The sequence below is a fragment of the Schistocerca cancellata genome, chromosome 10, assembly GCF_023864275.1.
Source record: "Schistocerca cancellata isolate TAMUIC-IGC-003103 chromosome 10, iqSchCanc2.1, whole genome shotgun sequence".
NCBI classification, from domain to species: Eukaryota; Metazoa; Arthropoda; class Insecta; order Orthoptera; family Acrididae; genus Schistocerca; species Schistocerca cancellata.
Window position 1 is genome coordinate 161018619 of NC_064635.1, and position 140769 is coordinate 161159387.

A 140769-nucleotide genomic window follows, 5' to 3' on the forward strand; every position below is an offset into this window, starting at 1 on the left:
GTTTGTATATTTTGCTTATTTTTTCATAGTTCCACACAACTTCTTCCTGTTTTCTCGATTGATCTGTGTTCAGTTTTTCAAGGTCTATCCACTGTGCCAACTTAGAATTAAATCTGAGGGGGGTGCGATGGGGAGGTTCCCTTATCAGCAACTAGGTGGTCCAACTGTTTCTTGGCCACAGTTTCTCAATGGCCATTCGTGCAGACAGCCAGTTCGTCGGTTGTCATGGCCATGTATAATACAGCACAGAGTTGAAGCTTAGCTTGTAGACCACATGAACTGGACTGGCGTAGGTGGTTCTTGCATCTGGGGTTCAGTGGATTGTGGAATACAACTGTTGGAGTATAAGAAGGACCTCCTGACTGCACCTAGCTGTCCTACCCCCTCTCCACCTCATCCCTGTATGCTCCCACGAGCAGTACTTCACTGCCCTCCTCCCTGCCCCAGCCTCCTCCTTACCCCCACTGCCCAGACTGCTTCTCCCATCACGTGCTGATGCCTGCAGTGCAGTCTCAGCAGACAAAGATTGTGTGTGTGTGTGTGTGTGTGTGTGTGTGTGTGTGTGTGTGTGTACTTCAGAAGGCCTTTTGGCTGAAAGTTTATTTATTTAGGAGTCCTTCTGTTGTGCCTATCTGCGACTCAGCATCTCCACTATATGCTGAGTAGCAATCTATCCTTTTCATAATATTGTCATTCGTACAAAAGATTCATATTTTGCTAATAAAATATTAGTTTTCAATGTACATCATGCTCATGTACGATACTGGAACATTCTGGGTAAAGTAAAAGCAATGGAATGATGAAAACTAATCACTTAGAGGAGATGGAAAGCCCTCCAGTGATGTAAATATAAACATAGAACAACTGCAACAGCATGCTTTATTTCAACCACTGATATAATCTGAATTAAACCTGCAAATCCTTCGATTGTACAACAGGTCTACGCAAGTCGGTGTGCTCTGCATGGGAGTGGAATATTAAATACTAAGTGCACAGTTCACAGAACTGATGGTAACATAATACTTTTAATAAAAAATATAAAATCAAATTCAGTTTTTTTTGACACATCTTAAAATGTGCCATATAGTGTGTGTGTAAAGATCAACAATGCCTGTACAACTAACATGTACAGTGGCAATGGTAAATCTGACGAAATGTTCAACAACTGTACACTAAGTCACAGCTACAGTAACTGCTCAGAGCTAGAAGCCGACAGATCCAGCAAGCGCCACGCTGCACGAGGGTCCGGTTCGTCACGGTCTCTACACAACACCCACACGTATGACACACGCATTATTTTCTCAGGATCCCCTTCCACGACTCTGCCTGTGCTAGAAAAGAAACAACAAAAAAATTAGTCATTCTTCAATAAAATCCATTCACTACTGCAAAGTAAGAAAACCAACAATGGACTTTATCACTAAAAATTGCCACAGGAGAAGACACTGAGTAGACCAAGTTTAGTATTTTAACCCTTGGTAGTCTAATAAAAGTATGCATATCTACAATTAAAAGAGCAATTGTGTATTAAAACTGACATTCTGTTACTGTGCTTTTATGTCAACGCTGCCAGAATGGGCACACTGCTCCCAAAAAATAATGATAAATTGTTCACACAGTTTGATTGATTATTTAATTTGCCATCTTTGCACATATAAAAAAAATAAATTTGTAGGAAAATGAGACACAATTTATCTCGTCGATGGTGTGGAGCAGATAATTCTGTTCAGACACCAACAACATTCCCCATTTGCATATTTCTAAGCATATTTCACAACACAGGCCATGTGTTTGTAGTAATTGCATCACTAGGTGTTACAATCTTCATTGCAGGCCAATTCCTTGTTGTTAGTGATCAAAGGTCAATTACCTGTGTTAAAGGGCTAGTAATAAGTGGAAGCCAACATGAAGGAATCAGAACTGGACGAGTTAGACAGCGTATGAACAGTCTTCAAGTGAGAATTCAGATGCAGATAGTAGCGGATGCAAGAGAGACAATCAAGTTGTTCGGATAGCAGACACTGGAAACAATAGTGACGTATGAAGAAAAATTACTGGAAAACTAGATCATAAAGATTTCCATAAATATTGTGGTGCACTTCTCTTACTATCACCTACATATACATTTCTGGAGCTAGAGCATATCACCAACACAACAGAATAATCGAACATTCTCATACATGCTGAAACATTGTAGAATATTCTCAACCTTCTGGAAGATTCTATAACCTTCTGAAAATTTCCACAGCATTCTGGAAGATGCTATGACCTTACTCAGCATTCTGGCCACTCATGGCTGTTTCGACACTTCATTCCCAGCTGCTTCATAACCTTCCCATAAGAAGTCCATTGCTGCGGCACTCTTTCGGAGTCTGTATCTTTGAAACTGACACCCGCAGTTCAAAACTGAAACCTTCTACACGGATGGGGGATGGAGGGGCTACTGTACAATATAACCCCCACAGGGCTGTGAGGGTGGATTGTAGAGTTATAGCAGCATGCACAGACACACCACACTTACTTTCGTTATATATGCTGATCAACCAGAACATTATGACCACCTACCTGATAGCCGGCGAGTCCACCTTATGCACTGGTATGAATTCGCCAATGTGTTCCTCAAACCACTCCATCACACTTCTGGCCTTGTGTTATGACATTATCTTGTTGAAAACACCACTGCTGTCAGGAAACGTGATTGTCGTGAAGGGGTGTACATGGTATACAACCAATGTATGATACTCACTGGCTGGCATGGTACCTTGCACGAGCTCCGTTGGACCCACAGATGCCCATACGAATGTTCCCCAGAGCCTAATGGCCTCTGTCCCGCAGTACAGGTGTCGAGGAGCTGTCCCCCTGAAAGATGACGCATTCAAACCCTCCTATCAGCGAGATGAAGAAGGTATCAGGATTCATCAGACAGTCCATCCAACATCTATAATGACGGGTAGCTGCCCAATCCCACGATGTCTGGACATAGTTACACCTTGGCTTCGCCACGTGTCGAAGACGTTCACCACGACACTCCTCGAACACCCAACATATCGTGCAGTTTCCGAAATGCTTGTGCCGAGACTCCAGGCCATCCCAATCTGCCCCAGTCAAACTCAGATCGCACACATTTCCTGCTCGACACACGGACAGCAAGTTTACTGATACTACAGGCACCATACGTGTGTGTGACTAGCAGTCATTCCTTGCCAGGAGATGCTGCTATCGTCTGGATGGGCTTATATCGATAGTAGGTTGGCGGTCATAATGTTCTGGCTGATCGGTGTCTATTGTCACTGACTCCAGCCTCCTCCTGCCATTTAATCCTGATTCCTGGGCAGCTACGAATAACAGTGCCAACAAACTCCTGCAGCGAGCAGCGAAGTTTAAGGATACAAAGAGATGCAAATAATAGTGTCAACACGTTCTCTGGTTAATTAATTTTTGACAATATTCCAATACTAGAAGTCATTCCTTCAAGTCAAATACAGTAATTGTTGCTGGTGTTTTATTTGCACTCTGCCTCTACAGTTTTTATCCCACGTTTCCCTCCATATTGAAATTCCTTCCATGCCTCGGGTTGTGTTCTATAAACCAAACCCTTCATTTATCGAGTTGTGGCTATTTCCCCCTCCCCAAGTTAGATTCTATACTCTTCTTTTGTTATCACATATAACTATCTAATCTTCAGCATCCTTCTGCAGCACCATATTTCACAAGTTTTTATTCTCTTCTACACTGTTTAATGTCCACATTTCACTTCTGCAGGACTACAAAGCTGCACACCAAATGAAGACTTTCTGAAAGAGACTTCGCAACATTTAAAATTTATACTAGACATTAAAATATCTTTTTTTCAGAAGCTCCCTTCTAGCTGCTGCTGGCTTTCATTTTACGTCCTCTCCACTCCTGCTACTGTCAGATAGTTACCTTTCAAATTGCAAAACTTGTTGACTACTTTCCGAGTTCCTTCAGCATCTCTCAATTTAAAGTGAATACATTCCATTATCCTTGTTTCACTTTTATTAATGATCATCTTACAACCTCTTTCCAAAACATTATTCATCCAGGTCAACTGCGCCTCTTGAAGTCCTTAGCCGTATCTGACAGAATTACAATGTCATTGGCAAACCTCAATTTTTTTATTTCTTCTCCCTGAAATGTAATTTCCTTCCCAAACTTCTCCTCCATTTCTTTCACAGGTTGCTCAACGTACACACTGAACAACATTGGGAATAAGCTACAATTCTGTCTCATTCCCTTCTCAATCACTGCTTCCCCCTGCCGCATCTTTCAACTTTTGTAACTGCAGTCTCATTTCTGTACAAGTTATAGATAAACTTACACACACTGTACTTAATCCACATTACTTTCTGGATTTCAAAAATTGTATTCCAGTTCACAATGTTAAAAGCTTTCTATAAATCTACATATGGTGTAAATGTAGTTCTGCCCCCACAAAGTCAGTCACGTTTTCAGTATTTCCTCATGTTTCTAAGTTCCACCAAAAGAATTTGCATCAAGTTTTGTGGTAAAATGGAATCAAGTGCTCTAGAACACTTTGAAACCATAGCCCAATCGTCCCAATGGAAACATCCCAGAGAAACAAAAAAGCATGCCAAGTTTTATCAAATGTCAAAGTTTTGCTCACTGTTTCTTTTCCCCCTCAATTACCTTGATGTAGTGCATCATAAATTTTTGCCTCAAGGTCGTACGATCAATAAGGAGTATTACCTTGATTTTATGTGCCATTTGCTAGAAGCAATATGCAAAAAATGTCCGGAATTGTGGAAAAACAATTCATGGCTTTTGCATCACGACTATGCACCCACTCATTCATCGTTGCTTGAGAGAGATTTTTTGGCCAAAAACAACACGAGAATCATGCCTCAGCCACCATATTCACTGGATTTGGACCCCCTGCGAGTTTTTCCCGTTCCAAAAACTGAAGTGACCTATGAAAGGATGAAGATTTTCAACAATTGAGGAAATAAAAATTGTGTCGCTGGAAGTACTCAAAGCTGTACCAAAAAATGCTTCTGAGAAGTGCTTTGAGTCTTGGAAGAAACATTGGCACAAGTGTATTGTATTTGAGAAGGACAACTTTGAATATTGATGGATAAATAAATAAATATTTTTCATAAAAATAAAGTCACCTTACTTTTTGAACACACCTCATATTCTTTCCATCTCTTCACCATCTGTGAAGCTTGTAGGCATATGCACTTGCACTGTTGTGGTGGCTCTATCCTTCGTTGGCTAGTATAATGCATTCATAATGCCAGGGGTCTCCAAAATACAGTCCGAAAGGGATTTAATCTGGCACACATCATTACGAACAAATATTAGGTGCAATCAAAAAGCCTCCATTTGAAGGGGGTACAATCCAGAATTGGAGTGTCAATCAGGCAAAAATCACTGTGAGAAGTAAGTCAATCATCCCATCGACACACCAGGATGAAGGTACCTATTTGGCAAAACAATGTGTGTTGCTTTGTGAAGAAGACCGTAACTGTGTGCTGCACATCCTCATCTGACAGAAACTGTCCACCCTTTGAGTACTTTTTTAAGGGACCAAGGGCATGATAATCACATGGGAGGAGATCAGGACTATAGGCTGGGTACTCAAGTGTGTCCCACTCAAGTTGGCGGAACTTCTGCATTATGACATTTGCGATATGACGACGTGTGTCATAATGAAGCAGTAACACCCTTTGTCAACTGTTTTTCCAGATGGTAATTTTTGACAACCTTCATTCTCAGACGGCTGTCTACCAATGTTTGTCCTTCAACTACCAAGAAAAGAATAATAGCACAGTCCGGTTTGGAAGAATTTGGTAATAGCATCATCATAATTCACATTTACCGCATACACATCAGAAAGATATGAGTACCACACTAATCCATTACTTACATGTTGTTGTTTATACCAACATCAGTCACACTACATTGCAGCAACACCCTCAAACAGAAATTGCCAGAGTTTTGACTGACTTTGCAGCGAGCCTCTTCAGGCTGGTTAACTGCTAGATACTGATGATTATGTTCTCTTATACACTGTCTATTTCAGTCGTAAAGTGGTTACCTATATACGTGTCTGGGATGTCATCGGAAAACTTGAAGAGAGGTACCCATGGAGGGGGATGTCTGTACGGTAGGCTATTATATTGCCTGTGCTCTTTTGGTAGGGTATCAGTAGGCAAAAGCAAATCAGCAGTTTGTTCCCAGCGTAGTGTTTTCCTGCAGCAAAGCATTGAAGCCACCCTGAAGTTCCCTTGTGGTCACTTTTATGCAGTTAAACTCTGATCAGGTGGACCTGCTGGCTGGCGAGCACACGTGGCCCGCTGGGCTGTCATCACTGGTAACCAAGCTGTAAGTAACTTGTAGCCGTCACCTCTGCTTGTGCTGTTAGGGCATTGATTATTCTGATAGCCTCTCTCTATTTTTCGCTGCCATATTCACGGCTACCAAGCAAGCACGCAAGATTCTCGAAAAAATTAATAAAACAGCCACTTTCCTTCTGGTATTCCACAACAGTTCACTTATTGTTCTGCCCCAGTCACACATAATGTTCATGCTCACTCACAAGAGTGCTAATAAGTCTTCTGTTTTCACCAACGTAAGACTTCACTGCATTCACATTTAAGTTCATAGATGTCTGCAGTATGGAGAGCATCTACGGGATCCTTTGTGGGCCTAAACAGACGTCAGATCTTGCGGCTACTATGGAATATGGGTTTAATTCTTTTCCAACACAGAATGTTGCCTAGAGTGTAGAGTTGTCTACCAATTACCTACCACAGTAACACAAGCAGTAGCCGGCCCACCAACCACCTACTAGAGTTGCCTACCAATTACTTTTCAGGTAGCACAGGCAATAGCCTACCATACAGCCACAGCCACAGCCACCCCCCCCCTCCCCCTCCTCCTCCATAGGTACCTCTCTCCAAATTGCCCAGTGACGTCCCAGACACGTGATATCGGTAGACAGCTGACAGCTGAAACAGACAGTACATAGTGGGAGTCTATCACCAGTATCGGGCAGTTCAGCAGCCTAATACCCAAAATTATTTTAGCCAAAATTACACTGCCTGTAGAAGCCTATGAACTTGCAGTAGCACAATTGTTTAGCAGCTTAAATCCACGAAAGAACTGTTCTACTGTAAGTTACTATGAGATCTGGTGAAATTTATTCTATTTTTCCTTGATGTAAAACAAATATATGCTATAGTCCCACTGCAATTTCTACTGTGGGCACCATCAAAGCTACATCGTAAAGAAGCTACAATTATCAAACAAATGCCTATCATTGGCATACTTTACGCAGAAATTGTCACTCACTTAGCTCCCACGACCTACAGTCGACAACTGACATACAGCTGCTGCTTTACAACACTGCTGTATGATATTATATGTCATTCTAGTGCAGACAGTATAGCGTAGCAGCCACAAATGTAAACAAATGAGAACTTAGACCACCCGAGGGGAGAGGAGCAGAGCGGGGGCTCGAGCCCCTTTGTGTACAGTGAAATTTTTTATTTTTAAATCTGCATCGAAATGACTCTGATCATTATTTTTGTTCAGTTAATTTGTTTACATGTAATTTTTTCTATTCATTTGTCTATTCATTAGTCATCACACAAAATATATCATTTGCTCTCATTTTTCTCCCTATCAGTATTTTTCTACTTGGAATCCTTGTTCATGTGATTTTAATTACTGCTATGAATTTTTTTTTTTTTTTTTTTTGAAAATTTTTTCATCGATTATCACAAATGAGAGTCCACCAGGGAAAATGGTTGCAGGATGTTATTTATTGCACCTTAAGCTACATCACTGTATGGAATGTCTGCAGTACAGAGAGAACCTACAGGATCCTTTGTGGGGCTGTATAGATCTCACCACTGGGGACCTCTCCTTGTTAGTTCAGGACACCTCCATCTGAAACTGCCAAGTGTAAGTGTCTGCATTAAAGGTGCTTTAGTATCTGCACTGAGTGGCACATTGCTACAGTAAACGCTCAGTGCAGGTACTTCAAGAGCTGACAGTGACTCAATAAAAACTCACCGTGTGAGTCAGTCTACAGGAAGAAGGAAGTCCAAAACCTCATGAACATGCACATGGGAACAAACTCAGCACGGGACTTTTGTAAGTGGCTGTCGACTGAGCACTCGAGCAATGACATTTGGCAAAATATGTGAGCCGAGGTTTGTAGTAGTCAGCCCAGCTTACTGCCACCCGCAACTAAACACCTCCACCAGTGGGTCTGCCCGTACTACACATCACATACACCCTCCGTGGCAGGTTTCTGCACTATTCCATGATGCCACTCACACTAGCTCATCTGCCACTACCGTGATGTCCGCTGACAGGCACACCGAAGGTGTGGACGAAATAAACAGTTTGCCTAAAGACTCTATTTTTGTCATGCACAGAAGAGGGAAAAACGTGATGGGGGAGGGGATCAACACAAAAATTCCAAGGAGATGCCTTCCTTATTTGTCCTTTAACCACCACTTTCACTGCCCAGAAGTAAAGAAAAATGGTCAAATATTGAATCTTTTCTGAATATCTGTTCAAAGATCTGTATGCCTTTTCTGATATACTCACTTGTCTTTGACACAGATTATCTGTTGCGAGGTGAAGCTGATAACCAGGACAGGTCCCTGGTCCATCATTTTCCCCATTGCCAGGTCAACATTGTCAACGTCGAGCACTTTGGAGTCTATGATCAAACCTTGTGCTCGTGCTTGCAGTATTGGAGTAGACAATAACCTGCCAAGAGAAGATAGTCAGAAATATGTCACATTGTTAACGTAAAGTACAAAATATTTAACACTTAATTTACACAGAGGGTGATTTTGCTGAACTACTACAGGAAATGCATTCTAGGGAAGATACACCCACTTCAAGCTGGAGATAGAAGATCCTTGACAGTGTATGTTTCAACGATTGAAAGCATATACAATGACACATCAGGCAACTAGGAAGGATTTGGCCTACCAGTGTTTTCGCTCCATACTCGAAACGGTGTTAAAAGTCACCTGTGATGACCGGGCTGTCGCAAGAAAGTACTAGGTGGCACCCCTCCACTGCTGTGGCCAACTCGATCCGGTGTGGACGTGTGTCGTGCAGTGCTGAGAGGAGAAGGCCCAGTATATTGACCAGAAAAAGGCCGATGTAGTCTTTACATATGCGCAGGCCAACGGCAATGGGACATTGGCAGCAAGACTACTGGGAAAAATATTCCCGCCGACACCAAGCACACTGTAAACTGTTTGTAACAGTGTTTCGTCATTTGCGTGTGACAGGCTCGTTTATGGGAATGGCCAACCGTGAAACGTGGACATGTCCAGCACATACAGGAGCCTTGAAGGAACAGGTGTTGAACATTAGAATATGACCCCAGTATCAGCACCGGGCAGATGGCCTGCCAGTACGGGGTAAGCCAGAAAACCGTGTGGAACATTCTCTGTGACAACTGCCACTAGCCTTATCACTATGCGTGCAGGCCCTATTACCTACAAATTCGCCTTGGTGGTGACAGTTTTGCCACTGTTGTACAGGCCACCACAATACTGGGTTTTGTGTCATCCATCCTATTGACAGATGAAGCTGCCTTTACAAGGGCCAGTACCGTCAACATTCGCAATACCTCCTTGTGGTTTACAGCGAATCCAGTTCGGCATCAATGTACGGTCAGGGATTACTGGAGACCACCTCATGGGACCTGTCACGGGAATCCACTGATGGGAGATGCGCCTTCAGCTATAATAATGGTAATGGTGTTATTACACGACAGTGCTCCAGATCACTTCCACATTTCCGTGCAGAAGAATCTCTACATCTATCGCGAATGGTGGATCAGACAAGGTGGTCCACTCAGCCCACTCAGTTGGCAGATCTTGACCCTTTAGAATTACACCTGTGGAGGCACCTGAAAGAAATCACATATGCAGAGCCCATCCCAGATGTGCAGACGCTGGAGCAATGCATTCGTGGTGCCTGTGATACCATTCGGGCGAAGAATGGCATATCATGTGTGTGTCAGTTTCTTAGAGGCCCACAAGTGTCACTTTGAACACTTTCCCTGAAGATGGTCTCATCGCAGCAGTGTACAGTGCAGGCATGAGTATCCTCTCAGGGACTGTTTCATACTGTTTGTCCCCATTTAGCAAAATCACGCTGTATACGCTGCTTTATGGTTCACAACGGACATGCAAGGACAGACTGTATTAGGAAAACCAATGTAATGAAGAAACAAAATGTGTTCAGCAGGACTTTAATGTTTAATAGAGTACAATCAACTTATGGTTGGCAATAGAGCAGTAGAGTATACTACAACAGAAATCAAACCCAGACCTTTACCACACACAATCTCAAACAGCTCAATCAGTGAAGATTTTAAGGAGTAAATACAACAACTCTCCGAACAGTACAGACATCCTTTCTCAGAGCAATGGAGGAGGAAAAAAGAAACTCTCTCTCTCTCTCTCTCTCTCTCTCTCTCTCTCTCTCTCTCTCTCTCTCACACACACACACACACACACACACGCACACACACACAGAGAGACATTTTGCCATTACTGCAGCTCCACAAGTTGTCATCATGACTGATTAAAGTATGGACATTCCACCAGGACTTTCCATTACCATATTCAATTGGTACAGTCTAGTTACCAGCATTATATACAGTCAGTCCAACAAGAAAGGTGACTGATTTCATATTTGCATAACTACTAATGCCATGGATGCACATATAAACTAGCAAGATATTTCAGCTACCTTCTGTTTTAAATTTAATAGCACTGGCATCACAGACTGTTTGTAAAACTGAAACTCAATCAGTATGTTTTGAACTTCAGTTGTGAAAGGAGTAACGGAACAACATGCAAACATCAAGTTTTATTTTGAATTAAGTAAAAATGCTACACACACTTTTGAAATGATAATAACTATTTATGGTAGTGAAGCAATGAGTTGTAGTGAAGCAATGAGCCGTGAAAACTTTTTTAGTAGAATGAAAGGTTTCACGATGATAATAGAAAGAGCATTACGTACAGTTCAAATCAAAGAAAATGTTCAAAAACTGGCAGAAATTCTTCAAAACGATCACAGTGCATCTATCAAGTTAATTGAATAGCTCACCTGAATTCATAAAACCACTGTGCACCACATTCTAACTGAAAATTTGTGCAGCCAGAAGATCTGTTGTCCCACTCACTGATGATCAAAAAGATTGCAGGGTGGAACACAGCAGAGACAAAAAAAGATCGGTTGTTAGGGACCCAGACTTCGTGTCTCGATCATAACAGGTCAAGAAAATGTAGTGCTTTCAGTACCACCCACTTACACAGAACCAAAGCTTGGAATGGAGAGGTCTGCAATCTCCAAGACTGAAAAAAGTGTGCAAGCAGGAAAGCCATCTCAAGACAGTGTTTTCTTTGATTATAAAGCAATTATCCATAAGAACACATTCCAGAAGGTTAAACGTTGAATGCAGATTACTACTTGGGTGTCTTATATTGTTTATGGGTGACGACAATGCACTAGTGCACAAAAAACCGAGATCATATGCGATTTCTTGGCTCAAAAATGTATCGTTGTGCTTGAACACCCTCATTATTCATTTGATTTGTCTCTGTGTGGCTTTTGGTTATTTCTAGAATGGAAAACAGCAATAAAAGGAAAGAGTTTCAACACTATTTCAGATTCCAAAAGGCTATGACTGTGGTACTCAAGGCAATTCAAAGATGGAGTATACTAATTGTTTTGAAAAAATTTTCCAATGCTTTCAGTTGTTGTTGATTGCCAAGCAGTCCATTTTTGAATCAAAAGTTATTTAAACTAAAAATAAATGTCTCACATTTAACTTCACGCCAGACACCTTTCTGTGGGTCAGACTGAGTCCTGCCTTTAGATAACATCTACTATTTAACCCTGATAGTGTGCACCTCAAACTGTCACATGAACTTTACACCAGTGTCACAGTGACCCTCAATTATTTGCTGGGAAAATTGCCTGAAAATAGAATATCTCGTAATGAAATTGGACTCTCATATAGTAAACTCATTTAATTTCATCTCTATTACATACTTTTCCAATCAATATTAGTATTAATGCATCCAATATTCAAGACGAAGTAAAAACTGTCATGGAAACTTTTTAACGAAGAAATCTTAAAGTGATCCGGATCTAAAGACTTTATTTGCAGTTTAATTAGATGAAGATGCCATTGACTTAATGGAATTCACATATTACACAAATATTTCTCAATTATTCATAAATCCGTTCATTTATTTCTATACTCTTGGAATATGGACTACAATATTATTGGCAGCTGTCAGGCCTCAACTATTAGCGACAGATGTTTCAACATGACCATTCTTAACATGGATGACGACTGTATTTTCTTCACTTCAGTCTGAAGATTCAGTGGACTGATCAATTTCGTGCGGCCCGCCACGAATTCCTTTCCTGTGCTAACCTCTTGATCTCAGAGTAGCACTTGCAACCTGCATCCTCAATTATTTGTTTGACGTATTCCAATCTCTGTCTTCCTCTACAGTTTTTGCCCTCTACAGCTCCCTCTAGTACCATGGAAGTCGTTGCCTCATGTCTTAGCACATGTCCTATCATCCTGTCCCTTCTCCTTATCAGTGTTTTCCACATATTCCTCTCCTCTCCGATTCTGCATAGAACCTCCTCATTCCTTACCTTATCAGTCCACCTAATTTTCAACATTCGTCTATAGCACCACATCTCAAATGCTTCGATTCTCTTCTGTTCGGTTTTCCCACAGTCCATGTTTCACTACCATACAATGCTGTACTCCAGACGTACATCCTCAGAAATTTCTTCCTCAAATTAAGGCCGGTATTTGATATTAGTAGACTTCTCTTGGCAAGAAATGCCTTTTTTGCCATAGCGAGCCTGCTTTTGATGTCCTCCTTGCTCCGTCCGTCATTGGTTATTTTACTGCCTAGGTAGCAGAATTCCTTAACTTCATTGACTTCATGACCATCAATCTTGATGTTAAGTTTCTCGCTGTTCTCATTTCTACTACTTCTCATTACCTTCGTCTTTCTCCAATTTACTCTCAAAACATACTGTGTACTCATTAGACTGTTCATTCCGTTCAGCAGATCATTTAATTCTTCTTCACTTTCACTCAGGATAGCAATGTCATCAGCGAATCGTGTCACTGATATCCTTTCACCTTGTATTTTAATTCCACTCCTGAACCTTTCTTTTATTTCCATCATTGCTTCCTCGATGTACAGATTGAAGAGTAGGCTACAGCCTTGTCTTACGCCCTTCTTAATACGAGCACTTCGTTCTTGATCGTCCACTCTTATTATTCCCTCTTGGTTGTTGTACATATTGTATATGACCCATCTCTCCCTACAGCTTACCCCTACTTTTTTCAGAATCTCTAATAGCTTCACCATTTTATATTTCCAGGTCGACAAATCCTATGAAAGTGTCTTGATTTTTCTTTAGCCTTGCTTCCATTATTAGCCATGACGTCAGAATTGCTCTCTCGTCCCTTTACTTTTCCTAAAGCCAAACTGATCGTCACCTAGCACATTCTCAATTTTCTTTTCCATTCTTCTGTATATTATTCTCGTAAGCAGCTTTGATGCATGAGCTGTTAAGCTGATTGTGCACTTGTCAGCCCTTGCCGTCTCTGGAATTGTGTGGATGATGCTTTTCCGAAAGTCAAATGGTATATCGCCAGACTCATATTCTGCACACCAACGTGAATAGTCGTTTTGTTGCCACTTCCCCCAATGATTTTAGAAATTCTGATGGAATGTTATCTATCCCTTCTGTCTTATTTGCCCCTTAGTCCTCCAAAGCTCTTTTAAATTCCGATTCTAATACTGGATCCCCTATCTCTTCTAAATCAACTCCTGTTTCTTCTTCTATCACATCAGACAAATCTTTACCCTCATAGAGGCTTTCAGTGTATTCTTTCCACCTATCTGCTCTCTCCTCTGCATTTAACAGTGGAATCCCGTTGCACTCTTAATGTTACCACCGTTGCTTTTAATGTCACCAAAGGTTGTTTTGACTTTCCTGTATGCTGAGTCTGTCCTTCCGACAATCATATCTTTTTCGATGTCTTCACATTTTTCCTGCAGCCATTTCGTCTTAGCTTCCCTGCACTTCCTATTTATTTCATTCCTCAGCGACTTGTATTTCTGTATTCCTGATTTTCCCGGAACATGTTTGTACTTCCTCCTTTCATCAATCAACTGAAATATTTCTTCTGTTACTCATGGTTTCCTCGCAGCTACCTTCTTTGTACCTATGTTTTCCTTCCCATCTTCTGTGATGGCCCTTTTTAGAGATGTCCATTCCTCTTCAACTGTACTGCCTACTGCGCTATTCCTTATTGCTGTATCTATAGTGTTAGAGAACTTCAAACGTATCTCGTCATTCCTTAGTACTTCCGTATCCCACTCCTTTGCGTATTGATTCTTCCTGACTAATGTCTTGAACTTCAGCCTACTCTTCATCACTACTATATTGTGATCTGAGTCTATATCTGCTCCTGGGTACGCCTTACAATCCAGTATCTGATTTCGGAATCTCTGTCTGAGCATGATGTAATCTAATTGAAATCTTTCCGTATCTCCCGGCCTTTTCCAAGTATACCTCCTCCTCTTGTGATTCTTGAACAGGGTTAATTCACTATTACTAGCTGAAACTTGTTAGAGAACTCAATTAGTCTTTCTCCTCTTTCATTCCTTGTCCCAAGCCCATATTCTCCTGTAACCTTTTCTTCTACTCCTTCCCCTACAACTGCATTCCAGTCGCCCATGACTATTAGATTTTCGTCCCCCTTTACATACTGCATTACCCTTTCAATATCCTCATACACTTTCTCTATCTGTTCATCTTCAGCTTGCGGTGTCGGCATGTATACCTGAACTATCGTTGTCGGTGTTGGTCTGCTGTCGATTCTGATTAGAACAACCCGGTCACTGAACTGTTCACAGTAACACACCCTCTGCCCTACCTTCCTATTCATAACGAATCCTACACCTGTTATACCATTTTCTGCTGCTGTTGATATTACCCGATACTCATCTGACCAGAAATCCTTGTCTTCCTTCCACTTCACTTCAGTGGTGCATACAGACTGACAAACAAAAAACTCTTGTGTCAGAGTGACCCTGGTGTACGCTTCTAGGGTCAATATTGCCATTCATCTTTCAAGTCCCTTTTCCTGTTTGTACAACTTTGTTGTTCGTTTAGGGCTGTCCACCTTTTAAGGCCATATGATTCATTCTGCATGTTTTACATTTTGGCTTTCATCACTGCTTCGATGAATTTATTATAATCTGACCGGGAATTATGGGAAGGCCACTGTACTGTAAATGATCTGAAAATAAGTTAACTACTACATTTAAATTTGTTTTTGTCGATTATGTATTTTTCACTGAAGAGACAAAGAAATTGGTATAGGCATGCATATTCAAATACAGAGATATATAAACAGGCAGAATACACCACTGCAGTCGGCAATGTCTATATAAGACAACAAGTGTACAGTACAGTTGCTACATTGGTTACGGCTGCTACAATTGCAGTTTATCAAGGTTTAAGTGAGTTTGAGCATGGTGTTATAGTCGGTGCATGAGCGATGGGACACAGCATCCCCGAGGTAGTGATGAAGTGAGGATTTTCACGTACGACTGTGTCACGAGTGTACAGTGAACATAAGGAATCCGGTAAAACATCAAATTTCCGACATCACTGCAGATGCGAAAAGATCCCTCAAGAACGTGGCCAACGATGACTGAAGAGAATCGTTCACTGTGACAGAAGTGTAACCCTTCTGCGAAATTGCTGCAGATTTCAATGCTGGGCCATCAACAAGCATCAGCGTGCGAACCATTCAATGAAACTTCATCGATATGGGGTTTTGGAGCTGAAGGCCCACTCATCTACCCTCGATGACTGCACGACACTAAGCTCTACTCCTCGCCTGGGCCCGTCAACACCAACACTGGACTGTTGATGACTGGAAACATGTTGCCTGGTTGGACAAGTCTCGTTTCAAATTGTATCGAGCGGATGGATGCGTAGGGTTAGGGAGACAGCCTCATGAACCTGTGGACCCTGCTTGTCAACAGGGGACTGTTCAAACTGGTGGAGGCTCTGTAATGGTGTGGGCGTGGGCAGATGGAGTGATATGGGACCTCTGATACGTCTAGAAACAACTCTGACAGGTGACACATACGTAAGCATCCTGTCTGATCACCTGCATCCATTCATGTCCATTGTGCATCCCGATGGACTTGCGCAGTTCCAGCAGGACAATGCGACACTACACACATCCATAATTACTGCTGAGTGGTTCCAGGTACACTCTTCTGAGCTTAAACACTTCTGCTGGCCACAAAACACCCAAGACATGAAATTACTGGGCATATCTGGAATGCCTTGCAACAACATGCTGTTCAGAAGAGATCTCCACCCCCTCGTACTCTTAGGATGTATGGGCAGCGCTGCAGGATTCACATTGCCAATTCCCTCCAGCACTACTTCAGACACTAGTTGAGTCCATGCCACATAGTGTTGCGGCACTTCTGCTTGCTCACGGGGGGCCTACATGATATTAGGCACAAGTACCAGTTTCTTTGTATCTTCAGTGCGTGCCGTGCGTGCGTGCCTGGCAAAACATTTTGATTGATCTGTATATGATCAAGGACTATTTACCCATTCCAGATTATAAACCTTATGTACTGGACTATAACAGTGACTGATCTGATGTGCGATGTAATAGGCTCATGCAAGTGTAGAATTGGAAATTATTTTCTTTTGGATCCTAGTGTCACTTCAATTTTTTAATTCCTCCTTATGCTATCCCTCTTTATTTAGATGTCAACTAACATCCTGAAACTGATAGTACTGTTAACAGATCTTACAACAGCTGTTTGGCGAGGTTTATTTTTCAAGACTCTGTGAAAATGGTTGTACAAACATCCAGGCAGATCTTGATTATTAAAAATTTAAACTTGTACATTTTACAAAACTCAAAACATGACACACTACAATCAATAATTCAGAATCGGAATAGATCAACCATACTAATATTTGAGTATAACAATTTGTAGGGATCTGAAATGGAACAATCACGTAGGCTCAGTCATAGGTAAAGCAGGTGGCAAATTGGTACATTGTTAGGATTCTAGGGAAATTTGGTCAGTCTATAAATGAGCGCTTGCAGAACACTGGTGTGACCCAACTGTGAATACTGCTCATGTCTGTGGGACCGTGAATACTGCTCATGTCTGTGGGACCTATACTAACTAGGATTAGCAGGGAATATTGAACACATACAAAGAAGGACAGCATAAATGGTCACAGCTTTAATTCATGTGAGGCCATCACAATAATACTAAAAAACCTCAACTGGCAAACATCTGGTTAAAGACATCAATAATCTTGCAAAAGCATTCTTACAAAGTTTCAAGATACAGAATCAATTGAAGGGTCTAGAACTATAGCCCTGACTTATCACTCCTCAGCAACCACAAAGACAAGATTCGGGTAATCTCAGAGTGCACAGAATCACTGAGATGATTATTCATTTCATCTTCCTTATGTTAATTGACTGAAAAGAATCCTTAACAATGGGTACAATGGAAGGTGCGCTCTTAAATGCACTTCACAGTAGTTTACAGAGTACCTATGTAGACGTATATATAGATGTTTTCCACAGAATTATGTATATGCACTGTCCAATTACAATAATGCAACCACCTGTCAAATGCCTGAATAACCACCTTCTGCAGAGCATGTAATTTTTAGCGATGACGTGACATTCCACCTTAGTGGTAAAGTCAACAGACACAATATTCGTATATGGGGTTTGGAAAATCCACATTCACCATTGCAACATGAAAGAGACTCACCAAAGATCAACATGTTCTGTGCGGTATCCCATACAAAGGTTTATGGACCATTTTTCTTTGCGGAAAGAACTGTAACGGGAACCACGTACTTGAACATATTGGAACAATGGCTGTTAACTCAAGTTATGAAAGATTCCCAGGACTTCATTTTCCAACAATATGGAGCTCCACTCCATTGGCACTGTGATGTACGAGGCTTTTTGAATGATTCCGTTCCTCAGCACTGGATCAGTCGCAGGGGACTTGAGGACCTGGCTCTGCACTTCTAGCCACTGAGGTCTCCTGATCTCACACCCTGCAACTATTTCTTATGGGGTTATGTGAAGGAAGTTGCTTGTGTCCCGCCTCTACAAACCACACTAAATGATCTGCAGAACCAGATCACTGCTGCCGTGCATTCAGTAACAGCAGATAGACTTTCGCGTGTGTGGGATGAGTTTGGCTACAGCGTTGATGTTTGCCGTGCAGCCAATGGTGGCCACATTTATCACATTTCTATTTATTAAATAATTATTAAAAACTAATTAATTACAAATTATTAACTTGATATCAAATATTATGAAAAAAACCATAAATCTTCCTCTTTTCAGTGGTATAAAGCTTTTTCATTTTGGAGTTTTACTTGAATAAATACGAAATTTTGAAAATGGGCCCATCATTTAGAATAAGCCTGTATTTGTTCATTCTATATACAGTGAGATGACAAAAGTTATGGGATAGAGATATGCACATATGCCGACGGCACCAATATCGAAACACAAGGTATAAAATGGAGAGCATTGGCCAAGCTGTCATTTGTATTCAGGTGATTCATGTGAAAATTTTTCTGACTAGATTATGGCTGCACGATGGGGATTAACTGAATTTTAACGCGGAATGATACTTGGAGCTACACAAAATTCCAATTTCGGGAATTGTTAGGGAATTCAGTGTTCCGAGATCCAGTATCAAGAGAGCGCTGAGAATACCACATTTCAGGCATTACCTTTCACCGCAGACAATCCAGTGGCTGACGGCCTTCCCCCAAAGACTGAGAGCAGCGGCATTTGCATAGTGTTGTCATTGCTAACAGACAAGCAACACTGGGTTAAGTAACCGCAGACATCGATGTGGGACTTACGATGAACTTATCGGTTAGGACTGCGTGGCGGAATCTGGCATTAATGGGTTGTGGCAACAGACGACAGTGCCTTTGCTAACAGCACAACATCGCCTGCAGTGCCTCTCCTTGGCTTGTGACCATATCGGTTGGGCACTCGATGACTAGAAAACTGTGCGTTGGTCAGATGAGTCCGAATTTCAGTTGGTAAGAGCCAAAGGTAGGGTTTGAGTGTGGCACAGACACCACAAAGCCATGGACCCAAGTTGTCAAGAATGCACTGTGCCAGCTGGTGGTGGCTCCATAATGGTACGAGCTGTCTTTATGTGGGTCCTCTGGTCCAACTGAACCACTTGTAGACCATTTGCAGCCATTCATGGACATCACATTCCCAAACAATGACGGAATTTTTACAGATGACGACGAGTAACGTCACCGGGCCACAAGTGTTCGTGATTGATATGAAGAACACTCTGCACAATTTGAGCGAATCATTTGGTCACTCAGATCGCCCGACATGAATCCCTTTGAACATTTATGGGACATAATTGAGGAGTCAGTTCGTGCACAAAATCTTGCACCAGTAGCACTTTTGCAGCTATGGAGGGCTATAGAGGCAGTATGGCTCAATATTTCTGCATAGGACTTCCAACAACTAGTCGAGTCCGTGCCATGCCGAGTTGCTGCATTACGCCAGACAAAACGAGGTCCAACACAATATTAGGAGGTATCCCGTGACTTTTGTTACCTCAGTATACATGTTATACGATGTTGGCTCTCGGTATTTTGGCATTATTTATAAAGTTGCTCCTGTTTGTCAAATCGTGCTGAGCGTTACTGCTATAAAATCTGGTACAGAATTTTAATTAATCACTGGTATTGCTTCACAAGACCTAACGACAGACAACATTACTGTGAGTGACATTGTACATACTGCGTTCGGATGTTGCTAGTGGCTAATTAGTATAAGTTTTTTCCGATTTTAAAGTGCTTATTACAGTAATTATTAAATTTCATTTGTGCGATTATACAGAACATAGTGTAGCAGATAGCTACATGTGGCACTTTAATCTGAGCTTCCATGTGTACTATTTTCATTATTGCCAAAAACACTAGTCAGCAATTGTCACACACAGTCATTTGCAACCAAACAGATGCTAATTCACAAGTTTTGCTGAAACATGAGCTGGTGACTGTATTTTATTACTCAATGACTAATATTTCAATCAGTTGCAAGTTTAGCTAACAACTCTAAATCAATGAACTTGAATACAAAGTTTGTTTCTAACCACTGTTGTGCAACATACTTGTTTGTTCAATGACAATCAATAACAATCTTGCTTGCATTCTTTTGGTCAAAGTTTATTCTTCAGAAACAATGCTTTTTCTGTAAAGTGGAGAAAATTAGATTATAAAAGTCGTCAATATACTGGAAAGTGCAACCAAGTTGTAAGCTCACCCGCAGTTAAACACAATCAAATAGCTCTTTCAGACATCAAAATGGAAGGTCTTCAGTCATCCACCACACAGTCCAGACCTCTCTCCCGGTGGTTATGAAATATTTGGTGAGCAGGCTCTAAGAGGCATAAGAATCATCTCAGATGAGGATACTGAGCACTGTGTTCAGAACTGGTTCATAACATCGCCCCAGGGGTTTTATGAGATGGCCATTAATCACCATGTGTTGCAGTGGACCAGTGTCTCAACAATACTGAGCAATATTTTCAAAGCAAAGGTATAAGTTTCTGGTTATAGGCCTCCGGTTCATGTTTTTGTCCCTCCCCCCATCTGCAGTGTGCCCCTATTCAGTGACTCCTCATCTTTCTTTGTCACTATATAAATACATTTTCACTCTTGCGCCCTGTCACAGGCATTTTATTTTGAGATAACTACACCATATTCCGGAGGATTAGATCGTCGAGTCCTCTTTGTTATGTGTGTTGGTAGTCTCTGATGGTCCACTGAAAGAGATTAGTTTTTGGTTTGTTTGTTACGATCCCTAATGTTCCCCTGAGAAGCTGTGGTAAAAGGTGTCTACCCAAACAGAACCTGACTTATCTGTGCGAGCCTCTTACAGCTGGGACACAACAAGTGCCTCGTAGGTTGCTCACAATTTTAACTTCAACAGCTTCTGACTTGCAGCTCACATTAGGTGAGGTTGAAAGTTAAGTACAAAGTGAGAGGCCTCACATAGACAGCTTTTGAATGTGGTAATGGGAAGTATTTGGTGGAATATAAATCATTCGAGGAGTAAATGTAACAGCAACAATAATTCTGACTGAGCAAAGAGACAGTTTTGTCACAGAATGTAATAACGTGGTGCTGAATCACAGCTAGCCAAAAGGAAAGAAGGGGAGTACCTTGACAATTTTGAAATGGAATTGCGAGGAAACATGCTTCTAGTGAAATGGACCAATGGAATGAGGAATGAAGAAGTATTTCTACGAACAGTAGATGTAAATTATGAAAATGGTGGGAAATTAAAATTCAAGTGCCCATTAGTCTGCCCCCTCCCTCCCCCAGTGACAACTATCAATGCATCAGAACAGTTTCTTTGCAAGCAATGGTACGAAATCCCTTTTTTTGGATCCCTAGATATGTAGGATTGTTTTGATGGTGAAGGTAACATTGCACAGTGCTAGGTAGGTGTTCATCTTATTCTGTTCAACTCTTAGGTGCAGGTAGCAAATAAATGCAATATGTATATAATTATGGAAATGTTTCTGCCTTGAGCAAATACAAATTCTTCTCGTTTAACATCCATACATATTATGGTGAAGAAATTTTACCATCGTCATTGGATCTTCATCGAATAAGTATGTACTAGAATGCTGGAGCTCAAGACATGTGAAAAACCGATCAGGAACCAATAGGATCACAAGGAATTTACATGAGAATGCCAGAAAAAAGAGTAACTGAATAATGTCCACAATTCAGAACAGGATTTGTGGTTGGTCTCAAAATAATTGAATTCATAACAGAATTTAAAGCACAATATCTCAAGCTATCAACACTAACTATAAAAGCTGAAAATAAAATATACTTAAATACTTCTTGGCACTAAAGCCTATGTAGGGCCTTGGTTCCTCTGATGACCACAGCCAAATCCTGACATTTTTCTGCTTGCTTCCTCCATCTCCTGACTCCAATATTTCTCAAATCATTTTCCACATCGTCCAGCCATCGTTTTCAGGATCTCCCTTTGCTGCTTTTGCCACCTGGATTTCCTGTGTAAACCTTTTTAACAGCTCAATCCTCTGACATTCACTTTACATGGCACAGCCATCTTAAGCTGTTACACTTAATTTCAGTCACCAAGTCAGGATTTCTATACAGTTCTTCCAATTCCTTGTTTCACCCTATCCTCCATTGCCCCGCCTCATACACGGCTCCAAAAATCATTCTTAATATTTTCCTCACCCATCTTCTCAAGAGCTCTTCTTACACTACAGTCGTTGTCCATGTTTCTGAGCCATACATTACCACCAGTCTTATGACTGTTCAATAGACAATCACCTTCGATTTTCTGCTCAGGCTACATGACTGAAGGATCTTGCTAAGGCCCAGTAAGCTCTATTTCCTGCAGCAATCCTATATTTTATTTCTTCTCTTATTCTGCTAGCCTCCATAACCAGCACTTCCAGGTATTGGAAATTCTCACATCTCTCGTAATTGCCTCTGTTCAACTTAATAAGTTCTCTTTAACAGCAGCATTTTTCCTGGAAGCAAAGAGATACTGTGGTTTTGTGTTGTTTACTCTAAGTCCCAACTGTTCTGCCTCCTTTCCAGTCTGTCAAATCCTTCTTCCATTTCTTTCAAACTTCTAGACAGCATTCACACATCATTGGCATAAGCTAAATTTTGGTGCATACGGTTAAACAGAGTGCCACCTCGGTTATCATTTCCACCCTTCACATCACTCTCTCCCACACTATGTTGAAGAGTAGCGTGGATAATACATCACCCTGTCTTAACCCTTGATTGACCTCAAATTCTTTGGACAGTTTTCCTTCTACTTTTACCTGTCATTTTGTGCTGGTGAGGGTCATTTGTAACAGTCTGATAAGTTTACTTGGGAATTCCATCTCCATTAAGGTGTCATACAGCTCTTTCCTTTTAACACTATCATAGGCCTGTTTAAAATCTACTAAAAGTTGGTGTAAATTCACATTATATTCATAACACTTTTCCATTATTTGCCTTATAATGAAGACATGGTCTGCTGTTGATCTACCCTGTTGAAAAGTGCACTGGTAGTCTCTGAGTATTTCTTCTGTAATTGGTTAAGTCTCATAGCAATGACTTTGGCTAATACTTTGTACACCACGCTGACTAAAGCAGTACCGCGATAATTTTCACAGTTTGCTTTGTCCTCCTTCTTATGAATTGGGCATATAATGGCCATGTACTACTGGTTTGGCAAATAAAATATACACAATAATAAATGGCCATGTCCCACCTAATGATAAAAATAATGAAGAAAGAACACAGAAGATGAGGATGGATTGTGGGAGCTTTTAGACCAGTTGATAACAAACAAATAAAAACCACTCTAAAATTTTAATTAGAGATTTTAATGGCCAGTTAGGAAGGAAAAAAGAGATATACAAACATAGTAGGGAAATGGCCAGCACAAAGAAGAACAAACACAAATGGCGAGAGACTGGAGAAATTCTGCAAAAACCATGACATAATCTCACAGCTAATATACTTCAGGAGGAGCCCAAATAAACTCAAAACTGGATCATGTCTGTATGGGTGTAAATTACCACAGGCAAAGCTACAATGTGAAATTATGGGGAGGGACAGATACTGGATCAGATCATTGCATAAGGAAAATTAAATTCACTCCATTGACAAAGAAAACATCCTACACCGAAAACAAGTGAACCTACTCCCCTCAAACTGAAAAACAACAAGGAATGTGATGAACAAACAAGGAAAATAAAAATAAGAGATGACCTAGAGGAAGTAGTTTCCCAGTTGAAACAAAAGGCTGAATAAGTAGCTCTAATAAGGCCCAGGAAAAAATGCCAGTGGTGGAATGATGAGTGGATAAAACAGTAGCAGATATACACCAAGTCTGGTTAAGGTATCAGTCATAAACTGGAAGAATCATACTTGCAATTCACTGAACAAAGAAAGGTAAACCATAAAATAATAAGAAGGGTTAAACATAAATACTAATAACATGTACTTCTGACAGGAAAAATAGCAAGAAAACAAATTTAAGGGATTAGTACAAAGAATTTAACAGACAACTATTCAGATATGATCCTCCAAAATTAATGAATAAGGATAAAAACAATAAGATGGCCACAGCAATAAAAAATACAAAACTTTTATAAGAAACATTTAACAAATTACTAAACTGTGAAGATCTCCAGATTTATTTCAGATAAACACAGATACCCCTTTTAAAACACCAGCAGAAAATATACACCCACCAACAAAACATACAGCCACCTACAAGCCATGAAGTCTACAAAGCTTTGAAAGGGCTCAAAAACTAAAAAGCAAGAGGAGAAAATCAAACATTTGCAGAACTTTGGAAATGCCAGTGAAAATATTGCACCACTGCATTGTGAAAACCTGGAACAAAGGAGAACTACCAGAACACTGGACTACAGCTATAATCCACCCCTTACACAAAGAAGACAAATTGAGACAATTATAAAGGAATTTCCCTTTTGGTCCTGCATATAGTCATGACAATAATTCTATAGAATCATTGTAAAGATCAACTTGAACTGCACCTAGGAGAATTTAGAAGGATTTATGCCACAGAGATGCAGTCCAGAACAGATAATCACTTTGAAATTGGTAATGGATTACTACAAAATGAGACAAAAACAACAAGTCATAAACTTTGAACACTTCAAAAAAGCTTATTATTGTACCCACAGAGCTTCAAAGACGAATATACTAAGGAATTCCAGACTCACCCCAAATTAACAGAAATGATAAAATTAACTCTAACAAATGTCAAATCTAAAGTGAAGTTCAGAGGAGAGATATCTGAGTCATTTATAATTGAGACAGGGAGATGGTTTATCGCCATTACTTTTCATCTGCGCTCAGGAGTACGTGACAAGGGAATGGTACGAGCAAAACCATAAAAACTTAAGAACTGTAGCAAAGAAAGACCAAATAGACTTAAACTGCTCGAGACTCAAAGATGACCAAGTGTTACTAGCTAATAACACTCAAGAAGAAAAAAAAAATCAAATAACAAGTCTACAAAATATAGCACAAAAATGGGACTCGAGATATCATTCGATAAAAACTGAGAGAATGGTAGCAGATCCACTAGTAATCAACCACATAACAGGAAAATAAAAATAGTGAAACAATTTAAATGCTAAAGAGAAATTATAACGTACAACTTGGATGAGCAATCTGCATAGCAAGAAAGAACTAACAGAATGATAAAAGCTCAAAAATGAGCATGGCCTACAAGCAGTAAAAAATATCTATCAATCTAAATTAAAACATTATAAGACAGTGGTTCAACCAGGGGTGACATACAGCAGTGAAACTCTTTTCAGAGTCACTAAAACAGAATTAACAAAATCCCAAAAGTAGAGACAAGAATAGCTAGAACATGGATAAACACAGAATATCAGGAAACTGGAAAATGGTCAGTAGTGTCAAATGAAGTGGTGTACAATGAACCCGAGCCCATTACAGATACGGAAGAAAAAGTCAGTCCCCCCCCCCCCCCCTCTCTCTCTCGAGGACAACAGAAACCAGATTACCAAGAAAAATTATATAGAAACTTAGGAAGATGAAGCAACAATGGGATGGATAAAGGAAATCAGGAAGTATATGAAAGAGCTAGAATTAATGTTGGATGCTTTGAAAAACAAAACAAAAAATTTAAACTATTTGAAAAAACATAAAAATAATATTTAAACCAAAAATTGGCAAGTGACATACAATGAAAAATGTATTTACAGATGAGGAACAACAAAAAAGATCAGAATGAATGAAACGGTACTGGGCAATTTTCTGAAAACTTACTGAAGATGATGACCAGAAAATGAATGACTACAGAAGAAGACTTCAAAATTTACGTACATCTTATTTGACAAAAAGTAAATGAATCCTCAATCACTAAACTTCACTGAAACATGACAGGCTCAAGGCAAATGCCGGAATGGTTCCTTTGAAATGGCACTTCCCTCCTCATCCTTCCCTAGTCCGATGAGACCGATTACTCCTCTGTTTGGTCCCCTCCCCCAAATCAGCCAACCAACAAAACATGTCTGAGTGTTAAACAAAAAGAATTTGTATTTGCTCAAGGTAAAAAATGGACAGATATGAGCTTCCACCACAATATGGATGTAGCAACATCCAAACTGATATACAGGTGTTGATTGTAAATCAACGATGATATCCCAGAGGATTACTTACGAGTATGGAGCGTCATGGCACCAGTCCCGCAAAACTTCCAGATCTCCTCTGGATATGGCTTCTAGGATGTTTGGAATTATGTCCGTCTCACAGTCTCTAAGAAAACGATGTCGATCGAAATTAGGATCCAGTTTCACCAGCTCAGTCATTGTCTCGGACAGCTCTGTCTTCTGAAAGAGACCGCCGACCACATCTGACACTTTATCAGCTAGTAGTCTGGAGGCACGTACCACTGGATTGTCCGATTCATCGTAACGTGTCTTCCAGTCCAGTATCTTACCGACATACGGGTTGTTGTCACGAAAATTCTGCCAGCTTTGGTAGAACCTGAAGCAAATGAAAAGTAAATTAAATTCAAAGATTAGTTACAAATATAAATAAATTACAATTTTACATGGGAGAAAAGACTAACTCTTGCCATAAAAGGAAAATGCAATTAGTTTCATTACGATGTTCAATGATGGCAACAAAAATTTCTGAAAATATAGTCTTCCGCTTTGTAACCTACTGAGAGCGAGGAAGAGACTGTGCAAAGGAAAATGTGAAGTGTGATTACATGTACTCCGTATCCTTTAGGATATGAGGTGGTATCCAAAAGTTCATGAAATACATTTTAAAATTATTATGTGTCACCTAGATCTCATTCTGCACCATCATCTTCATCTTCAAAGTAATCCCCTCGGTGACTAAAGCCCAAAATTTCTGCTACTTTTGAAAATCAACTTGGTAGTCTTTCTTTGTTAGGATATTTAGTATCCCCTGCAGTTCATCTGAATCACCTCTATCATATCAAATCTTCATCCCTTCAACTTGTTTCCATCCTAAGCTAGGGGACAAAGTCATCTGGAGCTATGTCTGGTAAATAGAGCAGTTGGGGAGCGTATGGAACTGGTCAGAGGAACTTCTTTCCACCACATATTGTAGTACTCGATACTTCCTGAATTTGTGCTATGTGATACAGTTAACATGAAAACAAATGTATTGTTAATACTAAAGCTACACAGATTCTAATGACACTAGCATTTTTCTAGAATTTTCTTGACATATTTAAAAAAGTCATAATTTGATTTATAGGTAATTAATGTTGAAGATCATTACTGATTTTTTTTTTATTTTCATAACATCACTTGTAAATTTATTAGCAATATAAATAAATGCTCAACTTATAACAGACTGTAATAATTGATAGTTGCAAGCTATCATTGTTGCACCCTATATAGAGTTGGTAGAAAGCACCTGTATCTGATGGGCTATTCATCCATCGCACTAAGTGCATGTAGATTGAGGTTGTGAAACACGCAAATAGGGAAAACATGATTATTCATCATGTAGTATTTGAAAAAGTGCAGTGTTACAAATGTGTTAAAAATGTATTAAAACTATTAGTGAAGAAGAAACACAACATGCTTTCATGAATTTATTTAATGGCACATGTTAACAACCCGAAACTTTAGGATCTCTAGCTAAGCAGAATATACCTACTAGACAAAGTAACGAACAAGATGAAGTCAAAAGTTAAGTAATTCCACCTGTACTGACACACATGTCTGTATCTATCACAAACTAAATACTGAATATTACTTCAGTAAAGTTTGTAGGTTAAAGAACAGTTGCTTTCTTTGAATTCTATACAAGTGGTTTACATACCACAAGGGAGATAAAGGTTAGAGGAGCAAAAATCATTTTGTTACTAGTGAAAAATTCCTGATGTTGGCTGCATTCTTTTCTGCACTGACATGGTGAAGTACCCCATCATTCATATACCACTTCTGTCAATGATTTCACATCATGTCCTCCCTTAAACATATTAAAACAGTTTAACAGAGTCAGTCTGGAAGGGATGAACTCCTTATGTACAATCCCATCAGTGCACACACACAAAAGATCAATGTGGACATAATGTTACTCTTGACTTGCCAAGCTTTGTTGGTCGAGATCAATGCACACTCTTTCATTGCAATGACTGCTTCTTAGGGGTGTCGTTCTGATAAACCGCATTTTTATCTCCAGTGACAAGCTTTGAAAGAAAATTCGGACTGTTCTGATGCATTCATGGCAGAAACTTTTCCTTAATCCTCTGTATGTTCAGTTTTTCTGACAGAAATATATGCCAAAGTTTACTCTCAAGCTTTGCATCTGTGCAAACACTTATGGCGTGCATAGATCCAGTACTAACCAAAGAAGGGAATGAGTATACACAAGGGTTATATAAAGGAAAGCTACTTGAAGACAATATTGTGCTAGGGAAAAGGAACTGGGTGTATACGAGATGGGTGAAGAATTCGACAGAGCACTGAAAGACTTCGGAGAAGATACGAAAGAGGATTAGTTTTCTGTCTGTTGATAGCTGCTTGGTTAGTTAGGGTTATACAAAGGAAAGCTATCTGAAGACAATATTGCACAAGGGAAAAGGAACTGGATGAATACGAGATGGATGAAGAATTCAATAGAGCACTGAAAGACCTCGGAGCAGATACAAAAGAGGATTATTTTTCTGTCTGTTGATAGCTGCTTTTTCTTTGAAAATTGCTGGTTATGGGCAATGTTGCCCACCTCCAGATCTGTTAAACAACAAAAATAAATTACAATTTCATCCTAACCTTCTGTTTAAAAAAAACTAAAAATTTTTGTAATCTAATTACAATACAAAAGCTGTATAACATACCATACGTTTTAGTGAGAAAGTAACCTATCATAAACGAACTATGACTTCTTAGTCATACACTAAAACCATACTCATACGCTGTCACTTTATATTAAGATTTTAAAAGAAATTCTGAAATAAAAATCAGTGACTGACATGCAGAAAAATAAGCCTCTTTTGCATAAATAAGGAATATGACAAATAGGTGCAGTTTTGATAACCTAGCACCTAGTTACACCACGAGAGGTGTGAAACCATTTTTTTAAAGCTATTTTAAAAATTGTGAAAGCTATTTTAAAAATTACATTCAATAAGAACTGTTTAGTGTTAGGAGGGTTCCGCACGTATGCAAAAGTAAAGATTAATAACAGGTGTTTGCTAAAACCAAATTTCTTTTAAATTTTAAAATAAAATGGAAGCATGTGAGTACAGTTTCAGTAATGAAAGTGAACTGACAGTCCCACTACAATAGGTTATTCTGTAACTCTAACATACGATTTGTTAGACAACTTTTATACTGTAACCAGATATAATATTTTTTTATCTTTGTGAGCAGAGGATTACGACCCACTTTAAATACAGTAGGAAAGTTCAGGTAGAATGTAAATAGTTAAGGAGTAAAGGAGACCACTTACCAAAAAACAGAAGCATTGAGTCATTGACAGGCCCAATAAAGGTAGGTAGAGGTGTGTGTGTGTGTGTGTGTGTGTGTGTGAGAGAGAGAGAGAGAGAGAGAGAGAGAGAGAGAGAGAGAGATTACCCTAGTTCGACAATGGATTTATTCTGAAAGCTAGGAAGATTTCTTTACTCCTAAATTATTTATTTTGTTGTTTATCAGTTTTGGAGACATTGCCCAAAACTGATAACTTAAGGGGGGGAGGGCTAAAAAAAAACCAGCGACTGACTGACAGACAGACAGAAAAATAAGCCTGTTTTATATAAGTAAGGATTGCAGATTACAGTGACGAATATATCCAGTTTATCAAACTTAGAACAGACAACATTCCCTGGTGTGCAGAATATACGAGACCAGTGAAATACCTTCCGACTTCAAGAACAACGTATTAAAGTTTTTCCCCTCCCACGAGACCACACATCTCAGTATATCACAAATTTCAACTCAACACGTCTACCTGTTCCTAGACAAAGGGATCTTAATAGATGGACAGAGACAAATAGACAGTCAGCTGGCAAAAAATTATTTTTTTCGTGTGATATAATTATAAATTATGAGTTTTCAGATTTTTTGCTTTACCTGTACTGTGGAACATTGTTTCCTGATACATTTCACAATTCTACGTGAGTGGGAAGTACCCTATAGGTTTTGATCAGTATGTTTGCAAGTATCAAAACGTGACATAAATGGCTGTGTCTTTTCATAGAATTGACTTAGAAGGTTATATTTTTTACACCACCAATGGATCATAGACCTTAGTATGTGACAAATTTCAACTTCATACATCTACCCATTCCTGAGAAAAAGAAGCCTTAACAGTTGGATGTACAGACAAACAAAGCAATCCTACAAGTGTTCGGCTTTTATCGATAGAAGTACAGTGTCCTAAAAATTGATATTGTAATTCTATCTGAGATGAAAAAGGAGTTGGAAGATCCGTTGGATGGAAATAGAAGTATTTTTGAACATATTTTTAATCCAATTAAATTTATCAGAATCATAGCTGAAATACTTTTTGAAGTGAACTTTAGTGTTCCAAGATGATGGAGAAGACAGACTTTTATCTCCAGCACAAGTATTGGATTATCTGTGTTCTCTGACACCCTAACACTAGGATGGGGAACATGTCTAGAATGCCATTTTCCATTCAGTTTAGACATAGGTCTAATTTCTTTATGAAAGTCTTCACTTTTTCAGTACAAGATAGTACTTCTCAAAAGTGTCAGTGAAGTAAGCCATTTTCAATAGAAAATTCTCCTCCAGAGAATGACTTCTCTCCTTTAAAAAACAGAATATCTTATTCCTCAGTTCAAACATTCTTTTTAGTACTTTACACCTTGCAAGCCATCAACACTACTAAGAAAAAGAGCAAATGAGTGTGTTCATCATCCATCTTCTCATGTAGCGCTTTAAGAAGCCTTGAATTTATATATTTTGACTTAATAATATTAACTGTTTCTATAACCATTCACAGCAAATCATTAAGAGGTTTCTTTAGCGGCCAGAGCCTCCCACTGTATCATGCAGTGAGTCAATACTGCATCAGGAGCTACAGATTTAACTTTCGTTTCCAATCCACCACAAATTCCAGACACTGAGCTCCATATGGGCATTCTCCAATGCACCTATTGCACGATATTCCATTTTGACTAAAGAAGTATTGACACCTCACAGAAAAACAATTCCTCTTGAATGTTAAACTCGTCAATGAAATGAACATAAGCAATCAAATGAGCATCTTTATGAATATCAGTTGCTTCATACACTTGAAGTGCAAAGCAATTGTAATGCAAATTATTGATTAACTGCTCAAAAATGTCGTGAGAAATGTCAAAGATTTTTCTATGCACAGTGTCATTAGAGACAGGAATACTTTTCAACTGTTTAGCACATGACTCACCACACAATGTGACACTACATCAACTGCTACTGCTGGTAAAACCAGAATTTCTACCACCTTGTGTGGTTTCTCACATTTAGCAATCCTTTGCAAAATCTGGTAAGAGGATAAAAGGGCCTTAGAAGTCACACTCATCATTTTAGTACAGTTCTCCTGTGAATGCAGTAAAACATTTAATTCGCTGAAAAAAAAAATCTTTTTGGTTTTTCCATTAATTCAGGATGTTTTGGTTTCAGCATGTGTCTAACCTTTCAGGCTTTGTTCTGTCAGCATCTAAAATGGTTATATAAATTACACACTGCAGATGTACTTCACCACTAGTTGGAGTTTTCATGAATCCTAGCAATAAATAGTTCTTGTTTTTGACTTTGGGGTAATGCCTTCAGCTCCTCCAGTTGATAAAACACTGGTGTCGTCACATCTGTCACTAATCAGGAAATTCTTCGTACTGCAGTCAAGTCTTCCTTGCAATGTCTGAAAAACTGTAAGGTGTAAAATAGATGATCCAAAGCTTGCACTGTGCACAACAGTTAAGGATACAGTGACAGTGCAGCCGATAACGGGTGATTCCGCCGATGGCAGACGTCACCCACCTTGCTCGATGATTTAAAACATTGCTAAATATATGACCACAGTTTCACTGTCATTGAACGCATCTGGCGGAACACCAACGCCAAGTGATATTCAATCCAGGTCAACAGCACCTTCCTTGTCGAAAGAAATGAGAAACATAACTGTTTGTTACTAACAAGGGAACATCCCCATCGCACCCCCCTCAGATTTAGTTATAAGTTGGCACAATGGATAGGCCTTGAAAAACTGAACACAGATCAATCGAGAAAACAGGAAGAAGTTGTGTGGAAATATGAAAAAATAAGCAAAATATACAAACTGGGTCGTCCATGCGTAAGATAGGCAATATAAAGGGCAATGTGAGGCGAGGAGCGCCGTGGTCCCGTGGTTAGCGTGAACAGCTGCGGAACGAGAGGTCCTTGGTTCAAATCTGCCCTTCACTGAAAATTTTGCTTTCTTTATTTTCGCAAAGTTATGATCTGTCCGTTCATTCATTGACGTCTCTGTTCACTGTAATAAGTTTAGTGTCTGTGTTTTGCGACTGCACCGAAAAACCGTGCGATTAGTAGACGAAAGGACGTGCCTCTCCAATGGGAACCGAAAACATTTGATCGCAAGGTCATAGGTCAACCGATTCCTCCACAGGAAAACACGTCTGATATATTCTATACGACACTGGTGACTGCATGTGCGTCACATGACAGGAATATGTTGTCGACCCACCTAACTAGTACACTTGGCGAATGGGTGAAAAGTTTCTTCTACCTTGCCCGATTTAGGTTTTCTTGTGGATGTAATAATCACTCCAAAAAAAGTGATGAAAGCATAAGAGTTTTTCACAGAAACTGAAAATAAAAAGTTAAAATTTTCGGTCGAGGGAAGATTTGAACCAAGGACCTCTTGTTCCGCAGCTGTTCACGCTAACCACGGGACCACGGAGCTCCTCGCCTCACATTGCCCTTAATATTGCCTATCTTACGCATGGACGACCCAGTTTGTATATTTTGCTTATTTTTTCATAGTTCCACACAACTTCTTCCTGATTTCTCGATCGATCTGTGTTCAGTTTTTCAAGGCCTATCCACTGTGCCAACTTATAACTAAATCTGAGGGGGGTGCGATGGGGATGTTCCCTTGTAAGAATGTTTTTTAATACACTGCACCCCCCCCCCCCCCCTGCATACCATTTGCTTCCTTCCTCCTCCTCCTCCTCCTCCTCCTCCTCCTCCTGGGTGGGGTTGCACCTTACAGCTTGAGGACCACTGATCACTGATACAGTCATTTTTCCCCTAACTCCATTTGCAAGTGAAACAAGAAAGGGAGTGACTAGTAGTGATACAAGGTACCCTCCACCACACACTCTTTGGTTGCTTGCGGAATATTTACTGTATGTAGATGAACAGTTTTACTCAAACAGATGAAAATGTTAATAATAATTTGTAAGTGACAGGGACTCTCTTATGTAAGTATTAGTCTGAATTGTAGATAGAATGGAATAATGGGGATGATAAACACTGCAGAAAAGAAGCGAATAGAAGATTTTGAAATGTGGTCTAACATAAGAATGCCGAAGAACAGTAGGGCTGATTGGATAAGTAATGATACCATACTGACTCAAGACAGGGAGAAGAGACCTAATTTGAACAGCTTAATAAAAAGAAGAGATAGTTAATAGGACACTTAACAGCATTTTCTATTAGGAATTAAAAGTTTACAATTTGTCCAAGGAAACGGAAAAGAAATACTGCCAAGTGTTGTTGTTCATGTACATCACAAGGGTTGGATGGATGAGGCTGGTATGAAATGATGGATTAACATAGTGTAGGATAGAATGAATGGTACTTTATTCAAGAGGAGTTCTCTTCTTGTGCTACTTCAGTTTAGCAGTACCTTGAAAAATTCTGTGAAAGAGAAACTGAGACAGGGAAATACAGAGCTTGCTGTTATTCCAGAAGGCATTACTTCACCATAGCAACCTCTTAATGTCTCAATAAATAAACCATTTAAAGCGTTTATGAGAGAGGTATGGAACAAATGGATGATGGATGAACCAAGAATATGTTTTAGTCTGGCTTTGCAATCTCTTCGTAAAAATGGTAAAAATGTTATTTTTTAAAAAACCGCTTAAAAATTATGGTGCGCCTTGTAATCTGTAGCGCCTTATAGTCTGTAAAATGGTACTACAATAGGAGTTACGATCATTACTTAGTAAGTGCAATTTCCTATTTTTTAAAAATATCTCTCCTGTTACTTAATTCTGACAAAGTGAGCATTTTCATATGTCTGTATATATGACTTCTTATTTCCTTGTATCCAATGAATTGACCATACATCACTGAAAAATGATCCTTGGACGCAAAACTACTGATGTATCCTGAAACATCAAGCAATAATTGTGATGCAACTGTAGCATTGATTTAGAATAAAAAAAGTCTGCACCAGTTGCACATTTATTTTTATTTTGAGTACCACAAGCAGTTTCTGTTCTGTGTTCTATCAGGACGCTTAACGTATAACCACGGGAAAATGACCTCGGGGACTCAAACCGGTCGTGGGATTTGAAACTAAAATAACAGTCAACCTGTGCTGTCATTTTATTTCAAACAGTTGATTAGGTAATGGTTAGGGAATAAAAATGTACATGGAAACCAAGGCTCGAATGCTATAAGTGTTGTGACAGTGCCACGAGATTTAAAAGTGCCGCTACGTCAGTACGCAAACACGGCGATAGAGGCGCTCCGCAGCTCGGCTGAGCGCGGGAGTGCCACCTAGCTATGGACGGTCCCGGCCGCATGTCACGGCACGGCAGTTGAGTGACAGATACGGAGTTGGTAGCATGAAACTCACTATTGTTTCTACGTTTGTATATCCACATAAATTATTAGTGAATTAAAGGTTATAACACTTTTTGGCGACGAGGTCGGATATTTTTTTCCTGCGTTGGGGAATTGTGCATTCGTGTCTGGGCAGACATGGAACAGCTTCTGCAAGCGCTCATTGAACAACAAACACAGCTGACGGCTGCTATTCAGGCGTTGTAAACGTCGCTTACTCATCATCTGTCTTCCTCTTCTCTGCCTCCGTTCCCTCCTTACGACGAGGCTGCTGAAGACTGGGAGGATTATGAGAAGCATTTGCGGCAACACTTTTTGGCTTTCGGCGTTGTCGATGCTCCTATGTTTAAGTCGTTATTTCTATCTTGGATTTCCCCACGGATCTATCAGCTGCTATCTCAGTTAGCCCCTCTGCGGGAACCTGCCTCTCTTTCCTTCCAAGAAATGTGTGACTTATTGTCTAACTATTACCGAAAAAACACCCACGTCGTTGCCGCCCGCGTGGCGTTCTACCGGTGTCGTACACAGCCCCATCAATCTTACCGGGCTCGGGCGGTGGAACTACACGGTCTGAGTAGGAAATGTCAGTTTTTCACGGACACTCATCATGAGTCTTATGCTGATTCAATGGTTAGGGATGCTATTCTACGGCTTGCTCCTGATAAAGAAGTTCGGCAACGTGCCTTACAACTGCCAAATCCGTCGTTGTTAGAAGTTCTGAGCATCGCTCAATCTTTTGAAGTGTCTCATGCTGCTGGTGCGCAAATAGACGCGTGGTGTGATGTAGGCACTATACAGACCACTTTCGACACGGACAATTTGCCTGTTTCCCAGGGGACCGACGATGTGGCGGCGGTGCACTCACGTCAACAACGTCGTGTTGGGCCGTCACGCTCGCAGCGAAAACAGCAGGTTCATTCCGCACTTCCTTCTTGTCCACGTTGTTTCGTACAGCATGACAGGGCCGCATGTCCAAAACGTTGGGTCACATGTAATTCATGTAGGAAAAAAGGCCACATTGCTTCTGTGTGTCAGTCCCCTAAAGTTCCTGTTGACGAGGACGAGGCATCAGACATGGATGTTAACTGTGTGCTTTCTCAAACAAATAAGTTGGTTGTTACTGTTCGTGTTCTGGATAAAGACATTCGCATGCAAGTGGACACTGGCTCTGCAGTAACTCATTAATTCTCGCACGTATTTGGAGTTGAGCTTCCCTCCCTTGTCTCCAGTTACGCGAAATCTGAGAACTTATAATAAACAGAAAATTCCTATGGTTGGCCAGTTTGATGCTTCCACTGCCTACAAGTCTGTTGTTCGGCCCCTCACGTTTTATGTGGTGGATCATGCGGGCACTGAAAATCTGTTCGGTTATGATGCTTTCCAGTTGTCTGGGTTCTCCATTGATGATGATGTGCACCTCATATCTGAGGATATTCCGTATCAACAGCTGGATGGATTGTGTTCTGAATTCTCGTCCGTGTTCTCTGCTGGTCTGGGTCGTGCCAAGGATTTTGAAGCCCCCATTACTCTTAAAACCTACAGCTCGCGCAAAGTTTTTCCGGGCACGCCCTATTCCGATGGTGTTGCGTGCACCTGTCAAGGCTGAGATAGACAGGTTAACAGCTTCCGGGATTCTCCTTGCTGTTACCTCCAGCAAATGGGCATCGCCAATCATGGTGGTTTCTAAACCAAATGGGAGTCTGCGATTATGTGGCGATTTTAAAGCCACTGTCAACGCTCAGAGCCCTGTTGACACTTATCCTCTTCCCCGTCCTGACGAGTTATTTACCAAGCTCGCTGGGGGCCAGTTCTTTTCCAAACTTGACTTATCAGAGGCGTACCATCAGTTGCCGTTGGATGCGTCTTCCAAGGAATTTCTCATCATCAACACTCCTTGTGGGTTGTATCAGTACCAGCGGTTACCATTTGGTGTCGCTAGCGCGCCGGCCACTTTTCAACGGTTTTTGGAACAGCTCACGGCTTCCGTTCCTGGCTGCATCAACTACCTGGATGACATTGTTGTTACGGGGGCCTCCATTGAGGAGCACCTTCGCAATTTGCGTTCATTATTTCAGGTTCTGCAATCGGCTGGGTTGAAGTGCAATCTGAACAAGTCACAGTTCTTCCAACCCTCCATTGTGTATCTTGGTTTCCACTTGTCCTGTGAGGGTATACATCCTCTAAGTCAGCACGTTGCAGCCATTACCGCTCTACCCCGGCTGCCTACAGTCAAAGAACTTCAAGCGTTTCTAGGCAAGATTGCTTATTATCACAAATGCACTCCATCCGCGGCGGCGGTGGCTCATCCTCTGCATCAGCTGTTACGCAAAAACGTCCCTTTCTGTTGGTCCGACGAGTGTGAGCAGGCTTTTGTCCGCCTGAAGGCTCATTTGCAGTCGGCGCCTTGTCTTGCCACATTCCGTCCGGGTCAGCACTTGGTTCTGGCGACTGACGCATCACAGTAGGGCCTAGGGGCTGTTCTCGCCCATCGGTATGAGGATGGGTCGGAACGACCCATCGCCTATGCTTCCAAGACCCTCAACGATGCCCAACAGCGTTACTCTCAAATCGAAAAGGAGGCGCTCGCTATCATTTATGCTCTAAAAAAGTTCAGCGTTTTTTTGTATGGTTCACCTCATCACCAACCAAAAGCCGCTGGTCTCTCTGTTCAGCCCCTCGGCGTCGCTTCCGGATAAGGCAGCTCACCGCCTGCAACGTTGGCCCTTATACTTGTCTCGTTTTCACTATGAGATTCACTATCGCCCCACGGCCCAGCACGCCAACGCTGACGCGTTGAAGCGTTTGCCGATGGGCCCCGACCCGGTTTTCGATCGAGATGAACTACTCTGTTTCCACATTGATGAGGAAGAACGTCGTGCGGTCGAGGGTTTTCCACTTACAGGTTCGCAGGTCGCGTCGACTACTGCGCGGAACCCGGTCCTGCGTCAGGTGATCGGTTTTGTTCAACGGGGTTGGCCGGCCAGGACCAAGGACCGGGCATCGGATCCCCTTCGCAACTGCCATGCCTTGTGCCTTCGTCTGTCTGTTCGTGAGGGTGTTGTTCTTCTGGCCACGGATGGCGCATCTCCACGGGTCGTGGTGCCAGCTTCTCTTCGCAAAGATGTTCTCAAACTATTGCATGAAGGCCATTGGGGGATTTCTCGGACTAAGACCCTGGCCCGCAGGCATGTTTATTGGCCCGGTATCGATTCGGACATCACCCACATGGTCGCTGCGTGTGGTCAGTGTGCTCAACAACTGGCTGCACCCCGTACAATGCCCTCTCCGTGGCCTGATCCGGCGCAGCCATGGGAACGTGTGCACGCTGACTTTGCCAGCCCCTTCCTTGGCACTTATTGGCTACTGTTGATTGACGCCTTCTCGAAGTTCCCGTTTGTTGTTTGATGTCTGTCGCCCACCACTGCGGCGACGACGCTGGCTTTGTCCAAAATCTTTGCGCTAGAAGGTCTTCCATCCACAATTGTCACGGACAACGGCCCTCAGTTCTCTTCGCAGACCTTCCGTGATTTTTGTACTGGACAAGGGATTCATCATGTTACAGCACCGCCCTTCCACCCCCAATCGAATGGGGAGGTCGAGTGCCTTGTCCGCACTTTCAAAAGCCAGATGCAAAATTCCTTACTGATTTTTCTACCGATGACGCTCTGTTGCAATTTCTGAGTTCTTATCGCTTCACGCCTCTGGGTGATCGCAGCCCTGCTGAACTCTTGCATGGCTGCCAACCGCACACTCTACTGCACCTGCTTCACGCTGTCAGGCCTAATACTGTGTCCCCTAGTGCGGGAAAATCCTCGGTGGGTGCCGACGTGTGGGCACGAGGGTATGGATCTCGCCCTAAATGGATTCCACGGGTGGTCAAGGCTCTTCGCGACCGCCAGCTTTGTGAAATACGTACGGACGACAGCATGGTTGCTCGCCATTACGACCAGATGCGCCCACGAGTGGTGGCCACGCCGGTGCCACCGCCCCTTCTTTCGCCTCCACCAGCCCGAGAAGCCAGTCCTGTCGCTGCTGCCGATCTCCCGTGCGTGTTGCTGCTGCCGATCTCCCGTGCGTGTTGCTGCAGCCAACGTCGCTGCCGCTTCCGAGTACGCCGGAACCGGCCCCAGTCGCGACGCCGCCTTCTCCGGGACCCATGTCGCTGGAGCACACCCCCAGGTCCGCGACACCTGTGGATGCTGCTCCGGAGTTTTCACCCATCATCTCGTCCAGGAGGCACGTTCCATGCACAAGCTTCCGTCCTGGACATTTTCGACCATATTCTCGTGGTTCTCTGCGGGATCTTCTCGGGGTCTCCCAAGAGGCCATGGGTGTCTCCGCACTGTCCGTGTCTCCAAGGAAGTGAGTGTCTTTTTTTTCAAGGGGGGAAAAGTGTTGTGACAGTGCCACGAGATTTAAAAGTGCTGCTACGTCAGTACGCGAACACGGCGATAGAGGTGCTCCGCAGCTCGGCTGAGCGCGGGAGCGCCACCTAGCTATGAACGGCGCCGGCCGCATGTCACGGCACGGCAGCTGAGTGACAGATACGGAGTTGGTAGCATGAAACTCACTATTGTTTCTACGTTTGTATATCCACGCAAATTATTAGTGAATTAAAGGTTATAACAATAAGCAGGTTCTAATTGTTGTAGGTTGCAGTTGCATGCACTGGACAGACTAATGTGAGGAGCTGCAGCTAGTCAGGATTCAGACCAACAAGACTGTGCTGCAGATTACATTTACAAGACTAAATCCATACAAATATTATAAATGCAAAAGTGACTCTGTCTGTTACATTTTTATGCCTGCACTGCTGAATGATACTGACGGACGTTGGTGTGAGATAGCATGAAGCTTGATGGAGTTAGGCTGCTTTACGAAGTATGTAGTACAAGACATTTATTGATTTGAAGAACATTACACAAATTAAGGATAAATATTTACTCTCTAAAAAAGCTATTTACTCTTTCGCTTTTGAACTTTATCATATTTGTGAAAATTATTTTATTAGTTGATTTGTTCTATGTAATCTGATTCAACAAAATCAATATAATGCTTATTCAACGTGTTTAATCCATATTATCATACGAATACTCTAACGTTTTCAGGACGAGCAGAGACTGTACGGTACTGGGGTGCAAGACTCCCACGTCTCTCGCGGGTGATTTACATATTGTGTGCAGCCAATCTTCTTCTTAGGACAGACGGCTGCGCCGATCTTCACAATGCTTATTCTCCGAAGATTTCGTGCTGGTTAGGGAAATGATACTGAACTACTACTCTACTTTTGAAATGATTTCTTACTCTCAGAATATTTTCTTATCAACTTCACTATATTTTCTTCTTCACAATAAAAAAACTACACAAGTTTCACATGCGCTTTCAAGTCTTGCAAATCGACCCCGTCTGGAAAACATTATTACTTAACATATACTATTAATGTCTCTTTTGATTTTAATAACCCTTGTCAAAACAGTTCTTGCTCCTAGCAAGTCAAACAACAGAGTATAAGAGTCTCTAGATAAAACATATTTCGTTTGTTCCCAACAATCGCTACTATTTCACTGCCAAAGAGTAGCCCTCGATTACTCCTCATACTAGACATATGGCCACCACTTGTCAGTGCCGATAGACCGCCACAACTTCAGTCTTCTGATAACACATGCCCATCCTGCACATACATAAACTATGGCGCAGTAGACAGATTTCCACACTCACACACTCACCCTTAAAATATCATGTGTTTGAGACGGTGAAATACAAGTATCTCTAGAATTCACCCCGAAATTCTCGAGGCGCTACAATACCACTATTTTTAATTGTGAAGGCAATTAACTTAGTTTTATTTTCATGATTCAACAGCTGAACTGATTCTGATGGTATTTAGCATGAAGATAGTCTGAAACCTGACTAAGACCTTAGACTACTTCACGAAGTTGTATCTTTTTGAGTATTACTAACATTTTAAATATGGTATACGTGAGTGGCATGCAGACGACACTCGCAAGCTGGTCAGAGAATCTTAGTGTATACAGATTATTCTGTGACAGTGCAAATTCCATATCATTGTGCAACTGGTTCATGATATTGGGTTCCTACACTACCTGACAGCTGGAGAATTTTGGTGGAGATGCAACTGTAAAATTGGGTGGTCAGCTCGAAAACCACATGTACAACAGTTACTATAAGTCCTGCAAACTTAAGTCACATTTCGCCTGTAGTTCTAAGAGTGCTCAGATGGCCTTAAGCGCTACAGAGACATTAGAACAGTCACAAACCCGTCACATCTTAGAAAAAAACACTTAAAGGCTCATGATGGCAGCATCATTTAAAGGCTGTACGGCAGAGAGGGGGATGGATCAAAAATGTGGGCATGTGGGCACTATAAATCATTATAATGAAATGGAGAAACAGTTGGTATGTGTTGCCCTTGTGGCAAACTCTCACTTTCAGTACTATGTGAGCCAGAGAAAACACTAAAAATTCTACTTCTGCATGAATGTAATGAATTGAGGCATTTTAACTATAATTATAAAATATAATGTATGCATTCAGATACATAATGGCGGTGCATACATTTTTTATACATATATTTCTACACCGCTATTTATACAGACGTACTGTAAAATTACTCACTTGCTTACTGACTCACCATCACACATCACAACAAAACTACTAATATGTGAGCAAAGCAGCAGTTAGTTTATCATATTTATTACACTGTTCATCAGCCTGACCATGTGAAATTTCAATGGTGGTCTTAGCAAGGTGACAAATTTGGTTGTGCCCTGTGTAGTCAAGATGCACTTGTTACATGAACAAGGCATCTAGGATGCAGAATCACATGGTATTTCAAGGGTACTACACCATGTGAAAAATATCTACATTTTAAATTTTCCACACAGAGGTGCTGCGAAAGAAGCTGGAATTGTGATGTGTGACAGGACACACAAATTAAGGTAAATGCACTGGAAGAAGACAGTCGCTTCCACCTCCAGCATCTTTTAACCAATGAGGTTAAGTGCTCTCAACACCTAGAAATTATATGTTGTGCTTGTGGAGCACACAAATGAATAGATCATATTTGTATACCATGTACTTTGTTGCTGAGAGGGCAGCCCATGGTGTGGCAGAAGACCTGCACTCTATTTTGTGCAACAAAATATTGTGAAGTACCTTTCACATTTCCACACAAAACCGTATTTCATGCAAACTGTAGTGGGAGTATCTTTAAATTCTGTAATATGCTGATGTTTGCTTCCATGTTTGAAACATTTTCCATTTTGGAGAGCTTCATACATTTTACACAACATTTTTTACCACAATTTGTGTGGATGCACTATTTTTTTTTACTGAGTATTAAAATTTTTCACACATATTACTTTTCAATTTATTTACTTTTGTTGTGTGGTCATTTAGCCTACATACGTATTTATGATCATGAGTGCACATTAGTGCATGCTGACACAATAACAACAGCAAATATACTGCCACTGATAGCGCAGATGCTGACTGGCACACACACACAACAAAAAGACTGTCGGAAAGTGAGCTTTTGGCCAACAAGGCCTTTCTCAAAAATAGACCACACACACACACACACACACACACACACACACACACACACACACACACACACACACACACACACACACACACACAGTCTCTGGCAGCTAAAGCAAGAGACGATGGTCATGTGTATGTAAATTGTGTTTGTGTTTGTATGTGGACCATTTTCAACAAAGGCCTTCCTGACCGAAAGCTCACTTTCTAACAGTCTTTTTGTTGGGCCTATCTGTGACTCAGCATCTTCACTATATGATGAGTAGCACCTATCCTTTTCATAATATTGTTACACTTGATCATGGAGTTTCCATTGTTCCAAAAAACAATATTTTTTTATGAATTAAAGACGTCCAATAATGAATGACATTACACAGACATACGAGGGTGGTTTAAAAAGTTCTTGGAATGGAATAGAAAAAAAAGTACTTACATCACTGAAACTTTTTTTATTTTTCAATGTAGTCTCCTTTTAGATAAATACACTCGGTCCAACAATGTTCCAGTGCCTTGATCCCATCTCGAAAATGAGTTTCCTGCAAGTCTGAAAAATAGTTGTCAACTCCGGCTATCAATTCTTCGTCTGAAGTGAATCTTTGTCCACCAAGAAAAAATTTCAGTTTTGGGAAGAGATGGAAGTCTGACGGTGCCATATCAGGTGAATAAGGTGGATGTGGCAACAATTCATACCTTAGTTCACATAATTTTGCCATGGCGACAGCACGTTTTTGATCCAGCGTCAAGAGTTGTGGCACCCTTCTTGCAGATAATTTTTTTCCATTTCTAATTCTTCAGGTAAAATGTGATATACCCTTTCAGATGACATCTGGCAAGCACAAGCAATTTCACACACTTTCAATCGGCAATCCTCTATGACCATTTTGTGCACTTTTGCAATGATTTCTGGAGTAGTGACACATCTTGGCCAACTTCTGTGTGGATCATCATCCAAACTCTCCCGACCAAATTTCAATTCATTTGTCCACTTGGCAGCAGTTGAATATGAAGGAGCAGAGTCCCCAGTGTATTCTGGAAATCTGCATAAATGTCCTTTGCTTTCATACCTTTCTTTACGAAGTACTTAACACTGCTCGAATCTGAATTTTTTCCATCTTCACAAATCACTATGCGGGAACAACAACAGCGCCACATCACCGCCACAGCTCTCTTCCAAGAGCACTGGCGTGGCACGTGTTTATGGGTAACAATCCAATAAATATCACATGAACAACTTGTTGCACTAGTGCTGACCTCTCGTGGTGATACCGAGAACTTTCCAAACCACCCTTGTACAAATACAGCTTTTAAAGCTCAAAATAATGAGTTACAAAATTTTGAAGATCACCAATAATAAAATCCCGAGTATACTCATGCACTCAACTTTCACTAAAATATCCTGAAACTTATAGTCATTTTTTAGTTTCCATGTAGCTATGAAGTCTAATCACGTATTTCAAAACGGTTTTCCGTTAACATAGATGGAGAAGCTGGATGAAGCACAGTGGATTACCACTGGCAAGCACTTATCACTCAACCGATGAACAATCGTCACTTTCAGTTTCTATGAAGTAACATCACATTCTTCTTCACTTTCTGAGCTGTGAAACTCAATTTCAAACTCAGGATCACTACAGCCACCCTTTTTCCGAAGCACTGCCTAAACCACAATACAGGAGAGAGAGTCTCAAAGTGTGAGTTTTGTTGTTGAGTATCTAAAGCTGCACACAGTGAAGACGATATCTAGTGGCATCCACCTCAACCAAAATGCGACAGCAAGGCTACAGATGTACAGTAGACCTTCACTTAACAATCATTTCCCATGATGCGCAATTCGCACAACGAGCAAAACAAATTGTAAAAAAATGACTTGCTTACGGAGTGATGTTTCACACAGTGAGTGATGACGATTTAGTGTGTCATCACCAGGCATTCTGTGTGGCAGGGAAAACGTTCAACAATATGAACACCTTTCACTGTTGGCAGCAGCATATGAACAATGTCTTTAGTATCTACAGCAGTCTGGGTTTAGCACTCTTTCTGCTACCATCTTAGTGCAACTTGTAATCACAAGTTTTGCTAAACTTTTGTTCAAACAGCGTTTTTATGTGCGCAAATTTTAATTGCCTTTGTAGAAATATCCCCAAAGATAAAGCCACAAGAAGGCGACCGTAAGAGAAAGAAAATGACTTTAGAAATGAAAGGTAAAATCACTGAAAAACATGAAAGTGGTGTGAGCATTGCTGATTTAGCATACACATACAATCATCTGCATCAACTATTTGCACTATCCTCAAGAACAAGGACAAGATTAAGAAGATAATGCTTCAAAAGGAGTGACGAGAGTATCTAAACAACGGTTTCTAGTTCGGCACAATGTTGAAAGGTTGGTCCTTATATGAATAAATGAAAAACAATTGCAAGGCGAACAGTATTAACGAGAACATCGTTTATGAGAAGGTGAGAATGATTTTCGCTGACCTCGCTAAGGCGGCGCCAGGATCATAAGTGGGCAAAGAGGTGTTTAAGGGAGGCCATGGATTGTTCGAGAATCAGCATCCACAGCATTGTGAGGCACAGTGAAGTAGCCAGCCCCAACACGAAGGCAGCCGAGAACTTCATTAGCAACTTCAAGATGCTCGTATATTCTGAGGGTTATCTGCCGCAACAGGTTTTTAATTGTGACAAAGTGGGTCTGTTATGGAAAAAGATGTTAAAGCATACCTTCACAACAGCAGAGGAGAATGCATTGCTTGGCCACAAGCCATTCAAAGACTGTCTCACACTGCTATTCTGTACCAGTTCAAGTGGCGATTTGAAAATTAAACCGTCGATTGTTTACCATTCGGAAATTCCACGAGCCTTCAAGTAGTGTTAAGTCCAGGTTAAATGTGATGTGGAGATTCAACAACAAAGCTTGGGTGACACATGATCTTTTTTGTGATTGGCTCAATCAATTGTTTAGTCCTTCAGTGAAAAAATATTAGCTTCAGACGAATCTGCCACTCCATGTCTTGCTTGTTATGACAATGGTCCTGCCCAATCTTCAGGCCTACTAGACCACCTCCTCGAAGAATTTCAATTCATCAAGATAAAATTTCTGCCTCCCAACACCATTCCGTTACTCCAGCCTCTGGACTAGCAGATTATTTCTAACTTTAAGAACCTCTAAATTAACGATTCTTCAAGCTTTGCTTTGAGTTGACTGAAGCTATCACTCTCATTTTCAGAGAGTTTTGGAAATACCACTTCAACATCATTGTCTGCGTCAAGATGACTGAAAAGGCAAGGGACAGGAGTTACCGAGAAAACTCTCACTTGTGCTTGGAAGACGCTTTGGCTAGAGTGTGTTGTCGAATGTGACTCTGAGGTATTTGAGTCAGTACCTAGGACAAGATTGTGTCTTTCACTAAGAGCATGGCACTAGAAATGGATAACAATGATATCAATGAGCTTGTGGAAGATCACAGCCAAGAAATGACGACCGAAGAGTGTGTTACACAGCAGGAAATTGTAGAGAGGGTTTCTTTGGAAGAGGAAGAGGATGAGGATGAGGAGGACGAGGAGGCAGTGACAGTAACAGCAACCAGCAATTTTCTGGCACAGTAAGATAAATGCTGAAAGCATGGAGATCGATTGCATTGTACATTGAAAACCATCACTCCAATAAAGCATGCTACAAATTTATCTGTCGCATTTTTGTCAAATGTTGAAGTGTCGGCAGAAACAAATTACAATAGATAGCTTCCTAGTAAAACGAATTACTTACGTATCATGAATAACAAAGTACATAATACTACATGTATAATTTTCTTTGACTAAATGGCATAAATAAGGTAAACTTTTTGTACTTTTTCTAAATGGAACGCATTATGGTATTTTACATTAATTTATACAGGATAAATTGTTTCGCTTAACGAGTGTTTCTCACAATGAGTAAGATTCTGGAATGAATTATGCGAGGTTCCACTGCAGAACCAAATGCGCTCTAGTGGCCGAACACTTGACTATCAATGTTGAAAAGGATATAAGCGGCGTTTTATTTTTTCAAAGGTCTGTTCTGAAGTTGTCTGAGTGTACTCGGGAATTCAAGCTTCTGTCAAAATAATAAAAATGAGATAACTCAGGGATTTAAGTTGAGGGATTAATATATCTCATGATATTTCAACTGGGCACCTGCCAGTCATCTTCAGGTGAGCCATCGAAGACTGATTAAGGCCTTCATGGCTCACCTGAAGAAGACTGGCAGGTGCCCAGTTGAAATACTGTAGTATGTAATAAACAACGACCAGCTGCAAGTCCGGAATTTGTTTGAACAAGAATTTGTTGTTGCATGCACTCAATAGTGATACGATTTCAAACAAGCCAAGCACATTTTGATATTCAGCACGAGTCTCAAATGTAGCATTTCACATAAAGTTAGGTTCATAAATAACATTTCCCAGAACATTCCTTGAGATGGAGACTGCACATACTATTCAGTTAAATTTGTAGACAGTACAGAAAAATGAACATTACTCTAAAGGAAAACCGTGTCAGGTCATACCTCTACGTTTGATAGCAAGGTTGTGAATGAGGTATCAAATGGTTTAAGTTTTAGCACCATCATTCACATTTAAAGCAATTTCAAAGCCACTGTTTAATATCTGTTTTTTCTCCAAATTACCTTGAATCTTTGTGCAATTCGATTCCAGTAGACTCTGTATCAGGTGCAATGTCCTTGGCAGCATCATGGGCAGCAGCAGCAAACTCTACACGCTTTCGCAAGCGCTCCGGAGGACGGTACAAGTTTGCTCGCACCCCAGATTCTTCAATTTCCTTCTTGATAGTTGATGCTCCCTGAGTGACAGCACGGAATGCACCTGACTGACTCAGTGCTGCCCCTTTCTCCTGAACTGCTTCTGCGGCATCCCTTGCTGATTTGCCGAGCTCTTCACCAATTTGACCTGCCAGAAAAGACGTTCACAATATTAATGCATCATCCTCATCAATTAATAGACAAAGTCTAATGAAGAAGTAAGTATATTTCACTATGAGGGAACTGCATATCAGAACCCAATGGAGGAATGCTGTGAAACTCATATTAATACAACAGAAAGACGGTATTAGTATGAAAATCCTTCTACTGCCTACTGTAGCACCCAGTTGTGCATAAATTCAAATTCCCCTGAACTTTTTCCTACGTACACAATGCAGAAAGACAGTAGTTACAAAGGTGTTGCTGGTGAATCTTCCAAGTAGTATGGTTGTATTCTAAGAAACTTTCAATCCTGACTTTTCATCCAGAGCTGTGTAGGACATCTTCAGAAACGATTCTGGCTTCAGTGAGTCTTGCCGACTGATGGGCTGGATGCCAGAGATTTTCATAAGTATCGTGATAATGAGGTGTGAGAGAAGTTTTCAGACGATCAGCATAAAGAATCCTTATCAAATATAGAACCTGACAATCAAACTATCATCTATGAAGATAAAACTTATCTACTAGATTCTGTAGAGCTACTGTTAATATGTCAATAAGAACCACACCCTCTCTTCTGTTAAAATTTTACTCATGGCAACAATTCAATAGCAAAGTTTTATCCTCCGAGAGGATTTTTCTTCATACGCCTTCTGAGTGGTTTGATGAAGCATGTCACTTTTTCCTCCCCTGTGCTAATTTCTTCATCTGAGAGGAGCACTTATACCTAATTTTCTAGATAATTTGTTTTGTGTTTTATGAGGTCTGTAAAATTGGATGACTTTGCTAGTAGCAGTAGGCATTAAATTTTCAGCTTAAATTTCCCTGATTAAAGCTGTCCCCTATACAAAGTGAATATAGCCCAAAGGAAATAATGTTATGCACTCTAACTCCTCTCATAACTAACTCCTCCATAACACATATATGTAGTGCAACAGAAAATCTTCTGACAACTGCAATGGCGTACTATTGACTAGTGTGACCCAGTAATGTAAAGTTATCACAGAGCACAATAGCGAGATTACAAAACAGTTGATGCCCTGAATCTCTTGAGGCAAACTTACCTTCTGTGATCTGAAATAGTTGCTAAGGTAAAGGAATTCTTTGTTCAGTCTAGCAATTAGTACAACATCAAAACAGACTATATCATCAAACTAATAAGTGACCTGACATAAGAATATAGCATTAGTTATTCTTATGTCAGGCATTAGTGTAAAGCAGAAATTTTTCAATTCATGCTGTGATTGATTTTATTTTTTCTCCATGAAAGACAGAAATCCACTATATATAATGAGATGAGAAATGTAATTATAACTTCTTCAGCTGTTGAAATGGTTGACCCTCATGCTCATTGCCATAACCATCAAAGAGCAGTTTAATTGTAGTTGTAGGAATTCTTACTATTCTAAAGCTAGCCATGTCTCCGCAATATCCTTTCTTACAGGAGTGCTAGTTCTACAAGGATCGCAGGAGAGCTTTTGTGAAGTTTGGAAAGTAGGAGACGAGGTACTGGTGGAATTAAAGCTGTGAGGACAGGGAGTGAGTCGTGCTTGGGTAGCTCAGATGGTAGAGCACTTGCCCGCGAAAGGCAAAGGTCCCAAGTTTGAGTCTTGCTCCAGCACACAGTTCTAATCTACCAGGAAGTTTCATATCAGCGCACACTACGCTGCAGAGTGAAAATCTCATTCTGGACTTCATTTACATGTTGTTGTGGTCTTCAGTCCAAAGGCTGGTTTGATGCAGCTCTCCATGCTACTCTAGCCTGTGCAAGTCTCTTCACCTCTGAGTAAATACTGCAACCTACATCCTTCTGAATCTGCTTAGTGTATTCATCTCTTGGACTCCCTCTATGATTTTTACACTCCATGCTTCCCACCAATACTAAATTGGTCATACCTTGATGCTTCACAGCATGTCCTACCAACAGATTCCTCCTCCTAGTCAACTTGTGCCACAAATTCCTCTTCTCCCCAGCTCCGTTCAGTACCTACTCATTAATTACGTGATCTACCCATCTAATATTAAGCATTCTTCTGTAGCACAAAATTTTAAAAGCAGCTATTCTCTTCTTGTCTAGACTGTTTATCAACTGTGGCTAAACCCCATCAAATACTTTCTGAAAAGATTTCCTGTTACTTAAATCTATACTTGATGTTAACAAATTTCTCTTCTTGAGAAACGCTTTCCTTGCCACTGCTGGTCTACATTTTACATCCTCTCTACTTTGACCATCATCAGTTATTTTGCTGCCCAAATAGTAAAATTCTTGTACTCATTTAAGTCTCTCATTTCCTAACCTAATTCTCTCAGCACCACCTGATTTAATTCGACTACATTCCATTATCCTCATTTGGTTTTGTTGATGTTTATCTTATATCTTGCTTTCAAGACACTGTCCACTCCATTCAACTGTTCTTCCACGTCCTTCGTTGTCTCTGACAGAATTACAATGTCATCAGCAAACCACATGGTTTTTATTTCTTCTCGAAGGATTTTAATTCCTACTCCAAATTTTTCTTTTGTTTCCTTTACTGTTTTGTTTCCTTTACTGCTTGCTCAATATACAGATTGAAGAACATGGGGGATATGCTACAACCCTGTCTCACTTTCTTCTCAACTACTGCTTCCCTTTCATGCCCCTCGACACTCATATCTGTCATATGTTTTCTGTACAAATTGTAAACAGCTTTTCGCTCGCTGTATTTTACCCCTGCCACTTTCAGAATTTGAAAGAGAGTATTCCAGTCAACACTGTCAAAAGCTTTCTCTAAGTTTACAAATGCTAGAAACATAGGTTTGCCTTTCCTTAATCTACCTTCCAAGGTAAATCATATGGTCATCAGTATTGCCTCACGTGTTCCTACATTTCTACAGAATCCAAACCCATCTTCCCCGCAGTAATTTTCACACTTGTCAGCACCTACTTTCTTTGTTATATTCTTCTTGAAGTCTGAGGGTATTTCACCTGTCTCACACATCTTGCCCACAAGATGGAAGAGTCTGGTCATTGCTGGCTCTCCCAAGTCTATCAGATTTGTAACAAAAAGTTGTCTACTTCCAGGGCATTGTTTCTGTTTATGTCTTTCAGTTCTCTGTCACATCGTTCATGCAGTATCATATCTCCCATCTAATTTTCATCTACGTCTTCTTCCATTTTCATATTGCCCTTTAGTACATGGCACTTGCGTAGACCCTCTATATACTCCTTTCACCTTTCAGCCTTCCCTTCTTTATTTAGGACTGGTTTACCATCTGAGCTCTTGATATTCATACAGGTGGTTCTCTTTTCTCCAAAGGTCTCTCTAATTTCCTGTTGGCAGCACCTATCTTACCCCTAATGATATATGATTCTATATCCTTACATTTATCTTCTCACCATTCCCGCTTAGCCGTTTTGCAGTTCCTCTTGATCTCATTTTTGAGACGTTTGTATTTCTTTCCACATGCTTCATTTACGGCATTTTTTTATATTTTCTCCTTTTATCAGTAAAATTCAATATCTCTTGCATTATCCAAGGACTTCTACTAGCCCTTGCCTTTTACCTTCTTGATCCTCTGCTACCTTCACTATTTCATTTCTCAAAGCTACCTATTCTTGATCACCTGTATTTCTTTCCCCTGTTCTTGTCGATCTTTCCCTAATGCTCCCTCTGAAACTCTCTTCATTTACATAGATTCATGAAATATTTCAATTTTCCCTCGAATCACTACTTAAGTGTTTCTTAATTAACCTGATTACTTTCAAACAAATTAATTTTTTAAGCAAAACTAATTTTCACACTGAATACTTTGATACCCTATTAGTCCATTTCCCATTCTGTGTTTGGCTACAAAAATTTTGACAAAAACCCATTGTGTAATTCAAAAGGCATCATTTGTTGTGTTACACTCATACTTTTGACCAAAAGTGAGGACTGAAGAAGCAGCACCTGACCTTGAAGTCCTACAGAAGTTTTCAAATATATAAGTAATGGGAAAAGGCAAATGATTTGCTTATATTATTAAACTTATCAAAATGGAGAATGGCCTGAGGATTACAATGAAAATTGTGTTGCTGGCTCTAAAGGAAAACAATGCAAAGAAATGCTGCAAGTACATAACCATTACATTGATAGCTCATTTGTCTTAAATTTCATGCCAACTGCCAGATGCCCACTTCATTTGTACCTTAATGATGAGATATCAGCAGTGTGCAAACATAAAGCGAACAGAACATTTACAGTACATCTTTTCCATCTATGTTAGTTTTTGAAATGTATTTATGTTGACAGACTGATATGTAGAATAGCTTGAGGTTTATGTTAAGTTAAAAGATGGCAGTTCGCTTGTGAGTTGGTATATTAGTAACAATGCTTTAGTTAATCCTAAATTTCTCTGGAGCTGTATAGAGTACTTTCTGAACTTAGTAAAAGATAAAAAGGACACGGGATACAGTTGGATTGTTAAAGGTTATGTGGTAATAGACACATTGAGAATAACAAAGATGAGTGCATAACATTTGACAATTCACTGCAGCAACAGATAAAGAGCAAAATATATAAATCATATGGACATCCCACAGGAGACTGGTCAACGAAGTGACTAGGTCTTGAGCATGTACAACAATAAACAAAAATTTGTGAGAAATTAGAAGTGACTAGCGTGAGGCACAAAGATGTAGCAGTGAATTCAAGTTAAAACGTTTTGCAATTTCATGCAGATTCATTTACTATCCACCTACCACAACTTAAAAACCATACTGTAATGCATTGAGAACCATGATAGGAAATATTTACCTTAGATAGAAGTATCAAGTGACAAGGCTAAATAAGTAAATCTGGAAAAACAATCTGTACCATGAGGCAAAATAATCTGACTAACAGACAGAAAATTTGGTATAGCCAAACATTCATTATATTAACACTCACCAGCTTTCTTGGCTATTTCAGATTTTCCAGCCTCCTCTAGTGCTTCTTGCACTTTCTCCTTAATTGTGCCAAACTTCTCCTTTATTACTTCAGTGCTCCTTGAAGCTTCAGATTCCACTGTTTGGAACTTCTGCCTTCACAAGTTATTTCATAGGTATATTAGTCTCATCATCCAACACATATGCTTAATTTATCATTGTGGATTATATCAAAAATAACACTCTTACCTTGCTTTCTGCAATGCTTCCGACTGCTCCAATTTTTCTGCCTCTTCTCTAAATTTCTTTAAACTTTCTTTCATCTCTTTATTCTTTGCCATTTCCTGTTTGATGTTTTCAATAAACTGAGAGAAGAAGTTTGGTTTCCTCTGCGAGGAATATAATCTAACCTGGAATACATTATACAAAAAAAACATAAAATGTTGAAAACAGTGGATCAGCAGTACAAAATTCATGCACAGCATCTTCCTACTCACAGGTACCGTCCCATTTTGAGTAGCTGCAGCAGTGTGTCGTACAATTTCTGTTTTCGGTGTGCGATTAATGCAACAGCGAACCACCCCAGGTTTCAATATTTTACTCTGCAGCTGAAAAGGCGAAGTTATTTAGTAATTATCAGGGATAAATATTACATCGTTGCCGTGGCTCGTACATACACATAACCCTTAACTCGGTTCATTTAACGCTCTCTATTGTCCAAAAATCACTAAGATCACATTTATAAACAATTACTTCCAAAAAGTACATTTTTACATCTCACGTGGCGTTATTACCATCGCATGCATCAATTCATACAGTACAAGAGTTCACCAGGTAGGACGTACCCCACTCATTTCTTCCGATACTCTGCAGCAACAAGAACAGCTGAATGACTGAGAGCACGTTGCTTGATGTTGCTTGCATAAAGTTTTAGATATTGTCAACAATCAAGCAGTTGTTCACGCTAGGAAATCGCGCGTAAATTTTGTGTTAGTGAACAGCAAGTGACACGATGTTATCAAGCTTTTGAAAAATCTGAAGCTAAATGCAGTATGACTACCCGCGTACTTGGTGTTGGAGTCGGACTGTTTATCGTAATCGCTATTTGGTTGACGGCAGTCGTCTTGTGTATTGTAGCGCGGAGGACGAACAAGAATATTAGTTTAATATTAGTAGCTGGAGCCTCGTGTGTTACTGTAATTTTGATCTTAATTCCTAGGGAATCACAGTTTCCAACACCCATAACGTACAAGGTATGTGTTTATACACTAATTTTAACGCCGCGCAGTGGTATTTAAAACGATGTTCTCACCGCTAACAGTTATCAGTAATCTGTATGGAGAAACAAATTGTTACAATAAATAAGTGAAGGGTTGGTTACTGTATGGAAAAATTTCACAAGCACTGTATTTAAAGACCAGCGTAATTTTAGTTAGTGTGTTAATTGACCTTTACGCTAACCTTAGTTTGAGAATACTTTTGCTCTGTTTCGTTCTTCAGTTTATGTGAACGTTCATTTATGTGAGTGGAAGTTCTGTAACTTCTAATCTTGTTTAGTGTTTGCCCTGCGATAAATTGCGATGTAAAGGTGTACAGTTACTGTTGGCTTGTGCTTTTGACTTCTATAGCGCTCTCATCGAAGATTTTTCTCTGCTTAATCGATTAATCAACTTGCAATCTAAAAATTTCCGTATGCGGTATCAGTATTTTCATTTTTCTCAGGGCGAGTGAAATATACAGTAGCGTTACATGGTTATCTAGAACAGAGTGTAGCCTTCAAAGCTGTAGTGAAGTGAGTGGCCTAACTTGAGCAAGCAAAGTACAACAGCTACTCTTCGTAGCAAACGAATATAAGCATTTTCCCTCTGTTCTAAGTTAAATAGACTGTAATATATTCACTAAATATGATAAAGCAGAATGTATTGGCCGTAGGATGGTGGTAGGAAAACAATGCCCTTTCTGATCTACATAGGTTGTATAAAAGAAATTATACAGACGTTATTAATTAGTGTCTCCTATAAACCTCTGATGCTCGTTTTAAGCTTGCTAACAAATATGGTTTCTATGCCACATCATACATTCCTGCAAAAGAATGCTCAGTAACGTCAGACTACAGATTAATTTGCTCTCATTGTAAGTTTAAATAGAATATTAAGCAGGTTCCCTTGCTGGTGGGCCTACGTAGTAGCATAAATGGTGATTTTGTGTGTTAACATCTTCTATGCTACAGTGCTGTTAGCTTCTGCACTGGTCATGTTCATATTCCCAGCAGGTCAAGTCACCCAGTTTATAGTTTGCTACAGTACATTATACAAACTATCAATTCATCGACAACCATGCATTTATTTACCATGTTTGAAGCAAACAACATAGACACGTACAGTAGATCACAACTTAAATAAGAACAGAATACAAACACTGCACTGAGTTGAAACAATAAGGACTACACAAAAAACTGTTTAGTATCAGTTACTGAAATCACCAAGAGGTGATGCTAATATTATTTACTGAAACCAGCAAGAGGTGATGCAATCAATTTACATAATCATACTATTCACTCCCTCCACCCATGAACCATGGACCGTGCCGTTGGTAGGGAGGCTTGCGTTCCTCAGCGATACAGATAGCCATACCGTAGGTGCAACCACAACGGAGGGGTATCATTTGTTGAGAGGCCAGACAAACGTATGGTTCCTGAAGAGGGGCAGCAGCCTTTTCAGTAGTTGCAGGGGCAACAGTCTGGATGATTGACTGATCTGGCCTTGCAACACTAACCAAAACGGCCTTGCTGTGCTGGTACTGCGAATGGCTGAAAGCAAGGGGAAACTGCAGCCGTAATTTTTCCCGAGGGCATGCAGCTTTACTGTATGATTAAATGATGATGGCGTCCTCTTGGGTAAAATATTCCCCCATTTGGATCTCCGGGGGGGGGGGGGGGGGGGGGGGGGGGGGAAGGACTAAGCAAGAGAAGGTTGTTATCAGGAGAAAACTGGTGTTCCATGGATCGGAGTGTGGAATGTGAGAGCCCTTAATCGGGCAGGTAGGTTAGAAAATTTAAAAAGGAAAATGGATAGGTTAAAGTTAGATATAGTGGGAATTAGTGAAGTTTGGTGGCAGGAGGAACAAGAGTTCTGGTCAGGTGACTACAGGGTTATAAACACAAAATCAAATAGGGGTAATGCAGGAGTAGGTTTAATAGTGAATAGGAAAATGGGAATACAGGTAAGCTGCTACAAACAGTGTAGTGAACGCATTATTGTGGCCAAGATAGATACAAAGCCCACGCCTACCGCAGTAGTACAAGTTTATATGCCATCTAGCTCTGCAGATGACGAAGAGATTGATGAAATGTATGATGCGATAAAAGAAATTATTCAGATAGTGAAGGGAGACGAAAATTTAATAGTCATAGGTGACTGGAACTCGATAGTAGGGAAAGGAAGAGAAAGAAACACAGTAGGTGAATATGGAATGGGAGTAAGGAATGAAAAGAGAAGCCAGCTGGTAGGATTTTGCACAGAACATAACTTAATCATAGCTAACACTTGGTTCAAGAATCATAAAAGAAGGCTGTATACATGGAAGAAGCTTGGAGATACTGGTAGGCCTCAGATAGATTATATAATGGTAAGACAGAGATTCAGGAACCATGTTTTAAATTCTAAGACATTTCCTGGGGCAGATGTGGACTCTGACCACACTCTATTGGTTATGAACTGTAGATTAAAACTGAAGAAACTGCAAATAGGTGGGAATTTGAGGTGATGGGACCTGGATAAACTGAAAGAACCAGAGGTTGTAGAGAGCTTCAGGTAGAGCATTGGGGAATGATTGACAAGAATTGGGGAAAGAAATTCAGTAGAAGAAGAATGCGTAGCTTTGAGAGATGAAATAGTGAAAGTAGGTAAAAAGACGAGGGCTAATAGAAATCCTCGGGTAACAGAAGAGATATTGAATTTAATTGATGAAAGGTGAAAATATAAAAATGCAGTAAATAAGCAGGCAAAAAGGAATACAAACATCTCAAAAATGAGATTGACAGGAAGTGCAAAATGGCTAAGCAGTAATGGCTAGAGGACAAATTAAGGATGTAGAGGTGCATGTCACTAGGGGTAAGATAGATATTGCGTACAGGAAAATTAAAGAGACCTTTGGAGAAAAGAGAACCACTTGCATGAATATCAAGAGCTCAGATGGAAACCCAGTTCTAAGCAAAGAAGGGAAAGCAGAAAGGCGGAAGGAGAATATAGAGGGTCTGTACAAGGGTGGTGATCTTGAGGACAATATTATAGAAACGGAAGAGAATGTAGATGATCTTAGAAAATAGATTAAGGAAAGGCAAACCTACATTTCTAGCATTTGAAGACTTAGAGAAAGCTTTTGACGATGTTGTCTGTAATACCCTCTTTCAAATTCTGAAGATGGCAGGAGTAAAATACAGGGAGCGAAAGGCTATTTACAATTTGTACAGAAACCAGACGGCAGTTATAAGAGTCGAGGGGCATGAAAGGGAAGCAGTGGTTGGGAATGGAGTGAGACAGGGTTGTAGCCTATCCCCAATGTTATTCAATCTGTATATTGAGCAAGCAGTAAAGGAAACAAAAGAAAAATTTGGAGTAGGTATTAAAATCCATGGAGAAGAAATAAAAACTTCGAGGTTCGCTGATGACATTGTAATTCAGTCAGAGACAGCAAAAGACCTGGGAGAGCAGCTGAATGGAATGGACTGTCTCTTGAAAGGAGGATGTAAGATGAACATCAACAGAAGTAAAATGAGAATAATGGAATGTAGTTGAATTAAATCGGGTGATGCTGCGGGAATTAGATTAGAAAATGAGACACTTAAAGTAGTGAACGAGTTTTGCTATTTGGGGAGCAAAATAACTGCTGATGGCTGAAGTAGAGAGGATATAAAATGTAGACTAGCAATGGCAAGGAAAGTGTTTCTGAAGAGAAGAAATTTGTTAACATTGAGTATAGATTTAGCTATGTGTCAAGAAGTCGTTTCTGAAGGTATTTGTATGGATTGTAGCCATGTATGGAAGTGAAACGTGGACAATAAATAGTTTAGACAAGACAAGAATAGAAGCTTTCGAAATTTAGTGATACAGAAGAATGCTGAAGATTAGATGGGTAGATCACATAACTAATGAGGTGGTATTGAATAGAATTGGAGAGAAGAGAACTTTGTAGCACAACTTGACTAGAAGGGATCAGTTGGTAGGGCATATTCTGAGGCATTAAGGCGTCACCAATTTAGTATTGGAGGGCAGTGTGGAGGGTAAAAATCGTAGAGGGTGACCAAGAGATGAATACACTAAACAGATTCAGAAGGATGTAGGTTGCAGTAGGTACTGGGAGATGAAGAAGCTTGCACAGGATAGAGTAGCATCAAACCAGCCTCTGGACTGAAGGCCACAACTACAACATTCACTCAGTTTCCACTGCAGTCCATAAACCACCTTGAGAACACAGACATTTCAGATGATGCACAACTTTTCATTTTTCACAAAATCATAGATATTTATTCTGTTTCAGGTGTACGATGAATATTTTGTGAGACGTGTCGCCGTCATGGTACTACTTGGTGCCTCATCCTGCTGTAGCATTGCTATGCTTACTATGGCTTATGTGACAAGACTTCGAATGGCGAAGCCACTTCAGCGGTGCTGAACCTGTGTGTCGTGTTTGTGTTTTCCTTCAGACCAACTGAGCAGTTTCTACCATGTTGGCCATACTGAGACCTACTTGGAGGCCATTGGCACGAGCATTTTCACGTACTCCTGCCTCTGCCAAGGCCCTTATAGTTAAAAATCAGGTGAGAAGATGTGTGTGTCGCATGTTATCTAGATAGATCTAGTCAAATTTAATGTTCATTGTAGCAATAATATCCATCACAGAGGAAAAAGTAGGTAGTTAATAGCTGTCAGAAATGGAAACAAGTAGAGCAAGGTTGAAGTGGACATACATATTTAAAAATATTCAGTTCTTGAGCTTTCGGACCATCCTAAAATTTCTTCATTAGCATTAAAAGCAGAAAGCAAAATTTTGGTCAGGAAAAGAATAGTAATTCTAAACCTAAAACCAAGGGACACACAATACAGAGACTGACTAAAGAAATAAAAGTTTAGAAGCCCATTCTAAGCATACTGTATCAGACACAGAAAACATGGATATGGCAGTGCAAGATGATCCTATCTCTTTATAAGCTCATATCTCACTGCCAAGACAAGTCAACTGGAGGAAGAGTTGTTGCTACTAATGAACAACTGGCAGTGAACATTAAGTGTTATGCGGTAGCGTTCTCGCTTCCCACGCCCGGGTTCCCGGGTTCGATTCCCGGCGGGGTCAGGGATTTTCTCTGCCTCGTGATGGCTGGGTGTTGTATGATGTCCTTAGGTTAGTTAGGTTTAAGTAGTTCTAAATTCTAGGGGACTGATGACCATAGATGTTAAGTCCCATAGTGCTCAGAGCCATTTGAACCATTAAGTGTTACCATTTGACCATGATGTATGCCACAGAGATAGGCTAGAATGTGATTTTGGACCCCCCCCCCCCCCCCCCCTTTCCTGAAATCTTGGTTGTAGCGACAAACCAATCTGTAGGATGTCTCAAGGTCTAGATTTGGTTGTAAGATGATAATTTGGTTGTGAATGTGAATGACAAATAAAAATTGTGATAGCAGATTGACCTGTGGCTTAGACTAATGTTTACATTCATACCATATTTAACACACTTTTCATCACAGAAACCAAAACTGCAAGATAAATGTAAGAAACCCATATTAGATAATGGGCAAGTCTCTGACAAGGCATTTTTTTTACATACGTTGTATGTAAACTGTGAAAATTGCAATGGAGTTGTCTATGTAACTTTTATCCGAAGATGGAATTAAATATTCCTGACTAGACTCAAAGTAGTGCATTACACCATGACACACAGCTACATATTTAAAAAAAAAAGAGGAGCCACTAGTATGCAGTGTGATACAACCCTTTGTAGCCTGTACATCATACTTATCTCTCACATTTACTCAGCCTCTCTGTGATCAGTGGAAGTCAGCTGATCTCGTACTACTCCGGAATGTTTACACTCTTTGCCAGCCATAACTATGTGACAGTGTCCATTTACATATGGTGCATAGGAAGAATGATTGTTCGAATGCCTCTGTGCGTACAGTAATTATCCTAATCCTATTCTCATGAATCCTGTGCGAGCTATACGTAGGTGATTGTAGTATATTCCTAGAGACATTATTTAAAGCCAGTTCTTAAATCTGTGTTAACAGACTTTCTCGGGATAGTTAATGTCTACTTTCTTCCAGTTCAGTTCCTTCAGTACCTCTGTGACACTCTCCCATGTATTAAACAAACCTGTTACCATTCGTGCTCCCCTTTCCTGTATACATTCAGTATCCACTGTCAGTCTTATTTGATATGGGTCCCACACACTTGAGCAGTATTGTAGCCTGATTGCTCTTCTCCAGAATTCTACCAGTAAACCGAAGTCTACCGTCTGCTTTACCCATGACTGAGCCTATGTGATCATTCCGTTTCATATCCCTACAGTGTGTTAGACCCAAGTATTTGTATGAGTTAGTCAGTGCCAACAGTGACTCATTGCTATTATAGTTCTTAGGATACTATGTTCTTTCATTTTGTGAAGTGCATAATTTTACATTACTGAACATATAAGCCAAGCTGCCAATCTTTGCATCGCTTTGAAATCTTATCAAGATCTGATCCCATCATCCTTTGCTCCCATACCAAGTAAAAGTGTATGGTCAATACTTGAACTATATGTGTTTTATTTACTAATAAAATTATATTGGAGAACAACACAAAGGTTAGTAAAGTTTAAATATTTTGTTGGGTTCGACATCCTCCCTCAGCTATTTGGGGTAATATTAATATTTAACGTGACTGCCTCTTCCATTTTTTTATGAAGTGATCAGCCATTCACATTAATCAGTACTATTATATTACCTTTCATAATAACATGTATTTAAACATGCAGTTGAACATATGTAGCCGAACACAAATATTTTAAATGTTATTAATAGAATTTTTGAGCAAAAAGCTGTGTGTACTTTTTATAATTGTAAGCATTTTTGTAAAGGATTTGCTGTGTTATTTTGGTATAATGAAGGTGACTTGTTTGCTCGTACTACCCAGATATACATACATAGCTTAAAATCCCCCCCCCCCCCCCTTCGCCCCCTCCAATCGTCTCGTAGCTTCATTACTTAGTTGACTTGGTCATTTACAGAACCACTTCTTTCATCTTTGTTAGCTTTCTAGTGACAATAGTGAATACTGTGGAGCAGTGGCGACCTCTTGACAGCTGTAGACCAGGCCATGTTGGCACTGATGGTGGTTGAGAGTGGTCTTTGTGCAAAGGGTTTACACAGCAGGATCATGTTGTGACAGTGGGTGCAGCAGGAAACAGTATTGATGATAGGGATCAGGGCTACAATATTGAAAGTGACCTGGTAAAAACAGCCTCTGCAACAAACCATACAAATGTCGGATTGGTGCGAGTTTTTGTGCAGTATGATCAGCCCCAGCTGTGGACAGCTCTGTAAGTGGCTGTGCCAGGTGGCTGCTGGGTTAGACATAGGTTTGGTTCCTATTGATGCTATTGGTAGGCGAGATTTCACTAAGCATGGCCTGCATCTCAATAGGAAAAAATTAATGCACAAAAAACTTCTAGCATAGAAAAGATACGGATCACAGCATAGAAAGAGAGGGCATCACATGTGCAGATGTCCAAACACACTTTTTTAAAACATATTTCTAGCCAGAATTCGAAACTTTTCGGTATTATTCTTAAAGAATCAATCTAATAAATTACACAATTAAAAAAATGGAAGTTTTTTTGCAGTTTTACCCTACACCTGTCCTTAAGGATTCTGGTATAGAGAAGGCTATTTATGCATACAGTCTGAGTGTATTTAATTCATTAAATAACAAATTAGAGGTTACTGGCATTTTCTGTGATCTGTCAAAGTCCTTTTTGTGAGTCACAGCATTCTCTTAAGTAATTTAGGATATTGTGGTGTCACTGGCAGTGCTGTGAAATGGTTCAAATCTTAACTAACTAACAGGAAACAAAGAGTGCCTCTGTGAAATACCTGAGGAGTAAGCAATCAGTCTTGGGAATTAATTACATGTGGTGTTGGGTCCGTAGCTGTTTTTTTTTTTTTTGCGTGTGTTAATGACCTCTCATCTGTTACATTGCCAGATGCGAAGTTTGTTTTGTTTTCAGATGGTACAGACATTGGAATAAATAGCAATCAAGTATAGATTTAAAAATGACTGCTAATCAAATTTTCACTGAATAAGTAGTTTAAAGTTAATTCACTGTCAGTAAACTTTGAAAAGACCCACTACATTCAGCTCAAAACTTGTAAGAGATTTCCTTCCACCATGTGTATAGCATATGAAGACATGCATATCGAAGAGGTTGATGGTGTTAAATTTATGGGATTACAACACGATAATAAATTCGGTTAGGAAGGGCATACCGCAGAATTGCTGAAACGCCTAAACAAGTCTCTATTTGCACTTAGAACAATGTCAGATGTAGGAGATATAAATATATAAAAAAAACTTCCATAGCTTGCTCACTTTCATTTTACTATGTCATATGGGATCATATTGTGGGATAACTCGTCAAACTGAGCAAAAGCTTGTAGTGTGCAAAAGCATGTAAGCGTTTGTGGTGTAAATTCAAGAATGTCATGTAGAAACCTGTTCAACGAACTTGGTATTCTAACCACTGCTTCTCAGTATATTTATTTCTTAATGAAATTTGTTGAAATTAATGTGTGTCTATTTCCAACCAATAGCTCAATACTAAGCATCATCAATACTATGAATAAAGACAATCACTTACCTTTGTTCAAAAAGGAGTCCAGTATTCAGGAACGCACATTTCCAGTAAATTGCCAGCAACCATTAAAAACTTATTTTCAGATAAAGCACAATTTAAACAGAGTTTAAAAGACATTTTGATAGGCAATTCCTTCTGCTCTATAGATGAATATCTTAACAGGGACTGTTAGACAAGCTTAAGTCAAAGTATCAGGTAAGTAAATACTAACAAAGAGATAGAGGGGCTGGCCAGTACTTACCTCAGCTCAGTACAGCCGATAGATACACATAAAACAGAACCGAAAATTTACATTCCTAGCTTTCGGAACAAATGTTCCTTCATCAGGGAGGAGAGAGGGGAAAGAAAGGGAAGAAGGGAAAGGAAATTCAGTTACTCACAACCCAGGCTATGCAGTAACAGGGAAAGGAGGGTAGCAAGGATGGAGGCATGGTTGTCAGAGGGAAGCCAAGATATACCCATAACTACTTCACTTTTGAAGGCCAGACCTACAAACAAATCAGGGGAACGGCCATGGGAACCAGGATGGCTCCGTCCTATGCCAACCTCTTCATGGGCCGCATGGAGGAGGCTTTCCTGAAGACCCAACAGCTGCTTCCCCTGGCCTGGTATAGGTTTATAGATGACATCTTTGTGGTCTGGACTCATGGTGAAGAAACACTCCTTAATTTCCTCCATAACCTCAACTCCTTTTCGAATCTGAATTTCACCTGGTCCTTCTCCAAAACCCAAGCCACCTTCCTGGATGTTGACCTTCATCTTGTTGAAGCTCACATCCACACCTCTGTCCATATCAAACCCACAAACAAACAACAGTACCTTCGCTTCGATAGCTGCCATCCATTCCACATCAAACGCTCCCTTCCCTACAGCCTAGGTATTCGTGGCAAACGCATCTGCTCCAGTGATGAATCCCTCAACAATTACACCAATAACCTGACCAGTGCTTTCCTCTCCCGCAACTATCCTGCAGACCTTGTCCACAAACAGATCTCCCGAGCAATACATTCCTCTCCGTCCAACAACAATGTTCCTACCCCCAGACCACACAGAAGCATCCCCCTTGTCACCCAATATTATCCTGGCCTCGAAAACATCAACAAATTACTCCGCCAGGGATATGACTTTCTCAAGTCAACCCCTGAAATGAGATCATCCCTTGACAAAATTCTCCCCACACCACCCAGAGTTGCCTTTCGTTGCCCCCCTAACCTCCGTAACATCCTTGTTAAACCCTACAATATTCCCAGACTACCTTCTCTACCCAGCGGTTCCTACCCCTGTAACCGACCCCGCTGCAAAACCTGCCCCATGCATCCCCCCACAACCACCTACTCCAGCCCCGCTACTGGTAAAACATACACAATTCAAGGCAGGGACACGTGTGAAACTACACATGTCATTTATCAACTGACATGCCTGCACTGCACAGCCTTTTACATCGGCATGACAACAACTAAACTGGCTGAGCGCATGAACGGACACAGACGAACTGTCCGCCTAGGAGATGCCCAATACCCAGTAGCGGAGCATGCCCTCCAGCATAATTCTAGGGACCTAGGAACCTGCTACACCGTATGTGCCATTTGGCTTCTCCCACCCAACACCAGTCCCTCTGAACTGCGGAGATGGGAACTTGCACTCCAACACATCCTTTCATCCCGCCATCCCCCTGGACTGAACCTACGTTAAACAACCTCACTCCCATTTACTCTTCAGTCTTCTCCTCTTTCCCTTTCCTCTTTAGCCATTCACGCATCTTTTCATCCTACATAGTTGTGTTTATCTTTATACTATATACCTCTTTACTTCTGTATGCATCCTCTTTGGTTTGAAGCTGGCACAGTACTAACAGTAGAATATCTTTGGCTTCCCTCTGACAACCATGCCTCCATCCTTGCTACCCTCCCTATTTTCCTTTCCCTGTTACTGCATAGCCTGGGTTGTGAGTAACTGAATCTCCTTTCCCTTCTTCCCTTTCTTTCCCCTCTCTCCTCCCTGATGAAGGAACATTTGTTCCGAAAGCTAGGAATGTAAATTTTCGGTTCTGTTTTATGTGTATCTATCGGCTGTACTGAGCTGAGGTAAGTACTGGCCAGCCCCTCTATCTCTTTGTTAGTATTTGTTTCTCATCTTTATATGAGATTTTCCATTAATCACCTAGTATCAGGTAAGTTTCAGTTTTGACAGCACTTGATCACAACATTCAAGACCAGGTATTTTGTGTATGCTGAATGTATTAAAAGTACATAACTATGTTTCATTCTGACTATATATTAATTCTGTAAATATTAGCAGTTCCAGTTTACTGTAGTGTATTGACATATTTTGACAAACTCCTGACAAATTATCAGGATAGTGAGTGTTATATTCAAATGTTTTATGTTTTACTTTCTGACTTATTCCACACCTATGAGAATAATCTCATTTTTGGGTGTATAGAATGAAAACGGAATCTAATCTCTAAAATTTGTATCCACATGATTGCTTTCAGGATGTCACAGGAGCAGGGCTTAATTTCAGGCAAAAAACACCAAACAGCATTCTGGTACCTCCCATTGACCGTTTTTTTTTTAACTCGCTGGAACAAGCCACCGGACATTTAAAATAGTACATGTGCGTTAAATCGCAGCATAACTGTTTCTTGTCGCTGCTCTGGTACCAGTCAACATGGCAGTGGGTGACCAATATGATGCATCTGGGTGTTTAGGTTAAATCTCTTGGTTTTATTGTTTTGTTATAAGAAATTATGTTTTAAAAACTGAATATTTTGTAAAAAAATGATTTCTCATTGTAACTTCTATCATAAGTTTTTTAAAATTGAAACTTGTGGTTTTTGTGGCTGGAGGAGCGGGATGGGGTGGGGGGGAGAGGGTTGTTTGGTGGAAGAGGTGTGTTCCAGCACCAAAAATTTTAGAAATTAAACTCTACATGGGAGGGAAGCTCAAGTTGGGAGTCACATGACTGAATCTACACTGGTTGGCATGCAGGAGGAGGTCATTATGTTCCAGATACCTCTTTAGTTTGGGGATCATTTCTGCTTCGCATGTTCTAGACAAGTGTGACCTTTTTCTTCCCCCCTGCCTGCAAGGGATCTGTGGTGCATTACAGTTAAAAGAGGGGCAGACTCAGTGCAAATTCTGAATAGAATAAAACAGGGATTTCATTGGGCCCTGGACAGTTGTTTAATTTTAGCAGTTTCTCATTGTTGCCGACACTAATATCTCTATCATTCACCTTTATAGAGGTGCGAGAAGTAAACTGGAGAAGAACCTCCACAGCTTCCTTTGCAAATGAACACTTGAAAATGGAGTTCAGCATTTCTGTTTTTGCTTTTCTAGCCTCAGTTTCAGTTCCTGTGTCATAAATTAGTTCATGGACACTGATTACGGTACAAGTGACAGTTTTTATATCAGATGATATATCTCTGGATTTTTTGAGGGAAGCTTATGCTATTGTAGTTGTCGAAATCTTCACGTGCTACCCTCTTTGACAGTCAAACACTTTTCATTCCACACTCTCTACCTGTTGCCATATGCTTTGTTTACAATTATTCTTCATTAATTGCTGTTCCTTTAGAAATTTCTTTACAATGCCTGTATACCAAAGAGAGTCCTCTCCACCATAAACTTTTCTAGGGGTACATAATTATTCAGTACTTGGTAAACTAAATTTTTTAAAAGTTGAGCCACAGTTCTTCTACATGCTTATTCACAACTTGAATTTTATAGTTAAGCTCTGGCACCTGTACCTCAAAGTTGGCTCAACTTTAAGTTTTTCAGAAAGCCTTGTTTTGTGTGATGCAATGAGATGAAATGAAATGATCTTCACATCCGTATATATGCTTCCACCTAGTGTTAAAACAAGTAATAGACCCCTCCACATTGCACAATTACAGGATGTGATAATGCATATTTAGAATGAGCTATGTGGCGCAGTGGTTAGCACAATGAACTCACATTCAGGACGACGACGGTTCAGACCTGCATCCAGTCATCCTGATTTAGGTTTTCCATGATTTCCCTAAATTGTTTCAGGCAAATGCTGGAATGGTTCCTTTGAAAGGGCACGCCTGACTTCCTTCCTCATCCTTCCCTAATTCTATGGGTCCGATGACCTCGTTGTTTGGTTCCCTTCCCCGAAATCGATGAACAGTAAGTGCACAAGTGCATACTTAGAAAGAGAATCTGGTACTTTCTGTCATAGGAAAAAAAAAATAAGGACCTACCATTCAGTAGCTTGACTTTGAAATAAGTTGAGTGGTATTCTAAATGTTGTACAACAACATGGATGTTTATGACATACAATGGGTCTGGTGTTTGTAGCTGACAGATACAAATCAAGGTAATTATTCATGCACTGTTATGTTTGTGAGTCTTTCATATGTAAATGGATGCAAATGTTACTGCTTTTACAGATGATATCTTTGATCCTCAAGATAAAACCAGTAACACAGTTCAGATGGCACATATCCATGTTATAGATATGTGTGTTTCTCACCATCTCTTTACTGCAACATAAACATAGATCAATTTATGTAATTTCCAGAGTGGAAATTTCGTTCTGGAAACATAACCCAGCCTATGGCTAAATCATGTCTCCCCAGCATTCTTTCTTCCAGGAGTATTTGTCTTGCAAGTTACACAGGAGAGATTCTGTGAAGTTTGGAAGGTAGAAGATGAGGTACCTGCAGAAGTAAAGCTGTGAGGACAGATCGTTGGCCACACTTGGGTAGCTTAGTTGTAGAGCACTTGCCTGTGAACAACAAAGGTCCTGAGTCCGAGTCTCAGAGTTACACAAGTTTTTAACATTCCAGGAAGTTTCATATCAGCACTCACTCCGCTGCAGAGCGAAAATTTTATTCCAGAATGATTTATATTTAGTTGGTGTATTCAGTGTGAAATTTGTGCGCAGATGGATCTGAATCCTGTGTGTGAATACAATAAGTAACAATATTAAGATAATAATAAAATGCTTAAGTACTTACCATTCACTGTTGTGTGCTCATAGTATGTCATACTTGTGCAGAGGGGTTTCCCTTAGTAGTGAGATGAGGTTTCTTATGGACCAAGCGAGCCACACAACGTCTTTGAATAGTATCTTAACAAAGTCTTTTGGAAATCAACAGTGCCACTGCATGGCACCACTTCTCTCCATTATAATTTTGTCTCCACTATTTTTTGTACCTGAAACAGAGAGCTCTGTCAACTGTTGACAAAGAATTCATGTTGCCACTGAGTATTTCTGCCTCACAAAGTGTAGGTGTCTGTAACTTGGGTGAACCAGTTCCTTCTAGTTCCAAACAGTACTTTTCCATACAAACTTTCATGACAGTGTGTTTATGTATCTTCAAAGAGTCTGCTTTTCTTTCTACCGTCATTAGAAACAGTAGCTTTGCTCCATTTTGTCTTTCCTTCTTGAAATATTTGCATGACACACAAATTCGAGTGTCTGGTGACATAAAACACGAGGTGAGTAGGTCACTGAACTTTCCGTTTAACAATCACACTTTTCTGCACACTTCCATATCAAGGTTCACCACAAAATAAAAGTGCTACACAGAGAAAGAGAGCACAAAATGAAAGTGGTTTGCAACTATGCACTGGTCACAAGTGTTGTCTGCAATTGACTGGTAACTGCTACCTGCAGTAGATGAGTGATTTGACAATGGGAATGGTAAATTAGATGCGACTAAGAGTATCCTCTGATTGGTTATTGCTCTGGTAGCAGCCTTTTAAACAGCTAGACATAAATTACTTTGTGATTCTGATCCAGCTATAGATTTGTATCAGTTGATTCAGTCAACATGGGGGAGTTAGAGAGATGCTTTGTGATCACAAATGTGAATACCTGAAGGGCAGACAAGGATCTTTTTGCAAAACGCTATTGAGAAAATTTATAGAACTAGCATTTGCAGCTGACTGCAGCAAGATTGTACTGCTACCAACATACTTTTGTGTAAGGACCACAAAGGTGCGACAAGATAAGAGAATTTAGGGCTTTTACGGAGGTATATAAACAGCTGTTTTTTCCCATGTTACATTTGCAAGTGGAATGGGGAAGTGAATGGCTTGTAGTGGAAAAGTTCCCCTCCGCCATGCACCATATGGTGGTTTGTGGAGCATGTATGTAAATGTGTGTGCCAATTTTGGTAGAAATTCCTTCAGATGTTACAGAGACTTTCTGATTTGTTACTGTCCTTGAACCCTTCGGACTGGTTGGGGTATATTACTGCCACAATATCTTTGTTCCAGTAATAAGTTATGTATATACAAAATTTGACTGATAATTTTCCAGACATTTCTCAGTTAAGCTTCTAGATAACCCCTTTTCCAACCCCACCTTTATGGGTGGTAGGGGGTTCTTATCCCAACAGGAACCTTCTCATGCATGAGCACAGCAACTCGCCTAAGTTTCATGGTAATTGAAAGAATGGTATAGGCACCCATAGAGGAAAAATGAACAAGCAAATTTTCATTTTTATATGTTAGAAGATTCTTCTCATTGACTAATCCCAGTGATCATAGTTAACTCGATCAATCCATCTGATCTTCAGCAGTCTCATGTAACATCGCATTTCAAAAGCTTCTAGGCCTAATTGTTTCATTCTGTCTTTGCCATTGTCTGCGTTTCATATCCTTACTGAGCTGTTCTTCAAACATATCTTTAATTAATCTTTTTCTGGCCCCAAGGTTCATATTTTTGGATATTAGCAGCTGTTTTCCTTTGTACAAAGCTCTGTAAAGGTGCTTTATTTATAGTAATTCTAATTTGAATGATGGAAGGAGCAAAAGTAACTACGAACTTATAGTTGAGGTGTCAAGCAATTGACAAGATTGAAATGGTCGATAAGCTATGAGTCAGAATGTGGTTATTGCGCATTCTGTAATTGTTTAAAAAGAACTGTATGATAAAAAGCACTGCCAGCTATGAGATCGCAGGTTTTTTATCAGTTTTTTAATGATCAGAAATTGGAACCTAAAATTTATCAACAGTTAAAGGTAGTTTAGTGACAGGAGCAGTGGGTGAAAGAAATTTGCAAAAGTTATACAAAATGTTAGAAATGGATGAACAACACTTGGTCTGGGCTCCTATCACTCATTACAGGTGATTTGAAAAACTAAATAAAGGACAACACCTTGCAAGGCAAACATGTAACCCTAAATGGTTCTCAAATATTCCTCATTCTTTGCTTCTTGGAAATGTGTCTGAACATCTTAGTTACAGCAAAATTTGAGTAGAGTGAGTTTCCCAGTGATTGAGTAACCAACAGAACCTAGAGAATTGCTCCAGCACAAAAATTTTTGAAGATGTACCATGCAGATACATGTAGATTTTGTTTTCTTGATCAAACTGTTACTGATGAGAAGTGCGCACCTCACACCATGCCAGAGATCTGTCAGCAGTCTCTCAAGTGGCATCATCCATAATAACCCCCCCAGAAAAGTGAAAACTCAATCCTAGCTTATAGCAGTTTTCATCTTTTTTGTGAAGCCCAAAGAGTTCCTTGCTGGAAAACATTTTGGAAGTGATACTGAACTGAAGAATGCAGTAATCTAGTGACATAATGAACCGGCAGCAGTTGCCTATCACATGAGAATTGGAAAGCATATGGAAAAATATTGTAAATGCTTAAATAACAGAGGTAAAATGTAGAGAAATAAAGTAAGCTTCAATTTTGTATCATGATTTTTTGTCAGTTTTCTCACACGACATCCTGAAAAACACAGTTCAAAACACTCAGGTGGTTCAGTATTTTTCAATTTTTGAAAAGTATTTGACTCTGTCTGTACAGTAGCTGTGTTTATTATCAAAATTACGATCATATGTGATATCGAGCATAATTTGTGACTAGATAGAGGATTTCTTGATGGAGAGGATACAACATGGAGAGTTGTGAGCAAAATTAGAAGTGACTTCAGGTGTGCTCCAGGGAAGTGTGTTGCTGACCCTAGCTGTTCACTTTATACCATATTAATGACCTTGTAGACATTTTTAAAAGTGGCCTCAGGCTTTTTGCAGAGGATGCAGTTATTAGAGCACTATGTAAAAATGATGCACAAATATTACTTCAGACCTCGACAATATATCAAAGTGGTGCAGAGATTGGTAACTTGCTTTAAATGTTCACAAATGTAGAATTGCAGACGTCACAAAACAAAGAAATGTAGTATCTTATGACTACAATATCAGTGAGTCACAATTGGAACTGTAGGGATCTAAAATGGGGTGATCACATAGCCTTGTTGTAGGTGAAACTAATGACAGGTGTTGGTTCATTGGTAGCATGCAAGGACACTGTTTACAAAACGCTATAAAATATATCGTGGAATATTGCTGAAATATGTGGGACCTTTACCAAATAGGACTAACAAAGGATATTGAATGGTACAGCACAAACAATCAGATTTTTTTTTAATCTGTGGTAGAGACCAACAGAGATGTAGGATAACCAGAACTGGCTGAGAGGCCCAAACTAGCCAGTAAAAATCTACTTACAAAGTTTGAAGAACCAGCTTTAACAGAGGAATCTAGGCATGACGGTGTTCCAAGTGCTGCAGTGCAGGCTGTATACATTGCAGGATGCTGAAACGTGGTGGGCATGTTCATTAATAGATGTGATTGTGAAGTATGCTGAAGAAAATGATAGTTCCATTTTCTGCCACCAGGTGAAAATATGGCAGTGTAAGCAGTCAGAATGTTGGGTGGTTGTAGAAAAAGAGGAGAAATGATCAAACACTTGATAATGGTGGTTCTTGCATGTTTATTAGGATACAGTCACAAATTAGAACATGTGTTCAGTATGGTCTCCCAACTCAGCAACCCACTCCGTCCGTAATGCAGCATGTTCAGTAGCTGCTCAAAACATACCCAGTGTATTCAGAGCAATATGTCTTCGTATGCTGTCCTTCAGATCGGGACGAGTTCGGTTATGTCCGTGATAGACACGATCTTTCAGATATCCCCCAACTGGAAGTCAAGTGGATTTGGATCAGGGGATCTGGAGGCCACACAGTTTGAAATTGCCAAGATACGATTGATTCATTACTGAAGGTTTTGTAAAGCGAATAGTTCACCCGGCAAGTGAGACATGGTGCTGCCCCAGCCAAAAATAGTGGTGTAACACAGTTGTATTCTTGCAAAGCTAAAGTGACATGTAGCAAACCTAGAATGACATGTTGCACAATGAGGTTCTCATAATGTGTAGATGTCAGTGTTCACCTAATAGCCACAAGAAAACTCTTCTAATAAAAATGGATCGAGAGTAAAGGAGCTTGTGAAACCACACCGCACAGTCACATAAGCTGAGTACAGTGGATGCTCCTGCACACGTGATGGAGTATAATCCCTTATGTATCAGTTTTGTGCATTCACAACACCAGACAGAGTAAAATGTGCCTTGCCCATCCAAAGAATGTGCTCTGGCCACACATCATCCATTTCCGTGCATGCGGGCAAAGTCACGGCATTGTAGCCTGTCTTAGGGCTTCATTTGGTGTACATTCTGTATCTTGTAGAGATACCAGTGTAAAAATCACCACAAAACTTTTTGATTGGTTGGCCACCCGTGACACAGCTGGAGCACTGGCTGCAAAATCTGAAGTATGCGCTCAGTAGTTGGCCATAGCCGCAGCAACTTCATCAGAAACTGCCACGGGAATGGGCTGGCTTCCTCTCCCTGCTGCACCAAATAATTCACCTATTGCTCCAGATCTCCTGATAATATTGTGTAGCCCATTTATTGACACAGGGCCTCTTCACAGCTGTTTACGTCAGTGATATTCCTGCAATACGTAGCTGCTATTGCTGTCATTCTGATAAAACAACTTGACCGGCAGTGCACTGTTGTGCTTCGCAATAGCCATCGTGTTTCGTACGGAAAATGTCAAACGTCTTAACCCTCTACATCAACAGTCACTTCAGAAAAGACATCAAAACAAGCCGAGAGACAGAAAGTGTACTGACATCAAACCTGGAAACATTTAACATTCTGACTGTACAGTGCCATATTTCACGTGATGGTAGAAAGTGAAACCAATAATTTTTTCAGCATACTGTGCAAGCAAACTGATTAATGAACACACCTGTGATGTTCCAGTATTCTGTGATGTCTTTACCCTCCAATACAGCGCTCGGAACACCGTTGGTTTAATTATAACCACCCAGTACTATGACCCATTGGGATCAAAAAGACAAGACAGGACTAGATTAATTACAGTATGTTCAGAGGCCGATAACCGGTCATCCTTTGTGTGCTCCTTGAGAGAATGGATTGGGAAGTAGCCCGAATAAAGTTTTCACTTATTGTTTACATGGCTTGATGGAGACATTTCCCCAGCCAACTACCAATTTTGAATAAGTTGTCTTAGTGAAAAGTTTAAATGTACACTTGTTCATTCATGATCAGATTGTAACAAAAGTGAAATGCTATAGCTTCATTCCACTGTTTTCATTTGGTTATTTCAGGAAGAATTCCTAAACAAAGTGATGCACAGTGACCTGCCAGTCATCGTAAACTTTCACGCAGAATGGTGTGAGCCGTGCAAGATACTCTCACCACGCCTCAAGGAACTGGTTGAACCCCTCGAGGACATAGTGCTTGCAGTTGTTGATGTCGAAAACAATGTAGATCTTGTGCACACTTTTGAGGTAAGCACCTCGTCCGGTGAGATTTTGTGGATTCACATATCACTATTCCCACAAACTTCTTGATTCATCCATTATAGTGAAATACAGAGCTATTACAAATTATTGAATGAGTGATTACAAATCATTCAATAATTTCATAAAGCTGTATATGTTAGCTATAAGGTATTAACCTCAGTACCACAACATGCTCAGTAATGTAAGTGTACTCATATGCAGTATCAAACAAAATTTGTGACTTGATTGAGGATTTCTTGGTGGGGGGACTTAGCATTTCATCTCATATGGGGAGTCAACATATATATATAATTAATTTCTGGTGTGCTTCAGGAAAGTGTGTTGACCTTTTACTGTTTAAATTGTATATTAATGAGCTAACAGACAATATTAATAGCAACCTCAAACTTTTTACAGATGATGCAGTTAACTGTAATGAAGTACTATCTGAGAAAAACTGTAGTGCATAGAATTTTTGTTTTGGATGTCAGTATTCCAGTTGCTGTGGGTTTATTTATCGATTGTCATTTTTAATTTGCAGGTCACTGTTGCTATTTTAGTTTTAGGTATTGTCATTTTGTCATTTGGAGATAGTGAGTGGAGTTGTGGACACTAGGAAATGGAGTGCCAATGAAAACATCGAAACATTTTCAACATATTGTTCCGTTTGAGTTCAGTGGAGGGGTGACAGCAGCGGAGCAGCCTGAAACACCTAGTCCTTCTCAACCCAGTGATACCGGACATTAACCTCCTCCTCTTTGGTGGCCCCATCCACCCATCTGCCCACATTCAACCTACCAATATTTTGATAGCTGCCATCACCTCCACACCAAGAAGCCCCTCCCATACAGCTAGTGATGGTAGTGACAAGAACTCACAAAGGCTTTCACAGACATGCACTCGTCCAGACCTACTCCACAGACAGATCTCCTCTACCATATCCCCCCAAACATTGCAGTCCTCTCGCAACCCCCATGAATAAGCTATTAAGGAGTGTCCCCTTCATCACCAAGTACCATCCCAGACTGGAACAACTGAACCACACCCTTTTCCAGGGCTTTGATTACCTATCATCATGCCCTGAAATGAGTGATATCCTACCCAGGATACTTCCAACCTCTCCTGGAGTGGTGTCCCGTCACCCACCCAATCTCCATATCCTCTTAGTCCATCCTTATGCCACTCTAAATCCCACCCCCTTGCTAGAAGGATCATATCCCTTTGGAAGACCCACGCACAAAACCTGCCCAATCCACCCACCTAGCACTTCCTATTCCAGTCCTATCACAGGTTTGTACTACACCATCAGAGGCTGGGCCACCTGTAAAGCAGCCATGTCATTTATCAGGTCAGCTCAGTCATTGCACAGCTTTTCATATTGGTGTGATTATCAACCATCTGTCCACCAGGATGAACGGCCACTACCAAACTGGCCAAGAGCAAAGTAGACCATCCTGTGGCACAACAAGCAGCTGAATATAACACACTTGATTTCAATGGCTGCTTCACTACCTGAGCCATCTGGATCCTTCCCTCCACCACCATCTTTTCTGAACCGTGTAAATGGTAGCTATCCTTATGACACATTCTCTGCTCCAGAAATGATCCTGGTCTCAGCTTATGACAACCTAATGTCCCACACTCTCCTCCCACCAGCAGCTCTGCCGCCAATATCCTATCACCCTCTCCCAATCCATGTCCCCTCACTCTTGTTGTACACTGCTCTCTTCCAATGTACCCACCAGTCATTTCCCCTCTGCTCATCTCCTTTCCAACTCCTCATTCGCCCCTCCCCCCACAGCGTCCTGACGCTGTGCATGGCATAGTAGAGAATATTTCATGCATGCTCGGCCAGACACCACTCTTTACTCCCTCCATCCATACACTGCTACCCCATCACTCACCCTTCCTGGCCTCACTCGGGATTGCTGCTTTCAAAACGCACCAATTTGTGTGGTCGGAGCAGCTGGGAATAGTGGTCATGTTTGCGTGAGGTGTGTGAGCTTGCTTTTTATTTTTATTTATTTATTTATTTGTGTGTGTGTGTGTGTGTGTGTGTGTGTGTGTGTGTGTGTGTGTGTGTGTGTGTGTGTGTGTTGTGTTGTTCTCCTTTCTTTTCTGAAGAAGGCTTTAGCCAAAAGCTCAGTGTATAACAGTCTGTTTGTTGTGCCTGCCCACAACTCTACATGTTATCTTTATTGTGAGTAGCAATCTGTCTTTTACATGATTATTGATTACACTATCTGCTAAGATACTAACAAATGTGTTGATAATGTACAAATGTTTCATATGTAACAGTAATCAGAAATCTTTTAATCTTCAGAGGCAATTTTTTGAGTTTTCTTGAAAATAGAGTTATGCTGCTGTAGGAAACTGATGTCAGTATTCTGATCTTCAAATCTTATTAAGCACAAAGAAAATTGGAGAGAGCCACTCTGTAGTGCCCTTTTTAAGATTGAAACATTAATATTACAAGTGTAATATTAACTTATATAATAATACTAAAGTTTGTCTGTTCTCTGTTTTTAAACGTTTTTTTATTAGTGGCATTGATGGTGAATGATTGTTGCAGTTGTGGAGGGCCATTTTTAGGATTTGTAGATTCTTAATCTGAATCTATGATGTGTGCCCTACTGGAGAAAACGTGACAACAAACACACAAAGTAGCATTTTAGAGCAAGTTTTGAATTAAAATCCAGTAATGCTGCATATGAGGTTTATCGTTTAACCCTTTCAGGCCTGAATTTTTTCTGGACGAAGAAAAATTTTTATTTGTGTGATAGTGCTTGTAGGTGTTTTTTTAATGATTTTAGATGCAAGATTTATACAAAAATATATGTACTCATTTTCAAATATGCTTTGTACATTTGATTTCATTTTATGGACTAAAGTAACTAGTTATGAAATATTTTCTATTGTAATAAATAGTAAAATGATCATTCAACAATTATTAAGCAAAATAACAATAACAATATTCAATTATGCAGTGAACTATATATGTGTATTCTGGTGGTCACAAGTTGCTGTGCTGTGCTACATTGACTAGCTGATATTTTCATTGTGATGCCCAACAGTTGGCAGCACTTCCACATGATGAAAATGTTGAACATTCTCAAATGTATAACTCATGTTTCCATTGGGAAAAATACTTCTGTTAGAATTAAGACGCAGTAAAAGTTAATGTACAGAATTGCAGCCAGAGGGTCTGAAAGGGTCAATTGCGTAATGATGTTTGGTTTAATGAGTTCATGACATTAAAAAATTGAAATCATTAGAGCATTCAACACAATTTATTAACATTGCTGTGAACAACTATATTTTTTAAAAAGAATAAAAAATGTATATCTGCATTTTAATTTTAATAGTAAAGTATTGTAATTATAAGCAAACATTTTCTTAGGCTAATGCAAGATAAGGAACAATATGCATCAGCAAAACAAATTTTACCGTATTCAATTCAAACACAATAGCCTACTTTCTGAAATAATCTGCCTTAAAATGAAAGTTTTAAATAATTTTATTGTTTAATTTATTTTCACCTACGCTTCTTGTAAAGTATCACTTTCAGCACTGATCAAACTGAAATTATTGAACCTGTCTTGTTAACTCTTAGGTTTGGAGCTTCTTTTTGATTAACTTTTTGAAGGTAACCTTTCTCCACTGCCGTTTGTGATCATGAGTAAGCAGTTTTGATGTTAGGAAAACACCTTTGACATTTTATGGGTACCAATTTGAATACTATGGGATGTGGAAAAAAATCACTTTCGCAAAACTTAACTCGTTCTGAACTGCTAAAATTCCATTAAGTTTTGTTGTTTTGCCAACTTATGTCCATGTGTTTGATTGGGAATTTGATGTGAAAGAGTGTGGGTTTTAAAAGGTGAATGTTGACTTAATTTTTATCAGCTGTCTACAGAAATTGCAGGAGAATAAGCCCATAAGAAATAATCTTCTTTACGTCCTTCACAGTTATCACGACACGATGAAACATAATGAGTAATGCTGTGGATGCATATTGAAAGTACTTTCATACTTTGTCATTGTTATTGTACACAGTCATTTGAAATTTGCCTGTTGAGTCTTTATGAAATTTATGTTCATTGTTTCCTCGTTCGACCTGTGTGTGCCCTTTGTTTCTCATTGCCATTCAGGATTTTCTTGTTTAGTCTTTCAGCCTTTATTCTATTGGCATCCTGTTCTATCTCTCTCTGTATTCAGTTATATTTCCTCATTAATAATGTGTCCGTTCAACGCATTTGAAACATGGCTGTTGATATACTTTCCGGGATGTAAGGTCGTGGTCCAAGAACTTTTCTGCTCCTTATGTTTCGTCCAGGAATGCGCTGAACTTCCTCAGAGGCGCTGCTCCGCTGAGTCTTGCCGATCTCACATCCCGGAAAGTATATCAACAGCCATGTCACTCGGTCGTGAAAGCCTTCATTCTACAATCAGAAGACTCTACGGGGAGGATTTCTCCGACCTCACATCCCGGAAAGTATATCAACAGCCATGTCACCCGGTTGTGAAAGCCTTCATTCTACATTTAAACATCTTCATTCTTTATTAAATTTCTTCTTGTGCTCTCTTTACTCCTCTAAAAATTCTTACCTCAGCTGCTTGTATTTTTGTGACATATTTCTTTTTATTTATCCAACTAGCCCTCCCATACAGTGGTAATAGTATCAGTATAATTTTATAGAATTTAATTCTTGTATCCTTTTGGATTTTGTAGTTACCGTATTTACTCGAATCTAAGCCGCACTTTTTTTCCGGTTTTCGTAATCCAAAAAACCGCCTGCGGCTTAGAATCGAGTGCAAAGTGAGCAGAAGTTCTGAAAAATGTTGGTAGGTGCCGCCACAACTAACTTCTGCCGTCGAATATATGTAGCGCTACGCAGGCATGATTTGTAGGCACAAAGATAAATACTGGCGCCAAAACCTCTGCGTCAGTAAATAAATTAAAAAAAAAAGTGGAAGACGGGCTTTTTTTCTCCGCCGCGAGTTTCGACCATTATCCAACGAAGTAAATACAAATTCCGTATTCTTCATCTTCGAATGTAGCACAATTTCAGTGTACTACGAAAATCTGACTGGCAAGACTGTTTGGGATGTTTGTCAATATGGCCAACTCTACGTTCTGAATTTTTTCCTATCTGTGAGAAGAGATGGTTGCTAATAGGAACCTGACGAAATTTGAATCACATACAGTATTCTCTTCACCATAAGAATAATACGAATATAAACATTTTGCCATGTATTCTTTCGTGTTTGCTGCTATCTCATTTCAATCCGGTCTGCCTAATGAATTACGAAACTAGAGTGAGACAACAGCAAACGCGGAAGAATATACGTATCGTGTCATGTTTATATTCGTATTATTCTTATGCCTAATAGTGATACAGTCAGAAATGAAGCACGGCAAGTGACTAGATTTTTAAATCTAAGATGACTCTAATTTCTGTGCAGAATTTGATGTAATAAAGAAGCGGCCGCGAAGATTTTCAAACGGAGAAAAATTTTCGCCTAACTCTCATTCAGAACATGTTCCATCATACGCAGTCTATTATTTGATTCTTGTTGATCATTATCAGAGAAAGCAGCAGTGTAAGTAACAACAAATAGCAGTCTCTTGCCATTGTTTCGCTAATGAGACGATTCCTCTTTTTTTTTTTTTAATTGTACGCGGCGGTAGCGCGCACAAAAGCAAGCCATGCCGCGAGCGGCGACAGACCATAAACACGCACGATCAGAATGCGACAAACAATGCATGACACAGTGCAGTAATGCATTTTCAGCTTAAGAGTGACGCAAACACCTATAACAAAGAAAACGGCACTTATCAGATCAAAGCAAAATAAGCAATCGATTCAAACCAGACGAAGCACGTGAAAAAGGAAGGTTACCCGTATAAATACGGACAGAGCGCCTGACGCATAGCAATGGCTACGTGGTAAAGCTTAACTGCTAAGCTTACGACTCGAACCAAACTACTGTAGCTGTATCGTCATTCATTCGACCTAAATTGTGTCTCATATTACAATGGACCAACTTTGTTTCGATTTGGAGGCGCGGCCTAAAACTTTTCTCTCCCCTTGAATTTCGAGTCTCAAATTTCAGGTGCGGCTTAGATTCGGGAAAATTTTTTTTCCTTTATTTCGAGTCTCATTTTTCAGGTGCGGCTTAGATTCGAGTGCGGCTTAGATTCGAGTAAATACGGTAAGTGAGTGTATGGCCATATTTTTATGAGTGAAGGACTAGACCAATTCAGTAGTGAGAGACTGTATTACCAGTCAGTGTATTGAATGTATACACATTTTGAACAGTTTTCACTTGCAGATAATATACAGGGTGAGTCCGGAGGAACTATAGAGTATGTGCTTTGAAGGGTGATTCTGAACAAAAAGCTTCAAATTAAAATATGCCCTTTTCTTAACCGTATTCGAATACAGCTGTTTGAAAATCACAGGTGTCAGTCACATGCCCTTCACCAGCATTCACATGCTAATATAACTGAGCTGACATTAGGCTACATAGTGTTATCTTAACTGACCATTTCAATGTGCACTTTACCTGTGCTTGATGGGTTGATGAGTCCTGCAAGTGTGCACGTTGTTTACTTCACATCCTGGTACTACAGTCATTGCACCAATGTTCTACAGTGTTGTTATACGTACAGTCGAAACAGTACAGACCAGTTTAGTGAAATGCCGCAGGTCTTCACGTATGCAGAGTATGATGACAGTGATCTTTGTCTGTGGTCGTTGCAGTGGGAATTCAAAAGCTGCTGTTCAAGAAAACAAACAACGATTTCCCAGCAATCGATTCCAAATAGCAGGATATCTGGCAGGGTGTTTGACAGAATTCATGAACGTTCTAGTATGCTTCCCAGTGTATGTGGTGTATCAGAACATTCCATCCGACACGATATTAGTGAAGTTGAGAACGTTCTTGAAATGGTATAACACAGCCCAACTACCAGCTTTAGAAGAACTGCTGCACAGCTCGGTATCCCACAAACTCGAGTAATGGAAACAAATCTTCAGCGACATTTCTCAGTGAATGTGTGGTGCAGTATTAGTGATGATCAACTCGTCATTCCAGCTAGTTTGGATAACTGTCTTAATGAAGTACAGTATCTCCATTTCCTTCAAAATATGTTACCAGAAACTTGAGGACACACAATGTCATACACACTTTTAGCATGACAGGGGTCCTGCACATTCTGTACAGCCAGTGATGCAGTACATCACTGTCAAGTATCCTGGGTATTACTCTTTGTGAGGTTGGCTTTAGAGCGCCTCCAAATCGCAGAGTGGACACACAGGAGGAACTTCTCCCTTGTATTTTACACGTGGGTGCTCAACTAAAGGACTATATGAATGAACTCAGATCAGCAACGCAGTAGCTGTCTACTAGAGCTAGAAAATGCATTGATTGCACTTTATGGTGGACTTTTGAAACATCTTTTGTGGGGATATGCACACAATTAAACTAAACATTAGATCCCAATGTTTCATTTTCTATCATCTGCATTTGTCCTGTCCCCATTGTTTCCATTAGTTTCCTTGGAAACTGTTAAGAATATGATGTCTCTTTTTTTCTCGAAATCACCAGTACTATCTCCCTTCGTAACGTGTCCTGGGGTATAGCTACAGCATCCACGAGGACTCTGCAAATAACATTTCATAAAGAGATTGTGATTAAATTGTACAGGACTTTGTATTCCATTAGTTTTGTTTGACCTCGGACAAGATTGCACCAAAATACATTCCATTGTACATCAGCAGCTATCCTCACCAGTATTTGCTGAAATGATGTATTGTGTGTGGTTTGCTGCCAAACTGTGTGATGAGAGAGAACCTTTTACGAAAGCAAACCCGTTTGTTTTTTTGATAAAAACTTTAAAACAACCTTGTTGGTGTGGAAAGGCAATTTTAGTAACGAGTGTAAGATGCTGATAAAATTACTTCTTCTCCTGTTTTTGTGATGAATATCACTCAAACGTATGTGAATCATTGCCTGTAAAATAAAAAAGTATCTAATTTTAAGTACGAAGTTTCTGCGTACGCATTACAATCACTTCTGAGAAATCTATTTGCAGTTTCACATTTTCCTTTACCTTTCCTTTTCATAGCCTGTAATGAAAACGTTGATAAGTACTTATTTTGGTTCATTTGCAGTGTAAGTAATGCAAAAATTGAAAGTAAAAAAAAGTTTCCACATAACAATTCGGTCCCAATGCCCCTTGAATTTTCGTTCCATAACATTTCCACTGCGTTGACAGCTGCCTGAAAACTACACCAACATAAAAGGCTCATGCTTCACGCAGCATGTGATTTTCTTCTATATACTTTGCCATCTGGAGCTCCTACTCCTGTAACTTGCATTCCTGGCTGAGCCCTGCATATACTATAATTTGGATGAAGTCCGTGATGACATGCAGGCAAATTCCTTGTTAGTTATAATACAAAAGCACAATACTAGTAACTATGTCATGGGGAATGTTATAGTTCATAATTTGGTTCCAAAAAAAGGAAGGAAAGTTAAATGTAACAAACACAAAAACCGAGCGAGGTGGCGCAGTGGTTAGACACTGGACTCGCATTCGGGAGGACGACGGTTCAATCCTGCGTCCGGCCATCCTGATTTAGGTTTTCCGTGATTTCCCTAAATCAGGGGCGGGCAAATGTTGCACGCGGCTCATGAGCACACAGCGCTGCACGTGTGCTGCTCGCGTGCAATCGTCAAACGGGACAGTGCCGACAGCCTGCAGGTTGCGGCAGTGTAGTACCAGGTTAAGCTGCGGACGTTGAAGCGAAGCGACCACTATGTAGTGAACGTTGTATTTCAATAACTGGAAAATGCAAAGTGAATCAAGGAAACGGAGAATTGGAGATTTGCTATCTTTTAAAAAGGAATGGGAGAATCATTTGTTCTCTGCGGAAAAACGTGAAAATTGGAAATGTATAATATGTGACAGTATTCTCGCTGGTGAGCGGAAGTTTAATATTGAACGCCATTATAATAAAAATTTCAGTATGTTGCCGTTCTTAGTACAATAAAAGACGTATTTCTCAAGCGATTTGGGGATATATCTTACTTATCCCAAGGTTTTGAATAGTTCTCGAGAGAATCTGGTTTCTGTAGATGATATTCATCTCAGTTTGCAAATGGAATTAATAGATCTACAGTGTAATTCTCGTCTGAGAGACAAGTTCCTTTTGGCAAGGCGTGTAATAGATCTTTATCACGACTTTCCACAGCAAGAGTTTCCTCTTCTCCATCGTGAAGCCATGAAGATAGTCAATGTTGGGCTCGACATATTTTTGTGAGAGATTTTTTTCTGTTATGAAAATTAATAAGTCTCGGTTAAGAGCAAACATCAGTAATGAAAATTTACGTAACTGTTTGCGTTTGTCTGTATGTAGAAATTTTGTTCCAGACATTAAACATGTTGTAAACTCCACCTGTGATAATTAAGTACAACGTATCGTAGGTAATAGGTACTCTTTCAAACCATGATTACTTTCAAACACTCCTACTAACCTTATTCCTTCATTTAATAAAGCAGGCCAGGAAACAAAACGCATTACAGGGGAAGAAGCGGAGAGACGGTATGGTGGGGAGGGGTGAGAAGCGGGTGGCCAGCTTGCCCCTGTGTGCACGCAGAACACCTGTTAACTGCACACGTGCATGTGCACCGCACACGTGCAGAATTCCTGCCCGCCCCTGCCCTAAATAGTTCCAGGCAAATGCCGGGATGGTTCCTTTCAAAGGGCACGGCTGACTTCCTTCCCCGTCCTTCCCTAATCCGATGAGACGGATGACCTCGCTGTCTGGTCTCCTTCCCCAAACAGCCCCAACCCCCAAACAGAAAAATATTTCATAGTGCAGTAAATTGTTAAGTTGATGCATGTCATAGCTAAAGATTCTGTGTGTTCCAGGGACACTTTAGTTTTGGCGGGGAAGCTATTCTGCAGTTTTGTTGCAGCATAATTTATTAAAACAAAGACTTGGCAGTATGATCAAGTGCAGTACAAACCTAAAAATTGCATTTGCAATTCTTCGTTACCCTGTAGCAATAAAAGTTATATATGAGCTGTGACATTGAAAACGGGCAAAATGCCCTTGGGTGATCTACTCAAGGGCTTAATAGAAGTAAATACTAGAAATCAAATGCAAATATTTTAGATACCTAGGAAAGATGTGTACAAAATGCATTGTACTTTCGAACAAGATCTGTTTATAGTGCCATTCAAAATCTGAAGAGCACTAAACAGACAAACTGTATGCCACACCGTAGCAGTCTGACTTTAGAAGTCAATGTATATTCGCGGAAAAAAAATTTGTTCTGTGCATCCGAATGCTCACTCTGTGTGTAATTGCAACTCTATTGGGTGCTCTTTGGTCTTATAAATAGTGCTAACAGTTAGCCTTTCAAAAAGGACAGGACACACCTTTCCCCTCGCTTTCTCAGTGTAGGACATTTGCACTGCATTTGATGTGTATCATTCTTTTGTCTGTCTTCTCATTTTCACCAGTTACTGTGTAATTTACCAGTTTGATGGTTCAATTTTTGTGGTGGTTGTAATCACTGTAAACTTGATCATTCCAGGTGAAGGCTGTACCAGCAGTAATTGCAATCAGAAATGGAATAGTGGTGGACAAATTTATAGGACTAGTAGACGGTGAGATGATAGACAAGCTGATTGCTGAATTATCCCGAGGAGCCAAGCCTGAATCTGACGGTAGTGACAGCAAGCAGTGATCACCTGTGATATGCGAGGGCACTTTGAAGTTTGGACGTCATGCTTCTCGGAATCATATAATATGGCTTCTTGTAAGCATTACTCAGATCTGTAGTGTATTTGACAATGGTGGCGTATTTAATGCCATAATTGTTTGCATACCAGAAAATGTTGGTGTGGGCATATTTGTTAGCATATAGTTTCACTTTATGGTGCAGTGTCTTTTTCTTGTGTGTAGAATGTTTGACCAGTCCTATTTCTTAAATAATGAAATAATGATTAGTCAGTGTGCACTTCAAGATACAGGGAACTGATTATAAACAATTTACTCCTCTCTGATATTGTGTGTGTTTTCTAAAACTAGTAGCTGTAGCCATAGTCACAGTAATACCAGTAGATACTAATTTTGTGAGGTCCTGCTTACAATAGATTTACAGAGATTTGCATGGGTATAAGTAACACTGACCCCAAGTAGTAATTATCGGAGAAACTTCTGCATTTGTTGTTTCACAACACAGAGCAAGCAGATGTATGATGCAGCATCTTGAGAAGAGTGCTTACAAACAGAAGGAAGTGTATAAATCTTTGAACTTTTGAAACTAATGCTTCTTATAGAGTTGCGGAGGCAAATGGGAAAAGAAGAAAAGACTGTTATACAATAGACACATCTCCTATGGTCAGTAAAGGCACAAGAGAAAGACAATAAGCATTGCTCACCTGTTTTGTTGCCTTACTTTGGGCTACAAAAAACAACCAGTTTCTCTATCCACAGAAAGTCATGTATTGCATTATAAGTACACAGATTGCATATAGTTGTGGTGTATCATTGTTCTTACTTTCACTCAAAGATTTATATTAGAACTTGTGTTGCGAAAACTTTGTGCACTCTATAGGCACTGGTAATGTGTAGGACTGGTCTTGTGTGAATGGAATATGTTGAAATAAGAGACTGCTTATGCTGTGACGAGTGCCAAAGGTATTATGTTGTGCATAAAGGAAGCAAACCAAATGCGTGGAGCTACAGTGACTGCACAGGTTCATAGAAACATTGTACACCTCAGAAATTTGCTCTTGTGTTTTCTGTGAGTGAGCTTCTCCATTTCCTCACTTGAACACTCTTTCCCCATGTACTTAAGTGTTCTCCCCCCCCCCCCCCCCCCTTTCTCTTTCTCTTATCACTCCTGTGTGTGAGAGAAGTAGCAACATTCACACTGCTTATAAATTAATCATCTTTTGTGTCTCATTTTCACCTTCCAAAGTGAGCTCAGATATCTCTTTTTGTAATTTCTGCTTTCTCTGGTTTTTTTTCCCCCCAACCTATGCCAGATAGTTATGTATATATTGTTATTCGATACTAGTCTTTTGACCCCAAAAATGTTGTACCTGCCATGCTGCAAGTATCATTGCTGGGGAATTTCCATTGTCACTACGTAAATTGTATTGATATTTATGAATAACAGTAGTGCAGCTATTTACAGTTGCTTCTCAGTGCAGCTACCACTGTTATTTCAACACTGCTGTGTTGCTTTTCAACACAGAGCAGGTTAAACACAAAAGACTGATGTACCTCCAGCCATATTATTTACTGACAAGTACACATTTTTCTGCACAATGCAGAAATTCAAGAGAAAGAAGAGAGTTGTGTTGAGTAATAATAGCGCTAGATAGAAAAAAAAATAGAGAAGACGATGGGAGCAGTTTGTGGTCTCAATGATGTGCTCCCAGCAACTTTGAAATGGCATCGTAACTTTTTCAGACAATTGTAGAGGATGTAATTCATACAAATATTACAGATTATTTTATTAAACTTCTACAAGCATTGGTATTTTTTTTTTTAATGAAGAAATCCACAGAACTTCAATTGAAGTAAGCCTTTTTGTAGGAATACTTTGGTTAACATGTAACTAGCCAACCTATTTCACACAGGTTATTGGCTCCAGTACTTTTTTTACACACGTGATTGTTTGTTGAGCCTCATTTCCATTCCCTTTCTTCTATTATTGAAAGGTCCCGTAATATTTGCAGTAGACATCCTACTGGTAACATTAAAATTACACAATTGAGTGCTGGGCTGGACAACATAATTTCCATTCCAGTAGTAACAGCATTGTTAGTGAGAAATCTTCCAGACAAATTAAACTTTATTGATGTTCCTGTAAAATATTTGTTAATCTTAGGGCAGCTTGAAGCTATGAACAAACTCATTGTAGTTTTACGACAAGTTCAAGTTGCATAATTGGCCTGTTTGCAAAGTTCAGTGGTTTTTCTTAAATGTATAATTTCTTAAAATGATTATAGCCATTTTCATCAGCATTTTGATAATGATGACAGTTAAAGAGGAAGTACATGCCGCTCTCTACTTCTCACACTTGATGTTCCCGTGTTCTAAACAGATACATCTGTATGAAAGTTCTTTGACAGGAACTCAAATCTCAGTTTTTGCCAGACTGCTAAAATGTAATTTAGTGAGTATCATCTTTCTTATTCATTACACTATTGTAATGTGATTAGCATTGTGTTTATATATAACAACCATCATTTGAAATTACATAAAACTAAAAATCTTGGTTACCAGAAGGTGCTTAATGAACATTGTGATGTAAAAACGCAAGTATACTATTTCAAACAGAGGTATCAAAATATGTGTCAGTGCTAGAACAATGTCATTATTGTGTTTTTTAGTAAATGTGTAATTTATGAACATCTGTACTGATTGTACCACTATGTAAACAAAAATATGGTAATGTGTCTTTGTAATAGCTACTTAAACTAGAACAAATTTATTTATTTGCAGAATGTGTGATAGAAATAGATTGTACTACATTATATACATAAGTTCTTGTGATTTTAAGAGAAACATATTTGTATTTTCAGTGTGTGATGTGCTAGCATAATATCTGCAACTTAAAAAAAGAAAAGAAAAAGAAAAAAAACCATGAAAAATATTAAAATATTTATTACTAGTCTATAATGAATGCACAATAATTATCTGTCTCCATTCACCATATTTCTGGTTACTGCAACAGCCCTGTAGTGTATGAATCTCTTTTGTTTATCCACATAAAGCACATTGACACTGTTTTAGTTCTGTTGCTGTTGTATTTGGGATACATGGGTTAAGTTCAGGTGCCTATGGTCAGCATGGTAGATGATGATGAAATATGTGTGACATAATGTAGCAGGGCGTTGTTCTTGTACAAGATGTATTCATAGCGGTCTGTGACAGCTGATCGCTTTCTTGGACTGTAGTGCATCAGATGATTCAGTGAATGGTGTGTTCTACACAAGTGAACAAAGCCTGACTCATTACAAGCCACTGCAGTACCAGCTGATGGAGACAAAATGTTATGTGAGAGTAAATTTCATTTTACTGTGTATGCTGCTACATTCCATAGCCTGTGAGCAATCGTGTATCTTTTGCCATTCTGATGGGGAAAAAATGTTTCTTAGAAGATATATATTCCATCATTCAGTCAAGTTGGCAAATTTGTTCTCCAGCTTATATTAAAAACCACATGAGGTGTGAAGGACAGCAGTCATAATCTTGTTTGCTGTCAGCATTGCACATCCAGACTGTGAGATATTGTTTGCAATTTGTGTGGGTTTGATTGCTGGCATTGGTCTTTTAAGCATACTCCATTTATTGACACCTGTGCGACACTTGTGAGTAATGTACATTCTCTTAATGCTTCTCATGGTGCTGGGTGGAATCAGGGCAATAAGGCCATCACTCACGGCACTTGACCAAAGATAACAATATTGGCCCTCAGTTTGGTGCAGAAAAATTGAATTGTCAACATAGGAAATGTGAGGCCTATTCGATAAGTAATGGCTATGCTTTAAAAAACATGCATATTCATTGGGAAAAAAATCTTTTATTGGCAGTTTTACCTTCTTACAAACTTACTTCCCCATTACATGTAATTACCACTCACTTCTCAACACATTTCTTAATGTAGCAGCAGCCTCTTCAACCCTTCTGGACATAAATTCTCCGCTTGGGATTTGAACCTGTTAACAGCATCTTACAGTGCCCTTCATCTCCAAACTGATTCTGCATATCTGTCTCTCATCATCCGTGATAATGTGGGAATACAAGCAATATCCATCTTGTTGATAGTGCACCAGAAATGCTCACCCAATTGAAATTCTTTAATCTTTGTGCTAATCAGTAAACAATTGTGGTAGTCACCTTGCACATAGTTTGTAATATATGAGGTTTTCTGTGACCATTGTGTGAATATCGGTCAGTCCAACATGAAAAAATTCATCAGGCAGTGCACTAATTGTTAGTCAGATTGTAAATTTTTGGCCCACATGTTGCAGCATTTCATTGGTGTAGATACTGCTCCTGCAACTCTAAAGGCATCATTGGTTGGCTTCACTCACAGTCAAACAAGTACTGAATCAAAGCAGTAACTTCTGTGACTTTGCAAAAAATCAACAGATGTTTCCAGAATGAAATTTTCACTCTGCAGTGGAGTATGTGCTGATATGAAACTGTATGCTGGACCGAGACTCGAACTCGGGACCTTTGCCTTTCGCAGGCAAGTGCTCTACCAACTGAGCTACCCAAGCCCGACTCATGAACCGTCCTCACAGCTTTAATTCCGCCAGTACCTCATCTCCTACCTTCCAAACTTCAGAGAAGCTCTTCTGCATACCTTGCAGAACTAGCACTCCTGGAAGAAAGGATATTGCGGAGACATGGCTTAGCCACAGCCTGGGGGATGGTAGAGCACTTGCCCGCGAAAGGCAAAGGTCCCGAGTTCGAGTCTCAGTCTGGCACAGTTTTAATCTGCCAGGAAGTTTCAATCAACAAATGGCTTCATTCAGCTTTGTTCTGAGTAGCTAACATTTAAATATAAGGAAAATGCCATTAGGTTTCAAATACACCTTTTTCTCTGTTATACCTCAAAAAATCAAAGCCTCCTCCCCCTCCAAGTACGTACACACACACACACACACACACACACACACACACACACACATAACAAATGCGCTGCAAAATTCTATGGAAATGATCAGACATTGCATATGTACCAAACCCAAGTTTGGTAGAAATCTAAGAGTGTGCAGGCATTATAACACAATCTCAACACTGTGTCAGAAAGCTCCCAGCAAAGGATGCTGTACCGACATGGCGCTCATGTTAACTGCGTCTCTAATGACCTCGCCATCAGTTGGAGATTCAGCCCAAAAATCCCTTTAAGTGAACTTGCTCAATCTTTGTCTCCCACTTCCAAAGTCATCCAGACAGTAGTTGATATGGATCTGCCTTTCCCATACCACACGAGTTTGTTTACAGTATTGCCACTTCATATACCAGATCCTGCACTGACATTCAGCAGCATTACATCCCAAATCATTCTCAAATAACAGACATCTAGTATGCCACGTTTGTACCTGCACTTCTGCAGTTTTACTGCTTGTCCCATGTCACATGCAACTACTATTGACAGCAGCTACAGTTACAAGGAGTTCCTGTACTACTTGCTGTATTGCAGTTTCCAGTGCTTGCATGGTTAAGATGTGAATTGTATGTCCCATAAAGATTGCAAGAATTTATGTACTCAACCATTGCTTTGTTCACCCTATGATCATAAAAAACCAGCTTCAAAAACTTCAAGCCAGTAGGACGCATCATTTAAAGAACCACCACAATGATTATGTGGTGCATCAAGCAGTATGCCACATATTTCTTTGAAATTGTAAGTAATGTACCATTCTACACTAATGTTGGATCAATATGACAATAATGAAGTTTCTTGGTTGACTATACATTTAACTCATTGAGAGAATAAGAAATGCAACACAAGAGCCTTATGTCTTGTGATAATTTATTGTGTAACTTCTAATCAAAGTATATGATTTCACAAATTTAATTTCTTTATACCTGAGTGTGTTCAATGCTTTAAAATCCTTTCATCTTCAGTGATTATTTATTGTCAATTGTGAAGTTTTGGACTTTCTTTAATAAAACTGAAAGAGATTTGTATTGGGACATTACATATTTTTATATATTTTCTTTGTACTTTCAGGATCTAGACGTGTGTAACTGATAATGAAGTAGCAACAATAATCACTCATAATATTACAGATCTGATATAATAAAGCTGTATATTATGAAAAATAAATACTTTGCATTAAAAGTCTCTCCTTCTGATTGCAGGACATACATTTTATCATACTTAATGATGAAAATAAAAATGAGAGATTTCTGTAATAAAGAGGCTAACACAGTGCTCGCCAGATGGATGCCAGTTCATAATTAAGGAGAATTGAACTAGTGTCACAGTATATCCTCTCTTGATGTTCAACTGTGAACAACAAGAACTTCAATTAAATGTGTCTGCTGGTTTAATATGGTTTCTGGATGCAGAACTCGGGAGAAACTGCACAGAGGTTTAGTTTTCAACCAAAGTCTTAACCAACATGAATATTTTCCTGCTCATAAGATCCTGTAGCAGTAAAACAAATTTCTCTCTATAGAACTCTGTGCTGGTTTGTTGTTATTTTTTAATGTGGTACTTTCTGGCAACTCTAAAATTAACTTTTTCTTGTATCTTTTTAAGTAAATTGTCTTCACAGATCAAATTGAGAGTCTACATTTTAAATTAATATCTATACGAGGTTAGATCAGTGTTTGCCAACCAATACCAGTACTCTAATTCTGCCTTTAAAATATTATCAAGAATTTATATTCCCATTTTTATCATGAGATGTGTAGCTGGGGCTAAATATGCAAGCAGGATTTGCATATTATACTGCCCAGTGATCTATTGCTATTATCATTATCCAGTCCAATTGCTTGATGGTGTGGTGTATGAGACAGCATGCAACATGGGATCCCAGCAGATTCTTCCATTTCTGTCGATCTTGAGCTTCCCGATGCCAACTGAATGTAGCTGCCTGTCTGTCCACTGGTCCTCTCCTTGGTCTTTTTTGGTAACATAAACTCCAATATAGCAGTGTTTTGACCATTTGCCCCCTTTTCTTTGAGCAACAAGACCAGCCCACTGTCGTTTCTGTATATTTATTCTTTTCATTATGTCACTGACCTTTATTGTGTATCTGATATCCACTACTTTTGTTCTATCTTTCTCTGTGTAGCCCAACACTGATCCTTCCATTCCTCTTTGAGTTCCTTTGTGTTTATTAACAACAAGCTTGTTTAATGCCCCTCCCTCACAGCCATAAGTAATTACAGTAATGCAGATTGATTATAAACTGTTTTCTTGAGCTTAACTGACATCTTTGACTCAAAAACTGAAGAGTATCATTTGCAAGCTTGCCAGTCCAATTTAATATGTCAGAATATTTCATCTTTACAAGTTGACCCACATAGATATAGATCCTTTGCAGATATGTCCTTCCAGCACACACATGTCCCTATAGTGGCCATTCATTTTAGACCAGCTTCCCATATATATAAAAATTAGGATGTCCATTTGTCACATTCTTCCCACAATAGCCCCCTTTTCCCCCTGCAAAGTATTCCATTGTCTTGAAAGCTTTTTTTTGGGGGGGGGGGGGGGGGGGACACTCAGATGTCACGTTTTTTTGTGATTCCACTTGGCTAAAGTATTTCATGCTACCAGATGTTTGATTTGCAATTTACTACAGATTGTGCGTCTATATACGCTAGGAAGTGGCACGTGTACTACTTGCTCTGCAAACTTTGTTTACTTACTGTGTTGTTGTTTTAAGCCACATTAAGACAAAGAAATGTTACAAGAATATTCAAACGAAAAGGCACTTCTTGATAAACCATGTAAAAGTGAAAAGTACAGTAGCAGTGCAACAGAAAAATTGTAAGATATGATTTGAGGTCATTTGAGTGCATGATTCAAAGGTAAACTTCTATATACATTAAATTTTGTCTGTACAATTTGTCTCATTTTATCCTTAATTGTCCCAGAGCTTTTTCAAACTTTTTAAAATGCCACATTTTTTTAATGTATATGAAATAGATACCCTGAAATATATCATCATCAGCAAAATTTGAGGTATTTAAGCTCTTTCCCACTGCTTTCATTCCCTTTGTTTTCCAATTCAGTTTAGACATTGTTTCTTCCAGGACTACAAAAATAATTTTGGAAAATAATCTTGTTTTACACCCTTTCCAAAAATCCATTGGTTTCTTCAACAACAGTCATAAATGCTGTTGAGGTTTTGTATATGATATATAAGATTTTAATATAATCGTGTTCTACTCCTTGTTTTGTTAGAGCCTGAAACACAGCTGTGTGATTGAATCAAATGCTGTTTTAAAATCTTTAATGGTAAGGCAGAGAGGTAGATAGAATTGATTTGTTCTACTAATTGTTTCATGAAGAGTGAAACTATTGTCAGTTTTGCTAAATCATATGCGGAGTCTAGATTGCTCAGTTGGTTGAGTGACATCAAGTATCAGTCTGTTAGCAAAAATTCAAATGAAAACTTAGTACCATATTGCCAGAAGACAGATAAGGCAACGGATCTTTGTATCTTTAATACTACCATTCTTAAGTACGAGGATTACTTTGTGTTTATTCCATTCTTTTGGTAATGTTCCACTTGAAAATATTTCAGATAAATGCTGTATACCCACATCAACAAAAGTTTTGCATCATCCCAATTTGTCGTGTAGATGTGTCACGACTGGAACTTCCTGTACTAATCGGAAGCTCATCCCTAACATTGTTTGTAAACATACACACAGTTACCATGAGTGCTACCAATGGGTAGAATGCCACACTCAAATGGATTGCAGAATTTCAGTTCAAAGTAAAGCGCCAGAAGGAGTGCATTAGAGACGTCTGTGGCACAATAGAGTGAACATTCATCATACCACAAAGGACAATTGCAACCAGTGATGTGGTCCACATCATCACATTAAGTGCAGAAGGGTTGTCGACAAAGGAAGTTGCTCTGTGTATGTACCAGGAAGTGATTTGGTGCAGACATTGAGTCAGTTTCAATTACCAGACAGTGTTGAGGATTTACATCGCATATGCTGGTCCATGTTCAACAGGTGCAAAGGGTGATAGATATATGTGACTTGTAAGTCAACGAAACTGTGGGCTGAGTGCTTCAGAAACGAATTCAGCATTTGAAGAGACTAAAGAGCGTCATGTATCGCATGAAACTGTTAGTAGACAATTGCATGATGTGAATCTCCATTCCCAATTACCACGGTAAGCACCATGTCATACACCACAACACCATGGACTGCATTACAGGTGGGCAAGAAATAATGGGGAATGCCTCAGGGTTGGTGTCGGTTGTTGTTTATGGATGAAACTTGGATCTGTTTGTACCCTGATAACAGCAGACAACCCGGTGGTATCGAATGCCTGTGACACTATTCCACATGTGCAACAAGGTGGTTGTGGAATGATATTCTGGGGTGACATTACATGAGAACACCATACAAGCAGGCTGTTCCATTCTGGGATCGGACTATTCTGAAGGAACACGTTCATGAGAACAGCATGATGAGTATGCGAGTTGTTATCTGTCAAGATGAAATTATCACAAAAATGTTGTTGATACAATCTCACTATTGGCTGCAGAATATTGTCCCAGTATTGCGGAACAATAAGACTGCCCTCAAAAACCTTGAGAAGTGTATGGTGTTCTCATGTAATGCCACCCCAGAATGTCATTCCACCTCTCAAGGTTTTTGAGGGCAGTCTTATTGTTTCGCAATACTGGGACAATATTCTGCAGCCAATAGTGAGATTGTATCAACATTTTTGTGATAATTTCATCTTGACAGATAACAACCCACATACTCATCATGCTGTTCTCATGAACGTGTTCCTTCAGAATAGTACGATCACCAAAATGTAACAGCCTGCTTGTTCTCCAGACATGCACCCAATCAAATAGGTGTGGGATCAGTTGAAAAGAGTTGATCTCGGACATCAACACCAAACGTGTACTCTGCCAAGCTTACACAGAATCACTATCAAATTGGGACAATTTGGACTAGGGCCGGTTTGATCTCACTGGTGGTATGATGGGCTCCTGCCTGCCATCTGAGCAAACAGGACATTCCAGCACATACTGATGTTGCTTAGAAGTGCTATGGAAAGAAGCAGATGAATTTCTTGTTAATGCAAAGGGGGTTCTGGACATGTTTTTATGCCCCCTGCTTTTGCCCAAGTAACTTTCATACTACATATTCCCTTTGAGTTATTGTTTGTTGTCTATTTTATGAAACGTGTCAATATATTTTATAGAAAATTCCTGCTTCGAAAGAAAAAATAAACAAACTTATTATGGGTCCAATGCCCCCCCCCCCCCCCCTTTCCCGCTTAGGCTTCCATGCTATAGAAAATTTCCCTTAGTAGGATTTCATATTTCTCATCTCTACAACAATGCAAGTTAGTTTCTTGTTGGTTGGTATTCTTGATATTCACAACAATCTGTTTACTTTCAGAGGAAGTGATTGTTGATGTCAGTCAGCTGTTATTTATCTTGTAAACTTGCAGTGAGTTAGTGCAGTTCCCTACTGTTCACACCCAGACTTAGAAATGATTAAAAGAATACGTGACTCATCTTTAGAAAGAGTTCTGAATAAAATTTTAGATGAAAATTCTGACTCGGAGAGTGAAAGTGAATATGAGGATGGTGTTATGGAGTATGATTCAGATCGGGAAAGTGATGTGGATGTTAGAGAAGATGAAGATAGCGCAGCTTCAGGCAGTGACCATCAGGATCTTATTATGGCCAAGTCTGGAAGAAGGTACATAACCACACAGCCTAGAATTCCTCGGAGGTCTGTTGCTAATATAGTAAGACAGCACGCAGGAGTAGCTCCAGCTGGTGTTTGCCATTCACCTGGAGAAGCCTTGAAGTTACTTCTTACACCTGACATCATGGATGTTATAGTAAAACATTCAAATGAAAAGGCAGTTAGGCGAAATGTTACTTTGACTAATGAGAGAGAACTGTATGCCTTTATAGGAATCCTGATACTTATGGGGGCAAATAAGAACAATTCTGTCAGTGTACACGATCTTTGGTCAGACCTAATGGGTCGGCCAGTTTACAAGGGTATTATGGCAAGAGTACGTTTCAAGGAACTTATTGCAATCATAAGGTTTGATGACAAAAGTACCCGCCAGCTAAGAAGGGAAGCAGACAAGTTCACAGCAATCCGTGATGTTTTCAACAAAGTGAATGATAGGTTTCCACTACTGTATAAACCAGGGGTCCACCTCACCATTGATGAGATGATCAGCTTGTTTAGAGGGTGCTGCCCCTTCAAAGTATTTATGAAGGATAAACTGGGCAAGTATGGCATCCTTATACACATGATGTCCGATGCAGTTGATAAATACGTCTTGAATATGGAACCCTATGCAGGTAATGTTCACAATTTGTCAAAAGAAGAATGGGGTTCAGCAGCTGTCGTCTGGTAGCACATAGGATGGAAACACAACAAACGGAAACTTTATCTTCCGCAAGGTAGAAGAAAGAAGTGCCAATGCAAGAGGGTTATCTAACCAAATTGTTCAATCAATGGAGACTATTCTACAAAAGAAAATCAAAGAAGTGACAACAGAAGCACGTCAGCCTCCTGCAGGGAAACGTTGGTGCCATATTTGTGTAAGAGAACCTAAAACAAAGAAGCAGAAGTACAACAATCTAAGCAAACCCAAACAGTATTGTGGGCAGTGTCATAAACGTGTGTAACACACATTCAGAAAAAATTGTGAAGTGTATCTCTTGCCTTGAAGTTGAGGACTCAGAGTAGTCTATTGTATATGAACACATCTGTATTTTATATTGTAATATGTCCATTTTTTATTCACTCAATCCAATATTTATAACAATTAACAGCATTTATAAACCAATGCCTTAGTTAAAATACATAAACCATTTTGAAAGTTGTAATTTTTCGTCAGTAAACTTATTTAATACCTGTGGGTATGCCGACCCCCCCCCCCCCCCCCCCTTAGGCGTCCAAGTTAGAAAAAAAGGCTTGGGCATCCTAGGGTTAAAGGCATTCTTGATGAACATCAACAGACCACAGCCAATGTCAAAGATAACTAATGCTCACGACTGTTACAGCATGTATTTAAGACAAACGTGATTTGCATCTTCACAGTTGTCTAAATTTGGATAGACATCATCTTTCAGATTTAGAAACACGTCTATCAACTTTTGTTTATGTTGCACAACTTCTTTTGGTATTGTGCTTTTTGTCCAATCAATGTATAATAGGTGTTTTCATGCATTCTACAAATTGAACCAGTCTTTCACCTCTGCTGTTTCTTTCATGTAGTCCATATTTGGCAATAACTGAATCAACTCCGTTTGGTATTAAAGTCACCAATTTTATTTCTTGTAAAGAAAGCTTATATTAAATGCTTTAAATATTTAAATTCGTTCATCATTTTCTTTCACTTCACATGTGCACATTCATTGAAGGGCTTTCTTTTATAAAAGGATCATTTTTGTGGCAAAATTATCACAGCAGTACATCATAATATTAAATTATGCCAAAAATATATATTTTACATTGAATACACCCAGCAGCCCCCCCATGAACCATGGACCTTGCCGTTGGTGGGGAGGCTTGCGTGCCTCAGCGATACAGATGGCTGTAACGTAGGTGCAACCACAACGGAGGGGTATCTGTTGAGAGACCAGACAAACATGTGGTTCCTGAAGAGGGGCAGCAGCCTTTTCAGTAGTTGCAGGGGCAACAGTCTGGATGATTGACTGATCTGGCCTTGTAACATTAACCAAAACGGCCTTGCTGTGCTGGTACTGCGAACGGCTGAAAGCAAGGGGAAACTACAGCCGTAATTTTTCCCGAGGACATGCAGCTCTACTGTATGATTAAATGATGATGGCGTCCTCTTGGGTAAAATATTCCGGAGGTAAAATAGTCCCCCATTCAGATCTCCGGGCGGGGACTACTCAGGAGGACGTCGTTATCAGGAGAAAGAAAACTGGCATTCTACGGATCGGAGCGTGGAATGTCAGATCCCTTAATCGGGCAGGTAGGTTAGAAAATTTAAAAAGGGAAATGGATAGGTTAAAGTTAGATATAGTGGGAATTAGTGAAGTTCGGTGGCAGGAGGAACAAGACTTTTGGTCAGATGATTACAGGGTTATAAATACAAAATCAAATAGGGGTAATGCAGGAGTAGGTTTAATAATGAATAAAAAAAATAGGAGTGCGGGTTAGCTACTACAAACAGCATAGTGAACGCATTATTGTGGCCAAGATAGACACAAAGCCGATGCCTACTACAGTAGTACAAGTTTATATGCCAACTACCTCTGCAGATGATGAAGAAATAGATGAAATGTATGACGAGATAAAAGAAATTATTCAGGTAGTGAAGGGAGACGAAAATTTAATAGTCATGGGTGACTGGAATTCGTCAATAGGAAAAGGGAGAGAAGGAAACATAGTAGGTGAATGTGGATTGGGGGGAAGGAATGAAAGAGGAAGCCGCCTTGTAGAATTTTGCACAGAGCATAACTTAATCATAGCCAACACTTGGTTCAAGAATCATAAAAGAAGGTTGTATACCTGGAAGAATCCTGGAGATACTAAAATGTATCAGATAGATTATATAATGGTAAGACAGAGATTTAGGAAACAGGTTTTAAATTGTAAGACATTTCCTGGGGCAGATGTGGATTCTGACCACAATCTATTGGTTATGAACTGCAGATTGAAACTGAAGAAACTGCAAAAAGGTGAGAATTTAAGGAGATGGGACCTGGATAAACTGAAAGAACCAGAGGTTGTAGAGAGTTTCAGGGAGAGCATAAGGGAACAATTGAAAGGAATGGGGGAAAGAAATACAGTAGAAGAAGAATGGGTAGCTCTGAGGGATGAAGTAGTGAAGGCAGCAGAGGATCAAGTAGGTAAAAAGACGAGGGCTAATAGAAATCCTTGGGTAACAGAAGAAATATTGAATTTAATTGATGAAAGGAGAAAATATAAAAATGCAGTAAATGAAGCAGGCAAAAAGGAATACAAACGTCTCAAAAATGATATCGACAGGAAGTGCAAAATGGCTAAGCAGGGATGGCTAGAGGACAAATGTAAGGATGTAGAGGCTTGTCTCACTAGGGGTAAGATAGATATTGCCTACAGGAAAATTAAAGAGACCTTTGGAGAGAAGAGAACCACTTGTATGAATATCAAGAGCTCAGATGGCAACCCAGTTCTAAGCAAAGAAGGGAAGGCAGAAAGGTGGAAGGAGTATATAGAGGGTTTATACAAGGGTGATGTACTTGAGGACAATATTATGGAAATGGAAGAGGATGTAGATGAAGACGAAATGGGAGATAAGATACTGCGTGAAGAGTTTGACAGAGCACTGAAAGACCTGAGTCGAAACAAGGCCCCGGGAGTAGACAACATTCCATTTGAACTACTGATGGCCTCGGGAGAGCCAGTCATGACAAAACTCTACCATCTGGTGAGCACGATGTATGAGACAGGCGAAATACCCTCAAGACTTCAAGAAGAATATAATAATTCCAATCCCAAAGAAAGCAGGTGTTGACAGATGTGAAAATTACCGAACAATCAGTTTAATAAGTCACAGCTGCAAAATACTAACGCGAATTCTTTACAGACGAATGGAAAAACTGGTAGAAGCCGACCTCGGGGAAGATCAGTTTGGATTCCGTAGAAATGTTGGAACACGTGAGGCAATACTGACCTTACGACTTATCTTAGAAGAAAGATTAAGAAAAGGAAAACCTACGTTTCTAGCATTTGTAGACTTAGAGAAAGCTTTTGACAATGTTAACTGGAATACTCTCTTTCAAATTCTGACGGTGGCAGGGGTAAAATACAGGGAGCGAAAGGCTATTTACTGTTTGTACAGAAACCAGATGGCAGTTATAAGAGTCGAGGGGCATGAAAGGGAAGCAGTGGTGGGGAAAGGAGTAAGACAGGGTTGTAGCCTCTCCCCGATGTTATTCAATCTGTATATTGAGCAAGCAGTAAAGGAAACAAAAGAAAAATTCGGAGTAGGTATTAAAATTCATGGAGAAGAAGTAAAAACTTTGAGATTCGCCGAAGACATTGTAATTCTGTCAGAGACAGCAAAGGACTTGGAAGAGCAGTTGAACGGAATGGACAGTCTCTTGAAAGGAGGATATAAGATGAACATCAACAAAAGCAAAACGAGGATAATGGAATGTAGTCAAATTAAGTCGGGTGATGCTGAGGGAATTAGATTAGGAAATGAGACACTTAAAGTAGTAAAGGAGTTTTGCTATTTAGGGAGTAAAATAACCAATGATGGTCGAAGTAGAGAGGATATAAAATGTAGACTGGCAATGGCAAGGAAAGCGTTTCTGAAGAAGAGGAATTTGTTAACATCGAGTATAGATTTAAGTGTCAGTAAGTCGTTTCTGAAAGTATTTGTATGGAGTGTAGCCATGTATGGAAGTGAAACATGGACGATAACTAGTTTGGACAAGAAGAGAATAGAAGCTTTCGAAATGTGGTGCTACAGAAGAATGCTGAAGATAAGGTGGGTAGATCACGTAACTAATGAGGAGGTATTGAATAGGATTGGGGAGAAGAGAAGTTTGTGGCACAACTTGACTAGAAGAAGGGATCGGTTGGTAGGACATGTTTTGAGGCATCAAGGGATCACAAATTTAGCATTGGAGGGCAGTGTGGAGGGTAAAAATCGTAGAAGGAGACCAAGAGATGAATACACTAAGCAGATTCAGAAGGATGTAGGTTGCAGTAGATACTGGGAGATGAAGAAGCTTGCACAGGATAGAGTAGCATGGAGAGCTGCATCAAACCAGTCTCAGGACTGAAGACCACAACAACAACAACACCCAGCAGCAAAATCTAAGCCATTCATCAGTCTCAACCGCTAAAACGGTAGTATGGTGGTTGAGACAAAAGACTTAAGTTCCCTAAACCGATCAAGGCTAATGTTGGTGTTTTTCCACTGGTAAGGACCAGGCCAATTTCCTTAGATGTCTTTCTTCAATCTCAGCTTGTGCTTTGTCTCAAATGACTATATCTTTGACAGGTTTAAACACCTTTAAACCCCGCCCCTCTTTCCTCCAGTGTCAATATTTCTGAAAAAAGTACATCTTTTTCGAGGTGCAGAGGATTTGTTATAGATCCATTACAAACAATTGTGGAATGGAAACTGATATTGAAATATGACAGACTGGACAAGTTAGAATAGATGTTTGGAAAGTAGTGTAATCTAATCTACACTACCTGACAAAGAAAATGAAGCATCCAGAAGACACACACCATCGGTGGGTATGTCAGTAATGAGAGTTCTAATTTTCTGTAACAGTTATAATGTCTACCAGACTGCGTTAGTGTAGTGTTCTTACCAGACCCGGTAGGATATATAAGGGACACAAATAGCATCAGACATCGAGTGATCACCGTGAAGGATGCCGCGTGCTTGTGTAACTCAGTGTTGTCAGCACCTGACAGTGTTCGAAAGGGCTCCCATTGTTGGTTTCCGTTTAGCTGTCTTGTGAGAGACTGTGGCCCAATGTTAGACTGCTTTGGAACATGAGGGGAGGTATGTTCACTATCATGGTTCCAATCGAACACGTCTTAGCACCACAAGGGAAGATCACCATAATTTGCACGGAACACATCATAACCCCTTCACATCAGCGACTGCCACTGGAGTACGATTAAGGCTGTGGTAACCGTGGCTCTGCTATTGGTGGCTTCTGCCGATGACCGACAGGGCCAGAGATGGCTGACCTTTTCAAATCAGTACGCCACTACATACGTGGTCACTCTATAGCCGATCCTGTCTTCTGAATGTACAGACTTCAGGAGACAGTCGGTGAAATTCAAATCAGTTCGTTTTCTTCAGTCAAATCGACCGATGTTCTCGCACACGAAATATGGAGTGCAAGGAAGTGTTAAGTTTAGTCCAAAAAGAGTGAGTTTGTGGCATCCTGAGGAAAATATTTTTATCGGGATATATTTTGGAATCTGTGGATTGAAATCACAGGTTTGTTCAAAACCTCAAACAGCAAAATCTTTATAGGACATTTTAGACATAAATTATAACCTCAAAAAATAATTTGTTCAAGTGAAGAGTGTGATGTATCTTATATGCTTATAGCTAATGTACTGTATCATTTTTGTGGTAGTGTGTCATTAGTTGTCTGCAAATTATTATTACTGCTTACGGGCATTTTATGCCTGTAGGGTAGTGATGCTGTTGATATGAAGAGGTTTGAAAATGTGGCATACAGTATGTATTTCCACTTTTAAGTGCTTTAGGTTTACAGAATATCTTATGCTACACTTTATGCTTGTCTTTCACTCGTGTGCTAAATGACAGTCACCGAAGGTTAACTGACGTGTCAGCACAACTGTAAATAAATACAGCAAAACAGGGTGTATATATCTTGCTTTTCAACGTCACCACGAATTGTGTCTAGTATGTAACAGAACGTTACTCTCGTCATCTGATATATGTGTACAACTTGTCTGGTTATTCCGATAACTGAGAACAGTGTGTACAGTTCTCGCTATGTTCTTTAAGAAACAGGAAAGCTCATTGCAGGCATTCGGCATCTCTTTAATAGCAGAATCCGTTGTGTGGTACTCGTATCCAAACACAGGAGGCGTCGTGGTATTCACCCCACCCTAAGAAGTTAAAATCTAACCTAGTTCATACGTAGGATAGATTCTAACCTAACCTGCTTGACCCTGCCAAAAACTAATGGAGGAGATCAGATGCGCTATGACCACACTTCAGCTGATGTTATTGGGTGATCCGTGACGCAGTGTGTGACGACCGTTGTCGGTGCCGCAGTGAACGCAGTCTAATGGAATCTCTGCACATTCTATGTCATCTCACATCGTTGGCCAGACAATAGCAGTAGCCATAAGATGGAATTACTGTTCCAAGCATAGGCTGCTGTTAACACAAAACAAATGGTTTTGTTTGGAGTGGCATCATGACCTGCAAGTATGGGTTGCTTCTGAATGACTTCCCATTGTGTTCAGTCATGAAATGCCATTCTGTGCTCCTGGATGACCATTAACGGTGAGTATGTTGGTGGCCTTGGGAGAGGTCTCATTCTTTCAATGTTTTGAAGAGGTACAGTGGCATTACTCCAGGTGTGGGGAGCCATAGTATATGACTACAGATCGTGACCGATAGGCATTAACGGAACTCTGATGGCATGACAGTTCATCACAGACGTCCGGCATTCTCATATGTTACCTTACATGGGGCAGCTTGGTGTAATGTTTCGACACGGCAGTGTTCACTTAGAGACGCTTCATGTCTGTGAACTGTAGGCGTTATGTTGAGATACTCCTGTGACCAGTGAGATTCTCAGATCTGTCCCAATAGAACGTGTGGACCAGCTCGGATGTCAGGTCTGTCTCATTGCCGTTACTCTGGATGTTGTAGGACAGTTCAGACAATTGTGGGCCAGCTTGACTCAGGAAAAGATACAGGTTTATGACCCCCTTCCCAACGGAATCAATGCATGAATCCAAGAGCAATTTCATACTGATAAGTGGGCTCATACTGCCAAGTTTCATTTCTTCCTCCCCTCCTCACTGCTTAACTTTTTGTCGAGGCCTGGTAAGCTAGCCAGCCTGGATGTGGTTTCTAGGCAGTTTCCTACATCCAACTAGGTGAATACTTGACTGGTACCCTGTCCCATCTAAAATACACACTGTGCAAACTTAAAAATAAAAAATAAAACATTTGGGGAACCAATAGCCGCTAAGTACTTAAGTAGACACATTTTAACCAACAGCTGTTTTATTTAACTTGTATATAATGATGTAAAGCTGATAATTAATGGCTTTTTCTAAAATTTAAAAAAATATTCTCATGCTTGAACATGAGATTTACTGTAGATCCAGACAGATTGAGTATACAGATTCTGCCTTGATGGGGAGTCAGGAAGTGCACCTGGTCACCAACTGTCACCAATATTGTCAAAACTCATGTAGGAAATCCAAAGAAAGAAAGAAAGAAGAAGAAGAAATGTAGTGGGAACTGACGATGTTGCTTCATGTATCTCGTCTAACCTACACCTCTGTGAATTGACTGTCCCAGTTATCATACACAGAATGTGAAATCTCATGCTGGGCTCTGATTCTAGGATTTAATCTGAATAAAATTTCATGCAGGTGTATCATAATTTCATTCCAATGAACTTGTGGCATATCCCTCATTCTTTCACACTGAAGTGTACTGTATGGTCCAGTCACATTAATGTGCCCACCGGTTAGAAGCCTGAACAACTTCTACTTTCAGTATAGACGTGCAGTAAGAATGTCAGCGATAGTCTGGAAGGTACCGACAGGGATGTGGAGCTGTGCCAACTTCAGTGCCACGGACAGTTCACTAGGTTTCTTAGTTGAGGATTTGTGGTGAGAACCTGCCCGATTGAGGTGATCCCACAGATTCTCAATTCGGTAAAAATCTGGGGAGTTTGGTGACCAGGGTAGTACCGTGAACTTGGCCTGGTGCTCTTCGAACTACGCACATACACTCCAAACTGTATGACATGTTGCATTGTCCTGCTGGTAGGTACCATTCTGGTGAAGAAAAAACAAACTGGATGTAGGGGAGGACGTTGTTCCCAAGGATAGATGCATACTTGTATTGAACCATTGTATCTCCCACAATGAAAATATCATGTAGAGAATGCCACAAAAAAACATTCTAGTAATGTTCATTGAACTGTCATTTAGGAGACACTGTTGCTAGTCCCTCATTTCATCTGGACAGTCAATTGGTCAACAGTTGCATGCAATTCGTTCATACCCATCTCCGCAGCCATCTTCTGTCATCTGTCTGCCTTGCACCAGTTTTGGATAGTGCCATTTTGCTGTGTGTGGTATGCATCAACCACAGTGTTACGCGAGCTGTTTACAAACTCGGCCACTTCAGAAGTGCTTCCAACCTTGGCCTGGAAACCAACAATAAACTGCTTCATTTCCACATTCTGATAATGGGTGCATTGTTTACTGCATCCTTCAACACTCATTATGTGTCCTCCACTGCTAGTACTGCATCTTGCCACCTGAGAGTGGTTATTTTACAGTGACATTGATCATAGGCAGTTGTTACATTAATATGATAGGACTGTTTTTAAGGATGCTTCTGTAAGTAAGGTAACAAGAAGTCCCACAGGTATACAAATACTGCACGCAAATTAAATTCTACATGAGAAGAGATGAGCAAACTTTCCAAATGCCACTAGTAGGCGGAGATAGCTACACCATTGGACTTTCAAATACAGTTTAAGAAAGAGCCATTGATGATTACATGCCAGTAATTGATGTGCTACATTAAAACATTGTTTGCATTAAATGACATATTCTCTACAGCGTGAGCTGCCCTAAAAATGTTTATTTGTCAAAACCGGTTTTCGAGTTTATAACCCAGTATCAGTGGCATCTAGTGATAATACAACTCTACTTACATAATGCAGTTCTATAGCAGTAACCCTGGATGTTGGTTAATACGACAGGATCTGAACACTGTCATATTACCATATTACATAGTGTGCAGGTTGTCACATATGTTACTGATCTCGTCAAATCTTAGTTAGTGACAGTTCTTGATAAGTAACATAACTGTCATATAAAGTAAAAAGGGAACTGACAGTCAAAGAGTCTACATTACCTGCCTTTTGTTATTTCTAAGATCATATATATTTTTCCATGCCACTTTCCTTGACGTTGACCTCCACCTGTCCAATGGCCAGCTTCACACGTCCGTCCACATCAAACCCACCAACAAGCAACAGTACCTCCATTATGACAGCTGCCACCCATTCCACATCAAACGGTCCCTTCCCTACAGCCTAGGTCTTCGTGGCAAACGAATCTGCTCCAGTCCGGAATCCTTGAACCATTACACCAACAACCTGAAAACAGCTTTTGCATCCTGTAACTACCCTCCCGACCTGGTACAGAAGCAAATAACCAGAGCCACTTCCTCATCTCCTCAAACCCGGAACCTTCCACAGAAGAACCCCAAAAGTGCCCCACTTGTGACAGGATACTTTCCGGGACTGGATCAGATTCTGAATGTGGCTCTCCAGCAGGGATACGACTTCCTCAAATCCTGCCCTGAAATGAGATCCATCCTTCATGAAATCCTCCCCACTCCACCAAGAGTGTCTTTCCGCCGTCCACCTAACCTTCGCAACCTCTTAGTTCATCCCTATGAAATCCCCAGACCACCTTCCCTACCCTCTGGCTCCTACCCCTGTAACCGCCCCCGGTGTAAAACCTGTCCCATGCACCCTCACACCACCACCTATTCCAGTCCTGTAACCCGGAAGGTGTACACTATCAAAGGCAGAGCCACGTGTGAAAGCACCCACGTGATTTACCAACTGACCTGCCTACACTGTGAAGCGTTCTGTGTGGGAATGACCAGCAACAAACTGTCCATTCGCATGAATGGACACAGGCAGACAGTGTTTGTTGGTAATGAGGATCACCCTGTGGCTAAACATGCCTTGGTGCACGGCCAGCACATCTTGGCACAGTGTTACACCGTCCGGGTTATCTGGATACTTCCCACTAACACCAACCTGTCAGAACTCCGAAGATGGGAACTTGCCCTTCAGCATATCCTCTCTTCTCGCTATCCGCCAGGCCTCAATCTCCGCTAATTCCTAATTTCAATCTGCCGCCGCTCGTACCTCACCTGTCTTTCAACATCATCTTTGCCTCTGTACTTCCGTCCCGACTGACATCTCTGCTCAAACTCTTTGCCTTTACAAATGTCTGCTTGTGTCTTGTATGTATGGATGGATATGTGTGTGTGTGCGAGTGTATACCTGTCCTTTTTTCCCCCTAAGGTAAGTCTTTCCGCTCCCGGGATTGGAATGACTCCTTACCCTCTCCCTTAAAACCCATATCCTTTTGTCTTTCCTTCTCCTTCCCTCTTTCCTGACGAGGCAACCGTTGGTTGCGAAAGCTAGATTTTGTGTGTATGTTTGTGTTTGTTTGTGTGTCTATCGACCTGCCAGCGCTTTTGTTTGGTAAGTCTCATCATCTTTCTTTTTAAATATATATATCTGCAACATGTAGTCATATATGTAAATTGAAATTTTTTTCACTATTAGTACATGAAGGAAGAATATATAAAATGTATAATCTTGCATATCATGTCAAATTGGACCATTCTACAAGCAGGACATAAGACTCCAAACCAGAATTATTTGGTTAAAATGCTGTGAAATTTTGGAGTCCTCTGTCGTGCATGTAAAATTGTCCAGTTTGACGTGATACGTTAGATTAGTTTGCATTTTATACATTTTGTATATTTGTCTTTCATATACTAATGGACAAAAAATTGTAGTTTACATATATGAATGCATGTCACAGATATATAAAAATGATCTTGGAAATTACAAAAGACATGTAATGTAGACTCTTAGACCTGTCAGTTCAATGTTTGCTCTGTATGACATTGATAGGGTCAATAACATATATGACAACCTGTATACTATGTGATAGGACAGGTTTTAGATCCTATCATATTAACTGACACACCTGTCACTGCTGTAAAGTCACATAAAGTACATAGACTTACATTACTGCTTCTACATTGATCCACGAGAACATAATGACCACCTATATCCGGTACGTCCACCTTCGGCACGGATAACAGAGGCGATGCATTGTGGCGTGGAAGCAACGAGGCCCTGGTAGGTTGCTGGTGAGAGCTGTACCACATCTAAAAAAAAAAACAAGTCACCAAATTGCCTTAAATTCTGGGGAGGGGAGCGATGAGCTCTGACACCATGTTCAATTACATCCCAGATTTCTTTCCAGTCGGGTTCAGGTCTGGAGAGTTGGGGGGCTATCACATCAACTGGAAATGACCACTGTGTACCTCAAACCCTCCATGACACTCCTGGCCATATTATATGGCACACTGTCGTGTTAAAACATACATGATCTGCAAGCAGTGTACAATCCTCCTTGGCCATCATGGTTCCTTGCACACTCTTCACAGAAGCCATGTAAGCCCACATGAATGTTTGCTAGAGCATAATTGGAGCTGCTGCCAGCTGTCTCTGCCCCCGCAGTAGAGGAGTCAAGGAGATGTTCCCCTGGAAGATGGTGGAGCTGCACTCTCCCAGCAGCATAATGAAGAAGGTATCAGGATTCATCATACTATGCGACATTCAGCCACTGCACCAACATCCAGTGCTGATGGTCATGTGCCCATTTCAGTCATAGTTGCTGATATCATCATGTTAACATTGGCTCATTCATAGGTTGTTGGCTGTGGAGGTCCATTGACGAGTATACAGTGCACTGTGTGTTCAGACAACTTGTATTCTGCCCAGCATTAAAGTCTGATGTTAGTTTTGTTCTCATTTGTGAAGTAACTTGTCTATGCATTTTGATAACTTTGTCATTTTTCTTTTTCCTCGTATTTTAGCAGTGGGGAAAAGAAAGTTTATTTTTAATGTTTTACACCATCTTCTGCCAAGGAATTAATATGTGCACTTAAAGAAACTAATGACGATCAGGAAACAAAATTTCTTCTCAAGCATAGACAATATTTATAATTCTATTATCTAATACTTTGTTGTGGAGAACCAATTGTGATGATGTTTGCAAGTTTCAGTTAGTAACTTTAGAACTGAAACGTCCTGTGGTGTGGGGGCAGGATCCTGGAAAGTATGGCTTTAGCCATGCACAAACAGCCATTGCAAAGTGAGAGGGGGGGGGGGGGGGGCATCTTATGTAGAGATTATATCACTGTAATAATAGTCCCATGTGGCTATAGTACCACGAACATAGTCTACATGTACACAGCTACACTGAAAATTACACTTAAGTGCCTGGCAGAGGGTTCATCGAACCACCTTCGCAATAATTCTCTACTATTCCAGTCTTGAAAATGCACAGAATAAACGAGCACCTATACCTTTCTGTGCAAGCTCTGATTTCTCTTTTTTTTTATCATTATGATCACTTCTCCCTTCGTAGGTTGGCATCAACAAGATATTTTCACATTCGGAGGTGATAAGATCCCATCACAGTGAGAAACATCTTTGGTTTAATGATGTCCACACCAAATCCTGTATTGTGTCTGTGACACTCTCTCCCCTATTTCTCAATAACAAAAAGAATGCTGCCCTTCTTTGAACTTTCTCATGTACTATGTTAATCCTATCTGATAAGGATCTCACACTGCGCAGCAGCACTGCAAAAGAGAACGAACAACCATAGTGTAGCCAGTCTCTTTAGTAGATTTGTTGCATCTTCAAAGTGTTCTGCTAATAAAACACAATCTTTGGTTTTCTTTCTGTACAACATTTTCTGTGTGTGCTTTCCAATTTAAGCTGTTCATAATTCTAATTCCTATTGTATTTATTAAAATATACAGCCTTTAGATCTGATCAATTTATTGAGTAGCCAAAGTTTAATGGATTCCTTTTAGCACTCATGTGGATGACCTCACACTTTTCATTATTTAGGGTCAATCTCTAATTCTGACACAATAAAATATGTTTTCTAAATCTTTTGCAGTTTGTTTTGATCTTATTATGTCTTTACAAGATGATAAACAACAGTATCATCTCCAAACAATCTAAAATGGATGCTCAGATTGTCTTCTAAATTGTTTATATAGATAAGGAACAGCAGATGGCCTACAACATTACCAAAAATGACTTCTGTTTTACTTGATGACTTTCTGTGGATTACTACAAACTGTGACCTCTCTGACAGGAAATCATGAATCCAGTCACATAACTCAGACCTTATTCCATAAGCACGCAATTTGATTACAAGCCACTTGTGAGGTACATTGTCAAAAGCCTTCTGAAAATCTAGAAATATGGAATCAATTTGAAATCCCTTGTCAATAGCACACACAACACATGTGAGTAATGAGCTATTTGTGTTTGACAAGAATAACGTTTTCTAAATCCATGTTGGCTGTGTATCAACTTGCCATTTGAGGTAATTCATAATGTTTGAACACATTATATGTTCCGAAATCCTGCTGCATATCGACATTGATGAGATGGGCAGTCTTTAAGCATATCAACATACCATTTGCCATTCATTATTTCCCGAGATGAAGACCCACAACTTTCATAGTTGTCATGCACCAGCACATTGTGACCTTGGGGTGATGCTGACTTTTTTCAACAACCATCCTCGGATCCTTTATTCCCCAGTAACAGTTGTGCTGATTCACAAACCCCATAACGTAAAGCACAGCTTCATCTGTCCACAGGATACTATCAAAAATATAAGACCAGTCTTCATACCAGTGGCAAATACAGAAAAATCTCAAGGAGGGGGCGCTAAAGGTAACTTGAGGTACCTTTACTTTTACCACAACTATTGTTACGTTATTAGTAAAAATACTGTTATGAATTTTGTAACAATTTTTTTACTGGGAAATTACTATGATTTACAATTAGTAAATACTTCACAATCAACTGATCACTCTCACCCTTGACTAATCTTCACACTTGCACTTGCTACAACTAGGACTTTTTACTTATTCTTTCTTCAGTCTTAACATTTCTGCTTCTGAACGTAAACTAGCTTCCTATTCGGCAAATAGTCCGTATTTATAATGCTACTTACCGAAGGTTCTCTGTACAAGAAAACAGTAGAATAATTGTGACTTTTCTCGAACAAATGCCAGACAGAATAATGTATTGAGATCACTAGAATGACCGCGACTTTTCTCTTAGGTACCTGTTAGCTATCTATGTGCCAGACAGAAATGTATAAAATATGATGACGACGCGGAAGCGTGTGCTACATAGGAAAGTACACCTAGTCAATAACTTGATTCATTTGAGTTGACTGATGAAACAAACAAACGAATAGCATGACTGGCAGGGGTGGCGCAGGTTGCAATACAGATGGCCCCACAAGGGGGGGGGGGGGGGGGCAGGCAGGCACGCACCCCCATATGTAGCTGCCACTGCTTTATACTATACCAGCATCATCTGTTCTGTCAGCAACCTGCTTGACATAACAGAGATGCAGGATGCTTTCATCACAGTGAGTAAAAGCAAAGCAGACATTTATGGTATGACAGAGGCCACTGCTGGAGACAAAAACACAGCCTCATGCCTCAGGCAATGGCCATCGGGGTCAACTACCCAAGCACCGGTCAGCAGCAGTGCCAGGGGTAACAATCAACATGCGGACTATTTTCCTACACCACTCACGTGATCAAAAATAGTTCCAGAAGATCCAACTGTCAACCAGCCTTATAAGCCAGTGCACCAACTGGCAGAAAGCAGTTTGCCACACCATCTGGACTTGTAGGGATCTACCATCCCAGTTGCAACATCCACCTACCTTGTCTGCTGGTAGTCCTGCACTTACCTTGTCTGCTGGTAGTTCTGGATCTTCAGGAGTGGTAGCTTCAGACTGTGACTCAAGAGTGTTGTGTAACGGAGGTCTGGCCTCCCTGAACCGCTTTGTGGTAATGCTATGCAGACCACTCTCTAGTATCCAGAATGAGATTTTCACTCTGCAGCGGAGTGTGCGCTGATATGAAACTTCCTGGCAGATTAAAACTGTGTGCCCGACCGAGACTCGAACTCGGGACCTTTGCCTTTCGCGGGCAAGTGCTCTACCAACCGAGCTACCGAAGCACGACTCACGCCCGGTACTCACAGCTTTACTTCTGCCAGTACCTCGTCTCCTACCTTCCAAACTTTACAGAAGCTCTCCTGCGAACCTTGCAGAACTAGCACTCCTGAAAGAAAGGATATTGCGGAGACATGGCTTAGCCACAGCCTGGGGGATGTTTCCAGAATGAGATTTTCACTCTGCAGCGGAGTGTGCGCTGATATGAAAGTTTCACTCTCTAGTAGTTTTGTTTCCATCTTTTCTTTGGTGTACTTTCTCGAGTGAGAGACTTGTGAGGAAAAAATTTTATTTTGTTATTCTTCAGTTATAAGATCTGATGTGGGAGCCATACTTTATGTCTTGCTTAAATTATAATTTGCTGCAACTGCTTTGTCGACATAAGCAATGTTTTGTTTATTTGTTTTTTCTAGCAAAGACACTCTGAGGAATATCCTTTGCATTTTGTCTCTGCTACTGCAGATACAGCACTAACCATATCCCAAATGATGACCAAAGTCTTCTGGTGATAATTCTTGGCACTAATGTGGTTTCCATGGGTAAAAACATAACTAATACATCAGAACAGTTTGGGCTGCATGTCAGGTTAAATCATTCTGTGATTTCTGAAGTTTCTGAGTGAATGTATCCTGAATCACTTGAACATATTCCTCCAAGCTGGATGTGGAAGGTTGACTTCTCCTCAAATCTGATAAAGAGCCTGGTTCCGTTAGCTTTGATTGGCAGTTCATAGTGGACTTTGCCTTTACTGTGGCATAGGCATAGGGTCCTTTCACACTTTGCCAAGTGACACAGTATCCCATCTAGCTACCATCTTTAGAAAAAGTTGTGTGCTGTGTGCTGTGAGCATATTTTCTGCTATGTCTTGTCCGAGGGCACGTCCCACTGTACCAGTTATTGGGGCTTCCTCCTGTTCCATCCATGTATGAAGTGCAGGAAGAATGATTGTTTGAATGGCTCTGTGCAAGCAGTACTTATTCTAATCTTACCCTCACGATCTCTGTGAGCAATACATAGGGGGTTGTAGTATATTTGTAGAGTAATCATTTAAAACTTGTTCTTGAAATTTTGTTTATAGACTTTCTCAGGATTAGACTTTCTCAAGATTCTTTCAGTTCAGTTTTTTACCTTCTCCCATGGATAAAACAAACCTGTGACCATTCATGCTGCCCTTCTCTGTACACATTTAGCACCTCTTTTAGACCTATTTGGTACAGGTCCCATGCACTTAAGCAGTATTCTAGAACTGGCTGTGCATGAGTGATTTGTAAGCAGTCTCCATTGTAGATTGATTGCACTTCTCCAGTATTCTATCAATAAACCGAAGTCTGCCTCCTGCTTTACCCACAACTGAGCCTATGTGATCATTCCATTTCATATCCTTAGAAAGTGTTACACCCAGATATTTGTATGAGTTGGGCAATTCCCCAGCTGTGACTCATTGATATTATAGTCATAGAATACTACGTTTTTTTTTTTTTTTGTGATGTGCATAATTTCATATTTCTGAACATTTAAAGCAAGTTGCCAATCTTTGCACCACTTTGAAGTCTTATCCAGATATGACTGAATATTTATGCAACCTCTTTCAGACAGTACTTCATTACAGATAAATGCACCATTTGCAAACAATCTAAAGTTACTATTAATATTGTCCGCAAGGTCATTAACATACAACATGAACAGCCAGGGTCCCAATACATTTCCCTGGGGTGCACCAGAAATTACTTCTACGTCTGATGACTCTCCACTTACGATAAAATGCTATGTCCTCCCTAACAAACAGTCCTCAATCCAGTCACAAATTTCTCTCGATACCCTATACAATCGAACTTTTGACAGTAAGGGTAGGCGTGCTACTGAGTCATATGCTTTTTGGAAATCAAGAAATACTACATCTGCCTGAATGCCTTGTTCCAAAGCTTTCACTGTGTCGTGTGAGAAAGGTACGAGCGATGTTTTCAGAATCCATGCTGGTTGTCATGGAGGACATCATTCTGTTCAAGATACCTCATTATGTTGAGCACAAAATATGCTCTAAGATTCTATAACTGATCAATGTCAAGAATATTGGGTGGTAGCTTTGTGGATCATGTCTACTACCCTTCTTGTAGAGGAGTGTGAGCTGTGCTTTCTTCCAACAACTGGGCACAGTTTCCTTATCAAGATATCTATGATAGATTATAGTTAGAAGAGGTGCTAATTCAGCTGCAAATTCAGTACAGAATCTGATAGGATTACTTCAGGGCCTGGAGCTTTGTTCAATTTTAAAGATTGCAGCCATTTCTCAGCACCACTCACACTAATACTGATGTCACACATCTTTCCAGTAGTTCGTTGTGGTCTTCAGTCCAGAGACTGGTTTGATGCAGCTCTCCATGCTACTCTATCCTGTGCAAGCTTCTTCATCTATGAATAACTGCTGCAAGCTGCATCCTTCTGAATCTGCTTAGTGTATTCATCTCTTGGTCTTCCTCTATGACTCTTACCCTCCACGCTTCCCTTCAGTACTAAACTGATGATCCCTTGGCGCCTCAGAATGTGCCGTACTAACTGATCCCTACATCTAGTCAAGTTGCGCCTCTTCTCTCCAGTTCTATTCACTACCTCCTCATTTGTTATGTGATCTACCCATCTAATCTTCAGCATTCTTCTGTAGCACCACATTTCAAAAGCTTCTATTCTCTTCTTGTCCAAACTATTTATCATCCATGTTCCACTTCCATACATGGCTACACTCCACACAAATACTTTCAAAAAAGATTTCCTGACATTTAAATCTATACTCAATGTTAACAAATTTCTCTTCTTCAGAAACACTTTCCTTGCCATAGTCACATCTACATGTCATATCTTCCCTACTCCAAGAGTCATCAGTTATTTTGCTTTGCAAATAATAAAACTCATCCACTTCTTTAAGTGTTTCATTTCCTAATCTAATTCCTCGGCATCACCCGATTTAATTCAACTATGTTCCATTATCCTTGTTTCACTGTAGTTGATGTTCATCTTATATCCTCTTTTCAAGACTCTGTCCATTTCGTTCAGCTGCTCTTCCACTTCCATATTGTGCTCTTCCACTTCCATATTTCAATGTAGTTGGCAAACATCAAAGTTTTTATTTCTTCTTCGTGAATTTTAATTCCTACTCCAAACTTCTCTTTTGTTTCCTTTACTGCTTGCTCAATATACAGATTGAATAACATTGGAGATAGGCTACAACCCTGCATCATGCCCTTCTCAACCACTGCTTCCCTTTTGTGCCCCGTGACTCTTATAACCACTATCTGGTTTCTGTACAAATTGTACAGAATAGCCTTTCGTTCCCTCTATTTTACCCCTGCCATCTTCAGAATTTGAAAGAGAATATTCCAATCAATGTTGTCAAAAAGCTTTCTCTAACTCTACAAATGCTATAAACGTAGGTTTGCGTTTCCTAATCCTATCTTCTAATATATGTCTTAGGGCCAGTATTGCTTTGCACATTCCAAGATTTCTACGGAATCAAAACTGATCTTCCCCAAGGTTGGCTTCTACCAGTTTTTTCCATTTGTCTGTAAAGATTTCCTGTTAGTATTTTGCAACTGTGGCTTATTAGACCGATATTTTGGTAATTTTCACACCTTTCAGCACCTGCTTTCTTTAGGATTGGAATTATTATATTCTTCTTGAAGTCTGAGGGTATTTTGCCTGTCTCATACATCTTACTGACCAGGTGGTAGAGTTTTGTCATGGCTGGCTCTCCCAAGGCTATCAGTACTTCCAATGGAATGTTGTCTACTCCTGGGGTCTTGTTTCGACTTAGATCTCTGTCAAATTCTTCACGCAGTATCACATCTCCCATTTCATCTTCACTTATGTCCTCTTCCATTTCCATAACGTTGCCCTCAAGTACATCGCCCTTTTATAGACCCTCTATATACTCCTTCCACCTTTCTGCTTTCCCTTCTTTGCTTAGGACTGGTTTTCCATCTGAGCTCTTGATATTCATACAAGTGGTTCTCTTTATTTTTCCTGTAAGCAGTATCTATCTTACCACTAGTGATACATGCTTCTACATCCTTACATTTGTCCTCTAGCCATTCCTGCTTAGTCATTTTGCACTTCCTATCAATCTTATTTTTTAAGACATTTGTATTCCTTTTCACCTCCTTCATTTACTGCATTTTTATATTTTCACCTTTCATCAATTAAATTTAATATCTCTTCGGTTACCCATAGATTTCTACTACCCCCTGTCTTTTTATCTACTTGATCCTCTGCTGCCTTCACTATTTCATCGCTCAAAGCTGCCCATTCTCCTCCTTAATGTATGTCTTTCACCTATTCTTGTCAATAGTTCCCTAATGCTCTCTCTGAAACACTCTACAGCCTCTGATTCTTTCAGTTTACCCAGGTCCCACCTTCTTAAATTCCTATCTCTTTGTAGGTTCTTCAGTTTTAATCTACAGTTCATAACCAATAAATTGCGGTCAGAGTCCACATCTGCCCCTGGAAATGTCTTACAATTTAAAACCTGGTTCCTAAATTTTTGTCTTACCGTTATATAATCTGCCCGAAACCTTCCAGTGCCTCCAGGCCTCTTTCATGTTTCTTAAATCAAGTGTTAGCTATGATTAAGTTATGTTCTGTGCAAAATTCTACCAGGCAGCTTCCTCTTTCATTCCTTACCCCCAGTCCATATTCACCTATTACTTTCCCTTCTCTTCCTTTTCCTACTATGGAATTCCAGTCCCCCATGACTCTTACATTTTCATCTCCCTTGATTATCTGAATAATTTCTTTTATCACATCATACATTTCTTCAATTTCTTTTCAGTAGTATGAGGATTAAATTGTGGCATTTCTCCTGGATTTCCCTTTGTAAAGAACTTTTGAAAACAGAGTTAAGTATTTCAGATTTTGCTTTGATACACTCAATATCAGTTGAAAGATGATCCACTGGTAGCATCAAAGGAATGTAGTCTCTACAAAAATCTTCCTGTGGTAATATAAACTAAGCTATTATTTTGAGATAAATTGGTTACCTCTTCAATATTTGCTAAGAGATTGTTGATTGTTAACTGTTATGAATTTACTAAGTATTTTGTAGTGAAATATTGACATCATACACAAAGCAAGAGTTCATTCGCCTTCACCAACAGTAATTTCCACATTTCCCAAATCATGACACTCTTTTTGCCTCTTTTACAAATGAAACTTGCCATGCCTTTTGTAAGCAACATTCCTGTTTTTAGTGATGCAACCCCACAGATTATTACATCATGTTATCATTTCAAATATAAATTAGTATTATGTAGCTTGAATTCCTTAATTTGTATAATTCAGAAAGCTAATTACAGTATGTTTAGATCTGGTTTGTGTGCAACACATGAGGGTGGTTTGAAAAGTTCTTGGAACAGAATGGAAAAGAAGTACTTACATCACTGAAACTTTTTTTTTTATTTTTCAATGTAGTCTCCTTGCAGAGTAACGCGCTTGGTCCAACGATGTTCCAGGGCCTTGATCCCATCTCAAAAATGAGGTTCCTCCAGGCCCACAAAATAGTTGTCAACTCAAGCTATCAATTCTTCGTTTGAAGTAACTCTTCGTCCACCAAGAAAAATTTTCAGTACTGGGAAGAGATGGAAGTCTAATTTTGCCATGACGACGGCACATGTGTGCGGTCGCACGTCACGAGTGGCAGCACACATCTTGCAGATAATTTTTTCATTTCTAATTCTTCAGTTAAAATGTAATATATCCTTTCAGATGACATGTGGCAAGCATGAGCAATTTCACGCACTTTCACTTGGCGATCCTCCATGACCATTTTGTGCACTTTTGCGATGATTTCTGTAGTAGTTACACATCTTGGCCAACAGCTGCGCAGGTAGTCATCCAAACTCTCCTGACTGAATTTCAATTCATTTGTCCACTTGGCAACAGTTGAATCTGAAGGAGCAGAGTACCCAGTGTATTCTGGAAATTGGCATGAATGTCCTTTACTTTCATACTTTTCTTTATGAAGTAATTAATCACTGCTCAAATCTCAATCCCCTCCCCCCCCCCCCCCCCCCCGGTCTTCGCAAATCACTACACGGGAACAACAAACAACAACAGAGCCACATCACTGCCACAGCTCTCTTTCAAGAGCACTGAAGTGGCATGTGTTTACAGGCAACTGTCCAATGAATATCATGTGAACAACTTGTTGCCCTAGCACTGACCTCTCGTGGTGATTCCGAGAACTTTTCAAATCATCCTTGTAGTATATCATTGTATAGATTTCCTTTTCAGTTCATATAAACACTTCCTTCTTTTCCCCATAAATTGTGATGTTGCACAGTATAATTATAGTCATTCAGATTTGATATCTCCTTTCCCCACCACCCTGTTCCCTTCCTCTAGAACTGATTAATTACAAATACTGGTATTTAATATCCTGCAGAAAGATTAATTATTGTGTTTGCTCATCTTAAATTCAATGGTGTAGTAGAATGAACATGCTCATCTACGCTGTAATAATACAGAGCTGTATACAATCCAATGCACTAACTTTGGTATAGAACCCAAGATGGAATTCATAATTATGTAACTTTACAGTTACTGTAAATCATTGTCATTCTCTAATTTCAATATATTATCTGTCTGAAACTATAATTATAGAGAATACTATGCCATTAAACTTCAAATTATCATTATTCTATGTAAGACTTAACTTAAAGATACTAAAAAAAATGTTTGCACAATTTTGGCTGTAATAATTTGTTAAAATTGTATCAAAGAGACAGGGAGAATGTTAGCAGGAAAAAACAACTGTGCAGTTAAAATGTACTGGAACTTTTATATGTACTAATTGTTTATCAATTTTTTTTTAATTTTTATTTTAAAAGGTTTTGCTGTCTAAATTTTGCTTATATAAAACCTGTCACCATATTTATAGTAATGCATCCTATGTTCAAATTGTCAGAGATTTATAACTTTTAATTAAAATACCAATTATTTAACTACTTAAACAGAACTATGTAATATGCGGATTGTTAGATGTCATTTATACTGCAGCGGCAGTGCCCACAAAGCTGCATGCTTTTAGCCATAGTTAAGGCAGATGGTCTGTGTTGGTTGCTCCCAGAAATGTGTTTATTTGTTGCAATAAATGAAGAGTGATAATTTAAAATAGTATATGGACTATGCTTATTATATTGCAGTTAACAGATATCCAGACAGGGGTTACATCTTTCCCCCGATGAGCATTCAAAATCGTTCTTACTCATTTGTTTACCATTCGAGCTTTTATCTCTCAGTGATTAACACTGACAGTTGCTCCAATAGAACACCTGTAATTTTACTACATTAAATATTTGCTATCATGAAGATGTTTATTATTTCTTGATATTTGAATGATAGGTGTTTTTCAATATGAATTGTTAAGGTTGTTAATACAAAACAACGTATTATAATTACTAAATATAAGTTGGAAACTTGAATAAGTTGACTCGTCTACCAGTGTGGTACTTTTAAATGCAGTGACAATAACTATATTGTAAAAAGGTTTCACAAAGATGACATTAAACAGGGGGACAAAAAAAAAAAAAAACCTGCTCGCCAGTTAACACGAATTGTTGCCTGCCACGAGCAGATACAACAACAAAAATAAAGAAACACTAACAATACACAATGTAGCCACAACAGCTTCAAAACAACAGACGACAAATGGCACATGACAGTGAGCTGTCTACTACTGAGGGCCAGTTGTTTGTGTACCACCCCATGTAACCCAAGTTGTTTTCCTAAACCACTGGACACAAATGTTCGACGATTCCTTCAGTAAAGCCATTGGTAACTACCATTCGTAACTGTGTCTGCTGGAGCTAGTGATTAATTTCTAGCATTGTTACTGCTAATATGAGATTAAACTGTGACCTTTGTCTTATCAGTACTACAGCTAGCCAAGTTTCAGCCCATCATGCCCGGGTGAGACTGGCTGACCCATACTGTCAATGGGCTGGGCCACCAGATTAGTACAGCTAGCCATGTCGCAGATATCGGGAGACAATACAGGCCAGCCCTCTGCACTGTGCACTCTGCTCACAGTATTCATCTCTCCAGCTCACCTGCTTTACTGCAGCATGCATTGCATCTGTCTACAATGTCTTAAAACTTACGTGCAGAAACTATGACTCAGGATGTGTACTATTTTATTCGTACAGTTTGCCAATGAATTGTTACATTGAGATTATCAGTGATTCTAGTTTTATGACATTTTAACTTGTTATTCGACTGGGCTCACAAGAAATTACACACAGTTTCATTTAACTTATGGCCATTAATGTCTACATCTGGTGCTAACAGAGCATTATTAAATGTTTCAAATTAAATAATAAAGAGTGCTTGAGAGATTGTGAACCACCACATCTTTGAGCTGTGTCCACAGGAATAATTACTCTGCCATGTGTCCATCCTATGAATGCAGCTGATCATTTTAAATAAGTGCTTGTTCAGAATGAATTTTTCCTGTCTCGTGGATGTTTTTAAATTTTTTTATTGCATTAAAGCTGTGTGCCAGACCAGTATTGGAATGTGGAACTTTATCTGTTTGCAAACAAGGCACTTACTGACTGGCCTTTTAAGCATGTAGGTAGGGAGGAACACTTCTGTGAGGTTTAGAAAGTGTGAGAGAACTACTAGTAGAAGCGAGTATGTTATGGCAGGTCAAGAACTGTGGTTGGATATCTCAGTTGATAAGATCACTGTTAGCAACAGGCTTCCCCACATGCTGTACGTGGAACACCCAGTAAGCAGATGTACTACAGCGTCCGTGTAAGAAACTTGTTGTTGTTGTTGGAAGACTGGCTTGATGGAACTCTTCATGCCTGTCTATAATGTGCAAGGCTCTTCATTTCTGCATAGTACTGCATCCTCATCTTCAAATAAATGACGAAACAATTGGAGAAACACAGGGTACAAAATTTCTTAGTATAGGGATGCAACAGAAATAAAATCGGATACATATGTAGAATATGTAATATGAAAAACAGAGCAAAGCATGTTTCATAATACAAATATCATGTAACAATGTCAAATGATGTAAACTCCAGGTAGGAATATCAACAGTGAAGGAAAAAGACAGATTGCTACTTACCACAAAGAAGACACGTCAACTTGCAGACAGGCACAATTAAAAATCACTATCCAGCATCTCAGGCCAGATTGCAACTATCACGAAGGGTGCAAGCAGCACCTTCCTAACTTCCCAAAACACCAAAACCCCTAACCTGGTTCAGGTTCATTGATGATATCTTCATGGTCTGGACTCAGAACCAAGACACCCTACCTGCACTCCTTAACAACCTCAACACCTTCTCTCCCATCCACTTCATGTGGTCCTCCTCAATCCAGTGTGCCACCTTCCTGGATGTTGACCACCTCCTCTCTGACAGCTCCATCCACACCGCTGTCCACATTAAACCTGCCAATCACCAACAGTACCTGCATTTTGACAGCTGTCATCACCTTCATACCAAAAAATCTCTCCCAGTGGCCACTTGAGGACAGCATATCTACAATGGCAAAACCTCCCTTGCTCAGTATGCTGAGGATCTCACCAAGGCCTTCACAGACAGGCACTATCCCCCACACCTAGTCCACAAACAGATCTGCCATGCCATTTCCCCTCACACCCCCAATCCTCCCACCAACCCTGAGAACCAGCCACAAAGGAGTGTCCCCTTCATCACCCAGTACCACCCCGGACTGGAACAACTGAATCACATACTTAACCAGGGCTTTGGTTACCTATGGCTTTGGTTACCTATCATCGTGCCCTGAAACGAGGGACATAGTACCTGAGATACATCCCACACCTCCAAAACTGGTGTTCCATCACCCACTCAACCTCCACCCCTGTGCCACTCCAAATCCCAACCCCTTGCCACATGGATCATATCCCTGTGGAAGACCCAGGTGCAAAACTTGCCCTGTCCACCCACCCAGCACTTCCTATTCCAGTCCTGTCACAAGTATTATACTACCCCATCAGGGCCAGGCCACCAGTGAAAGCAGCATTGTCATTTACCAGCTCTGCTGCAGTCATTTCACAGCTTTTTTTACATAAGTAACCAGCTGTCCACCAGGATGAATGGCCACTGCCAAACTACAGCCAAAAGCAAAGTAGACCAACCTGTGTTACAACATACAGCTGAACATGACATACTTGATTTCAATAGCTGCTTCACTACCTGAGCCATCTGGATCCTTCCCTCCACCACCATCTTTTTTGAACTGTGTAGATCTGAGTTATCCTTACAACACATCCTCTGCTCTCATAATTATCCCAGCCTCAACCTATGGTAACATACAGTCCCCACACCACCCACCCAATGGTTTCCAGCCCTTCTGCCCTGTTATCCCCTCCTCATTGTCATCTCCCACACTGTTGATTTGCAGCCCTCTGCCAACATGTCCACCTTTCTTTCCCCACTCCACTCCTTTTTTCCCCACCGCCCTACCCCATAACTTACTGACATTGCACCTGTTGGCAGTGCCTCCACCGAATAGTGTTCACCTCTCTGCCCACCCGTAAACTACTATCCCTTCGCCTTCCCTGCCCCCTCCAGATTGCTGCTTGCATCCCATGTGACAGTTGCAGAGATGCTAGAGTTGGCAGTCATGTGTGCATGAGATGTGCTTACTTGTGCGTGTGAATTCTGTGTGTGTCTCTTCTACTGATGATGGCTGTGGCCAAAGCTTTATGTAAGTGACTTTTAATTGTGCCTGTCTGCAACTTGATGTGTCTTCTTTATGGTAAGTAGCAATCTGTCTTTTGCAACACTGCTGATATAATAATTTCAGAACCATATATTTTGGTTATGCCCATTTGGTATTGAAATATGATATAGTATTTTAGGGAAATAGTGGAGCAATTCTGAAGTCATTTTGATTACAGAAAAAGATTATTAGAGTAATGGCAAGAGTAGAACAAAGATCATCATGCAGGTAACTATTGTGGAAAAAGTAAAGTACTACCACTTCCATGTATTTACATGCTAGAGAATGTAATTATCACAAAAGAAAAATTGGGCAGTAACAGTCTGTGCATCACCCATGAAGAATCTGTACATAGCCACAACACAAGACTAATAAATGATGTGCATATATAACACACTTATACAGCACTAGTACAAGAAGGCATATGCCATTCTGGCATCAAATCCACAAAAATAATAATGGACAGAAACAACTTCAAATTAACTGCCAAGGATTACTTTTATTCATTTATTCATTACACCATAAGACAGCTATCAAGATGCATAATGCACCATTCATAACTGAACACATACTCGTTATCCATTTCGATATACAGGTTGTATTACACAATATGCAATATGATAATTACACAAGGCTAAATTTAGTTACACTAATTATACAGAGCTATTCTGCACATACTCTTAAGAATAATAAGGATGGAAGCTGTTTATTAACAATTAAACTAATAGACAATAAGGGTGCACCAATTTGATTATAATGAAATTAAAAGCAGATCACTATTTACAAATTCAGCAAAAGTATAGAAAGCTTTTTCTTTCAGCCATGATTGTATAATCTTTCTGAACTTATTAAAATTCTACTTGGTAATTTGTTAAAAAGAGACCTCACTGCATGCAAAAAATTTTGTTATGGATTTTTGTAAGTCAACTCAGGGAATGTTCCAAGTGTTGTGTCATTCCAGGAGTAAGTGATGAAGGTGAGGTGGCACTCAAATGCAAAAGGGGGGGTGAGATGAACAACATTTAATAAGCAACAGTTTGATATTACTTAACTTTATTAGCTGCAGCGTCCAGATACAGGGCAGACCCCAATACGAGCAAAGTGTTCAATGAAGCAACTGAAATCCAATCTGTTCAAGTGGAGGTCACAAAAGTCCAAGTAATAGCAGCAACTGATTAGCTTGCCACATTAACCTTGAGTGCCTGCTAACTGGCCGATCTGCACCTTTTTAACCCATTTGATAGGGCACTCTGGTCTGCCTGCAGAGGCTTTTCCCACAGGAGTACACAAATTGGTGGCAGTGCATACGGCTTATGCTGCCAACCTTGCAAGTGGCCTGGCCAGTGGTGGTGTCGCTAGCGAAGGTCTCCACACACAGAGTTCCTGGTTTTAGTTCTTCATTCATTTCTTCAATAGTGTTTTTGCCATTGAAGTAATAAATGTTGTATAATCTGAAGTTAGCAGGTCATCAACATAAACAATTTACAAAAATGGTCTGAGCACTGATCCCTGAGGCACCGCTCTTACTATGTTCAAAAAGCCTGATTTTTTTTGTTTGAATTAGTTGTGACCATTTGCTTCGTATTGGACGAGTATGATTTTATAATGCCAGCCTCCTGTCTGTAGTCCTGCACTGTTTAATAATGTTTACAATGATAGTGTGATATTGTGCAAAGACCTTTGTTAGATCAATGAATGTGGCATGTGTATATTGTTCAGATCCCTTTAAGACAGATAAAACACTGCTTTAACCTGTGACAAACATTTGCAAAATACATATTGGACCTGATTTAGGAGGTGATTTATCTCAAGAATATTCATTTAGTTGCTTTCTCATTCTCACCTGTGATGGGACAGGACTTCTGAAACTGCCTCCCCACATATGCAAATCAGTAAGGAAACTCCCATTCAATTGAAATACTTAATTTACTTCAATAAATACTTACAGCTATACACTCATAGATATAATAGCAACAAAGTGACCAGATAAAATAATTCACACCAATCAGACATCTGCTCCAGGACTCTCTGCTCATGACGTGATATTCTTAAATTACTCAATGCATACTACCAAAGAAAAATCTCACCTAGTTACCTACAGAAACCTAAAAAATGTTAACCATGATGCTGTTCAAAAGGATTGCTCAGACATCCCTTGGCATGATATAAGCAATGAACCGACTTTAGACGGAAAAATTCGGGAATTATGTCGCAAAACATTGCACTTTATGACAAACATGCTCGTCAAGGTAAAGAGAGCTCCCGCTCTGTGGCTCACCACTGAATTACGCCAGTTAATGAATAAACATGATGCTGTACATAGGGCCTTCAAGTGTAACCCAACTCCCAAGGCGTGTGAAGCTTACAGGAAACTCCGAAACAGAACCAAGCAAAGCGTGAGGAATACCAAAATCAGACATGCCCGCTCTGTTGTATGCGGCACATCAAAACCGGCTGCACTGTCGAAAAAGCTGCGCAGTTTTTGTATAGGGAAGCAAAGATCTGACGCCGTCTATCAAGTGTCTGCAGAAGAATTAAATGACTTCTTCTCAACAGCTGTAAACTGTCATGCAGTGACAAATTACCAGCCCCAAGATATCAGTCTCTCAAGAGACAAGTTTTTCCTAAAACATGTCACTACAGGTACAGTACACAAGGCAATTATGACAATCTCTTCCGAGGCAATAGGAAATGATGGAGTGAGCATTGGCATGATTAAGAACGTTGTAGACAATATTATTCCAGTTATCACAGACATCTTCAACCTGTCACTTGTCAGTAGTACATATCCTACTGAGTGGAAGCAAAGTTTAATTCAACCTATACCCAAGACTGACAACCCAAAGTCGCCAGGTGACTACAGGCCGATCAGCATACTACCTGCAATATCTAAAGCCTTAGAATACATCGCCCATGAACAGCTGACAGATTACCTCAAAACTCATAACACTCATGATAAATATCAGTCAGGCTTCTGTAAGCACCATAGTACAGTAACTGCATTAATCAAAGTAACTGATGATATTAAACATGCTATGGACAGACGTGAAGCTACCACCCTAACACTGCTTGACTTTAGCAAGGCTTTTGATACAGTTGACTTTGATATATTACCAATTAAAATGAAACACCTGAATTTCTCAAACAGCGCAATACACTGGTTTGACAGACGCCTCAGAAACAGAAGTCAACAAGTCATTTGTGGGTCAGAGAAGTCATCATGGAAAAACGTGCGCTCTGGAGTTCCCCAAGGCTCTGTCCTCGGTCCATTACTCTTCTCACTGTACATTAACGATATTTCTTCAGTGATTCACACCTGCAACTACCACCTATATGCCGACGACATCCAGCTGTACATAAGTGCAAGCCCCAAGAACATTGCTGACGCAGTAGCGAGTATGAACACAGATCTTTGCTCTGTTTCTCGATGGGCACAGAACCTAGGTCCGAAACTAAACCCCAAGAAATCACAGGTCATTCTTATATCTCATCCAAAGTTAATCAGCCAGTACTTTTGTGAAACAGTCCCTCAAATACTCCTCAGTGGTACCAAACTACCATACCAAAAAACAGTAAAAGACCTTGGAATAATCTTGGATGAACACCTAAACTGGGAAGAACAAACAGTCACAGCTTGCCGGAAATCACTCTCCTCCCTACATGCAATCCAAAAATTTAGAAAAATATTTCCAACCCATGTTAAACAAAAATTAGTCCAAACAATAGTCTTGCCTAATCTTTAATACTGTGATGTAATTCAACACGGCACAAATAGTGAAAATTCGAGATGCCTCGAGCTAGTGATGAATGCTTGCTTTAGATACGTGTGCAATATATGGTGGTATGATCATGTCAGTCCTTGATACACCCAGCTAGGTTGGATACGCCCACATAAGGTACACGATCTCACCATGATGTGCTTACTTCATCGATTTCTTAGTCACTGGTGCCCCCAATACTTATCTTCTCACATTAAACCCCTATCATCATTCCACAACCGCTATACCAGATCAGATACTTCTAGTATCTTGGTTGTACCTTTAGATAACACAAAATCTTCGTGTCATTCTTCATCTCAGCCATACGACTATGGAACGCGCTCCCCCGTGATCTACGTCTTATCCAGAACCACTCAACATTCAAGAGGGAACTCAAAACTTACATATTAGGGACGCTATGGCCATCATTGTAGTGCCCCTCTCATCTCTTTCTTTCTCCTCTCCATCATAGCTTCGAATTTTACCATTCTATTTCTCTTCCTCTAGCCTAGCTACCTCTTCTATATCTCTTTCACCCCATTCTATCATCTTATGTCTCTGCTCGATGTGAATAACTCACAAGCTGCAAGAACATAACGAGAAAATTCCCAAATAGCAATAGGACTGACATTCATAAAAGACAAATATGTTTACTTTCATATACATAGTCATTACTATTATTATTATTCTTGATTGTTATAAATATTTTTGATTGTTATAATTATCCTTGTACTACTGTTATAATCTCTATTTTTTACTTTAACATTAATACTGTATAACATGTGGTATGTCCATAATGTTCTGTACAAACTGAAATTCGTTCAATCTGAGTATGCCTGGTTAGATGTAAGAGAGGGCCTGAAGGCCCTAATCTTGCCAGGTAAAATAAATGCATAAATAAATAAATAAATATACCACAGTACTAGTGATTGTAGGTAATTAACTGTTGCAGTTTGGTGTTCTCTTACTTTTAATTCATATCTGTATGTCCTGTAGCAGTGGGAAATGTTGAAAGCACCACGAGACAATGAGCAGAGATGTGTACCAGCTGAAGCTGTAAGAGAGTAGCACTGCACGGACAACTTCTTGGTAAGGCGACCGGGACTAGTCCGAGCGGTCACTGGCCACCACACAGAGGCTTTTGCCATGCAGAGGTGCCACAGGAAGTCATCTCACTGTATAGAAATGCAGATAACATCTCCCGTAGAGAAAAACCTGGCAAAAACATTTTACAACCAGGAAAAGGAGTAAAAACTCGCCCTCTATAGGGAACATTCCTTTGTACACAATATTTCGAAAGGCAGCTTTCCGAGAAATACAAAAAAAAAAAAGACTAAAGAGAAACATCTTGGTGATGTGATGTTTAAAGCTTTCCCGGCGTACTGATTGTTCCCGTGTTTTTATGGAACAATCTTGGTGATGGATAGGGGATGCTTAGTCTTGGGCCTTTGAAATTTTGGGAGACCACTGAATACTCTGACCCTGTGGGAAAACAATGTTATTTATGTGAAACCTGCATTATTGGCTAATATAAACAAACTCTAAGTTAGAAACACCTGATGGTGATGAGGCAGAGCACCTCATTGGCAAAAGAAAGAGATGGAACGAGAGTGATGCGAGTATTTTTGGTAGACTATAGTAGGACACAAGCCACTGGTTTACCTGGCAGGGAAAGGCGAGAAGTTTTGTGTAATGAACAGTTTGATCAGTTGGCGCTCGGAAGATTTGGAGCTGAGACAATCAAATACTGTGACTGAGGGAAAAATGGCAGTGTTACATCACATTCGACTGGAAATCAGATAGGAATGTACAGTTCTGAGATCAGTATCGAGATGTAGAGCCTCCACTGGCCGACTCTGATGCTGAGAGCTGCTGCTGAGCTGGTGTATTGAGGACTTAGAAATATTCTGGCCTAAATTGGACTCAGCCGCTGGCGGGTATCTTTGTTCCACCGACGATCTAGTCTGCAGCCGCTTGAAACAACACCTGAAGTACTATGGTGAGATTGTACTGCAGCTGCAAGATGAGTCATAGATTCAATTTCTTGTAATCTGATTATCACAAGCTTCACTCTGAAGGCTTGCATTTTATCAGTAGTGAACAGTTTGCAATCAACTTCGTGCACAGGTGTGACATTTTTCTTTTCTGTAGTGGGTTCCCCCATCATAATTTTGGAGAGTGCATTTGCATATTATGTTTTATCGATGCACAGTGGAATTTAATTCATTAACATGGAGTACCACCCCGTCCCCCTTTTGTTAGAGATAAGAATAAAATAGAAAATGCTTCCCCACAACCTCAATGATTTTAGATAATATTCAAGCTGTCACAACGGGTCTATAATTTTCTGATGATTCCCAATCTCCCTTTTTATGCACTGGTCTAATTACAGTTAACTTTAAACTGTCAGGAAAGGAACACCCAGTTTATAAGGTAGCACGGGATGGTTTTTTAATTTCTGTAATAATTTTTAGAATAAAAGAGGAGAGGCCACAATAGCCTCAGTTTTTGAGTGACTGAATTTTACTGCTAAACCTACTATATATAGAGGAAACAGATTTCCATTCAAACTCACTATTACTGTTCATAAAATGTAGGCTGATAGGCCATGGTCAATGTATAAAACTCTCCCTTGATGTTTTGTCTCCGACAGCAGAAGACGTCCTCCAAGGTAAAGCGGCGAACTGCGAAGAGAACTCGAGGAAGTGCTGATTATATAGGCAGTACAGAGGCTTCCACTGTCCATCACGTGGCATCGGCTATGAGACTGTCTCTGGTAATGCCAACATTCTTGACTGAAAGTAACTGATCAACACGCTTGCAGTGCGATGCTGACATCCAAATTTTATCCAGTTTAATACCTTCATCTTTCCTGTTAAAATTATTATGGTGTTTATCAATCTCAATAGCCTATCTATACATGTGTGCATAATAATGCAAGGTTTTAGATATGACACTCGTCTCGCTGAATTTTATTTCATGATCACCTTCCTGGTAGACATGTTCTGGTATGGCCAATTTATCCGTGTGACCCAGGCGGCATTTCCTCTTATGTTCAGCAAAACAGGTGTTCAAACTTCTCTTCGTGGTACCTACAAGGTATTTTATATATCCCCGGTGGCATCTTTTGCCAATCTTAAATATTCTTTTATTTTCCTGGTGGGTCTGAAAATAATTTCCACCCCGTACTTGTGTAACACCTTTCAAATGTGATCTGTGACCTTACTAATAAACAGATGAAAAACCTTACCCTTGGGCGACTGTTGTTCATCATTGCTCCTCATTCTCTGCCTAGAATGAAGTGTGCTTGATCTATATCCTTGTTAGAATAGCTTGACCATAGATGTTCAATCTCATCTTTTAAATAAACAGGTTCACAAATTTTGTACGCCCTGTCTGCCAAGGTTTTCATTACACCTCTTTTTGTCTAGGGTGGTGATTTGAATCTTTATGCAGATAGCGATCAGTATGTGTGGCCTTTCTATACACCTTGTGGCCCAACATCCCATCCTGTAAGGTGTATAGAAAGGACACACATACTGATCATTATCTGCATAAAGTTTCAAACCACCACCCTAGACAAAAAAAGAGGTGTAATCAAAACCTTGGTAGAAAGGGCCTACAAAATTTGTGAATTTGTCTCTTTAAAAGATGAGATTGAGCATCTACAGTCAACTTTTGTGAAGAATGGCTATTCTAGCAAGAATATAGATCAAGCACTTTGCTCTAGGCAGAGAATCAAGAGCAACGACGAACAACAGTCACCCAAGGGCAAGATTTTTCTTCTGTTCATTAGTAAGGTCACAGACTGCATTGGGAAAGTGTTAAGCAAGTATGGGGTGGAAACTATTTTCATACCCACCAGGAAAATAAAAGAATATTTAAGATTGGCAAAAGATGCCACTGGGGGTATACAAAATTCCTTGTAGGTACCACGAAGAGAAGCGTGAACGCACGTCTTGTTGAACATAAGAGGAATTGCTGCCTGGGTCACATGGATAAATCGGCCATACCAGAACATGTCTATCAGGAAGGTGATTATGAAATAAAATTCAGTGAGACGAGTGTCATATCTAAAACCTCGCATTATTAGACACACATGTACAGAGAGGCTATTGAGATTGATCAACACTGTAATAATTCTAACAGGAAAGATGAAGGTGTTAAAATGAATAAAATTTGGATGTCAGCATTGCACCGCAAGCGTGATGATCGATTACTTTCAATCAAGTTTGTTGGCATTACCAGAGATAGTCTCATAGCCGACACCACGTGATGGACAGTGGTGCCCTCTGTACTGCCTATATAGTCAGCACTTCCTCAAGTTCTCTTCGCAGTTCGCCACTTTACCTCGGAGGATGTCTCCCGCAGTGGGAGATGAAACGTCAGGTGAGAGTTTTATACATCGACCACGGCCTATCGGCCCGGAAGTTTTAAGTGATCACTATTACTGTGGTGGTTTACTTTAAATTCTGCACCTAGAGAGGTAACATCAGCTGCTTCAATGTCTTTATTGGTTCCCGTCTCATCATAATGAAGTGCGCATTTCCGTGAAATAAAGATTAAATCGATCTGGGCTAATGGAAAAAGGTAGTTCTTTTTTATGTAGATATTCCAGGTTCTGCTTTAATTATCTACCTTACTGCATTGCATTTGTTACTTGGCTGATGTATGTCCTGTTTTTTAGCTTTATGTATTGCCTTTATTTAATAATACATAGTTTCACATACAGTGACTTGTATATACCATTGTTATATGACATTTCATACTATGACTTAGCAGTATTTTTAGTTTTGTACAAATAAGGAGTGTACCAATTAGTCATGCATCCTTTCCTGTGTTTCTTTGAACATGGGCTCTTTTTACCTGAAGTAGGATAGTGCGTATTAAAGGTGGCAACTATAGCATGCAAGAAATTTTCATGAGCTTAACCTGTGGAGAATGGAGCTCCAACGGTACCCTGAAGAGAGTATCTGATATTTGTTATTTGTATATCATGCAGTAGTCTCATTGTCATGGATTCAGCCTCATGTTTGTGAATATTTCCAACTCCACACAATTTTAGTATGCCATCATGGTCAAATAGTATTATATTCAAATGAGTCTCACATTTACATGTATTTGAAGTGACATTATCCAGGCAGGCATTTTGTCTGGTAGGTTTATTATTGAGACAGTAAAAGTTACATGGCCGCAGAGTATCTATAAAGAGTATAGTCTTACAATTTTTCACTGACAAATGTACATTTGTACCACCAATGATTAATATAAAGTGTATGTTTATATAAATATAATATAGAGACGTTTAAAATCTTATAATCACCTTGAAATCAGGCAATTGGATAGCAGCAGCTTCAAACTTTCCTTCTATAGTTAAATGTTTAATATTTATCAGCTTGGCCTCCAGGGACAACTGTTCTTTAACTAATATTGCTACGCTGCTGCCCTTCATTGGTTAGGCTTGTGTAGGCAGGTGGTCAAAAAAACAGTAACACCAATAAGACTCTATTTATAAAATGTGTATAGCGTAATAAAATATTGTGCGATGTTAGTTTTTGCTAAAATGATGTGTGTAAAACACTTCAATAAACATACATAATAATTAAGAAATGGTCCAATATGATTTTACACTGTAACCATAGATTCACAGGAACACTAAACAATTAAAGAAATAAACCACATTCATTTGAACCTACTTAGTATATTCAAACCTTGGTGTCTGTCTATAATTTTTACCCCTCCCTCCTCCCCCAAATTCCTTCTATTACCAAACTACAATTCCTTGATGTTGATGCTTCACAATGTGCCCAATTAACTGACCCCATCTTTTAATGAAACTGTAGTCTATTAAATACTTGTCTACAAGAGATTAGATTGATTATTTTCTGATTGTAACACACAATTTTATGTGCAGGGGCTATGTCAAAAAAGTAGAACTGCAGTACTGTTCGTATACACTATTGTTCAATTAGTTAATTCATACAGTAGGACAATAATTCATCCCATTGTGAGCAGTTTATTTTATGTTCAATTTAGTACTACATTTATTGCTGGGATAGGTTTGTTTCTGACATTATTATTCATACTAGTTCCTAGTTATATGGGCATTTGTGGGTAAGCCACCACTAAAATTACTTTTCAAAAGTATTTCCAATGAATACCTTAAACTGTTTTGGTAATAATTTATGAAAAATAGCTCATTTGACATAAATCTGTTTTGCTGTTAACATTAATCTTTTGACCATATGTAAATTTGTTGCATGCCTCATATCGTGGCTGTGAATTTCAATGTTTCTATTAGTGACAGTGTTGTCCCAAAATATTAGAACAAATGAAGCCAGTAAAAAAAGTTGCTGTGTGCCACAAGTGCTGATGATGGGCAACATTCTCATCTCATTTGGCTTCTGCAGGAATTCATGAGCTTGCTTATGAACCGTCAGTCCCAAATCCAAACACACCCACTTCATTTATCAAGGAATTGGGATTACTAACTGTCTCCTTACATTTGTCACCTGATTAAGTCTCCAAAAAATTTGTAAAATGCTACATGTTATCTAAGATCTAAAGAAGCAGAAGTTAATGTCTCAGTATTAACATGAATTTTGCAAATATGCCGAATTCATTCAGTTTCACACATTCCACCATGATGGTGGACTTTCAGGAATGTAGAACTAGTCAAGGCACAGACGTTTGCTGTATATCTTGCAGGACTGGCACACCTAGAAGAAAGAATATTGCGGAGAATTGGCTCAGCCACACCCCAAGCAATGTTTCCAGAGTGTGAGGTCGAGAGTCACGTCTCGATAGCTCAGTCGGCACAGCATTTCCTCACTAAAGAAAAGTTCAAATCTTGGGCAAGCATAAAGTTTTAATTTGCCAGGAAGTTTCAAAATGGCAGAATAAAAGATTTATTCAAATTCAGTTTTCCACAATATTTTCTTGCTAGTCGCACAAAGTATACACGAGAACGTCTGTGAAGTTTGGAAAAAGTGAGGCTACGATGGCAGTTGTGTCCAGATAGTTAAGGTGGTAGAACATATGCCTCTGGAAGGCAACGGTTTGCAGTTTGAATCTTGGTCCAGCATGCAGTTTTAATGTGTCAGAAGTTTCAAATCACCACACACACTATTGCAGAATGAAAGATTCATTTTGGAAATTGAAGTTGCATTTATTATTAACTTGTTTTAAACTGCTATGAAGTATTTGTGCTTACTCAGGCTGCTAGTTTGAAAAAAAGTTCCTTCTTCCTTAAATATAAGGAACAGCCACTGTTCACTCCTCCTGACAGTTTCATATCTACACAATATTTATCACAAAGCAACAGTTATCTGTGAGTTGCAAAAACAGAGGTTTGTTTACAGTGGGTAGTTTTAACTGGCAACCAGATAACTGGAATCTTTTGTCACTAAATCTAGATTATCAGATAATTTGCAGGAATGAATGATAAACAACTATTTAAATTTCTTCCTTTATTAGATGAATATTTCAGATTACAAACATATTTTCATCTAAAAGATATACTTTGACAGACAAAGGATACAGATTAATAATCAATTATATAATACACGCACAACAGTGTTGACAAAGATTTAGAAACTGCAGTTCTTCAACTCACATTTTGCACTTTCCCTTTCTATGTCATAGGCGTATATAGATCCCCCTGTGGAAATTTTGATGCTTTCCAATCACTTGATGGAGTTTTAAGTAAATTAATGTCAGTTTGTAGAGGTGTAAATCTTGTCATACTGGGAGATCTGAACATCAACACTTTACATGGTGGTCAGGTAAGCAAACATTTTACAGATTGTATCATATCTTATGGGACTGAAGACCTTGGACTAGTACCTAACAGAACAGCTAACACACACAGTAGTTCAATTAACCATGTTATCACAAAAAATGACCAAATCATCTCAACAGACAGCATAAATGGTCACCTCTCAGATCATTTAGGCCAAACACTAGTGCTAAAATGTAATACCAAATTCAAACCAAGAAAAATGTACAAGCACAGGTGAATACTATCTGCAAACAACATTGCTACATTAAGAAATAGTTTAAGCCAGGAATCATGGGAATCAATTATTACTACCATTGGGGATCAACAATATATCAAACATATTCACAGAAATTCTGACTGAGCACTTAAGTAGAGCTATTCTACTAAAAAATTTGAGTATCCAGATAAATCAACCTTTAAAATCAAAACCTGTGTCATTAGATTTTAAAACAAAATATCTGAAGGAAAAAATGGAAAACATGTATAGCTTACACAGGCTGACTAGCTCAAGAGTTGCATAAAGAACTCTAGAAGCAGTACAAATAAAGTTTTGCAATGAATTCAGAAGATTAAAAAGCAGAGAGAGTCAGCCAACAGATACAAGGTTCAGATAATGTTTCACATACCTGCTGGTCAATTGTAAATAAAATCAGAAACAATGAAACAGAAACTAAAATTAGTAATGTACAACTAACTATGAATAATGATGCTATCCATGATCACCTTCTAGTCAGCAATATTTTCACTAATTACTTCATAGATACTGTTGAAAACGATGTCTTGTATGAAACGGGGTATACAGCACACATTTGAGTCCAGTAACAAACAGAACTGCATAACACTACGCACAGTAAGCACGTATGACATACTGCAGCTTATTGATAGCATCAGAAACAAAAAAATCAGCAGGATTAGATGAAATTTCCCCTTATCTATTGAAGAAATGGAAACATTAACTAATGAAACCACTAGTTCATCTAATAAACTGTGTTTTCAAAGATGGTTCATTCCCTGACAAGTTGAAACTGGCCGTAGTTAAACCAATACACAAGAAGGGAAAAATGAAGCATGTATAGAACTACAGACTCACTGCCGTAATCTCAACTTTCAGCAAACTAATAGAGAAAATAATATTAAAAAATCCTGGAACATTTCAACAATGCCGACATATTAGCTGATTTCTGGCATGGTTTCAGAAGAGGTTGAAGTACCACGTCAGCAGCAGTACAGTTTGTCCATCGCATACTGGAAAAAATAAATGAAAAGTTCCAAGCAGCAGGAGTGTTCCTGGACATCTCAAGGGCTTTTAATAGAGTACGTCATGATGTACTCTTATCAAAAATTGCAAGAGTGGTGTCACTGGAAAACTCGTGCAACTGCTAATAACACATTTAAAGGGTAGACAGCAGTGCACAGAGATTATACAGGGTGATTCAAAAAGAATACCACAACTTTAAAAATGTGTATTTAATGAAAGAAACATACACCACTGCTGAAGCCCAGGCTATCCGTGATCTGAAGGCTGACCGGTCCATCGTCATTCTTCCGGCGGACAAGGGTTCCACGACCATGGTACTTGATCGTCGGGAGTATGTGGCTGAGGGACTGCGTCAGCTTTCAGACAACACCACATACAAAGTTTGCCAAGGTAATCCCATTCCTGATGTCCAGGCAGAGCTTCAAGGAATCCTCAGAACCTTAGGCCCCCTACAAAACCTTTCACCTGACTCCATCAACCTCCTGACCCCACCAACACCCCGCACCCCTACCTTCTACCTTCTTCCTAAAATTCACAAACCCAATCATCCCGGCCGCCCCATTGTAGCTGGTTACCAAGCCCCCACAGAACGTATCTCTGCCTACGTAGATCAACACCTTCAACCCATTACATGCAGTCTCCCATCCTTCATCAAAGACACCAACCACTTTCTCGAACGCCTGGAATCCTTACCCAATCCGTTACCCCCAGAAACCATCCTTGTAACCATTGATGCCACTTCCTTATACACAAATATCCCGCACGTCCAGGGCCTTGCTGCGATGGAGCACTTCCTTTCACGCCGATCACCTGCCACCCTACCTAAAACCTCTTTCCTCATTACCTTAGCCAGCTTCATCCTGACCCACAACTTCTTCACTTTTGAAGACCAGACATACCAACAATTAAAGGGAACAGCCATGGGTACCAGGATGGCCCCCTCGTACGCCAACCTATTCATGGTTCGCCTAGAGGAAGCCTTCTTGGTTACCCAGGCCTGCCAAACCAAAGTTTGGTACAGATTTATTGATGACATCTTCATGATCTGGACTCACAGTGAAGAAGAACTCCAGAATTTCCTCTCCAACCTCAACTCCTTTGGTTCCATCAGATTCACCTGGTCCTACTCCAAATCCCATGCCACTTTCCTTGATGTTGACCTTCACCTGTCCAATGGCCAGCTTCACACGTCCGTCCACATCAAACCCACCAACAAGCAACAGTACCTCCATTACGACAGCTGCCACCCATTCCACATCAAACGGTCCCTTCCCTACAGCCTAGGTCTTCATGGCAAACGAATCTGCTCCAGTCCGGAATCCCTGAAGCATTACACCAACAACCTGACAACAGCTTTCGCATCCCGCAACTACCCTCCCGACCTGGTACAGAAGCAAATAACCAGAGCCACTTCCTCATCCTCTCAAACCCAGAACCTCCCACAGAAGAACCACAAAAGTGCCCCACTTGTGACAGGATACTTTCCGGGACTGGATCAGATTCTGAATGTGGCTCTCCAGCAGGGATACGACTTCCTCAAATCCTGCCCTGAAATGAGATCCATCCTTCATGAAATCCTCCCCACTCCACCAAGAGTGTCTTTCCGCCGTCCACCTAACCTTCGTAACCTCTTAGTACATCCCTATGAAATCCCCAAACCACCTTCCCACCCTCTGGCTCCTACCCTTGTAACCGCCCCCAGTGTAAAACCTGTCCCATGCACCCTCCCACCACCACCTACTCCAGTCCTGTAACCCGGAAGGTGTACACAATCAAAGGCAGAGCCACGTGTGAAAGCACCCATGTGATCTACCAACTGACCTGCCTACACTGTGATGCATTCTATGTGGGAATGACCAGCAACAAACTGTCCATTCGCATGAATGGACACAGGCAGACAGTGTTTGTTGGTAATGAGGATCACCCTGTGGCTAAACATGCCTTGGTGCACGACCAGCACATCTTGGCGCAGTGTTACACCGTCCGGGTTATCTGGATACTTCCTACTAACACCAACCTATCCGAACTCCGGAGATGGGAACTCGCTCTTCAATATATCCTCTCTTCCCGTTATCCACCAGGCCTCAATCTCCGCTAATTTCAAGTTGCCGCCACTCATACCTCACCTGTCATTCAACAACATCTTTGCCTCTGCACTTCTGCCTCGACTGACATCTCTGCCCAAACTCTTTGTCTTTAAATATGTCTGCTTGTGTCTGTATATGTGTGGATGGATATGTGTGTATGTGCGAGTGTATACCCGTCCTTTTTTCCCCATAAGGTAAGTCTTTCCGCTCCCGGGACTGGAATGACTCCTTACCCTCTCCCTTAAAACCCACATCCTTTCGTCTTTCCCTCTCCTTCCCTCTTTCCTGATGAGGCAACAGTTTGTTGCGAAAGCTTGAATTTTGTGTGTATGTTTGTGTTCGTTTGTGTGTCTGTCGACCTGCCAGCACTTTCATTTGGTAAGTCACATCATCTTTGTTTTTAGGTATATTTTTCCTTCATGGATTGTTTCCTTCTATTATAATAATATAACCTTCTGTTATAGATCATTACAAAGAGTATTTAAAAAGGTTTTTTTTCACTCAAAAACAAGTTCAGAGATGTTCAATATGGCCCCCTCCAGACACTCGAGCAATATCAACCCGATACTCCAACTCGTTCCACACTCTCTGTAGCATATCAGGCATAACAGTTTGGATAGCTGCTGTTATTTCTCGTTTCAAATCATCAATGGTGGCTGGGAGAGGTGGCCGAAACACCATATCCTTAACATACCCCCATAAGAAAAAATCGCAGGGGGTAAGATCAGGGCTTCTTGGAGGCCAGTGATGAAGTGCTCTGTCACGGGCTGCCTGGCGGCCGATCCAGCGCCTCGGGTAGTTGACGTTCAGGTTTCATAACTAACCTTTTTCGTAGGACTCTCCATACAATTGATTGTGGAATTTGCAGCTCTCTGCTAGATCTGCGAGTCGATTTTCCTGGGCTGCGAACAAATGCTTGCTGGATGCGTGCTACATTTTCATCACTCGTTCTCGGCCGTCCAGAACTTTTCCCTTTGCACAAACACCCATTCTCTGTAAACTGTTTATACCAACATTTAATACACCACCTATCAGGAGGTTTAACACCATACTTCGTTCGAAATGCATGCTGAACAACTGTCGTCGATTCACTTCTGCCGTACTCAATAACACAAAAAGCTTTCTGTTGAGCGGTCGCCATCTTAGCATCAACTGACGCTGATGCCTAGCCAACAGCGCCTCAAGCGAACAAATGTACAACTAAATGAAACTTTATAGGTCGCTTAATTCGCCGACAGATAGTGCTTAGCTCTGCCTTTTGTCGTTGCAGAGTTTTAAATTCCTAAAGTTGTGGTATTCTTTTTGAATCACCCTGTATATTCTAATGGAAAAATACTGGGGAGTATAATTTTGGAAATTTGTGGTAAGGTATAATGGGACCAAACTGCTGAGGTCAGCAGTCTCTAAGCCTACACACTACTTGATCTAACTTAACAATGAAAAACAGACACACCCATGCCCGAGGGAGGACTCAAACCTCCAACGGGGGCAGCCGCACGGACCGTGACAAGGTGCCTCAGACCACGAGGCTGGAGAGAAGGAGGTCAAGTACAAGAAACATACATTTTTGTGTTCCCCAGGGCTCAATTTTAGGTCCAATCCATTTGATATGCTACGTAAATGATTTCTTAAGTTCTCTTGACAATAAGCAATTGAGCACTATGTATGCAGATGATACATCTGGAGTCTGCTGTGCAGACAGTGAGCCCAGCCTAGCTGAAAAGATACATAACTTTATTGTCAAGGCAAGAGCTCACTTTGAAAGAGACAACCTAAAAGTAAACATAGGAAAAACTAATATTATCCATTTTAAATCAAGTGGTCCAAACAGACAAAATACTATGATTGATGAAATTCTACCAAAAACCTGTACAGGTCATAAATTCATGGATTTAAGCATAGATGATCGACTTTCATGGAAGCAGCAAGCTGGTTATTTCTGTAAAAAATCACCAAGTCTATATATATTAAGAAAATTATCACTATATCTTAATTCTGAAACCCTAAGGGCTGTATATTATGGATAGCATCAGTACCCTTTCTTGTCTTGTGGAACAGTACTGTGGGGTGGGACATGCCAAACGTCTGGGACTATAAACTCGGTGTAGTTGAACCTATGATAGCAGATCACTGTGCACTAGTAATGGAAACCAGTATGAGGAGCAAACTGCAGATAAGCACATGACATTCAAACTACATGTTCAAAAGAAGATTTGTTAAAGAAGAGAGACTAAATGATCTCAAAGCAGCTCTGTCTTGTGTAAGCTGGCAGCAGAAAATTGCAGAATTAGTTGGCAGTGATTCTTTCTTATGTCTGTTCCAAACCTTAAAAGCAATATTTGATGACATTTTTCTGGTAAGACCAATGAAGAATCCTGTGGACAAATCACAAGAAAGTTATCAATGTGAAACAATGGTACACACCCGAGCTCAATATATTGAAGTGTATTGTAACAATGTGCAAGGACGGAATGAAATCAGCTTTAGACATTCCAGCTGAAGAATTACATCACAACTATCTAAAAGCCAAAAAAGCTTATACGAAGGCAGTAGAGGAAGCAAAAAAGAAATATAATGATACATACATTAAAGAGGCCCAAAATCCTGGTAAAGCTGCCTGGAATCTTGTAAATGAGAACAGAAAGAAGACTACCTCCTGCTTAAATTCATGTAGCCCTGATGACTTCAATGAATATTTTGTCAGAATAGTGGAAAAGACAGTGAGTGAAATTCCACACTCTGACCTAGATCCGACTGCAAACATAAGAAATGCAGATAGTTGCAGAGTTCAAAACTGAAAAGAAGTACACCCTGAAGACATGATAAAAATTGTGAACTCCTACAAACACTCAGAAAGTATAGACATCTATGGCATGTCCTGCACACTGCTAAAGAAAATTATTGCAGAATTAGCTCAGCCACTAGCCGTAGTAATAAACAAAAGTCTATCTTCTGGTGTCTTCCCAGACTTCCTTAAACTGGTGCACACAGTACCAATATATAATAAGGGGGATCCATGCGAGGTGTCCAGCTTCAGACCAATCTCAGTGGTACCAGTACTAGCCAAAGTTACTGAGTCTGTGATGCATTGCCAGGTACTGAATTACTTTGAGAAAAACAAATTATTCCAAAACACACAGCACTGATTCCGCAAAGGGAGATCAACTGTGAAAGCCACACTGGACTTATTAAAAACGATTCGACAGAGTTTTGAAGAGAGAGAGTGTGTGTGGCACTGACACTCTGTGACCTCAGCAAAGCCTTTGACTGCATCTCACACACAACACTAATAGCTAAGTTAAGATGCTATGGTGTTGGAGGTGTTGTTCTATCAACACTCCAATCTTATTTGGAAAACCGAGAGTAGGTAGTATCAGTGCACAGAGCAACTTCTCTTGAACAAAAACTGGAACATGGAGTGCCCCAAGGATCAGTCTTAGGACCTCTCCTATTCCTCATATATGTCAATGATACGAGCTGTAATAGTCAAATGTTGCAGTTTGCAGATGACACTACCGTTATTGCCAAAGGACATACAGCCGCAGAAGCTATTGGTGCATCAAATTTGATCTTTGAAGAAATGAAAGAATGGTTCATCATAAATGAAATGAAGATCAATGAAGGAAAAAACCCAACATTTGATATGCAGTCTAACCAACACTGAAGAGCAAGAAAACATGGAGACTGTCAGACTACTGGGCTTCAAGATTGACAGCAAACTCTCCATGAATGATCACACTGCATATGTATGCACCAAACTTTCTCGTGTGATATACCTCCTGAGGAAGCTGAAGAGGGTAATAACTGACCAGTTTCTCACAATAGTCTACCATGCACTCTTCCACAGCCACATTAGCTATGGACTGTTGTTGTGAGGACACTCCTCAGGCTGCAAAGACGTGTTGCTATTTTTAAAAAAAAAAAAAAAAAAAAGAGCCATCAGGATCATATACTCTAGCGAAAGACTGGACCACTGTAAGCCTATTTTCACCATGCTAGGCATTATGACTGTGTTTTTCTGCCTCATTTATATAAAAGAAAATCAAAGGAATATTAGCATAAGACAAGAAATACATAATCATGACACTCGCTGTAAGAGGAACATTGAAGTGCCAAGGTGTCGCCTATCAAGTACACAAGACAGCTTTCCAACAGTCGCCCTAAAAATGTACAATCAACAGCCTCCAGAAGTGAAATCCCTGCCACCTGAATTATTTCGGAAAAAAATTGCTCAGGACTTGAAACAACATCCGCTATATTACTTGGAAGAGATTCTTAACAGTGGTTCCAGTGAATGGACAAAATAATAAATATTGTTATGTTTTATATATAATTTTGCCTAAATTTAATCTTCTTTTTATGTTCTCAGTTAACTGCACATTTAATTTTATGTTTTACTCAAAGTACATATTTTGCCAAAACGAAACTTTATGTGTGTGATCTACATGGTTTTGTAAACATTTTGCTTTATGGTATTTTCATTTGCTGCTATGAAGTTTTACTTTCCTGTTTAGTTATATTTCATTTTCTCTATTTTCTATGTGTTTTTGTGCACTGCATAAATATTTCCTTTTATTTGTAATATAAATTTTGTATATGGTGTTGTATAAATGTTAGTTGACAAACATTGTATTTGTGACACAGTCTGTCCAGCAATGGCTGGTAAACGACGAAGATATAGTAATAAACTAATACGAAAAGGGTTTTCATACTGCAAAAGCGAGCATTGAGAATCACAGCGAAAGTAAAAC

At 40.0% G+C, this 140769-nt stretch overlaps 2 protein-coding genes across 4 annotated transcripts; one reads left to right on the forward strand and one right to left on the reverse strand.

Moving 5' to 3' along the window:
* Positions 1-856: 856 nt before the first annotated feature.
* On the reverse strand, positions 857-53455 carry LOC126106874 (mitochondrial import inner membrane translocase subunit TIM44). 3 transcript variants are annotated; one of them, XM_049913273.1, is made up of 8 exons: positions 53317-53455; positions 52969-53079; positions 52721-52881; positions 52494-52627; positions 47296-47575; positions 26443-26769; positions 8605-8769; positions 857-1331 (listed from the first exon to the last, which is right to left on the reverse strand). In XM_049913273.1, the coding sequence occupies exons 1-8, from the start codon at positions 53323-53325 to the stop codon at positions 1184-1186; spliced, it is 1335 nt and encodes a 444-aa protein (XP_049769230.1). In that variant the 5' UTR covers positions 53326-53455; the 3' UTR covers positions 857-1183. The 3 variants fall into 3 exon arrangements, with proteins under 3 accessions (XP_049769230.1, XP_049769231.1, XP_049769229.1); XM_049913274.1 differs by having other exon boundaries at positions 857-1326; positions 53266-53380; XM_049913272.1 differs by having other exon boundaries at positions 53266-53380.
* A 4741-nt stretch (positions 53456-58196) lies between these two features.
* Positions 58197-83777, forward strand: LOC126106213 (thioredoxin, mitochondrial). The gene is made up of 3 exons (XM_049912444.1): positions 58197-58289; positions 72833-73015; positions 83625-83777. Exons 1-3 carry the CDS (start codon positions 58197-58199, stop codon positions 83775-83777), a joined length of 429 nt encoding a protein of 142 aa, XP_049768401.1.
* The last annotated feature ends 56992 nt before the right edge of the window (positions 83778-140769 follow it).

Excerpts from the sequence above, each read along its gene's own strand:
- LOC126106213 (XM_049912444.1), top strand. The coding sequence starts at position 58,197 with ATGTTGGCCATACTGAGACCTACTTGGAGGCCATTGGCACGAGCATTT. Across the intron at positions 58,290-72,832 it reads CCCTTATAGTTAAAAATCAG|GAAGAATTCCTAAACAAAGT; the intron begins GTGAGAAGATGT and ends TGGTTATTTCAG. Across the intron at positions 73,016-83,624 it reads ATCTTGTGCACACTTTTGAG|GTGAAGGCTGTACCAGCAGT; the intron begins GTAAGCACCTCG and ends TGATCATTCCAG.
- LOC126106874 (XM_049913272.1), bottom strand. Across the intron at positions 52,882-52,968 it reads CTCAAAATGGGACGGTACCT|GTTAGATTATATTCCTCGCA; the intron begins GTGAGTAGGAAG and ends AATGTATTCCAG. Across the intron at positions 47,576-52,493 it reads TGAAATAGCCAAGAAAGCTG|GTCAAATTGGTGAAGAGCTC; the intron begins GTGAGTGTTAAT and ends CTTTTCTGGCAG.